This window comes from Clytia hemisphaerica, unplaced genomic scaffold, assembly GCF_902728285.1.
Source record: "Clytia hemisphaerica strain Z4C2 unplaced genomic scaffold, Clytia hemisphaerica genome assembly, whole genome shotgun sequence".
NCBI classification, from domain to species: domain Eukaryota; kingdom Metazoa; phylum Cnidaria; class Hydrozoa; order Leptothecata; family Clytiidae; genus Clytia; species Clytia hemisphaerica.
Genome location: NW_027103674.1, coordinates 1,633,674 through 1,766,346, shown reverse-complemented (window position 1 = coordinate 1,766,346; position 132,673 = coordinate 1,633,674). Strand labels below are relative to the sequence as shown.

The 132,673-nt window shown below is 35.3% G+C and overlaps 8 protein-coding genes and 1 non-coding gene across 15 annotated transcripts in view; 3 read left to right on the top strand and 6 right to left on the bottom strand.

Annotated features, from left to right (window-relative positions):
- The first annotated feature begins 3,615 nt into the window (after nt 1-3,615).
- On the top strand, nt 3,616-6,721 carry LOC136803480 (prefoldin subunit 4-like). Its single transcript, XM_067060221.1, has 4 exons — nt 3,616-3,722; nt 4,316-4,423; nt 5,568-5,635; nt 6,414-6,721. The coding sequence occupies exons 1-4, from the start codon at nt 3,699-3,701 to the stop codon at nt 6,616-6,618; spliced, it is 405 nt and encodes a 134-aa protein (XP_066916322.1). The 5' UTR covers nt 3,616-3,698; the 3' UTR covers nt 6,619-6,721.
- A 724-nt stretch (nt 6,722-7,445) lies between these two features.
- Nucleotides 7,446-9,600, top strand: LOC136803474 (dual specificity protein phosphatase 22-like; the record flags this gene model as incomplete). Its single annotated transcript, XM_067060214.1, is given in 2 exon segments — nt 7,446-7,521; nt 9,041-9,600. Coding segments are annotated over 2 exon segments (537 nt in total), but the record flags the coding sequence as incomplete, so codon positions are not given.
- Nucleotides 9,601-11,185: 1,585 nt separating this feature from the next.
- LOC136803473 (uncharacterized) lies at nt 11,186-40,949 on the bottom strand. The gene is made up of 32 exons (XM_067060213.1): nt 40,815-40,949; nt 40,314-40,468; nt 38,733-38,908; nt 37,989-38,224; nt 36,937-37,229; nt 36,342-36,612; nt 35,918-36,063; nt 33,957-34,152; nt 33,366-33,470; nt 32,525-32,616; nt 31,672-31,815; nt 31,208-31,303; nt 30,652-30,732; nt 30,114-30,265; nt 27,586-27,694; nt 27,065-27,229; nt 25,945-26,073; nt 23,299-23,371; nt 22,611-22,809; nt 21,994-22,176; nt 21,537-21,632; nt 20,387-20,467; nt 19,351-19,802; nt 17,917-18,170; nt 17,366-17,474; nt 16,723-16,837; nt 16,432-16,524; nt 15,062-15,191; nt 13,947-14,350; nt 13,664-13,803; nt 13,139-13,390; nt 11,186-12,783 (listed from the first exon to the last, which is right to left on the bottom strand). The coding sequence occupies exons 1-32, from the start codon at nt 40,852-40,854 to the stop codon at nt 12,584-12,586; spliced, it is 5,367 nt and encodes a 1,788-aa protein (XP_066916314.1). The 5' UTR covers nt 40,855-40,949; the 3' UTR covers nt 11,186-12,583.
- A 1,304-nt stretch (nt 40,950-42,253) lies between these two features.
- LOC136803469 (puratrophin-1-like) lies at nt 42,254-84,446 on the bottom strand. Of its 6 annotated transcripts, XM_067060204.1 has the most exons (20): nt 84,392-84,446; nt 80,449-80,744; nt 60,365-60,529; nt 55,515-55,893; nt 54,633-54,903; nt 53,827-53,932; nt 53,335-53,439; nt 52,764-52,880; nt 51,781-52,170; nt 49,794-50,205; nt 49,120-49,313; nt 48,337-48,530; nt 47,570-47,812; nt 47,098-47,257; nt 46,263-46,406; nt 45,866-45,943; nt 45,447-45,482; nt 44,908-45,042; nt 43,092-44,435; nt 42,254-42,395 (listed from the first exon to the last, which is right to left on the bottom strand). In XM_067060204.1, the coding sequence occupies exons 1-20, from the start codon at nt 84,441-84,443 to the stop codon at nt 42,324-42,326; spliced, it is 4,893 nt and encodes a 1,630-aa protein (XP_066916305.1). In that variant the 5' UTR covers nt 84,444-84,446; the 3' UTR covers nt 42,254-42,323. The 6 variants fall into 6 exon arrangements, with proteins under 6 accessions (XP_066916305.1, XP_066916306.1, XP_066916309.1 ...); XM_067060205.1 differs by lacking the exons at nt 80,449-80,744; nt 84,392-84,446 and adding an exon at nt 78,989-79,293; XM_067060208.1 differs by lacking the exons at nt 80,449-80,744; nt 84,392-84,446 and adding an exon at nt 74,881-75,101.
- Trnaa-agc (transfer RNA alanine (anticodon AGC)) lies at nt 82,690-82,763 on the top strand. Its single transcript has one exon. It is a non-coding gene; the product is annotated as a tRNA-Ala (tRNA).
- An 899-nt stretch (nt 84,447-85,345) lies between the features above and the next one.
- LOC136803468 (DNA replication factor Cdt1-like) lies at nt 85,346-91,274 on the bottom strand. Its single transcript, XM_067060203.1, has 7 exons — nt 90,410-91,274; nt 88,701-88,901; nt 88,253-88,502; nt 87,642-87,818; nt 87,170-87,308; nt 86,464-86,691; nt 85,346-86,001 (listed from the first exon to the last, which is right to left on the bottom strand). The coding sequence occupies exons 1-7, from the start codon at nt 91,165-91,167 to the stop codon at nt 85,832-85,834; spliced, it is 1,923 nt and encodes a 640-aa protein (XP_066916304.1). The 5' UTR covers nt 91,168-91,274; the 3' UTR covers nt 85,346-85,831.
- Nucleotides 91,275-94,297: 3,023 nt separating this feature from the next.
- Nucleotides 94,298-98,468, bottom strand: LOC136803466 (synaptotagmin-9-like). The gene is made up of 3 exons (XM_067060202.1): nt 97,735-98,468; nt 96,168-96,363; nt 94,298-95,365 (listed from the first exon to the last, which is right to left on the bottom strand). Exons 1-3 carry the CDS (start codon nt 98,239-98,241, stop codon nt 94,863-94,865), a joined length of 1,206 nt encoding a protein of 401 aa, XP_066916303.1. The 5' UTR covers nt 98,242-98,468; the 3' UTR covers nt 94,298-94,862.
- A 14,054-nt stretch (nt 98,469-112,522) lies between these two features.
- LOC136803465 (uncharacterized) lies at nt 112,523-122,988 on the bottom strand. 2 transcript variants are annotated; one of them, XM_067060200.1, is made up of 4 exons: nt 122,908-122,988; nt 120,840-121,005; nt 116,157-116,416; nt 112,525-114,758 (listed from the first exon to the last, which is right to left on the bottom strand). In XM_067060200.1, the coding sequence occupies exons 2-4, from the start codon at nt 120,995-120,997 to the stop codon at nt 113,260-113,262; spliced, it is 1,917 nt and encodes a 638-aa protein (XP_066916301.1). In that variant the 5' UTR covers nt 120,998-121,005; nt 122,908-122,988; the 3' UTR covers nt 112,525-113,259. The 2 variants fall into 2 exon arrangements, with proteins under 2 accessions (XP_066916302.1, XP_066916301.1); XM_067060201.1 differs by lacking the exons at nt 120,840-121,005; nt 122,908-122,988 and adding an exon at nt 118,901-119,013 and having other exon boundaries at nt 112,523-114,758.
- Nucleotides 122,989-130,940: 7,952 nt separating this feature from the next.
- LOC136803464 (uncharacterized) overlaps nt 130,941-132,673 on the bottom strand; it is a 1,889-nt gene continuing 156 nt past the window's right edge. The window contains exon 1 of the mRNA XM_067060199.1: nt 130,941-132,673. This exon is cut by the window's right edge and continues 156 nt beyond it. Within this exon, the coding sequence (XP_066916300.1) occupies nt 131,787-132,673 (887 nt within the window). The 3' untranslated portion in view covers nt 130,941-131,786.

Genomic DNA, 132,673 nt, shown 5'->3' with positions numbered 1-132,673 from the left:
CCGAAAAACCGCAAAATTAAATTCCGCGAAAAGTTCTTCCCGCAAAAATTTCTTCCCTTAAAGTACGCTACGTACGCTACGATATTATCGTGAGATACTATATTTCTGGTACACAGAGTAGCGATCATAAATACAGAAAATTAGCACAATTGATCGCAATCGATCTTAATCGATATTAACAATCGAATTCAATCGATGGCTAATCGATATAATAATCGAATTTAATCGATGAAAATCGATACCAATCGATAATAAAATTTTACGTTCCTATCGATTGGCCATCGATTAGTAATCGATCGATCATCGATTACGAACGACTTTTATCGATTGACATCGATTAAATCGACAATCGATGTTATCGATTAGGTACGTCTGGCTTAGAGAATAGCTGTTATATTTTTCCAGGAGCATAGTATTTCTAGAAAACAGATACGCTAGATATGATGGGACTTGGGAGTCCCATTTTTTCCCAGGAGGAGAGCCCAGGAGCAGGATACAGAACAGATCGCTTTTTCCAGGAGAAAGGGACCTCAAGCAGTATAGACCTAACTCTTCATAGAAAAATTACGGGAAACGCATATTTGGTGGACTTTGTACCCTATGCTGCACGCAAGCCACTTATTAAGCCAAAGTCCCGCAAAAGCAGGACAAAAATCAGCAAAAATCAGTTTATTGAAGTTTGCAATAAAACGCCACATAGAAGATCTTTCAAATTCAATATGTGAATAGAGCAGTAAAAAATACAACTTTTCTATATTTCCTTTTTTTTGCAAAAGTTCTAGGAATGAAAATAAAAGAATAAATGATAATTGAATGGTATCCACTGATGATCCGCGGCACCGGAAAATTTTTTTCCGTAAGCAACCCAAGCCCTGATTTAGCGGCCCAAGACCTGGGAAACTTTGCGATTTTTGAGACTAACTAGCTTTTTTGCCGTAATTTTAGAATTTATAGCTAAAAAGTTCTAAAAATCTAGTAGAACACATGCATTAGAAGATCATCAAATTGAACTACTTTTCCATGGGAATATAATGGTTCGTTCATCCTCTTTTTCCAAAAAAGCAAGTCTCAAAAGTCGTAAAGTTTCACAGGTCTTGGGCCGGTAACATAGTGGGCACCCCCCCTGGATTCTGGGGGGGGTTGAGGATTTTCAGATTTTTAAAAATAGGTGGGCGTTGGGTTGATGAGAAATTTCAGGTGGGGGTAACCCTATGTAGGTGGGGGTAACATTTTTCAGGTGGGAGTTTTCTGTATTTAACTTCGTTTGATTTTGTACTTTTTTGTCTTTTTCAACTTTCCACATACTATACTAGATAAAAATATAAACAAATGACTGTCATAAGTTCTGAAGGTTAAAAAGAGTTCATTTTTTCTCCAGTCTTTTCCTTTCCAGTTTGTAGTCCTCAGGACTTTTAACTGGGATCTTTAGTGTTCCTAAAAGGAACAAGACCTCCAAATTCGAAGGTGTGATTCGATTGCGCCGTTTTGCGCATATGAGTTGGAGTATGGTATTTTACAAATTTAGGTGGGGGTTGCTGAAAAAGGTGGGGGTTGGGCTGATATGAAATTTCAGGTGGGGGTAACCCTATGTAGGTGGGGGTGACCTTTTTCAGGTGGGGGTTAGAGGGGTGTTGCCCACTATGGGTAATTCAGGTCTTGGGCCGGTAATTAAGGTCTTGGGCCGCTAAATCAGGGCTTGGGCCGCTTACCTGCGCACAGTTTGCGGGCGTTCACCTGCGCACAGTTTGCGGGCGTTCTGCGAGCGTTCTCGGCTCAATCCTCGGACCGTATTAAAAATGGAAGACTCAGCTGTGACAGATCATTTCGATGGAAGTTGTTGGAATGTTTACAAGACTCTTGACAGAAAATGCTTTGTTTTATTGTCAATGATGACAGTGCCGTTTAATTTTGTTAGATCTGATATATTGATGGTTGTAAGTGCACTTTACAGTTTTGATGTTATTAGATGCTGTTTTAGAGCTTTAGAGCTAGCCTACCTAGCCGGTGGCTGCTCTTGGAGGACAACCCTGCCGGTACTGTTAATTTACCCCACTAAGATTCTCCTGACTTTTCTGGGAGTTTTCCCAGTAGAGGGGGTGCCCCCAGTGCACAAACGCCAAACTCTATGAGATTGGAAAGGGTTTTTTCTAAAGGTATAGTATATTTTGTCTAACTTTCTGAAGCTCATTTTTCTCAACAAACCTACCTGCCTCGACACACTGGCGACTAGAGACGGACACTGGAGTCCTATAGTCTTTTTCATTCCTCCGGTTGGCAAACAATATCCAATATATATATTATCCTCCAGGGATGCATGGTCTCTTATTTTACCTTTTTTTTTGTAAATTCCTACCTTCTATTCTGATTTTCTGACTTTCTGAGTTTCTAGCTAGCTAGCTAACTGTATCCTACTGTGAAGTCGGGTAACTTGCATCAGTGGAGGGAAACTTGCATAGCTATCAAATGACTGACCAATCAAGGCAGCAAAATTTCAAAACAAATGAACTACGCAGCTCCGCTCGCAGCTCTAGTCTACCATTTTTGTCTTGACTTAACTTTGAATCACTAACCAGCCAGGTCATTCATTTGAGGGCTATTCATGTTAGCATCCACTGATGCAAGTTACCTTATCTCACGGTATGTATTTTTCTGAAATTTGCCTGTATATACCCGGTGAAATAGGTCTCCTCCTCAGGATCGAACAAATGCAAGCAATCTTTGATTCGCAAACCCAATGCAATGCAAACAGCCTTATGTAAGTCCTGAATTTTAGCAAGGCTTGAAATAAAGATCTCAAGTGGGTCAGACAAAATAAAATGTCCGATCAGGATTGTTTTAGCTTGAAAATTATGATTTTTGGGTCGCTATTTTTGAAGCTATTTGGGTCGGACCTTATTTCGAGCCCTGTTTTAGGGCAAAAAGTCTTGAGAAGCCTTATGTCCAACACATTTGGTTGATGGACATAGTAGGGCATTTTAAAGCTTGATTTTTGCTTGAAACTTGCTTAGTATATATGAAGATTTTCAGTTCAATTCAATATAGCCTTCTGTCGAGCAAGCTATTAAAACCTCTTTTTAACCACAAAAAGATAACTATATATAATACCCCCCATAATATCAAAAGTATGGACTCTTGACATTATTTATTTTCATGTTAGTAGCACATAAAACCCTAGTCAATTATCTCAAAATAAAAAATGGACTTGTTTTGAATTAACACAGCAATTTGGAGGGGGGGGGGGTAAATTTCAGTTAAAAACGGCTAAAAATGGGATTGGTGTACTTTGTAAAGAATTGTTTCATTAATTTTTTTCAATGTTTTTTTATTACAGTTCTGATTAGTTTTCATACCAAAATGATCATCATAGCACATGACTGCATATGACTGAATTTTGTACAAATTCATAGGAGTCAGTTGAAATTATGGGTGGGAAAAATAAACGTAGTACAGGGTGGAAATGACCCAAGTGGGAAATAGCAAGAAAAATGAATGTATATGTATGTTTATTATGTTGGACTGTGAAAAAGAATATTTTGATTTATTGTTTATGTTTATGTATGTTTATTACAGATTTGAGAGTAAGATAAGGGAATGGTTGCAATTAAAGAAAATTTTATCAGTAAACTTACTTACAGTAAATTTCACAACAAATTTTTTACATTCTTTTTATAACTCATGACAGAGGAAATAGAATCAATATGACTACAATTCCAAAGGCAAAGGTTTGAATTCTTTTTTCTTATTTGAGAATAATTTTAACTTTTTTTTTCATTTTTCATAACATGCACATTTTTTAACTAAGCAACCCAGAGTTGCTTAGTATTATTTAGCTTCATTTCAAAAAAATTTTATATTGACCACCCCAATTTTATACCATATTCATGCTCATTTGGTCAAGGACTATTGCCTGTCATCTAGGCACTTATAGCATCTATCAAAACTTTTCCTTTAGGAGGTGTAGAAATATTTTGGTTGATTTCAGAGCTCGAGCCTTAGCTCTAGTTTAGACGACCCCATTTTTGCCCTGCCTATTCTAATTGTGGATTAAAGTTGGCATAAAGTGGGCTGTCTAAAGTCAATGCATTGCCCTCTTTTGATGTCAATACAATGTCTTCTTTCAATCTTTTCCAAGCAAAGATTTTAACTGCCAACTTTGTGCCCACTTTCTGATTACTCTAACAATTAGAATAGGTAGGGCAGAAAGTCGGCCGTCTAAACTAGAGCTTAGGAATTTGTTTATAATTGTATATTTTTCATTTGATTCAGTCACTTTAAATATTTTTATTCAATGCAAATTTTCTACTCATCATTTCAGGTCAGCGATGAGATGAAAATCACTCATGAGGACCAAAAGATGATCAATGCATTTGCCAATAAGAATGCCAAACACAATGAGCTCAAAAATACTGTCGAGAAGAATAAGGTACCTTTAAGTGGATTAAATTTTGTGTGGGTTAATTTTCATGATTTTCACAAATTTTGGCTATTTTTACAATAATTATAGTCGGACTTGCAAAATATTTTTAGGCATTTTTTGTGAATTTAACTTGAAAACAGTGTAGCAATTTACGCAAAATCCAACAAGATGGAAAACTGAGTTTGAGGGACCTAATTTTTAACAAACTGAACTGGGGGTTAAATTCTGATTAAAGTACATTTTTTTCAACACAGTGGCTCAGTTTTGAAAAGCCTCTAGTCTCTTCCACTGCTTTGATACTGTAATAACTGCCTGGAAAGGGATTTGCACCCCAACTTACAAAAGCTTGAAACCTCCTACAAACCAGTACAAACCTTTTTCAATAAATCTTTTGTTATTTAATTTTCTTTAATTTGTTGCATTTTTCGGTTTTTCAACTTTAAGGAGTCACTTAAAATATCCATCTATTTATCTATCTATCTATCTATCTATTATATTTTTAAGTATTAAAAAGGTCCTAAGACCCATATCCATACATGCAAATTATAAGAAAATAAAAATAAAAAGTATGTAAAATTTTAGCGCTAAGACAAGGCACAAAGAAATAAATTAGCTCAAGTTGGCTAAATAAAAGTGTAAGTTGTAATATTTTTCCAGTAGGGGCCACCTAAATCTAGGGGCCACCTGAATTCTTAGGGGCAACCTGAATTCTTAGGGGCCACCTGAATTCTTAGGGGCCACCTGAATTAGGGGCCACTGAATTTAGGGGCCACCTGAATTCTTAGGGGCAACCTGAATTCTTAGGGGCAACCTGAATTCTTAGGGGCAACCTGAATTCTTAGGGGCAACCTGAATTCTTAGGGGCCACCTGAATTCTTAGGGGCCACCTGAATTCTTAGGGGTCACCTGAATTCTTAAGGGCCACCTGAGTTCTTAGGGGCCACCTGAATTCTTAGAGGCCACCTGAATCCTTAGGGGCCACCTGAATTCTTAGGGGTCACCTGAATTCTTAGGGACCACCTGATTTCTTAGAGGCCACCTGAATTCTTAGGGGCCACCAAGAACCTGCTTATGATTATTTGTCTGATAAAATGATAATTTTGCATGTGAATGACATTGTGAAGTTACATCCTTCTTTTACTTTTTTCAGAAAGCCCTTCAGAACTTGGAAGATGCAGGAGATGAACTTATGATGTGTGATGATACTGGTAGTGTCCCGTATCTTTTCCAATCATTCTTAATACAATGTGGTTTCTTGACAGTATTATTATATAACCATAATCATATATCTTAGTCTTGATTTCAAAAACAAATTACGAAATTATTACTGTCGCGGGAGTACCTTAGGGAAGAAATTTTCGCAGAATTTAAATTCGGCGAAAATTTCTTCCCTTAAGCTTTTTTCACATGTACGTAAAATTTTACTTAAGACCTTGAAGGGTGGGGAATTTCCCTAAGCTTACGTAGTGTTTTAGGGCCTGATGTAGAGATTGCTTACGTTCAAAAAGTTTTGAACGGAAGGAAAAGTCATGTAAGACCCTCTTAATCAACAAAAACTCTACATAATGTCGGGGAAATTCCCAAAAGACAGCCTTACGAACGATTTTCCGTAAGGTGTAAAGTAAAGTTTTACGTGCATGTGAAAAAAGCTTTAAGGCACGGGATTGTTAAAAATCTCGCTAAGGGTCTAAGGTTCGTAAATTAATAAATTCTAATTTCAAGGGTTACAAAAAAAATAAAAGTTTCGTCCCTAAAAAGGCAAATTTAGGGAAAAATATTTCTAAAGCTTACAAATTTTTATCGATTTTTGACCCAAAAAATTCCGTGGTACAAGTAATCTCTTTTTATAAGAGAATATCAATTTTCGTCACTAGAACGCAAATAAATGAAGTTATATAGTCGTGTTTTTATTTTGTTTGGAAATGACAATTGTTAGCAGGGTACAAGGTTCGTCTCTGTTTTCTATGAATTATTCTTTAACTCTGAAAATATGCAGTGTTCAAATTGGAGAAGTCTTCCTTCGCATGACACCTGATGATGCCCAAGTATATATCGACCAGCAAAAAGAAGAAATTGAAAGTGAAATCTCTAAATGTGACAAACAGATTGCTAACTATACACAGGAACTGAAAAACTTGAAAGTCAAATTATACGCTAAATTTGGTAATAACATCAACCTAGAGGAAGAAGAGGAAAGTTAGGGGATTTATTAAAATTTATATTCTGTTTTCATATTATGTATCTATAGACCATTTTTATTTCTCTTAAATACATTTTTTGTTAAATTATGTATCCTATTATTTACGTTTTTTTTTCTCTTTTGTTTCCTTGCCTCCAGACAATTTTGATTATTCAGCAAGTTTCGGTTGATAAAAAATCGTTCTGTCATTATTTCTCTGCCACGTCAAACTTAAGCACGTTGGTTTCATTTTCGGCTATAAAATGTTATTCTACTTTATCCAGTGCGTAGGTCTTTTTTACAAGAAGATACTGTTGTTGTCGGTTTTAACGAAAAGCTTTTGTTTTTTTCGCTTTTTTGTTGTCTTTTATTGTTTACTCTATCCTAAGGAAAGACCACAAAGATACTTTCCACGCTGGGCATTTATATGTCTTATATTCATGTTTTTATAAGCAAGTGTTTGTCCCTATTCTAGGCTCGCATTATGCTTGGTATTCTATTGTTCTCAAACAATAGAGCCATTGTTTAGGCACCAAAAACTGAGCATGCATATGCTTATAAATGTAATGCTTATTATAAAAGAAAAAACATATATTCATGTAATATTATTTTCATTTCACCTGAAGATTGTTTTATGACACTTAGTATTGAAAATTAATTCCACTGCTTTTTCTACCACTGTATGACATATTTTCTTTTGTTTAGAGCAATAAAAAACATACCGAATGTAAAACAGTTATGGCTTTTCCCCTGCTTCGAAGCCGATGGTGTATGCTTGATAAACAGCAGATGAAATATGCCAGTTCGATTGTATATATTGTGCAAGATGTGAAGCATGTACCTCGAGGGATGACCAAAGTCTTGGATCACCTTTATCTTGGTGATTGGGAAGATGCTACCAATGTTGAGAAATTAAAGGAAACAGGTACACATTTTTTAATTTATAAGAACATCAAAAACTTTTGAAGCCTTCAGATGTTCTTAATTCTTAACGTGTGCTTATTTTCATCATTTTGTGAGTATTTTAGTCCATTTTCCTAAAAATCGGGTGTTTTAGAGTCTACCATAGTGTCCTCCCCCCCCTTTATAAAGGGGGGGGGGAGGACCTTTATCTCAGCAATCAAGGTCAGTCCACATGAAATCATGTGATTAGATCATGATTGAAAAAATAACCAATTTTCGTTCTATTTTGTCTAGTATTCCTTTTGCAGCAAAATTTTACGTTTGTGCCAGGTTGAAATTTGAGAAATTTATATCGGTATATGGGGGGAACTAGTATTTTCAGAATTTTCTGGGGGGAAAGCAAAAAAGAGGGGGAAAACTAAAAAACCGAAAGGTCCTAGGGGGAAAAAAAAGAGGAGGGAGATTTTAAAAAATCAAGAATTTGGTGGGGGGAACAAACCCTGGTGTCCACAAAGTCTTAAAATGTTTTTTAACTTGTTCTTAATAATATTTTGGTCACCGAAGCCTTATAGGACCATCCCAAGAAATTGTCAACCACGGCTTGAGGTCGTCTATGCTCGCTTGAATTGCTTTTCTATGGGTGCTTTCAAATGGTGTATGGGTCGCGGCGCTCCTAGGTCGCTACCGGCGGTATCCAGTCAGAAACGAGTGTGGCGTTACTAGCACGTCCCCTTTCTCTGGAATGGTTGTATGTTCTTATATAGTTTGTTTAAAAAAAAAAAGATGATTTGATAAATCATTTTCTTCAAAGTTAGGGGTCAGAATTAGAGCCCGTTCGATGTTCGAGTCCAACGACGTCTTTTAGAGCTAGAGGACTTCGAAAATAGACTATGTTTCAAACTATCTTTGTGCAAAATTTCAAGTTGTATTTCAATGTGCTGCTTGAGATATAAAAGGATTTCTAATGCCATACCTCAATTAAAATCTTAATAAATCCCTTCCTGCAGTATTTCAGAACTATTTTCAATCAATCAGAAAAGTTCCTTATTTAGTTTTGGTTGTTTCGAAGTATTACTTTAAGGAATACCATCTTCCTTTAAAGAGGGATGCGAATAAAAGGTCCAGAATATATTAATGAAATGACGCTAGGGAAAATTGCAAGGAAAAACAAAATTTCGATAAATAGAACGTCGAAGTAAAATTAAAATGAGTGACAACTTCTAAAAGATCATGATATTCTTTAGCAGAAAGATTTATTACAACACTCTCTTGTTTGCAACAAACATTTAAAAAAATACAATCGTTTAAAGACCTGTAAGGTCCATTACGATTCGATGACAATCATGTCTAGATCGTACTAGTGCTTCAAATAACTGTAATCTTTTTCTCATTGATTAACAGAGGTTTCGCTTGTCTGGACGTCAGATCTCTACAAAACCGCAGGTAGTATCAGGAGTATGAATCCTTCAGTGGATGCCAACATCCTAAGGTTTCGCCTGCTTACAAACTGACAATCTGATTTAAGCTCTCCTATTTTCCAGGCATCACACACATTATCAACACGGTCGATGAGTTATACGAAAATTGTCGAACAAAGAAAGAATTTTACGGACCAGATATTGAATATATGGGATTTACATCACTAGATGACGAAAGTTACGACATAATGAAACATTTTGAAGAAGTTCATAAATTCATTGAAAGCGCAAAAGCATCAGGTGGCAAATGTTTTATTCATTGCATGGCAGGGATCAATAGAAGTGGTTGCTTAGCAACAGCACATGTTATGTTAGATCAAAACATGGGACCAATAACAGCGGCACGATTTATTTTTGAGAAAAGAGGTATGTTGCTTTCGAATTCTGGATTCGTAGAACGTTTGGTAAATTTTGCTGTTGACCGTGAGTTACTGGAGTTAGATAAAGACAATTTGCTCTCACCATTTAAAGGCAGTAGTAGTGTAAGGAATGCTGATAACAATCACAGCGAAGTTGTTATTTAATGTAAACTTCGAATCAATTTTTTTATGTCTGAGGTAAGAGGTGTAAATTTAAGTTCAATGTTCAGTACCTCAAGTGAAAAAAAAAATTTAAAAGATTAACTTATCACACCCAAGTCACTTTTATATGGGAGATTTCGGGGAGATTTCACAGATATTATATTCTTTTACACTCTTTAAATTGCCTACATAATTCACATATGCTTTCAAGGTGCTAATCCACCACACGCTAGAAAATAGCGCCCATAAGCTACAGTGTAAATAGGGACGATAAGGTAGTCCTAGGTTCGAAATTGGCCAGATATTATCAAATTTCAAGTGAAAAATTGTTTTGTTTTTTATTATCTGTAATCACTTTGTTATAAATGTATTTTAAAGAATTTATTTCGTAATTGTTTAAATTATTTTATACCATTTTATATAATACAAGTCTTTATATTGTTAAATGCAGTTTGAAAAATCCATCTTAAAACATAAAAATTAATTTAAATTCGTTTTCATAAAATAACTACTTTAACCTTTACCACGCCGAGGCCGTAAATTTACGTTCTAATATATAGCCGAGGCCGTAAATATACGTTTTTCATGGGGTGTTAAGAAAAGCCGCCCTACCGCCTTAAAGACGCCTTTAAATCCCGGGAAATGTCTTATATGACAGAGAGAAAATGTAAACAAACTATTTTCAATAGTTTGAAACCACCTACTTTCGATTTTAACTGTCAAAACAAACTGGAAAATCAGGCAAATTATTCTTTTGGAAATTATGAGCTCATTGACTGCTGTAACTAACTTTTTATGTTTATTTAGTGGGAAATGGTTTGTTTTATTGGTTGGAAATGTTATGTATTGCTTGTTTGTAGTTTATTCAGTGTTTGAGGTAAGTTTCTGCCTCCTTATTCTTTAGTATGACGGTACATTAAGGGTGAGGACTGGAGGCTTGTCGGCCGTCATCGACCGTCACCGAAACCCAAGTTAAGGCTTCTGATAAGGCTGCAAAGAGTTTCAAAGTGTATATACTATGTTATTTCTATTGCTTTCATGCTGGTTGATGATAGGAAAGTCATTTTTAGCTGTTTTTAGTGATATTTCCCATAAAAATTACCTCAAGGGGCCTCTGTCTTACGTGACTCTGATTTACGTGGAAATTTTCTCGAAAACCAAGGTTTTCTAAAAATGAATTCTGCCTTTTCTAGTAAAGGTAAGATTGTGATTTTTTGGCTAGCAGTTGTAGTTATAATGGTGGAAACAATGAGCCAGAAAATTATGGTATCGCAAATGTTCTCCCCACTTTTTTTTTAACCGAAACTTAAAATTTTGAAAAATATGACAAATTGCGTTTTGAATTTTTTTCAACTCTAAGGCAGAAGACTACTGTGTCACCATTGATAGAGGAAAATCCTTTATTTTAATATTTTTAGAAAGCAGGATAGTTGGGCTTTCCAGAATGGGCTTATTCTTTTTAATCGGTTTAGTAGATCAAAAGTTATGACGGAAAGCGTAAAACTGTCATTTTTCCCAAAAAGACAAGGCGTGCACGGGGTGAAGTTCCCAAAGAGAAGGCGTGGTAAAGGTTAATCGTAGAAATTTTAGCGAGACTAATTTTAGCGTTTTAGCGAGTTTTCCCTATTTTCGCTAAAATAAATCTCGCTAAAACACGCCGAATCGCCAGATCGCTAAAATTTATCCGCGCAAAATTTCTGGTTATATTGCCTTGATACATTTTTATCAATAGAAAGGGTTTCAGTGCAAAGAAATGCTAGAAATCGAAAGCAATCAATGATGTAATACGAGTATTCGCTAAAATTTATCTATGCGAAATTTTTTGAAATCGTGATTCGCTAAAATAAATCCAAAAAAATCAAGATTTTCCTGACTCGCTAATATACGCTAAAAGTAGTCTAAAAAATCGATTTAATCCACAAGTTATTGTCAGCCATTAAAAGCTACTACGTTCTCTATTTAGGCTAAACTCTGAATTTTCTTTGGCTTAAGGGCTCTGACCATAGTCCAAAAATTGATTTTGGTATTTGAACATAAAAGTTATATTTCAGGTTCCTTAACACTTTTAACAAAGAATTGCCTTTATAAATTGCTTTTTAATCTAATCCCTTAAGAGTAATTATTTAATTGCAAAAATGACGTTATAAACTTTAAAAAGATGTTAATAATATGTTGCATCGCCCTCTTTTACAAAAAGGGCTTAGTTTTAATGGGTAATTAACTTTTTTGTTTCAAAAGTTCTTTACACTGTCTGCAAAGAATTGAACTATTTTAAATTTTGCGGAAAATTTCTCTAAAACGATGTGTCAAAAGTTATGACTGTTTTTTTAAGCAAAATCCAGATGAAAAATTGATGAAAAACCACTATTTTGAAGATTTCGAGACAAAGAAGCATTTACAAAAATTTTCCGCAAAAATTGTTATTGTTCGGTAAAAGATACACCATCTACTGCGAAAAATTTTTCAAAATATTTTTTCTTCGCCGAAACTAAGCTCTTCAAAGTTGAAATACTCTTCCTCGCAAAAGTTTTCATTTTCTTCTTCATCAAATTTTTTCAATGCAATTTTTGATTTTCAGATTCAGGAATAGTTTGTCTAACAGAAAATGTATAACATGCCATAGTTTTGTTGGTTACATCAGTCAGAAAACACATTCTAAACACGGCAATTATGAAAAATTCACTATGGTCAGAGCCCTTAAGTTGCATCAAGCTGATTTAGCAGATTTTCTAGAGGAACCATTTTTTTTTTGTTTAATTTTATTATGTAGTGAAAAAAGTCTTGGTTGAGGCGGAAAACATTTTGTAACCTAGTCGAAATTTGTCGACTCAAACTTAAACTCACAAGGTGAAAATTTAGTCTTGAAATTTTTCGCTCTTCACCGACCCCTGACTTTATTTTCCCTGATTCTTCTTGATAAGGTTCTAAAAAACAATTTAACCTTAGACGGTTATAAATAAATAAACAAAATAAATGAATCAATCTGAAAATATCTGCAGTCGTTTATTAACAGTCGGTCATCCAACGAAACATAACATATTTTCAATTGAAGTTAAAAGTTAGAAGAATCTGCCTCTGAGATGAATTACTTGAAGTTATGTTTTGAAGCAGATATGGCGAGGTCTTCTGATGGTATTCTATATTCCGAGTTATCTTTACCAGTCAACCAATAGGTGGTCATTCGTCCTTTACCTTTGACTTCACGTTCACCACGGCAAATGGATTGATAACCACCAAGGTTTTTCAGTACTGTATACGTGCTTTCCGACATGTGGATTTTCAAAGCTGAAAAATCAAAAGGATAAATCTGATAAAAACCGATCCCCGAACCTTTTTTGGGTCCAGCAAAAAATCTGACGATTTATCACTGTATCAACGTAAAAATTCTTATCTAAAATTCACGTCTCGGGATAGGATGACTTACACTAGACCTAAGAGATTCGTAGAAATTTGTAGAACAGAAAATATTCTTGATTACAACTGTATTGACAAAAACGAGCGTTCTATTTTGCTAATGAAAAGTCCTAACCTCTCCTCCCTTCCCTGTGACTTGGGGCGATACCCTTAGATAATTTGCAATCGAAGTTGGGTAACTATCTTTTTACATTCGGGATGTTTTGAGGAAGAAGTATAAACTCACCATAACCACCACTTTCCATACGAGAAGCTGTATTCATTGTATCACCAAACAAACAATAACGCGGCATTTTCAAGCCGACAACACCGGCCACAATGGGTCCAGTATTCAGTCCCATACGAAGCTGTACTTGAGAACCGGGCATGTTTTTGTATCCGACGCCGTCAATGGTCGTCATAAGGGCCAGTGCCATTGACGCGATTTCTCCGGCGTGGTCGTCACCGTTACGTGTTGGTAATCCCGAAGCCACGACGTCTGTATATCGTAAAATATTGTTGTGTAAGATAAACTTTGGCCGTACTCCTCAAAACTAGTTATAAACATTCAAGTTACTTTTATTTTATGAAGCTGTAGAGTGACAAAAAGCTTCGGGTTCTTTCTGTTAAGCTTAATTATGATATCGAACAAGAAAAGTAGACATCTAAGTCTGTCTCGTTTAAAGACAAGCGGTATCTAAGAAAAATTCAAGTACTTTTGAGACTTAGGAAATATTGAAGTAAGAAAAATGTTTTGATTATTCAGACTTACAGCAATCTCCGATAGTTTCCACTTTGTAACAATCGAAAGATTCGATAATATCATCCATAATCGAATATAAATCGTTCAATAATTCGACCACTTGATAAGGTGAAGCGTTTGAGCAAATTTGACCAAAACCAACACAATCACTGTAAAAATAAAAACAAATAAAGGCAATTCGTTCTTTGAAGGCTGAACTTGCTGAAACAAGAATATACCGTAGCCGTTCAGCTATCAAAGTCAAGGAACCTCTTTTGATACGTAAACGTAACGATTGTAAAGCAAAAAGTACCTGAAATAGATGGTGACGCTGGCAAAGTATTCTGGCTGCGGATTCTTTCCCAATTTCAATTCTTCAGCTATCAATGGTGGCAACATCTTGCCTAGAAGTAAGTCTCCTTTCTCTTTCTCTACAATAATATCAGCAGTACGTTCTGCGACGATAGATTCTAAGCTAGTTGTGTATTGCTCCATCAATTCGATCAAGTTATCCATCAATTCACCACGATGTGGACAGATTTTACCGAGTTCCGACAAACAATATTTAAATTCTGGTCTGCTTTTTGGATCTTCGTTCCAACACATTTCGATGAGTTCCATCATCAGGGAGGCTTGTACTTCTTCGTTAGGTAGTTCATCCTCTTCGATAGCCGGTCGTAAACAATCCATCGTCACATTCTCTTGATCACTGCATTGCTAATGAAGACAGAAAAAATGTTTAGAAGAAACGAAAATAATTTTTACGAGTTTCAACTTTTGGAAAGTGTTTATGCGCCCGTAGTCTTTACTAGACGTCACCCACATTTTTTCTACGCAATTAACGTCTATTCCACTTTGCGAATTTTTCGAATGTTTTGAGCCCTGTTTTTTTGACGTCACTTTAAACTTTCGAAGCTCTTGCGGTAGCAAAAAAATCCAATTTTTCGAAAATCGTCAAAGTGGAACTCACTAAGAAACGGGATGAAAATTCCCGGTTTTTGGTTAGGTGCTCGCTAATGCGCCCGCGATGTGTTTTAATAATAGAGTTGTAATGATAATTTTAATAGAGTGCAGTTGTTAATCCAAGGTTTTCAGAGAAATGAGAACACGAAAACTTTGTATTCTTTGGTGCAAGAAACTTTTGAATTTAAACGCAGCATTCTTTAAAGATACACTACCTAGAATGAACAAAAATTACCAGCCAATCATTGTAAAAAGGATTTAAGTTTTCAAGCAGTGGGACTTTACAGATTAAGACCATGTTTGTACGTGACGGTTCCGTTTCACTCCGAAACGAAATGAAGCCATTCTATTGGTTAGAAGTGACATAAAACTTGAATGTAACCAATCGAATGGCTTCATTTCGTTTTGAAGCGAAACGGAACCGTAACGTGTTAACATAATCTAAGTGTTAAGTAACATACTTACCACAAGATTCACCGTTTTTGGAGGTTTAACGAGTCTTCCAATAATTTGAACAATTTCGGAAGGTTCGAGTTGATCAATTTCGTGAAATGGTGGGTTTCGTGTACACATCTGTACCATGACAATTGCGAAACTAAAGTTGAGAAAAAACGTCTTTTTATTATATCTGTCCCAAAGAGACTCAGAATAGTGAAGGAAGAGGAGCTACAATCCCCCAATTTATATCTGAGACACTTCACATGGTCCCCTTTCCCCCATTGCAAGCATTGAGTTCTCGGCCATTTCCTGACTCAACACTAATAGTGGTGTCCAGTGGACGAATTTTTATCTTGCAAATTGTAGAGTCAACAATAAACGTTGTAAGATGGGACAAATCTAGAAGATGCGTGTAAAGGTGCCCTATGATATATAGACAGATGGGATCAATGGCATGTAAAGACTGACGCGTATAGAAGTGTTAACATACTCCACATGAAAAAAAAAGAGCAGATCGACTGGGTGAGAAAATACATTTCAAGCCTTGGAACATGCAAAAAATTTCCTTGGATGGGAAAATCATTCACTTTACCGGTATGAAATTAGCCCGGGGTCCACTTAAAGTTTTTTTTATAGACTGGATGGCGCGATTAAGTGGCCCGGTAGTTTATGTTAAGATGCTTTTGCTTAGGCGGGCTGTAAAACAATCCGCCAGATTTTAATTGTTTTTGGAAGGCAAAAACATTATGAAGTAATGTTTTTATTTGAGAATAAGAGATTGCAAATCTGTTATTAATGTTTGTTTCTCATTTTTGATTATATCATTCAACTCCAAGTAGTTTTATTGCCACTGATTGCCATTTTGATTTTTAACATTTTCTCTCAAAATGGCGACCTCACCAAACGTTCATAGTCTACTCCACTGGACTCAGCGTCATAAAAAATTATCAAAAAGCAAAGTTCAGCCAAAAGTAGACTCTAGTCTAGTATGAAATGTACTTTTCCACCCAGGTAATTTACTCAAATTTTCCTGTGCCCACCATTGAAATTCAGACTCAGTATAAACGCAAATCGTTAAAGATATAAATTCTAAATATTATATATAAGACCATGTTTAGACGTTACTGTTCCATATCACTTCGATACGAAACGGTGCCGAAACAAGTGTGAACGTAAAAATTCGAAACGTCAAAAAAGAAGACGCTACAAAGAAAAACAGATCGAAACAGCTTCGCTCCACTATTTTCATTGGAACGGAACTGCTCCGTTTTCTTGCTCCAAAACGTTCCGAAACCAATATGAGCACACTCTCGTAACGGAAACCATACCGGAGCGATACCAAACCGTAACGCCTGAACATGGCTTAAATATCTAACTAGACTCTATAAAACGTATACCTGTACATATCGCCAGCTCTTGATCCATAACCAACATGATCGGGATGCGAGACGCCACTTGCTGCAATTTCTGGTGCTGTCCACAATAATGAACTATTTGGTGTGACAAAAAGAAGACAGTGAAATAAATAGCACCATGGCTTTAATGTGTAAAAACCAGAAAATAATCCCATTCTAAGGCGATTACTAGGCTATTGTTTTCGTAACCATATTTGAAAACGACCCTCGGAATGCTATTAAAATTGGGGTTCGTGTGTTGTGCGAACGAACAAAAAATATGAGAGAACTTACTAATAATCACACTCGTCCATCTCGTCCAGCTTCGGTAAACTGACACCGATCCCGTTTTCTGGTGCAAAAACACGAACACCTTCTTGACCAGATTTGAAAGATTTCATTCCATAATCTAAATGTCCAAAATTTATTTTGAGTTACAGTTACAGTTTCAGCTACGTTTCCATGAAAAGGCACAAGGCACTTTGTAAAGGGTTGTTCAATAAATGTAAAACCAGCACGGATAAATATAGTAGTGTAAAAAGATCTTTTATTAAGCCTACATTGTGACATAGATTTATAAAGCCTGAAGGGCTAGGTGTCGTGCTTTGGCTGAAAAGTGTGCCGAGGTTAGGTAGGAAATCCTACCTAGGTCACGCGACATTACAATAAAATTTCAGCGCTTGACCAATAAGAAGCTTCGCGGGCTTTCGAAAACAAAAGCAGCTATATTTTTTGCGATATTCACTTTTTTTTGCTTGGAAGAGCTTAAAGCACGACATCTAGCCCTTTATCGACATCTTCAGGCTTTACAGAAATCTCAAACAAACAGACGTAAATCCTGGACATCATGGAATAAAACATCAAAACAACAACGTTTTCTAATAACCATCCTGAACGTTGAAACAATTTTGTGGCGAAACTACATAAAGAAACGTACCAGAAAGTTTGATAGTCCACCTGCTATCGACCAAACAATTGGAGCTCTTCAAACGTCCATGTGATCCAATAGCTGTGTTTTGCAAATACATCATTCCTCGACAAATGTCCTGCGAGTAGAAAAGGAAATATTAGGTTCCTTCCGACTCAACAGCTGACTGACAGATATGCTATTAGAGATGCTGTTAGATTTACTGCCAGATTATTTAGCAAAGAAAATTGGATGTAGCCTTCATAGCTGGGAACACGAAAACTCACTTTAGTTGAGGCAGCATCATGAAAAACAGAACATCACTGCAGCATAGAGGTAACAAAAGACTTGAGAAAAAGAAATTATCTCAGGAACGGAGTGGTACGTAAATCAACTGTTAATTCTTTGGGCTGTGCTTCACGGTTTATCTTCTTAAGGAGAAGAGTTTGACACAGCCCGAGATTGTCTCAATTTCAAACAAAACAACCAATAACTTGGTGTATCTGACGTGGCAGCCCTGGTTGATTACCTTCAAACAAAACAAAAAGTTCTCAGAGTGTGTCGATTATAAACAAACCAACCTTTAACATTGAGTATCTAAAATCCCATCCAAGATCGATATCATCATTAGACAAAATATCTTCCAAACTGCCTTTACCACAAAGTTCATTCAAGATGGCCACGTGGTCAGTATTGATGCAAGCTCCAATGAAGAGACAGAGATTTGGATGTTTGATGTCTCTCATTTCTTTCACTTCCCATCTCAATCGACTGTCCAGCTCAATATTTTCTTTCCGGATTAATTTGACAACAATGTCTTTGCCATTCCAACGACCTGGGTTATAAGAAATTTTTCTTTTAAACATCCCCTTTTCACAGACCAACTAGGACCCCTTCCCACAAGAAAAATTAGCCAAAATATCGTCCTCAGTGGAAAATTATACTCCAATTTTTTTCCCGGCTGAAAATAATTTGATTAAGCAAATCCTCACTGCAAAATATTGTGCTATTTCTTCCATCCCTACTGAATTTTCTGGATCGAAAAAAATGAAATTCAAAAATCCCAAGTCATAAAAAACCATGGGAATATCAATCCCTATCGAGTATTGGTCCATTATTTTTACCCGGCTACTGGCTGAAAAAATTATACCGGGTCTGTGAGAAGGGGATTTTAAATAAGCATGTCCAGTGGAGTCTCCGTACAATGTTGTGCATAATATAATGAGACTTTTTCTATCTAGTAGAGCTCAGAACAAGTGAAAATCCTCCCCCTGTCTACAAAGCTGTGGTGGTTGTGTTTTCTCTGCAGAAACCAACTTTGTAGACTAGGGAGAAGGGTTTTTCTAAAGAATTGTGTGGATTTAAAAAAAGTCCCATATATTTTGAACTTTATTGTAGCTCGAACACGCACGGGATGCTCAAACTTGTTCGAATTTCAACTTATGGAAGGTAACCTAATGTTTTTATTGTTTTATTGGGTTAAAGGGACGTTCAAGTTATAGAAATTTGAGTCAAAGAGACTCCACTGTATCAGACTGGTACTGATTTTCAAATACCGAATAATAAAATTTTCTCTAGGAAAAACCTTTATTGAAAAAATTGTCTACTAATCCACAGCTATAAAACGTTATTTAACTGGTGTAATGATGCAGGTTTTTTTTATAATATCAACGTAAAAAAAGGTCCTGTGATGAGGAGGATAAGATCTTAAATGAGAATCAAATATCAACTGTGCAGGGGTTGAACCTTGCAAAGGTTAGCTTCTGAGCTCCTGAACTAAAGTAAAGGCTGGAATCAGTGATTTTAAAGCTCGGAGAGGTAGATAGGGCGCCGCTTCGTGAATAAAATATCACATCTAGCGCATTTTTTCTCACGATGGATTTTATTTTCAATCTGATGTTTGTGTGGAACACACGCGTTTCAGATTGGAATCTACAACAATTATTACCTATAAACAATAATGGTGGCAGCCCATAAGAAGTTTCTAGTTAGGAAACTGCCAGAGAATCATTTACCTTGGTTATGGAAAACAGTTGTTTCAACTTTTTCTGAATCACTCTTGACAGACATCATACTAACCACACTGATCATGGACAAAGTCTTGGCGCTGCTTTTATCTTTAGCAGTTCGCATCATTATAGTATCCCATTCAACCATCCAATCAGTACTCATCAACTGCGCGTTCAATTCAATCTTCTTGTAATAGAGGCGACCAATATAGAATAAAACAGCAAGGATAGCCATAGCAACAAAAGTGGTTGGTACTGCGATAACCGCAATGTGTGTTTGACATCGACTTCCGGTATGACTTGATTCACAGGTGCATAGACCGGAACCGCTGTTTCCATCCGAACATTTTCCAGTTACGCAATCACACTTTTGGGAGCAATCTTTCCCATAATAATTTGGCTTGCATTTACAGAAATCACCGCCGGTACATTCTCCGTTCGTCGCATGGCAACCAAACCTTTGATTAATAAGCATGATTTGAATATGAAGAACACTATAAATCATCATAAATCATCCAGGGGGTAATGTGACATTTTAGGTGGAATTCCCAGTCGTTACAACTTAGTTCAAAGTTTTTTGAAAATTAAAGTTGTCTCCAGTAGTAGTGGATTTGAAGATGGGCTTGTCAATGGTGTTCTAGTATGGCCATTGATATACTTCTGCTTGAGATGTGGAGACAAGGATGCTACTCAGAGGGCTGCTGAAGGACTCCCACCTCAGTATGGAGAGTTCAAAACTTCCCTTAAGGAGTACCTTACAAGCCTAGATAATAGACTGCGTCCTAACAACGAAGCCAAAATCAAGCTACAGTACAAACGAGTCATTCATCATAAATCATCCAGGGGGTAACGTGACATTTTACTTTGTCAGTAAGGTTTAAACAGTGGAAAGAAAATCTCTGACGAGAGTTTTCTTAAGTAATGGGAATAAAATGAAAGGAATTACACAGTGACTACCAAAGGTTGGGTGTCAATAAAAGGTTACAGGGTACTGACAAAGTTTTCTACAAAATAGGGTGATGTCGAAAGAAACTTTACTTACTTCAAGCATGTTGGAGTGGCACAGTCATTGGTCGTATTATCTGTATTGATGTACGCTTCATGGCAAGTACAATTTCCTGGTCTGTAAGTAAAAGAAACAAGACGACTTGAAGTCGAAAATTTCGCCTAAAGTTTAAACTGCATGGGAAAAAACAAGAAGTAGAGATGAAAGCTAATCTGAAGTCTACTTTACATTGAGCCTTGATGAAACAATTTTATATGAACAACGAGGCTCAAAATCGCTAAAAAGATAAGATCAATTTACGAACAATAGATGTTTAATTCTTAAGAACTAATAACTGAAGGGCATATCACCATCTATAAAGAGTTATTAATTTGATTCTTATAAAGTTTATCCTTATAAGAAAATTAAATATGCTAATATTGTGCGCCATCCCTTGTTTACTTTGTAAGAACTAATTACGTTACGTTTTCTAATTTTTTTATTACACCACCGCCGCCGCGAAAGGCTATCGTAATACTTTCGCTAGTCGAAATTAATAATTAGTTCTGAAGACGTCTAAATTAGTATATGTAATCACATGACAACGAGTGCAATTCGAGAATAATTGCACGAGTGATTTTTTTGTTAATAATTTTCCGAGTCCGAAAGAACGAGGAAAATTCGAAACAAAAAAAATCACGAGTGCAATTTTCGGATTGTACGAGTTATCATATGATTACGAGCTAATCGCACAATCGGTTTCACTGCTTTTTCCCCGTCAGGAAAGTAAATTACACTGAAAGTTTTATATTTTTGTCTTCTCTTTATGTTTTTCTTTTATTGTTGGTTATAGATTTTCTTTCTCGCAAAATGAATTTCGAATGCAATTAAAACGTTCGATAAAAAAATGTAAGAAAAAACATTAAAATCAATTTTGTAAACATTGGGCCGTCATTGAAGAGTGTGATTAACGATTAATGGCTCTCTACAGGATGCAATTAACGATTAATTGCTCTCTTTGAAGGCGCGCCAAATGAGAAAAAATAACTCATCGTGCGATTAAGGCCGTAATGCAATAGTCCCCAATTGTCAGAGCTCCAGCCATGGTGTTTTTAACATTATATGTGATTGTTATATTAGATTGAGTTGATACTCAGTGTGTTTTTAATGACTCGAGGAATGATGGGGTTTTCGTAGTTTCACTTACGCTACACAGTCACCAAAGATGCATCCTGGACAAGATGGAACTTCACAATTTGCACCAGTATATACTTGTTGATTAGTGAAAGGATCAATTTTACAGCTGAAAAGAAATATACAGTAATTCCATAAATAAAACTTTGGAGGGCGTCGTGGTGTCGAGATAGTTGATTAGCAAAGAATAACTGCTGTTTTAGATGTCATTTTAAGATGAAAGATTACTGCGAAGGATGACTGAAATAGCTACATCGAAATATCTATACCCATGCTAATATCAATACCTGAAAAGAAGCCCAACTTTCGAGAAATTTTGTGCTCAAAAAAGGACTATAATGCTAGGTTTGGCACTTTATTTAACTGAGGGATTGAAAAGAACGTTCACATACATTGGAAAAGGTCAATTACATTGACGTCAAAAGAGAGCAATGCCATTGAATTTAGACAGAACTAAAAAATGTACATACGAGCACGTGTCTTGTTGAATGCATTTTCCATTCTCCCACATGTGATGATTATCAGGTGAAACCATACCGCCACAACCACCGGTGCAAAAGAATGCGGGCGGGACGCGAATGGTCATATTTACATCCTGCATGGCTTCTGATGTTTGATGTTTCAAATTCATCGTCGATTTGCAACTTTTGATTCTATAAACAGAGAAAAGATGAATGAAAGTTTATAATTTATAGAAAATCGGGAAGAAATGATGAAAATGATAATGGGAGAAAATTTTTTACCCCCCTATGTTGAAGAGGTCTTTTTGGGAAAGGTGGTTACCCCTTGGATTTTTTCTCATTTTTTGGACCACCCTGGATTTTCGACCTTGTATTACTGACCACCCTGGATTTTCCACCTCATTTTACTGACCACCCTACATCCTAGATTTTTACACTCTAAAAACAAGATGATGATTTTTTATTTCCCAGATCACCCTAGACGTCGCAGCTCATTAAGATAGGGGGGGGGGTACAGACTATTTCTGGAATAGCCCATTTTAAATACCAGAATGCTCTCTAGTACGAAAGAACGTGATAAGAAGAGCTACAATAGAGGTCTTGGAATTTTTCGTATTGGCACTTACGTAACACTGATCAAAGCAGAATCAGGTGACGGTATATAAAACATATCTTGACCAGTGATTTGAACCTCTTTCAAAACATTGTCTTTACTGATATTGTAAGGTGCAACGTCGTCACCAAGGTACAAATAACGCTTAGCAATCAAAGATTCTTTTCCAACGATCGTCATATTTTCCGAATAATCAATTTGCATAAGCACAGCTTTACAAAGAAAAGAGCACAAGTTTTTTTATGATAATAGTTATCATTTTAGCAGTGGGGGTATTGTTCCGAACGACAATTTTGGGCCTACTCGCTTTTTATAAGAATAGTATTTTCCGAAAAATCAACTTAGTATTTTTCTGTTAAGATCGAAACCAAACTTGAATTTAACTGAAAGTCTTGAGCAGTCATTTACAAGTCATTCATATTTACAGGTCGAATTAGAGAGCTTGAAATCTACAAATTTCAAAGGCTTCAAAGCTCTATTAAAAGTTATCGAACTGAAACATTTTCAGAATCAACCCTTGCAAAAATTCCTGGAGTAGTTTGAGCGATCGCATAATTCTTATCGAAAATAACAGAATCTCCCCTCAAAGGAAGCTGTCTTATAAAAACGTGTACTCTTTCATTAGGTTGACGAGTTCCTATCAGGGATTCAAGAAGTGTCTGGAGGAATCAACAATTGGATATGTTCACAGGGAAACTTACCGGAGTAGTTGGAGCGATCGTAATTCTTATCGAAAATAACAGAATCTCCCGTCAAAGGCACGGGGTGGTCGACCTAAATACGAGAGAGAAAAAAATTGGACAGGTGCGACGTGAGTAATCCTTTGGGAGTATAGTTGATTCCAATGCTTGTGATAATCCCTTTCAGTGTACCATAGGATACTCTGTACCGGAGTGTATCTCACGTTTATCGCTTCGTAGTACACTCTGTGCGCATTGTCTGTTTGATAAAAAAATTCTCATATGGAGACCTCTGCGATGCACTATGATTTATAAATAGCGACACTTCTCTCATCGTCTCCCCTCTCTAACCTATGAGGGGGGGTTTGGCTCATAATGCCGGTCCGGACTAGTCGTCGTGGGTCGGGTCGCCGACTGTCGAAGGTTGTCGTGGGTCGGGGCGGCGCCCTTCGAAAGTCGTCGTGGGTCGGGGCGGCGCCCTTCGAGAGTTGTCGTCCGACCAGGGAGTCGTTGGGAGGGACATCGTGGGAGCCTCTCTTTCATTCTATTCGTCCTCAATTTAATCTAATTAATTAGATCTGGTCTTTAAAATATCTGTCATATTCTTCTCGAGAGTCGTCGTTGGGCCACGTCCCGTCCCTCGATCTCGTCGTGGTCCGCCGTCCGAGAGTCATCGTCCTTCGAGAGTCGTCGTTGGTCGTCGTTGGTCCGCCGTCCTTCGAGAGTCGTCATCGGTCTGCTGTCCTTCGAGAGTCGTCGTTGATCTACCGTCCTTCGAGAGTCGTCGTTGGTCCGCCGTCCCTCGAGAGTCGTCGTTGATCCGCCGTCCCTCGAGAGTCGTCCGGTGAAAAATTGTGATGCGAGTGTTTTATGCTTTTTTCAGAGGCTAAATGAGTCTTACAAGCTAGTTTATCACACTTCTTTCTTTCGAATCTGAGCAACCACGAGACAAGACAAAAATAGACAGACAGAAACTGCTAAATTCACAAGACGTAAAGAGCTTATTGGGGAATAAAGTACAAAGTATAACGCAGTAAGTGTTTTCCAAAAGACCCCCAGAAAATATTTTAGAATGTCAATATAGAAGGCGGGCGACAGTTCAAATTGAATCAAAACTTCTTTTGTTCTTCTTCTTTAATTACATACGAACAATCCCCTCAAAAGAAATCATTTATATTACTTAAAAAAACAAGTTATATATAAGGGTTTCTTTTTTTGAACCTCTGGTTTCAATCTTAAGGTAAATTGTTGGGCTTGGCACGGTCCACATGGTTTAAATACAGACGCCGGATGAGAATTAAAATTTACCAAAAACAAAGAAACCGCTAGATTCAATCAATCTGTCATCTAAAAAACACTCTAAAAATGAAACATCCCTCTTTTTAACCCAACGACTCTCGAAGGACGGCGGACCGACGACGACTGTCGAGGGACGGCGAGCCAACGACGACTCTCGAAGGACGGTGGACAGACGACGACTCTCGAAATACGGCGGACCGACGACGACTCTCGAGGGACGGCGGGCCAACGACGACTCTCGAAGGACGGCGGACCGACGACGACTCTCGAGGGACGGCGGGCCAACGACGTACCAATATTTTAATAAAGACCAGATTAATTAGTTAGATTTAAATTGAGGACGGATAAAATGAAAGAGAGGCTCCCACGATGTCCCTCCCAACGACTTCCTGGTCGGACGACGACTCTCGAAGGGCGCCGCCCCGACCCACGACGACTTTCGAAGGGCGCCGCCCCGACCTACGACAACCTTCGAAAGTCGGCGACCCGACCTACGACGACTAGTCCGGACCGGCATTATGAGCCGAACCCCCCCTCATACTAACCCGCACTCCATCTCAGCACGGTCGGTTTGAAAAATCTCAAATGAGAAAAGACAATGACAACAGACCATCTACGGCAATGAATTTTGAAATTAGCCGTAGATACTTGGTCTGTGTACAGAGAAACTATATAGGACTGTACAGACAAACTATAGGACTGTACGATATGTACAGACAAACTATATAGGACTGTACATGCAAACTATATAGGACTGTACAAGACAAATTATAGGACTGTACGATATGTACAGACAAACTATACAGGACTGTACAGAAAAACTATAGGACTGTACGATATGTACAGACAAACTATATAGGACTGTACAGATAAACTATAGGACTGTACGATATGTACAGACAAACTATATAAGACTGTACAGACAAACTATAGGACTGTAAGATATGTACAGACAAACTACATAGGACTGTACAGACAAACTATAGGACTGTACGATAACAGTTCGAAACGACACTGTGATAGAAGTGATAATTTTGTAAACTCACAAAATGACGTGCGATAAGTTCATACTATCGCGCAGTGCGATGGATAGACACAAAAATCATCGTGAAAGCTAATTCCTCTATTAATTTCTGTTTAATTTGTGTCTCCTAATTTGTTTGATCTAAGTTTTAAACTTTGTGATATGTCTCACTAAGGTAAAAACATAGCCTATCCTATCATCGTATTTTCTATCGCAACTGCGAAAGATTCTATTGCATAGTGTGATAGGGGTGCGATATGGCATTCTATGAAACTATGCTTTACCAAATCATTGTTGTAGTTCTAAATGCAGAAAAGATTTAAACAGTGAGTAGACCATATTACCTGCATAAAACGATCAATAAAATTTCGAGTACTCCAAGTCATCGAATCGTCAATAATTCCAGCAAGGGAGGTGATGGTGGCATAAGTTGCATCATAGAGCAACCCTATCTGTAACAGACCTTCTTCATCCTGAAAAAGAAAGTAAATCATAATTCACTTTTTGAGAGCATTGTACCATAGTGCATTTAAGATGAACTAAATTGCGAAAAGTTTTACCACCACAGGAATAAATAAATCTTTGCAGAGACTAACTAACTAATCATTGGTACTCATTACGGCATGCATTCATTTGGTATCTCGAATAAGATTCTAGAGCAATTGGAATCGGAGCTGGTATATCGCAGCTCCCCAAGTTAAATTCTTTATCGTTTTGATCGTAGAGGGAAACGTAATGGGAACCTCTGGATTGTAAAGGAACGTCCAACCTCGTTTCCTGTGTATTATCAGCTATTTCATTGCTTACTGATAGCGTCTGTTTTTCGAACGTGTAAGATTACGTAATTCGAAAACAAAACTTTAGATTTAATTCGTTCTTTTTTTTTGAAGCAATATTGTAGTGTAACTTTGTAACGTAAGAATTTTTTATGACGTAATGTTTTGAGAAGTTCCCCCTCTGAGAGGGGAAACTCGCATCAGCCAACACCAGGGTATTTTCTGGCGTCAATCAGTAACGTTAATATAGCCTGGAATACACGGGGACGAGGTCAAGGAACGTCTGGATCGTATCTCTGAGCTATATCACTCGAAACTAGTCAAAGAAACACAAAAGTTTTGATTGGAATTTTAGTATTTTCAACATTCTTCGAGGAAGTTTAATTACTTAGCTTAGCAAATTAGCTAAAGCTTTACTAAATAGTAGTGAAACTTTTGAGGACGGCTGAAGGCTGAAACAATTGAGAGCAATTCGTCGTTTTTTTCTTACAAACTTGAGAACGATAAAAGCGCTGATTCACCACAGTCACCATCTCTATTATCAAAAACATAGGATATATAGTTCGTGATATTCATGACGTAATGTTTTCTACGGAAAGACCCCGGTTTTTGCCAGTAGTGGCAAATTTTATACAACTTTTGTCTAGTTTAAATTTGCCTCTACTGGCTAAAATAACAAAATGCTCACAGTTGGTAAGGGTGGCTTTTGCGAAGGATTACTGGAATATATGACTTCTTGTGCCATTTGAAGGAGGCCTTTGTATGCACTCCAATAACCATTGTCAAAGCCATAAGTCGCATAGTTGGGTTTGAACATGATGGTACCTCTAAAAGTCTCCATACAAGTTAAATTCTATAACCGAGAACAAAGAAAAGTATTAATTCCATAATACCCTGATTTCAGTTAAAAATGGTAATCAATTTTACTCCAATTATTAAAACGTTGCTCAAATCCCAAGTAATAAATTTTCTTATTGTTGCGCATAGATTTAATAAAGTACACAGAAGCTTGGTTAGTTTAGTTAAAGCTTCATGTTGAGTCGATAAAAACTTCTCATTTAGCTAGATCGGTATTGACAGTAAAAGTCAGTTGTTAAAATGAATAAGAACGCACGTCTAGGTATACCAAAACTCAAATAAACCTCGGAACAGTCCTTCAATTCCTGTCAAAACTTTTCATACAGAGGGAAATGCAGATAACGAAATTACTGTAGGTCCTTGAACACCATTACACATTCCTTCGTTGTTATAAGGGAAATGATCATTCATTCCCAAGGTACCAATCCATTGATAACCATTGGCGTGTGATAAATTACGTCTGTAAAAAAAGTAAAACCGATGGGGTTATTTTTGGTCCTAGGGCGGAATTAAGGCCGTCGTTAAAAGGGCCGATAAGCTTTATAATGGTGGCTCATGATATGAAGTGAGGTAGCTGTTGACAAAAATCTTTTTTGATGATGCCACGGGGGGGGGACTAAGAAATATTCTGGCCTTTAAAGAGCCTGGGGGGCTAAAATTACCAAAATATCTGGGGGGACCAAGATTGTTGGGGGAAGCCTAGATGATCTGACTGAGACTCTGGGGGCTGTTCAGGCTAATTTCAAAAGATTTTTTATCTTACTATTAAATCAAATATAAAAAGCAAAAGATTTGTAAATATAAATATTGAAACAAGTAAAATTTAGTTTTCATTTATTAGTACTACACGTTTTTTTTTATTAGAACGTCTTAATTTTAGCTGAGGCTGGATGTGCCTACTTTCCCATCAATTTTCAGCCTGAAATGTTCTTATTGACGTTCTTGAAATCTATTCGCTTAAAATCTAATAAAACCTTTGAATGTCGATATTGGGTTAAAAATCGAGTAAATTTGCTATTATTTTTAGATGAGAGGAATAATTACAGTAATAATTGCACAAAATTCCTTAAGAAGTCTAAAGATTTTTAAGCGAATTTCGTCAAACTATTCGATTCTCAGGCTGGACATGTTCTTATAATGTTCTTAAATTTTTGCCAAATTTCAGCCTAAATGTTCTTACAAACTGGGTTCTAATAAAAAAACGTGTATACTCGCATATATTTTTTATTGGCTTCTTTCTACGGGGGCGGGAGAACAATGTTTTTTTTTTTAGTTTATCCATAATGGTGGATATAAACAAATCCCAGACTCAAATGATTTTGTTTTCCCAGGAGAATTCACAGAATACTATCACTTCAAAGAAATTTGGGTTCATGTCTATTGCCATTTCAGAGCAGTTTTTAGTCAAAAATGGAGTTTTTGCTTGAAATGTTGCATTTTAGCCAGTTTTAGCACATATTTCAATTCCATAATGGCGGACATACCCTTATCCTAAACCCAAAAGATTTTGATTTCCCTGGAGTATTTCCAGAAGGCTATCACTGCAAAAAGATTTTAGGTTCATGTTTATTGCTATTTTCAAGATTTTTCCAGTCAAAAATGGGATTTTTGCTTGAAATATTGCGTTTTAGCAGGAATTTAAATTCCAAAATGGTGGATATACCTAAATCCCAAACCCAGATGATTTTGATTTTCCTGCAGTATTTCGAGAATACTATCACTGCAAGAAAATTCGGGCACATGTCTAACGTCATTTTAGAGATTTTTTCAGTTCAAATTTGGGTTTTTGCCTGAAAAATGGCTCTTAGGAGGGATTTTATTTCCATAATGGCGGACATAGACGCATCCCAGACCCAAATAATTTTGATTTTCCTGGAGTATTTCCAGAATACTATCACTGCATTAAAAATTTCAGTCACTATTTTAACTCAGTTTGTAGAAGCTCGCCTTAAAAAATGCTATTTTTTGATAAATATGATTTTTTTTTGCTAAAAAGCGATTTTTGAAGACGCCATTATGATATTTTGAAAAAAGTGAAAAACTTGAAATTCATTTCGCTTAAAGACTCTATTGAAGACTTCCATCTCTCAAAATTTCAGACATGTGATTTAATCAGTTTGAAGTTTATGAACTTGCAAAATTGGTCTTAAAAAGCATTTTGCTACCCAAAATTGGCTTAAAACGGCTCGTTTAGGGTTCCAATGGGCACAATTTTCAACCCATTATGATTATTTTGTTGTTTCTTCATAAAATTTAGTACAGCAAATGAAAAAAATAAGATTTGAAATAAAATAGTTTTGACAAATTTACAGGCCTGAAAAGGCCAGAAAATGCCATTTTTTCCAATTTTTGCCTGTAGTGCGAATCAGTACCCCCAGGGGGGTTCGGCCAATTTTGGACTTCTGACCTTAAAAATTGCGCAGAATGTCTCACAATAGGTTAAATTTTCAGAAAAAAACACTACATCTTTAATTTTTTGACTTTGTCCCAAAAATGACTGTTGACGCCCTACCCTAACAAAGGCTATTAACAACAGTTTCACTCCCGAACAGAAACAGCCCCCGTCTAGTACGAATAGGGTTAAGACATTTTGGTTTGTAGAACATTCACACGTTACATATACTGGTTTTAAGGATGTAATTGGACGATGCTTCATGGGGAGAAAATTGGGAATTTATCAGGAGAGATTTTATTTTCGTTCGAATTTATCTCGACTTTGTTTCGACACACTTGTTTTTTTACACTTCAAATAACCGGGATTTCTAATAAGTTGATTCGGCAGATCCAAGGGGAAAGTAACCTAACCAATTTTACCTTAGTTTGATTAACTAAGAGTGTGCTGTAGTTAGTAAACCTTTCAGTAATATAACAGTAGTCACCTTGTGGCTTCAGCAACGATGTAGTTCAAAGCAGCTCCAGTAGCAGAGTTGACGATTGTCTTGATATTAATTTCTTTTAATTGGGTGAAAAAATTGTCTATAGCTTCATCACTTATTACTGTAGTATTATCAGCTACTGGAGGGAAAGCAACCTTAAAGGGGAAGAAGAAAATAGTTTCCATTTGAACAAAAGTCGTTTCAAGTCTGGTAGATTCAAGACAGGCCGCTTTTGAGCCTTGAAATTTCTTGAGGCCCTGATTTTTATTCAATTGTTGTTCAGTTGAGGCCAGAAAAGAATTAAAAAATGATTAGGTCCTTAAAATAGATCTGGGTCTCTCAGAAAATCTACAGGCTTTTATCATCACCACTTTAAGTCAATTGTATTAATTAGCTTTTCTAAGGAAAAAGTTAAACAACACGTTAAAGCCGAAAAGAGCGGATTTGATTCATATGGTAGGAATTTGGTTAAATTTTCATTCCGTGCAACACCAAACCCTACCTACTGAGATAGAATCCAGTTAATAATAAAATACCATACCATGCTGTATTTGATCTGAAAGATACGGGCACATGTTACAAAGTCCATTGGTATGCCTTGATCAACAGTTTCCACTAACACCTAAAAAGGGACCACAAAAGTATAAGCTTACGTTTTATCCTTTGTAGAACTGCAGTCATTAATATTTTGTAGAAAGGGGAATTCCTTGCAAAATTTTAAACACCACAAATGATTTTAAGTGCCTTAACTTAGAGCTGGATCGCAGAATTTTATCTCTGATTTTTAATATTAGACTTAAGACTCCCAAAGCTCCCAAAGCTCCAAATTGTTCCAATTAGACTGAGAATATAACCTAGATGCACTGAAACCTTCATAATAAAAATATTGAAAAAATATTCCCACGCGATATTTAAATTGAAAATACCCAGAATTCTCAATATAATTCGAACTAGATTGTAAAGGGGTAGGTGGGCCTTGGGTACTTTTTTGGAACAAACAGATAAAAATAGATTGCTCGAGTAAAGTTCTATAGATAAAGATGAATAAGTCCGAGTTTTGAGCATATTGGACCTATCCATAGACCATAATAACTTACCACATTATCCCATTTCCGTGATTTCAAAAAGTTGCAAATCATGGAATATTGATATCCATCGCTGTATCTCATCCGAACGAAATTCGGGAAACGGGTCTACACAATTAAAAGGGAAAATAGTTGAATAGTTGAGTCGATTTCAGAAGTTTTGATTTGCTAAGCCGGCAAATGGATGACAAATCACCACCGGCAGATTCTAAGCAAATTTAATGTTTATACTATAACCTTTGGCGTTGCGATCGGCTCAGTGTGAATAGTGGTATGAGTTTAAATTGGAAATTTCTTTTCGACGACGGACGACTCCTAACACCAGACACCGAGTGCTCTCGTGAAAAATAAATTCGAATGCTAAAAATAGTTTGCAGTCCACCGCAGAGGTCCAGGGAAATGTCCCTCAAAGTAAGTTTATTGTTTAACAGTACCCCTAATGAAAGCTAAAGAAAAAATCATTTTTACCAACATACCTTATCAGAATATTTGGAATCAGTGGATCGATAATTGACTAAAGGATAGTCTTCACCAAGTGATAGTTCCACAAACCCATCAAGTAGCGCGTCATTGGAAGGACCCAACATCAGGAGGTAGTTTGTCACTTTGAAATCTGTTTGCTAAATATACAGTTGACTCTCTGTAATTCGATATTCAAGGGACTAAAAATTTTATCGAATTAGAGAAAGATTCAAATTCCACGTTTCAGTTGAGGGGATCAATATTTTAGTTCGAATTACAGAAGAATTTGAATAATAGAAAGTAGTCGAATATATCGAAATAATCGAACAAGAAAAAGTTGACTATACAATAATTTCAACAAATTTTTACCAGCATGTGTTGATTCAAGTTCATTTTCAAGGTATAGGGAAAAAGAATGGAGGGGCAATGAGTACGAAAGTGATAAAATGAATGTTAAAAAATTTTGAAACTTTTTGCATAGTTCTTTCTTCTCTTTTGTTTTGGAAGTTTTTACGTGTATCCAAAAGGGAGCCGCTATGCAGGTAAAATTCCATTCCAACGTCATTTAAACAGATAGAAACTTTGCAGAAAAAGGTTACCTACTCTAAATATTCTAAATATATGTTTTACAATAGGCTATTTCATGATTAAAATGAATCATGGGTAATCAGGACTGATGGCGCCCACATAACGGCCTCCCTGTTGGTCAGAAGCAAAAACATACAAAATTTTAACCAACAGTTATCAAAGCGGTGGTTCTGATTACCCACAACCCCTTTCGACCTCGAAATGGCTTATTGTAGTTTAGGCTACCCGAAATTGTAAAGTTTTTAAAAATATCCTAGGTGTTTTAAGATGGCAACTTACAAAAGTAGCGATTTGGTCTTCTTCAGCTTTTAGATTGGCATAGAGCTGGTCCATCGTATTAATATGCATTTTGAGTTGAAACAACGCCTTGTCTGAAATAAACGAATGAATATGAAAAAATGTTTGTAACGCTCATTGCCAAACTTCGATAACGTAGAGTTTTTTAAGATTTTCTCATAAAATGGAGAACATGAAATTGGCTCAATTTTGCCCAAAACGTAATAGAAAAATAAAGTCATCTTAAACTGTTAAAGGTTTTATTTTTACATAAGTGTTCTCGTTTCATATCAGACACATATTTCATATCAGGACGATGTCTGCCTATTGTTATATTGTGCTGATATAAGAAAAAAATGTTTTTCTTTTCTATTTTCTGACCAATCTTGTTCCACATCCATGTCAATCCAATGTGAAAAAGCTTATAAATTAGAAGTGATGAGTAAGCAAACAATACCACTCTTATTTAAAAACGAAACCTTTAACGTAGAGTTTTTTTAGATTTTCTCATAAAATGGAGAACATGAATATGGCTCAGTTTTGCCCAAAACCTACGGACAAATAAAAAAGTCATCTTAAATCACTGAAGAAAAAATAGAGAAAAGTCTTATCTAAAGTCACTACTGTTTTTTGTGTAAGGGTAAAAGGTTTCTGGTGAGGGATCAGTCTTTAGATTCTCAAAAGAAATTTACATAGAAAAATGCAACATCGGCTACAGAAGTACTCCAAATTCTTTGAGAGCAAATATTCCCATACAGGGATGATAAGTTTAAGTACCTTCTGTGGTCGGCGTTGACGTTGAGATTTTTAAGCATTGCCATTTGCGTAAAAAGAAATTATTTACCGTTAAGGGGGCCGGTGTTATCATATTGGAGATAATATTTGATAGCTTCCAGGGTGTCTCCTTCGATTTGTTGGCCATTATAATTAATGATTGGATAAACATCGGCTGGATACGGAAAAAGAGAGGTTGGGTTTGTCTTTCACTTAAGAAAGCCATTGTGTCAAAAAGACCCTATATTGTATACTTTTTAGGTTTTAAATACTACCGTTCTTTTGCATAAGATTCTCATTCCTGCACTAAGATTCTCCTGACTTTTCCGGGGATTTTTCCGCTATTTTTCCCGGGATAACCGGCATGAGATTGGAAAGGCTTTTTTGTTTACTTACGAAACAGCTCCTCAATTTCTGAAGCTAATTTTTCAGCTACCCAGAGCTCTGGTTATTTCCCGGTAGAAAGTGGCACTGGAATCTTAGTGCAGGAAAGGGAATTTTAATGCAAAAAGACGGTATAAAAAAGTTGTACGCAATATGATAAAGAAAATAACTTATCATGCCTTAATTGTCGGGATTAGAGGACAAAAACATCGAAAACATAGGATAGCCACCCCCGCCGAACCCCTACCGTTCGGACGGACACGTAACTGAAACTTACTTGTCACAACAAACTGTGGTGCGTTTACAGTTTGAATGGCCAGACTAGCGTTGGTCAATGCTTCGAAATGAATCTGTATCGGATTGCTGGCTGGTGAGGTCACTGATCCTTGCCATTCAGCGTAACCACGATTCAAAGTGATCACAGCATCACTACTGAATTTGACCAGATGGCTGTTAGCTTTTGGATGTACTTTCTGTGGTGAAAAGTAGAATAGTAGATTGTTAACCGGTTACTTTTTCGAAGCGGGCTACACAGTTTTTTGCGCAATGCAATTGGTTCTTTTCGCATGACGACGGGCCTACACTAATACAATAATGACCGGTTTTTGATGGCTGTACTGAGAAATATTGCCCGAGGTCAAGTAACGACCGAGCTTGCGAGGTTGTTGCGTTGACCGAGGGCAATATTTCACAGTGTTAACCGGTTACTTTTTCGAAGCGGGCTACACTGCTTATTGCGCAATGCAATTGGTTCTTTTCGCATGATGACGGGCCTACACTGGCCAGAGTTGCCCGTCGTTAGGAAAATTCATTGTGACGTCACTTTTTCAAAGGAAAATGAACAATTCGTTGATATCATTTCTCTCATTTTTATTTCTGACGTCAGAAATTATAACAATTTTTGATCTCTTTTCGCTTGTTTTTTTTTCGCTTTTATTTCGCTATTTTTCCTGGATAAAGCGCTAAAAATTAATCGAAGCTGAAGGAAACGGTTAACAAATACAATAATGACCGGTTTTTTCGGGCTGTACTGAAAATATTGCCCTCGGTCAACACAACAACCTCGCAATCTCGGTCGATACTTGACCTCGGGCAATATTTCTCAGTACAGCCCACACTAACCGGTCATTATTGTATTAGTGTAGGTCCGTTGTCATGCAAAAAGAACCAATTGCATTGCGCAAAAAGCCGTGTAGCCCTCCTCGCAAGCTCGGTCGTTACTTGACCTCGGGCAATATTTCTCAGTACAGCCATCACAAACCGGTCATTATTAAATTAATGTTGGTTTTTAAGCTACTTATTTAGTACGTAAGTTGCACACGTGATTTTCCGTAAACGTTTGATTCAAGATTCAATTCTAGGCCTTAGTCATGGGCCCCGTCAACGTGGGGGGGGGGGGGGAGTTCCATGGCCCCCCACTTTTTGGTAGACCATGTCATACGTTTTTAAGAGTTACTATTTTAAGCTGGTTTGAGACCAAATCAAACCACAAAAACTATTATTCTCCCCAAATAGATATCGTTTTTTTAAGGTGTTTTGAGGGTGTAAAAAGTGAAAAATTTTCTTTGTCGCCCAAACGGTGGGCTACATTTTTTTCAATAATATTGCCCCCCTCACTCAAAATGGCTCGCCGGGGCCCATGTTAGTTAGGGTACTGTTAGTATACTTCCAAGGCTAAGAGTCAGATGGACGTCAAATTTTGTTAAATTCGAAATATACCTGGCAGAATTTCGAAATTCAAATGGTCATATTTCTTTGTGTTTTCGAGTACATGACATTATTGTAAATATACTTTTGCTCAGAATCCCATGCTTTACTCGATGGCACCAATCATTTCCTGCCAATCCGACTTTGATCATTTTTTGGGTTAAATATTTTGCCTGTAACGTCACTCTTTTGCCAAAAAGGTTCTGTCGGGCCTATACCCTCTCTCAAAAAGCCTTAAGCTATCAGTTCAAAAGGTTCGTTCTTTTAAAGGGACATAAAAGTATCAAAATGTAAACATTGCGGAACCACGTGTCATTAAAGAGAACAATTAAAATCACGTGTCCAAAACAATTGAAACAATCAAAATCAACCATGTTTGTTTTTATTTTTTATTTTGACATGTGACATTTGTTTTGATTTTTTATCCCGCTGCATACGGTTTGTTTACAAATTTCGTCAGTACTTTTATGTCCCTTTAAGTAAATCCATCGTAAATAAATAATTTCTGAAGTATACAGGAAAGAAACTTACCAACATTGAATCTGGTCCTGAAGTTACACGTCTTCCATTTGCATCCAAAATTTCTACTTTTAGTGGTCCTTTGAATTTACGGTTGACGAATTGTGTGGCTTTCCATTGTGAAGGTAAAATTATATGCAATGATTTCCCGGCTTGTGCTGAAGTAGATGAATAAATGAAAGTAAAATTTATGATTACTTGCCTTCTCTTTGGTTTTATAACCCTTTAAGTGCCAGTGTCGTGTATATCGGACATGGGCTTTATAGAAGGGCGAAGCCGGAGAAGTTTGAACGAGCGATTTTCTTAAAAAACTTAGAAAAAAGGACCATGGCACTTAAAGGGTATATAAACAGGGATGAATAGCATATAACGTTAGATGAACGTTGAAACAACGTTGTGTGCAGCTGGGTATCAAGGATTTAACGTAAGCTTTTACCTGTGACATTGATAGGGACAATCAATACACCTCGGAAAAAATTGGGTTGATTTTCAAAATGTTGATATTTGATGTGTGTCTCATTTGAGGAAGGATGTGTCAAATAACCACCATATGTATTGAAAACATCATAATCAACTAAAATTCCACCGGCTTTGTAAGGATGAATTTCTTTATCCGGGAAACGTCGGTAATTTGCTAGTGGCCATTTGGAAGTGCAATTCAATTCCAAATTTTCGAAAACATCTTCTATTTGCATTGTGATATTGGCCTGTATAATAGAACAATTTATTACCAGAAAATTCAGGTTCATAAAATATTCTTCAGTGATGTGGTGCAAAAGTTGCTTGATTTCAAATTGAAGTGATATTTCTAGTGTTATTTCTATAAGCTCTGCGACTGCCAAAGATAATAGGAATGAGAGAGGGGTATAGAGGCGTATACTATTTGTGGAGATGAGCAAGAGGTGCAAACAAAGTATGGTTGCAAACAAATAGAGGCAATGACGAGAAAGATGATAAAGATCTGAATGAGACAAGAGTATAAAAGATCTGACTATAAAATAAGATGTGTACCGAAGACACTACAAACTTACCAGCCCATTTTGGAATCTCGCAAAAATGACTTTATCATTGATAACTGACGTCACTACATCGGCACCTTTTAAGACGGCGTCAGTTTGCGCCAACCATAAGCCACCGACACGTTCGAACCATTTATGAGTGTAAGCCACCTGGCACATAATTTCCAGACCAGAATTGAAGCTACTTGTAATGGTATGACCTGTAGCGTTGACCATTTTCAATTGAAGAGTGAAAGGTTCGTTTGCTTCGACGGAGGAGGGTGCTGGAGAGGCTAACATGATGCGGTCAGGTTTGTATTCGTTGCCTGTGAAAGAGAAGATTTTGAAGGCTATATCAATAGAATAATGACTTCTTAAATGGATGTTTTGATATAAATAGTCAAAAAGAGCACGAAAAAGTATCGAAAATCTTTTTATTTAGATTTCGCCATTCTAAATTCTCTAATTCATCACAGTCAATCTGATATTAGGTTGTCAAGCTAAAACAAGCATAAAGTTTAAAGCTTTATTTTAGGAGAAAGAATTTATTATACACACCCGCGGGTTCTTCCAAAATTTGCTCATTTTTTAGATAACTTTATGCCATTTGTTGGAGATTGATTGAGACGAACATTTCAAACACGAATTTTGGAGTAAAAGGGGCGGGGGGAGGGCTGGTCTTCTCAAAAGCGTACGCTTGCGTACAGGGGGAGGGGTCAAAGGAAAATGTACGCACGTGGAGAAAAATTTTTCATAGCCCATTTTTGCTTGTTTTTTTTTTGTCGACTTTTACGCTTCTTATAGCATCAAGGAATAGAAGAAGTTTCTTAGTAAACATTGAGTTTCATGTATGAAATAAAGGTCGAACCAAACGATGTGAATTTGGAATTTTCTTCAATCGAGAGGGGGGGGGTTGAATGAAAAAGTATGTACTTACCAGGGGGTATAGCCATTTGCGTACGCTTGCGTAATGGGGAGGGGGTACTCGATTTTCGACATTTTAGTGCGTACGTACTACATGGATGGCCCCTAAGGCAGGAAAATCCTGTTGAGCACCTGTTGTTAGATCTTCAACCAAAACTTACCTAAAGCTTTTACAGGTGGGATTCTAAATGTCATGTGATCTAATAATGGCGCTCTCCAATCACCAAAATGTCTTGGTGAGATGAGAATAGGTCGTTCGTTTGCCGGATCGTTGTTGAAGGGTTGAGAAAAGAAAACACCACTGATGTACGAGTGACCGAAATTCGTTGCTGTCCAAACGGTCGAAAAGAAAAATGATTGTTCACAATTTGGCATCAGTGGTAAATCTGGTTGCAGTCTACAAGAAAAAAGAGGAAGAGTGAGTGTAAAAGGTCGCGAGATTACATGAAAAGTGAGTTCCAAGGCACAAAGAGGAGAGGTAGACCAGCAAAAAGATGGAAAGATGTCATTAGAGAAGACACTGCATATTGGCAAAAACATACACACATTATAAGAGTCCAGATGTCGTGAGAAGGGCAACAAGTGGGCGAAGCCTCGAACAGAGGTGCGCAGATAAGTCAAGTCGAGTTGTTTTCATTGTCTTTAGATAGTATATTAACCCAGGTGATAGTGGACGGTCTATATAATGACTTTCTTTCAAAGTTGACGAACAACTTCAAACAACGTTTGTCTTGCAATGGCAGTAAACAGTAACGGAGGTGTTTACAGTAAACTCTACCGCTGCTATTTTTTCCTCCCCACATGCACAATTTTCTCGCGTTCACTATCCTTAATTTGTTCTAAGTTATGGCCTAATTCTCGTAGAATTGTCCTAAAAAAAAAATCGTTTGATGTAGAAAACTTACATGGAAATGCCAGTTAAAAGGCCTTGATTCTGAACACACATTGAGCCAGAATAAGCTGCATCAGTTACAAAATCACTTGTGTTGTAATAATTTTCAGACAATCCACTCACAAAGGTTATACTGTTGAAATTCAAGTCCACTCGACCAGTATCATTGAAAACAACAAGAAGTGCGATCTATAAGAAAAAGTATGAATGTTTTTAAGAGATTTTTGGTCAAAATCTATGGTAGTCATCAGATGTACACGCTTATTCTTTTGTGAGAATGTACACTATAAGAATGATAAAATTGGTCAAAAATTAAAAATAAAGTTGACGCTCTCAAATTCGACGTTCTACTATTCCATACACTCCATTATTCGATAATATTGAAAGTCACCGTCAACAAGAAACTCTCATAAACGACGCTCTACTATTCGATCCTCTCCTTTACTTGATAAAAATCTAATTCCTGTAAAGTCAAATTAGATAGCGTCAACTGTATGCCAAGAATATCAAAATCATAGGATTTGAAAACTGAACCTTCTAAAATTGCCTTTTTGAGGGGCTTTCGGGCTTTTTAACTGTAAATTGCCCATTATTCTCAGTGATGCTCAAGACTTTTTGCACGAAGTATTTAAGTTGGGTTTGGAACCTAGGTATGCCCATGAAGGTAATAAAGATATAGAATAAGAGAAAACGTCTCGGTAATGACCTAAATGGTCGTTGAAATCTTTTATAAATCTATTCAAAGTGGCTTTTCTTTGATGTACCATCATTGGAAGCAAAAAACATCAATTCATAACTTTATAAGAACAGAAAGAGGCTGGTCCGTTTATTTTGAAAAACTTAATTTTGCGAGAAATCTTAGTTAAAATGCGATTCGAAATAGTTTCAACTGATTTAAGGATAAAAGAATATATTGATTTCATAAGGATACATTTTTGGGCTGGCATTTTGTGAACATTGAGAGTCGCATCACATTATCATTGAAAGTTTCTTATCTTAAAATCTTCACGTCTAAGGGGGCAGCGGTTTTCATACTCTGACAAAATGATCGATACAAGGTTCCTAATCGTAACACGTAATTCTTTTTTAAATCTATCGATGGCTTTATGGGCAGCTTCCCCTAGAAGTTTGGAGTATTGTGCTTATTATGTGAAGTTTTTTTTAATTTTTCATGACAAGGCTATTATATTTCAATATACTTGTTAAAAATGTAATGTCTTTTCATTCATCTCAAATATTCCCGCGAGTATACCCAAAATTAATCATCTTATTCCCAAAGCAACCAAACAGCTGTTTGCTTCCGATGATAAATCAGAATAGAACAAAAGGCATTGACTCTCCATCTATCTTTATTACCTTCATGGTATGCCTTAGCTTAGGAATATTTCAAAATGAATTGTCTGAAATGATTTAAAGGAACGAAACAAAAAAAAATATGCTTGAGGGCATAAAAAGTGTAATTAGAGGATTTTCTGTTTCGTGTTTTAAACGGACACACACTGTATTATAGTACTAATGCAGTAGGTCAATAAGTAAGTGTTTTAGATTGTGTCAATTCAGCACTGTAGTTCTTTAAACCAAGCATTTTCAATACCTTGTGGTGAATATACTCTCCACTACCGCCGGCAACCACATTCCAACCACTTTTATCAAAATCATTGAAATCTGGATCTGTCAGTGGATTGGTAAAACGTGGATTCCATATCACCCTTCGATTGCTGTAATCAAATGCTGACGTATTGCTTAATCCTGAGCCCAAGAAAATAAAATCTTTTAATCTACTATTCTTTTGTCAAAATGAAAAGAGCTCATAATAAATAGCACAGCTTTCTAAACTTTACTCTTCTTTTCCTCGTTAAATTTTAGTTGCTTCATAAAGGAGAATCTTTTAACTAAGTTGGTAAACTCTGCGGCAAATTTATTGATTTTGAATGCTAAAGATTTCAAATTATTCGATTATTCCTCCTTTAAAAATTGAAGAAAATCCCAAAAGACTGCCCCGAACAGCCCGAAACAAAAATTTAAAGCATCTCAAATAAAAAATCAAAACTTTAGAATCTTTTTTATTTGCAAACTTAAGAAAAAGCAGCCTTACCTAATATGAACAGCGATGCTAATTTACAAGCAAAGTACATTGCTATCCAGTTTCAAAAAAAATCCTATCCAATTTTCAAAACAGAAGTTTCTTCATCACAGTTTTGTTTTTGTTTTGATTTGAAATCTTTTTTACTGTTCGGATTTCGAATGTTTTTAGAAGACAATGCAGTGTTCAAAAATTTTGTTTTGTGAAGTTGTAAAAGTGGGGGAAAAATAGCAAAAGCAGGACGTCCCAGGACAGCGGAGTATCAAAATTTATATAAAATGATCATAAAATATTTTCACTTACCAGAAAAGTTGATTCGCTTTTTGACCCATGTTCACGTGTTACCGCCACCTGAAGAAGTTTTTCAATAATCTAGTTCTCAGTTCCTATTTGCTTTGGAATGGAATCGACAAGTTAATATTTTACATTTCGTTCGAAAGTGTACTCTCTCTATCGTAGATGCTATTTTTTGCTATGTAATAATTTTTCCCTGTAACGAAAAGCAAAGTACGGAGGAGGATATTAATACAAAAACCAAAAGTAAAGTAAAATTTTAAGACCTTAAAGGGTGGGGAATTTCCCTAAGCTTACGTAGTGTTTTAAGGCCTTATGTAGAGTTAGCTTACGTTCAAAAAGTTTTGAACGGAAGGAAAAGTCGCGTAAGACCCTCTTAATCAATAAAAACCATAATGTCGGGATTGCGAGCTGACGGTTATGTGCCGTCCGAGTTTCGATCCTCAGACCCTTAGCGGGACTAAAAAGGAGGAACAAAAAAAAATATGTTCTGAAATTTAAGATCCTAATTGGGACTACAGTTGACGCTCTCTAATTCGACGTTCTACTATTCGATAGGCTCCCTTATTCGATGAAATTTAAAGTCCCTGTCAACAAGAAACTCTCATAAACGACGCTCCCTTACTCGATAAGCTCCTATATTCGCCTATTCCCCTTGAAGATCGAATTAGAGAGCGTCAACTGTAATTTGACCATATTTCGAGCTTTTCCTATTTACCAAGAAAGGTACCCTCAAGGGCCCAAGTACCCCCCCCCCCCCCGGGCTTATAGTCTATACTACTTGTGGTTTTGTAAAGATCTGCCATTCAGAATAGGCGAAAACAACAAATCTATATCCAAAACGACAAGTTTTCGGATCTCCCTTAAAAATCGAATATACCACGAGTTACTCTGTCACTCAGTGTAAAATTGAAAAAGACTAAAATAAATTATTGTTATTGTTCGTCATATATTATGAAAGTCATTTTTATAACGTACATTCAGAACTTTGAAGCAAATTTTTTGAAAAAATTCTGTATGAACAACTATGGTATACTTTATAATAAAAAAATTCCTCTGTTTATTTTAACAAATATATATAAGAATATTTTAATGGTATAAAAATATATAATATGATATTCAATAATAGATTAAATTACTAGATAATATATACAACATTTTGGAGAAAACATTTTGATTTTTTTTTCATAATATCAACTTGTATTTTGTATAACATCATTTCATTCATTACATTTCAGACAACGATTTGGAAAATCTTGCTTTCAAATTGTATAAGGGACTGTTGTTCGTTTTGCGCTCCTAAAAAGGAAAAAAGGCATGTACTTGATTAATTCGATTTACTACTACAATAGGCCATTGTACAGTCGAAATGGATCATGGGTAATCAGGAGTGGTTGCGCCCCGATAACGGTTTCCCGTTGGTTAGACGCAGAAATCTTCAAAAAATTTCAAAACTTTTGACCAAGAGTAAGTCGTCATTAGCGCGCAGTGGTCCTGATTACCCATTACGCTTTGCGACTGTGAAAAGGCCTATAGACTGGAGTTGTTTACAATCAGTGTAATACAGTAATATGAGTGTTAAATGATAATACGATAATTGTTACGGGATAATATCAGTCTAGACTACTACAATTACTACAAAATTTTCTTGCCCCTCGAGGAAAGGAGGAGGGTTATACTGAGAAATTCTATGATATTAATGCCCTGGGGATTAACTCAGATAAAAAGGTGCACATGGTTCGATATTTGACCGTTCATGCAATATTTCAGGAGAGTATATAAAATGATTTCAGATTTGCTATCTTACAGGGTCAAATTTTTGTCTATCAAGAACATCAATAAAATCTAGGAGGTCTAGGAAGGGGAAACACAAATTGCAGCGGACAAACCTTTAAAAAGGTTTGATTTTGATTGTGATTTTGTAATCGTTGAAAGATATTATAGAGTGGAATATCAGCAAATAAATAAATCCAAATAGAATTAAAGATTGCTTACCGATCTTGGACTAACAAGTGATTGTTGAGACAATTCCAAATTAGATTTCTCGGTTGTCGGTGAGGTAGGCGAACAATGGATATTAGTTAACGACAATTGTCGAGATGCCCGACGATGTTTATCTCGCTCGTCGACACTTATTGAACGAGCGTCGGGGGAGTTCATTGCTTTATTAAACGATGATCGTCGTTTAGTGAAATCTCTCGGTAACGAATCATAACTGTCGTTTACCGACTTACTGTATTGTCGTCCCAAGAGATTATGATCGGTGTAGGATTTTGAAAGAGTTCGTTTGATAGTTTCGTCACCGCTTCCTTCGCTTTTGGAGGAGTTTGATCTCGTTTTATTCATTTCAATTGCGGCTGCCGACAAATCAGAATCAGTGATGGATTTTGACATTCGTGCAATTTGTATGGTTTTCGATGTTGGTGACGATGGGTATTTCTTTTCGACGAGTGGCGAGTTCATCTCCGATTGCGCCGGTGATCGTACATCCATCATCTTCTGTGGCCAATGGCTGGTCGGAGGGCCGTAACCGCCTAGATCGTAATTACTCGGCAAGATAACAGGTTGCGTTGCGTAACGCCCGTTCGCGGAAGCATCACGCCTTCGGGCGCCTTTTTTCGTACGGGGCGGACGTATGGGCGTGCTAGCACCATTAACGGTTACGCCATCAGGTTGAAATGTTTTTCTGTAAACATTATTACGAATAAAACTACCATCATATCCACTGTTCGATGACCCATTTTTTCGTAAATTAACATTCGCTGTTGCATATGGATCACTCAAAATTTGAGAGCGACTGGTCGCTTGATTAACTTGACCCAACGAGCCCTTCTTGCGAGGCAAAGAAGAATATTTAGGATCGACATCTCCGCGAAAAAAGAAACCATTTTCGTGTGCTCTTGGTGATGGTGCACCGTAACTCTCCTCCGGTAGGCTTCCGAGATCGTGAACTCCTGAACTACCGGAACTTTCAGCGGCGCTTATCCATGATAATCGCTTATTGTGAGGTGCATCCATGATCGTAGGTTTTCCAACATCTACGGGCGTTCGGCGTGTGTATACATGTTGGGTGGGCGTTGAAGGTTCGTAGAATACTGATGACGGCGTGCTCTCAACACTTATTCCAGTTGATTGTTCCGTTAGCCCGTACTCCTTATTCTTTGTAGCTTGTTTCCATAGAATTTGACTTATGGCTAGAGTCCAATCATTTTTTTCTGAGGCTGATGGCGCTTGAAGAATATAGCTTTCAGTGGCTTTGCCCTTCTTCCATCTTCGGTACCAGACCTCAAACCTTAAACCACTCTCACCAATGTTTTCTGTTAATCCCAAATCAACCATCTACGAAAAAAGAAGACATATTCAACATCGATCTATAACTATAAGAGAAGGGAAAGGCCACAGCTGTGTGGAAAACATGTGGAAAACATTCTACTCTCCCTTACTTTACACACACAGGAAGGTAAAATTTTTACGAGTAACATCAAGCAGTAGAAATTGGTTGATTCAGGTGACACCAAGAACCGAGTTCCGAACCAATGGAGACTGGAAAAGTACAGTGGAAATAAAGTGGAGTTTCCAGAACTCGAAAGAGAACGGGGAAAGCAAACTTGTTCGAATGAAGGGAACTTCGAGTAGTGGGGTGAATTTTACAAGACATGGTTGACTGGAGGGATCATAAAATTAGTTCGAGTTAAACAGACACTCAAGTTATAGAGGCTCCACTGTAGACTGTAGGGTGAAATCAAAGGAACTTCATTAACATTAAACTAAAAGAACAGTTTGCTGAAATCAAAAAAATTATAATACTGACCTTGATTGATTGTTTATAAATGAATTCGTCTCCTTTTCCTTTCGTTTTCTTCGTCTTGGCGAACACCAACAAATCTTCAAACAAGAAAACACGACGCTCCTGCTTACGTCTGCCACTCACGATAGTGAAATCCGCCTGAAAAAATATTTGGAGTAAAGAAAATTATTAGCTTTTCATCCCTTTTAGACGGTACGGATCCAATCCAATTAGAAATTTGAGAATAAAACTCGTGACTAAGGGAGTAAAAATGTAATCAAGTCTTTCTCGTCTTCAACACTCGAGTAATAAAATATTCGACTAAAACTTTACAATGGGAGATTAATATAGACGGAAAGCTAGAAACGTCACGTTGGGTGATGTTTAAATTTCAAAATCAATCGATAAATGGAGACATGTTTGTTAGCTAACTTAAAATCGCGATGATTTTCTATAATTCAGATTACAACAAACCGTAATAGTGTTCTTAGGATATAAGGGTTGATATTGAAAACATTTTGGACGTTCTACTGTAAACGTTTTAAAAACGTAACATTACTAACCTGTCGTATGAGACATCCTTGATCTTTCATACTGACCTAAAATCAATCGCAAGTAAGAAATTAATAAAAATAAAAATATTAATGACGAGACGGAATATACAGTGTGCCAAAAAAACGTACAAATTTTCATATAAAGGAAGATCTTATGACTTGTACAATTAATATTTCAATCTCAAAGCCTATTCAATCATCTTGAGAATTAAATATCTATTGATTTAACAGGGAATCTTAATCTTATTCCAATTATCCCAAGCCCAGTTGCAGAATGGATTTCGAGGATTTTACTTTATATTTTTTTGGGATACACGGTACGTAAACCTTTGCCTAGTATATTAAAAATTCACTAAAACGTTCCACATTTTCAGTAAAAAATAGACGAATTTACACTTTTTTTAAATGAACGAAAGAAATTATCATACATCAGAAGATCGGATAGAATCCATTGCCAACAAATCATTTCCATGACGTAATTGAAATTTCACTAAATCATGCGCTTTCTATGAGAAAATAAAATAAAATCTTCCATGATTATCTGTGATACTGAAAAATTGAAGATTTATTTTCATCAAGCTTGGGTATCATTAGAAGGCATGGATATCGAGCAGACGGTTACTTCGTCTTGATTCCGAGAAAAACTTATAACGAACGAACGAACGAACGTAAATTTTCAAGGTAGGTCCAAAAACAGAGAGACCTTTCATTTGTACTGGGAATAAATTATCTAATGGTACTCCTTTTCAATATGGTTTCGAGGTGGTTCTGCGAAATTGAACAAATATTTTCGGTTGAAACAAAGAAAGTGTAAAAAAAACATACCTTTAATTCGACGAGTCTTGGATCTTGTTCAACACAACACTTGATCATGTCTTCCAACAAGAGAGAATATTTACCAAGACGTTGTACTGGTTTGATCAGATAACTTGCCAAGTCTAGTTTGTCCTTCAGCTCTCTCATCTTTTTCTGAAGGTTTTATAAAAGTAAAAGATACAATCAACTCTCTCTAATTCGAACTTTTATAATTCGAATCTTTCTGTAATCCGAACTAAAAACTGTTGTCCCCTCAGCCGGAAACTAGTTTTCAAAATGCTCTCTTTAATTCAAAATCTTTCTCTAATTCGATGAAAAGTTATAGTCCCTTGAAGATCGAATTAGAGAGAGGCAACTGTAGTTAACGTAAATTGGAGTGGTTAGTACTCTCGATTCCTTACCGGAATGTAATGTTATGGGTTCACATCCCATGCAAATTAATCATCACTGCTAGCCCGACGTTTTATCACCCTGGGTGACGTTCCAGGTCACATAGCTCATACTAGACGGCTTTCTACGTAATAACGTCTATTCCACTTTGTGAAATTTTCGAATGTCTGGAGACCAGGTTTTCGGGCTTTAAACAATCGATTTTGTCTTCACTTTGAACTTACGAAGTTCTTGCAGTAGGGAAAGAATCGAATTTGCACTAGAACACTTTAAAAAGTTTCTATTCTTCGAAAATCATTAAAGTGGAACACAAAGAAACGGAACGAAAAATCCAGGTTTTCGGTGAGGTATAATCGCTAGGTCGCACTCTAACTTTGGAATTCAATTCAGACAATAATCTAAAATCGTTAAAAACTATAGTTAAATTTCGATAAGACGTCAACGTAAACCTTACCATGAAATGCGCATTGGCGTAGTCATTCCACAATTCATCGCTTTTCGGTTTGTTTTTATTGTAAAGTGCGTACAAATAAAATTGCCGTTCCCATTTCAAGAAACATTGTCCAATGTGGAGTGGTTGATGACGATAAGATTCCACCTCTTGTGAAAAGTACCTATGGGAGAAAAAAAGAGTTCGTCATCTTCATAAGTTTGCAATATTCTCATACGTATCTTTTTCTTTTTGAAAAAGGTAAAAAAATGAAAAGTGAAAAAATTGAGCAGACCATAGGGAATCATTAACAAATCAACCAAAAAGGTTTTTTGTTAGAGTTTCCAGTAGAGAATTCATTAATTTTTTTGTCATAGCATTGCCAAAGGCACGCGAAATCCAGATACAGTACAAATAGATACTTTACAGAACAGTCCAGCTTGAAAATCAAGAAAAGCAGTCAAGGCTGAGCTAAATATGGTCCAACAGTAATCACCTTTTATGAAAATCATAGATCCTCTCAATGTTACCAAACAAAACATTCTTTTTGCCCAACAAGAATGAAGGAACATTTTCTCCTTGCATTTCAGGTAAATAGTGTTCCAGGATATATTCTAACGATCCGACATAGTCTATTTCGGTTGAAATCAATTCATTCATAATATGTTGGAGACGTTCTCTCAATCTTGGTGACATCGTGGAATCGTACATGACAAGGTTTGCATCGTTCGGATCGTATCTAAAGAGAGATAAAACGGGTTTTATCAACTCTTTTAGTAGGCAATTTTGTGGGTAATAAATTTGGCGGTCGCAGGATATTTTTCGATTAAAACCTTCATTAAATAAGCAAAAAATCTGCTTAAAAGCCTGAGACAGCACAAATTTTGAAAATACGTGAAATAAATTTGGTGAAAAGTGCCTTAACCAAGTTGACACTATTTAAACAAGGCAATTTTGTGGGTAATTAATTTGTGTTTTTGTGGTAATTAATTTGGCGGTCGCAGGATATTTTCAAACTAAAATCTTTATTAATAAGCAACAAAAAAACCTGTTAAAAGCCTGAAACTGTACGAATTAAAAATAACGTGAACTAAATTTGGAAAACAAAGCTGACAAACAACGCTATTTGAACATTCATATAACGTTAAAGGGATGCTGTGGATGTTAGATAAACGTTGAAACGACGTTGTGTGCCAGCAGGTAAAATCTTTCCGAGTGACCAAAGTTTTTCCCGCCCGGGAAGATAAAAGTGACGATACGTACAATTCATCATCATTTCTCCATCGGTAAATGATCACCGAATCGTCGAGTTCTGCACTACCAACCGATTCACCTCGAGAACGATCGACGCAATCATAATATCTTTCATGATCACCCGATTCAGTCGATAAATCATCCTCTTTAAATCCACTCGAATTTTCATCGTTATCGCTGTATAAAAACGAGTTACGATTGTCCTAGAAAAGAGATCAAGTTGATTGGATTTTTAAGTAAAATTGACATAAGAAATTCAACTCTATGTTATGATCTTCTATATAGCAGTGCCGTATGAAGCATTTTTAGATGACCCCCCTGGTTGAGGCCTAGTGAGACCGCGAAGGTCAACCATGGTATTACGCCAGGGGAGAATTTGAAAAATAAGGCTCTACTTTGCTAGAGAATACATCAAAATCAAAAAAATTCAAGCAAAGAAAAAATTCATATATGTTTTGAATAGTTGTCTTTAAGAAACCATCTTTGAAAAAATTATTAGGTAATTCCATTTTATATCCATGCAGGGGGTGGAAAAATTTCCCAGGGGTGGGGGGGTCTAAAGACAGTTTTTTCATTTTCCAGGGTGATAAAAGTTGTTCTACAGCTTTCAGAGGGTAAAGACTTTTCAAGATATTAAGAAGAATTGTTCAAATGTTTTTTTTTCAAATTTTACACACTTTCAAGAATTATTTTTTGACTTGAAAAGGTACGTAAAGCCCCCCTTGTATGAATACTGAATGGAACAGCCCATTCGCTCTTGAGAAGTGAAGAAGACTTTTCCATCCATCTCACCTGTATCCGTTTCTCAGCTCCCAAGATTTGATTCTTTTTAGCTTCCAACATATTTTTGATATCGGAACATTTCTTATTCATTTGTTCAGCTTTGGTCACTTGATTGTGTCCAAGATGGTGAGCTAGTTCCGTCATCTTGATCACCCTGCTTTCTTCGAATTCCGGATGCGTTTGAGTGAACTCGTCAAATGAACCTGTATGTAAGATGAAATATTTTAAGTGGATATATTTTTTTTACGTGGACTTTTTAACCGGAATAAGCCTTTTCATGAATTGTTTTAAGTACAACGACTGCCTCGTTTTAAAACCATTAATTACTAATGTGATCGAACCCCATGAGGCTTCCAGTGTTACTTTAATAAATAGAGTACACTTCTTATGAACTCATCTGGGAGTCAATTACCACAGCAATATTACTTGTGAAGTAATTTATGAAAAGGTCTATTGGGTATCCAAAATTTTCGTACGATTTATTTTCGTGAATCGGTTCTTCGCCTAATTTCTTTACTAATTACATTTCCCTAGAAGCTTTGGCAAAAACTGAATTTAAATTTTTCGCGAAGAATGAATTTGCGAAAATGACTAAAAATTGCGAAAATCGAAAAATTAATCCACATTAATCCACTAACTGTAAGTATTGACACTATCCGACACTGCTAAACAAACTAACAAACCTTTTAGCCTGTCGATTCCTCCTTGAGTTTGTATATCTTCTAAATTCATGTTCGCAATGAACTGCATAGCTGACATCCACCATTGTTCAGCAGCCTTCAACAATTGATGAAAATTCACACATTGAGTCAACTTCTTTGACCGCTCTGCATATTTTGCCGAATACTCGCTACACAGATGGCGTAATTCGTCCAACTTTTCATTGATAAGTTGGCGATCACTCTCCAAATCTTCAATGGTGGTCAATTGAGTACCGAGCTCAATGTATTGTTGACCGTTATCCAGATGTTTTTCAGCATCAGCCGTGAAGGTTTCAAATTCATTTATTTGTTTTTCAGCGCTGTCCAGTGAGTCTGAGATAATAAGTTCTTTGCGTAAAGGTGGTAAGCCTTCTTCGCTGATCCAAGCTATCACCTACAAAAAAGGATGAGAAAACATATAAGGGGACTTCCTACTTGAAAATAAATTCTCAGAGTTTCTTGCTATTTCAGGCATTACTTAGAAAACCAACTGACAAATGCTTCGAAAAGCAAGAAACTTTGAGAATCGGGAAACAAGCCTTTCCGTTAATTTGCAAAGTATGATACTGCTTTACCAATTATATTACTGAGCACCCTCTTGAATAGCCTATGCTAGGACATGGCTCCGACTGGGGTTCTAGGTCCCCCCGCTAAATTTAGGTCCCCCCTAAGAACAAGGTCCCCCCAGCCTGATAAAATTTTAGGTCCCAGTATAATAGGGGAAAAACTTTTGATATATAATTTTTTTTCAATGTGAATTTTTACCATTTAGTCAATGAGAACACAAGTAAATAAACAGTAAAGTAAACTAGTAGTAACTTAACATTATACAACTTATGCACCCTTGAGTTCTTAAAATTGCCCTCTGAAATAGTGCCAAGAGGCAGTTTCCAAGATTAATTTTCCCTGACTTTTGGTAAAAAATCCACCCTTTTCCCCTGACAATTATCATGATTATTTGGAGGACCCACCATGGTTGGGTCCGACAAGAAAAATTTTGAAAAGAGGAGATTCCTAGATTGGCTAAAAATCATCAAATTCAAGGCATTCTGGAAACAGATTCCCTGACTTTTCCAGGTTTTGCCTGACTTTTTCTAAAAGCAGTCCTTTTTCCAGGTTTTCCAGGTTTTCCCTGACCGTTGGGAACCCTGCAAGGATTTCCAAAGCTCTATTTACATGTGTGTGCACTTCTAAGGATCAGATCACACTTCGCATGAAGACATAAAGGTTTTTTAGAGAAATTAAAAACAGTAAAGAAAAATATTTAGGAAGTGTTATTTAGCCCCCAGAGTTACATAAAATTATGCAGGTCCCCCCCAAGATAGAGCTCCCCCCGCCTGTCAGGAAGAACAAACAGCTCCCACCTCTTATATGGCAAATTTGAGGTGTAGCTCCCCCCGCTCAGGCGGGGGGGGGGGGTGCGAGCCATGCTAGACGTCACCCGCATTTTTTTATGCAATTAACGTCTATTCCACTTTGCGACTTTTTCGAATGTTTTGAGCCCGGGTTTTCGGGCTCTAAACATTCGATCTTTTGACGTCACTTTGAACTTTCGAAGCTCCTGCAGTAGCGAAAAAATCGAATTTGCGTCAAAACACTTGAAAGGCTTCTATTTTTCGAAAATAAAAAGTGGAACTCACTAAGAAACGAGATGAAAAATCCCGGCTTTTAGCGAGGTACTCGCTACCTCTTGAATTAAAGTATACAAAAAGTGACAATGATACAACGGAAAATACCTTTAACAAATTTACAGCAACCTTATGTGACAGGAAAAATCCCGGTTATAACTATTGGAGCTCACAAATAGATTGCTAGATGTAGCGTACCCCAGGAAAAACGCGTATTGACTTATTTCAAAATAGATTTTGCTGTCGACATGTCGGCAAAGAGACGTAACTACCATTAGTTTTTGGAGCTAACAGAGCAAAAAAAAGCTATAAAACAATTAAAACGGTGAGAAACTAATTACCTGTGAGCTGTGTTCTTCAAACGTTCTAACTTTAAGGCACAGCTCCAAACTTTGAAGACGTCTATCCGATATTGATTGTAGCCTATCAAATACTTTTGTCATTTGGTTATGCAGTCTATTCAAACATTCAATAGTGTGTTTATAATCATCAGTCAAATGGTAGGCGTTAAACTCTTCGAAACTAATTCGTTCCAATATGCTTCTACCCTCGGTACGAAGTCCTTGTAGCCTCGGATCTTCTAAAACTTCGTTGACTTTTAGCCTGTGTTCGTCCAGTAGTTTCTCACATTCTTCTACTGTGGAGCCCATATCGGTTCGGCTGAGTTCTTTGATGTAATGTAAAGCGTGTTTTGCAGCACTACGACAGCCCGTCATAAAAGGTTCCACTTTCTAAAAAATAAAAGAAAGTATGTACAGTATGTACAGTCAATTCGATCTTCAACAAACCAAAAATTTAATTTGAATTAGGGAAAGATTTGAATAACAGAGAGTAATTTAAAGCACTTTTCAGCTGAGGGAACCAACATTTTAGTTCGAATTACAGAAAAATTGGAATAATATATATTTGAGAGCTGACCTAGGTGGTCTGAAGGAAAAGACAAATATTTTGATGCATTTAACTTATTGTTAACACTATTCTCGTAAAGATTGTCTTTGAATGTCTATAAAACAGACTTCCTTTTATATGATGGAATTAGAGAATGAAACCCGATCGATTGTATATATAAATTCAAATTTCATTGACACTTTTGGTTGGGACCTTAGATTGACCTTTGAGACTAAGACATAAAAATATAGAGTATTTGACAAGGCCGGGCTGTACAGACAGGATACAGACTGGACAGTGTTTAAAGATATACTGATGCGAGGGACAAAATCTTTAAAATGAATTTGATATGTGACGAAATACATTTTTGAGCAAAAATGTAATCAAAAAAATCTTTTTTTAAGCAAATTCAGTTTATATTCACGATTATACTTACAGTTCGGAATTTGATCCATCTCTCATGCTCATAGGACAAATTACCACCAAAATCTGTCGGTAGCTCGTCTATCGAAATTTCACGCGTAAGTTTTTCCAACGATGATATAAATTGAAACTAAAAATTAAATAAAATATGAAATAATAAACGTCAAAGTGGATTTTTATTTTCTTTGACTAAAAAGACTTGTTGAGGTTATTTTTGGAAGTTCAAACCCTCACTGCATTTTTGCCGAAATTTCAGATATCCCCCTGATTTCTGTTTACTTTATGAAAGACTGGAATTTCAGAACATTTCACAGATTTCCCAATAATGAAAAATCTTAACTTCTTTAACTTTTCTTGATTCTCTGAACCCAAAGCAGTGATAGAACCAACGAAAAAATACCATTCTTTCCAACTTCCGTCGGCATTCAGCTATTGCCGACGCCAATTTGGCTTTTGCTAACGCAAATGTGGATGTAGTAAATTTGGTTTTTGCTGACGTAAAAGTTCTTACTGTACTATAGAGCCCCAAATTTTTTGATGACACACAAAAATCTGAATTACAATAGAAAGGCTGGAATACTCACTTCAAAATTCAGATTTTCTTTGATTTTGGAAGCTTTGAGTAAAAGCATCAGTGAATCTTTCTTGGTTAAAACATGAGCCATATTGACAGCTCCAGGTATTTGTTCCTGTAAAAAATAGAATCAAGTTAACCAACCATAATATCTAGTATGTTGAAAAGACATGAAGATTCTTTTTGCCAACTTCAACCAAATAATCTTTAAGCGTGAGAGCAAAAGAAAAGAAACTCAAACTTTTGATTATGGGAGGGATTCTCGTTATTATTTCTACAGTTAAAATTAAAATGACAAAAGTTAATTGTAGAACATTATCATTTGACACACCTCTGCAATTAATGTAATTTTGACCGGCCACAACCCTTCAAACTTTTAATGAATTATAATGAAATGACCTTCTATCCTACTTACCCGGGCCAGCCTTCTTTACATACAAACAAAGTCCTTAAAGCCCAAACAATGCTTTTACAAATACTGTATGTCACGCAAGGGCCTTACCTGAAAGATGAGTATAGCTTCTCCAATGCACTGTAAGATATCGCGCGTTTGTTTAGCGTTCCGCGCGTCTATGACAAGCGAACAGCCTAAACTCGAGCTGCTTTCTCTGTAAAGGAAACATCAATATCAAAATGCATTTTGAGATAGTACTTTGATCTATTGATAGCTAAAGTAGACCACAGTTCGGTGCCGGCATTTTCAACGCTCAAGGCGATACTCTCGCCTCCTCGCTCCAAGCCATGCAGGTTTTTCGTTGTGATTGAACGAATTGCCGGTACCGAACTGAGGTCAACTTTCAGAAAAGATGGCGGATTATCTTTCTTCACCTGTCTTGGTTTGGAAAAGATAGAAGAGCTCTATCTAGTGTTTTATATAAGGCATCTGTGGTTAATATCCCCTGGAGAAAGTATACTGGGTGTACTTTGCATAACGTTAACCAGTCTTATATTTACCAACGGTTAAAACGCAATGCATTAGGGGACTATGGATAATGAATGGTGTTCATCATTCTATTCTTAAATTGAATATTTTGAGCTCTAGAAATCGATTTTTAAATGCTCCTTCAAATTTTCGACAGTTCCCGCAGAAGCAAAAACTAAATTAGCGGAATATAGGAAAACTCTCGCTTATTCGAACTTCTATTATTTGAATTTTTCTATAATTCGAACTTGTTTGCAGTCCCCACCAAGAAGAAACCCTCTTAAAATATTTTCTACGATTCAAATCTCTCTGTAATTCGAACAAATAAGATTCCCCGTTCGAGTTCGAATTAGAGAGAGTCAACTGTAACTATTTTCGACAGTTACCTTGGTATTTTGAAATAATAAATCAGTAATCTAGCCAATTCTCCGCTATCCATATCTGTGTTTTCCCAGCACGATTTGTTTGTTTCAAAGAAGATGACTGGTCCGCCCCTACGATCATGGGCGCCAGGGAGGTACGCCACTTGATTGTGTAAGAGTTCGAAATTTAAATCTAAGATGAGGATGGGTTTGGCTGCAAGTTCTTCCATGTTGATGATGGATTCACGGCGGTTGTTATTATTGTTCATGGTAGAAGTAGAGGGTTTGTCCAGATCTAAAAAAATGTATTTAAGTTGTTTTTGACAGATTTTCGCGATTTTGACCTCATTTCGCGAAATGTTTCAGCCAAGTAAGAAAGAAAGAGAAAGAGACAAGTTTTGTTGCTTAAAATATCATTTTACTAAGGTTTTACAGTGGAGTTTCTTTAACTTGAACCTCTATAACTCTAGGTTGCTTGCATCCTCTATACTACCTGCAGTCTTGTAGAGTTCTGCGATTCAGACTACTATAACTTGAAAGCCTCCTGCTTAACTCAAACAACTTTGTGTTCCCTGTGCGTGTTCGAGTTAAGAAGACTCTGAAGGCACTGTATCAATATAAAGTTTATTCCAAAAGAATGATTTCAAAGTAACAATAGAGTCTCTCTAATTCGAACAAGTTTTATGGCTCCTTCAGGTTATAACGCCTTTTAAACAAATCTCCCTAACTCGAAATTTCTATTATTCTGAGAACAAATTTGTGTTCCTCGTGCGTGTCCGAGTTATGGAGACTTCACTGTATTTCCAAATAATCGAGAACACAATACCTTCCCAAAGAATAACTCGCAGAACTTAAACTCACGGAATTTCTACTTTTTAAAGTATTTCAAAAATAAAGAAGACATACCTTTAGTATCCATCATTGTTGGTAGTCTTCCCATCAAAACATTACTCCACGAAGATTTTTCAAAACCTCTGCTCGTCCACAATATACAAGAAGTAAAAACGAAACGGTCGTGTGTATCAGACCTTAACAATTCAGCCCAGTTTTCACTACACATTAAAATACTATCTGTCATAGATAAGTTACGAGTCTGTGTTTTATCGCCATGTAGATATTTCAATTCTAAAGTTCGAGGTTTACTTTCTGAGATGTGTATATAAAAATCTCCTTTGTGTAAAGGTGTATTTCGTAAACAGCTTGGATGGATGGCGTATTTGACAATGTTTTCGAAACGTTCTGTCCAAGGAGGTGTCTCTTTTCTGTTCTTTAACTCATAGTAATCCTGAAAAAAAAAAAAGAAAGAACATACAATATAAGAACAAACTATATAAGAACATAAGGCTTTGATAGCCAAAATGCTAAGAACAAGTTAAGAACATTTTAAGACTTTGCGGACTCGAAAACACCCGATTTTTTAGGAAAATGGGTAAAAATGGTCACAAAATGGAGAATATAAGAACATTTTAAGGCTTAAAACCCTAAAATTTAAGAACATCTGAAGGCTTCAAAAATTTTGAATGTTCTTATGAAAAAAAACGTGTACACTCTTTTTCTTTTATAAGAACCAGTAAATTTTTGATGGGACTGTTGTTATTTTTTCAGCCTCAAATTATTCTTATCCTTCTCTTATTCATAGGGTGAAATTGAGGTATTATAGGCTTTACACCCAATTTTTACTACTTTTGAAGGCTCTGCGGACTCGAAAACACCCGATTTTTAAGGAAAATGGACAAAAATACGCACAAAATAGTGAAAAGTTGAGTACATCCAAAGGCTTAAAAATTTTTGGATGTTCTTATAAAAAAAAACGTGTGCAGAAGAACTTCGAACAATGAGGATAGTAGAGTAGAAGCAGGTAATTTTTTGGCTATGAAGGTGACACCTTACAAAATTCCTTGAACAATTCACAAAATAAAGTTCATCTCTTCATCAGCTAAACTGTTATCTTCAGCAAAAAAATTCTCTCTTGCTCCAGTCATCAATGGAGGGTACACAACCTTCAGACAAACCATATAAGACCTCATTTCAAAAGCAGATCGAAATATCTTAAAATATTAATTGTCTTTCTACCGCCTGGTAGATTATTTTTCCACGTCAAAATCTTTGAATCCATTTCAATTCAAATTATGCGTCCTTGTGAATATAAGGCACACTATCACAAAATCTATCAAAATTGATGCAATTTTCCACACAGAAACAGATGTATGGTCTATAGCCTTTGACCTTTGTAGTCATAAAGCCAAGAATCTTTTTCCACTCAAAACCAAAGCAATAAAATGGATTCTATCAAAACGTGATTTCGCTAATTAGCATGTTAATCATGTATAGCTAATATGATCAAGTAGACGATTATTGAAAAAATTAAAGGTTCCTCCTTCTCTAGCTAGAGCACCTGGTCATTAGTGATTACATCTTTAGAAGTATTTCAAGCATTCCTATAGATTAATCTAACTGTGCTGAATCCAATAATTTATACATGCAGGGTTAGACCATGTTTAGACGTTACGGTTCCGTTCCGTTCCGTTTCGAAACGGTTCCGAAACAAGTGTGAAAGTCAAAATTCGAAACGTCAAAAAAGAAGACGTTACAAAGCAAAACAGATCGAAACGGTTTCGCTCCACTCTTTTCATCGGAACGGAACTGCTCCGTTTTATTGCTCCGAAACGTTCCGAAACCAATATGAACACACTCGATCCGTAACAAAAATCATACCGGAGCAAACGGAACAGTCAAATTTGGGGTAACTCTCGGACGGGAATTTTATACGTGATAATACGCCGCATTTCCTATCAAAATCAATTTCGGAGATGTGCGCAGCCTTCGGTTAGTTATTCAGCTCTGAGGGTTCTGAGGGTCATTTATTTTCTTTAATAAATTTTCATCCTCGCCAACATTCGACTGTGCTTGACTTACTTTGTGCCTGCCACAATAGAAAGAAACCACGTTTCCCCGATCTCAATATCTCGTTCGTCCATTCAAAGGTATGGGGAGAGCAATAAAGTTGATAAGAATTAGCCTAGAATTTAGAATCCACCGGAGTTAAGTTGCATAGTGTTCGCTTCATTGAAACATATCGAGTTATAGTGTTTTAAAGTTATACTTAAGAATCTACTGTAAAGCCAAATCGTTTCACATTAACATACATACAGCCCTACAACAAAACATTACATTAAAAAAATTATCACCACCATTTTTGACAAGAATGTAGAAAAATGGAGACAAAAATCAAATGAAATAAAATATGGGGGTGTCAAAATGAATGTCAGCGCATCAGTAACAGTAAAAATCTGAAAATCGGAAAAAGTAGAAAAACCAGCACCCATAGAGGTATCAACACAGTCAAATCACTGTTTGCTACTACGATCATTATTATCCATTATAACATTGAATTAGAACTCGTGATCGTGTAGTAAAACCTATACTGAGAAAATGGAAAATAGTGCGTAGAGTATAGCTTTTTGATTAACCGGAGAAAAATCATATACTCTTTTGATAAAAGCTATTTTGATGGTTTAATGCCTTTTATCTTTAAGATTTGATACCGAATTGCTTATAATAAGATCTTATAATATGAACCATTATAGCTGGTACAAGAAACGCCAAAATAACGCCCGTATCTGACGTTAACAATAACATTATAGGTGGGCAAAGAAGATTGCCTGTCTGCCAACTGGGAACGAAAATGTCTTGAGCAGATTCTGTCACAACCATTTTGAAATTTACATTTTCGGTTTTAAATTGGTTTCAATCTGTAACACAGATATGCCTCAAGTTTCTACTACAAGTTAATGCAGTAAAAAAACTGATCAAGGGACACACGCAGTAGGATTTTGTTATATATTCCACTTATTGATCGGCTTATAGATATACCATGTTAAGTAATTCATTTTTTGATCAAAATTGATCAAAAATTTAAAGTGACAATTTTTAAATAAATAATGCGTGTCCAGTAAAGGCCGGCGCAAATGCATCCAACATTGGATCAAACATTATTGTTGCATGAAATGTTGCGTTCATTTGCGCCAATCATAAAATTGCAATTTTTTAATAAAAATGTTGGAAATCATGTTGGATGAAGTTTGATCGCCATCAAACATTTTATTCCAATAATTGATGCATTTACGTAATCGTGTTGGGTGAAAAAAGTTTACGTTTTTGCGCAAATGAATTTTCATGCAACTTTTCAAATTTTTCCAACATGTAACAAAGAATTTGAAACGTTGGATCAAATGTTGGATGCATTTGCCTCGGCCTTAACAAACGGGACTCTAGTGATCACTATTAGTTGTTTACTATTTACCAGGTCACTCTATTTTTTAACATAATTCTAACAGCAAGGACCTAGGGAAACCACGACCTTGGCACCAGTTGATAATATCCATAATTGGACATAAACACCAACCGTTTTACCCGCAACATATAGTTGAGCGTTGGTATAAATTGGTTGTTTAAAATACTCCATATTGTCAATGCCACTATTAAACGTTCATAGTTGCTTATAAAATATTGTCTATAATTAAGATGTAAAAATCGTGTTCTTTATCAAAATCATGCTACAAAAAGATAATCCACAGGGTAGCAAAAAGACAGGAAATAGTGTTCAAAATGAAAACCCTGGGTGACCTTTACGTTCCCAAGGTAACAGTTTGTGATGATGTCATCGCTAACGTAAACACAATAAAAGCGTCTGAGAAAACTTTCTACCAAATGGATTTTCGCCAGGGAAGAGTACTCATAGCCAAAAGGAACTAATCGAAATATCGCCGGTTGCAAACGGCCCCTCTAGATGATAAAATTGGTTCTAGCCCAAACAAAAATTTCTACTCAATTTAACTCTCCAACTCGGATCCGTCCACTATTTAAACAATCTCTCTGGTCATTTGAGAGAATTAAAGTTTATTTTATCAAGCGAAAATGGACACCTCCAACGTTCCCTAGTGTGGTTCACCTATAAACCATAGTCGTTAAGAGAAATGTGTTATACCACCACCATTGAGATATTGAATGCCACTCTGTCTCATAACCAACGAAAGCAAAGTCATCACCTCAGAAATCGCATACCATCGCGTACCAAGGAATATACTACAGCATATTTTTACGTCAAAGGTTACACAAGTAAAACAGTATTTCCGATTCTCAGTGAGATAGCGGGCAAAATCATAGAAAAGAACCAAAAGTTAATGAAAAATTTTTTTTTTCAAACTCCTTATTCCGATTTATCCAGCTATCGTCGGATTAAAATCTAAAGTTTTATAATTTGAGCTTTATCTCTAATAGGCTGCATGTATCCTCACTCTCTGATATGTTTTGATATAGAGGATGCGTATAGTGTATAAAAAAATTCCCGTCCGAGAGTGACACCAAATTTATGTTAACGTGTTTCAATTTATAGCGTTATATAGCGTTTCATTTCCACTACACAAATCTGATAAGACTGGTATGATTCTCCTTCGTTTTTCGAGTAAAGACACACAGAAAGCGTAACGTTCACTCAGCCTGTTCCATAAAGTAAAACCCAAAAATTATAAAGACGGGGGTAAATCTCGTAAAATACACGATACGCATCCCCTATATCCATACTTGAAGAATAAGGGGGCATATCGAATCGTAGAGCGTTGTTTATGAGAGTTTCTTGTTAACGGCGACTTTCAGTATTATCAAATAATGGAGCATTTCGAATAGTAGAAGAACGTCAAGAGAACGTCAACTGTACATTCAGAAACTATCGAAGTAAAAAAACAATTTCTACTTACTTCGCATTTTGATCTGATGGTATCCAATAATTCGACAACAGGTCTCAGAAAATGGTTGATGAAGTCTGTGCTTTTGCCATTATAGACCTGTAAACAGATCTCTTCTAGTTGATGCAAACGGTTAGCGAATAAGGATTGTTCACAGATCACTTGCCAATCTTCCTCCTGAACGAAAATAAAAGAAGAGTTTTGGTAAATATTGAGACGCCATCTTTAGTATAGCCCGGAAACCTGGCGACGAAAGACCATTTGCTGAAACCGATAATCTGACTCTCTCGTGACTCTTTTTGAGAACGAGATAATTTCTAGGAACGCGACAGCTTTTGAAAGAAATCGCACGCTGGCCCTTCTTAGTTTCCATACTATTTTCATATGGCATTTTTTCTAGCATTTGATCCTTTCCCGTTTTTTTCGAAATGGTATCAGTAGGCACACCAGGTTTTGATATCAAAACATTCAGAAAGTTAGAAAAAATACTTTACCACTAAGCCAGGCATAATATACTATAATATCACTCCATTTGAATAACAAAAAGTACAAAGTTCAAGCGACGAAACAGAATATCAAAAAAATACAAATTTTGTCAATCATTGTGCTAATTGCACCCTTTTATCAACAAATTCCGATAAATTACTTCAATCAACACAGATAAGATCACACTGAAAGATAAAGTTTTAGCCAAAAACGAACGAATGAATGAACGTATAGTTTGTCTCTCTCACACTACAGTAAATAGTAAAAATTTCACGTATATGGTTCGCGACAATTTTTCACAAATACGAAAAGGCCATAAACCTAACGGGGGTTAACATGATCTAACACGGTTTGAGCTAAAAAGTGAAATTAATCAAAAACATAGGAGATGGAGTACGTATTTAACCATAAACACTTCTATCAAAGATGTATTGTTCTCCCGCGTTGAGGCTTAAAGCGGTGACGATGTAACTTTAAAGTTAAAAACAGTGTTGACAATCAAAATAGCACCATTGCTTAAAACAAACATAACTAACTTTGTCGTCATAAAATGGGGTGGCCTTTTGTACCATGACGGAATTTACACTTAAATTCAAGTAGGGTGCTAAAAAACGATAGAGGTTTTATATAGACAAAAAGCTATATTTTTGGAATTACACGTTTTTTTATAAGAACAAACTTTATAAGACCACGAGGCTTCGATGGCAAAAAAACAAGATAACATTTTAGGGCTTTGAGGACTCTAAAACACCCTTCTTTTAGGAAATTGCAAAAAAATACTCACAAAACGGTGAAAATATGAAAATTTTTAGGCTTAAAACTCAAAAATTGAAAAACATGAAAATGAAAATTTTATATGTTCTTATAAAAAACGTGTACTGGCTACACATCCAAAAAATGCAAATTCAGGTAAGATAAAGCACATTAGCTACAATTATGGAAAAACTAGCAGGAAAGCCACCTTAAATAGCTAATTTTCCCTAGAAAAAAACCTTGCCTGGTCATCAGTTTTTATACTTCTCATTTTATCTCTCATTTTATTTGAGTCTTACGAGTCTGTGTTGATTTTCTTAGTAATATTATCATTTTAGCTCTGCCATATAGAAAAATAGTTATCTAATATTTACTTGCATCAACCAACGTTTAAAACAAAACAAAATTTTTTGGAGAGTTTTATAAAACCAGTGACGATCTAAAGGAATTACAAAACAAACAAAACATGCTTAATACGTGTTTCAGAGAAAATGTCTGAGTAAAAAAAAGAATTACCGAAGTAAGACCCGGTAGAAGCGGGGAGACTGGGTTGACTTCAGCCTCTCCAACTTTGAGCAAATGAGAATTTTTTCTCAAGTTCCTAGCGAGTTTTATCTCATTTTGAGCATTCAGCCTCCCCATTTTTACGGTGGTTCCGTCGGGCCTGGAAGTATCCATTTTTGAGTCTAGAGTCAATAATTATTTAAGAAAAAAGGCAAATCTAGCCTAACGAAAATTCATTAACGAGGTGTGTTAGTTAAAATCCAGTAGAGAAATCAAAAATGTATAAACCAAAATTTTGAAGGTCGAGTTTCCGAAAAAGACTTCCTTACATCCTGAATGTGGGCCAGACTACCCTTACCAGTTCATGATACGTCATATTTCAGCAAATCCCAAAAAATTGCAACCAAAGTATAAGAAGTTAAATTTTCATCAAAACTAATTCTGCAATGACATAGTGGTATCAATATAACCCAAAACATAAAAAAGACAGCAATAAATAAACCGCAAAGAGATGAGTCTTAAACTTCCAATTATTATGAAATGACTTCAAAAATACACTTTTGCGGCTAAACATACAAAATGTTGTTCTTAAACGACATGTCATTGTTGTTTGTATTTAAGTTAAAAGATGTGTAATAAGGATAAAAATGATACTTTTTTTGAACGAAAATAAAAAATTTTTGTTGACGTTAGCATGCACGTGAGAATATTTGCTTAATAATAATGTCTTTGTGTCGAGGCAAGATAGATTATTTTTTTATAAGAACCATTCAAATTTGGGCTTATTCTTGGCTGTTCTAATATTCTTTGATAATTTTCAAACTGAATTGTTCTTAAGATGTTCTTAATTAGCTTACACCTTTTTTATGAGAATATCCAAAATTTTTGAAGCCTTCGGTTGTTCTTAAAATGTTCTTATTTTCACCATTTTGTGATTGTTTTTAAGAAATTGGGTCTGTTAGAGTTTGCAAAGCTCTTAAAATATTCTTAGCTTGTTCTCATCGTTTTAGCCATTTAAGCCTTACATTCTTATATAGTTTGTGCTTATTATAAAAATAAACGTTTAGGGGGCATTAAAAATAAGTATTTTCTTAAGAATTTCTTAAATCTAAGGCCTGGATTGTTCTCAATTTTTTCAAGGTTTCGAGCCAAATTTGCTCTTGCAAAATTGTTCTTATAAAAAAAGTGTGTAGATGTAAGAAGGTTCAATAGATCTTTTGTATCTTTGTTCGTGGACGGTACACGTTTTTTATAAGAACATTTTGTATAAGAACATATAAGGCTTCGATTGCCAAAATATTAAGAACAAGTTGAGAACATTTTAAGGCTTTGTGGACTCTAAAACACCCGATTTCTTAGTAAAGAAAAGCGGGCAAAAATACAAATAAAATGGAAAAACATTTTTAGACTTAAAACTTAAAAAATTAAGAACATCCGAAGGCTTCAGAAATTCTGGATGTTCTTATCATCCGAAGGCTTCAGAAATTCTGGATGTTCTTATAAAAAAAGTGCACTGAGCGAGCTCTCTAATTAATTTAGTGACAAACCTTTTTTGTTCTTCTCAAAACAATAAGTTCTTCTTCATCACTACTACTTTCCCAATGAAACATCTTCATTCAAAACAAAAAGTCCAAGAAAAACTGTCGTTTCAAATAACCATTGTTAGAAATCAATATGGCCCAAATCAAAATTAATATTAGAGAAAACTAAGAACTTAACAAAGAATTTCTTGTTTAACTAAATTTTAAAATCTTGAGATTGGTCCTCTTTAGTTTACTGAATAAAGTATGTAAGAAGGTCCAATCTCGAAATTTTAAGGTTGGCTAAACAGAAGTTTCTTTATACATAGTCTCTGACTAATTTTGAGTCAAACTTCGAGTACGCAAAGGTTTCAAATAATATAGTCTTTGAAGCTTGAAATGTAGTCCAAAGAAAAAAGTTTTGGATCCATAAAAATAAAAAATGTTTCGCTAAATCCTAATGTGGAAAAGTAAATGACATATTCATGAAAATTTCAAACTATAGGATATTCTTTGACAGAGATGTTAGTAAACTTTGAATATATGATTGAACAATTCAAAGTCAAACATTTCAAGACCGATTCAAACTCATTTCATCCTATGACCAATCAATTCAACTTTGAAATCCAATTTTTAATGGAATCACAGACTTTAGTCAAAGCAATAGGGCATTATCGGGCTGTCAATTTGCCTTGCCTTAAAAAGGTGTCCGCTTTAGACAAATTCCATTGTACCATTTTAATAGAATCATTGGTAAGACCTAGCGAGCACCTCACTAAAAACCGGGATTTTTCATCTCATTTCTTAATGAGTTCCACTTTGAAAATATTTGAAAAATAGAAGCCTTTCAAGTGTTTTGACGCAAATTCCATTTTGCCCTACTACAAGGGCTTCAAAAGTTTAAAGTGACGTCAAAAAATCGAATGTTTGGAGCCCGAAAATCTGGGCTCTAAACATTCGAAAAAGTCGCAAAGTGGAATAGACGTTAATTGCGTAGAAAAAACGCGGGTGACGTCTAGTATAGGCTATGGTAAGACCCGGTTTTGATTCGAACCAGCAATTTTGCGCACCGTAGCTGGATGCTCTACCTTTATGCTACGACCAACTTCTAGTTAGCGGGTCATATTCTTTTTCTAAATGATGTCGATTAATTTGGAACTTAAGGCAGGGAAATTCAATGAAACAAAAGATAAAACCAACCTTGTATGTCTTGATATGATACGTAAGAAAGGGTTGGCATAATTCACCAAAAAGTACCCTGTCCCATTTCTTGATACTTTTATTATTTATACCACTATTCCAGCCCAAATCCATTTAACCCACAACATCTACGTTATGCAGAAGAACATTTTGTATAATTCACATCATTAGTTTAGCATTATATTTTAGTCCTAATTATAGAAATAGATATAATAAGTGATGGAGCAATGTATTTCGGCTCTGAAAAAAACTCTACCGTTTCCCACAAGATCACTATGGTTTTTAAAAAGCAAACAAAAACCCATAATGCAGGTCATATAGAATAAAGCTTTTATTATAAAAATTATATGAGTCCCCCCATCGGGGAATGGGTCCTACTCCTTACGAAGTACAAATTTATCCGTTTCAAATAGGAATTCGTAGAGTTGTCCAGACATCACTGGTTCTGTGCACGCGATACCATGATGAGGGCATGTAGCTTGGTAATTGTTTCTGAATTTAATTCCCAAGTAGGCTATCTCTAATTCGATCCTCGATAATTTGAAATTTTTTGTAGTTCGAATAAAACTGTGGGTCCCTTCGGTTAGAAAGACTTTCCGTTATCCAATTTTCTCTAGTTCGAAAAAACTGTTTTTGTTTCTTAAAAATTTGATTAGAGTTCGAATCTCTATTATTCGAATTTCTCTGTAATTCGAACTGAAATATTGGTCCCTTGAAGATCGAATAAGAGAGAGTCAACTGTATTATAAAATTTCAGTCAAATCGCTTTTCTGAAGGGAAAAGAGCCGCAAAATAACGAAGCTAGAAGCAATCGGTAATTGACTTTCTAAACTAAAAACCTATGAAATAACCTTCAAAATCACAACTATCACAAGATAAAACTCGAAACCATATATCCTAAGCAAAAGTTACAGATATTATGATCTCTCTGATGACATAAAGACATTTTTCTGTTTTCCTAAATGACACTAACAGTGAAGGGATAATCAAATTCATAACTGTCGAAATCAAAATAGACAAAATATCTTTCCCAGACTTGAGGGAGAGAGAAAAATAATTGATATCTCATTTATCAAACATACCTCTCCAATAATTTTCCCAGGGGTGAAGATTTTGAAAGAATCTGTGTAATTGATATCGGAATGTTATCGGTAACCAAAGTAAAGTAACCAAACCATTTAGATGCCCGCAATCTAGGATCCAACATTTAAAAAGGTAAAAGTACTCCTTGGCCAGACACCTTGGGCCTGATTGGGTAATTAACCTTTTCACCCCCTAAATATCAAACGCTTCCTGAAAGCCCAATAGATATTAAAAATACCTAAAAAACTAATTTGTTATAGCTCCCAAAAGTCAAAACTCATTAACTCTAACGATTTAAACCGAAGATCCTCCATATTCACAAGAAATGATGGAAAATCTCTATATTATACTTTGCTAGTCGATTAAAAATAATATTGACGTTACCCCTGTATAGAAACAGGAAGAAATCCTGATGATAAGAAACATTGTGAGCTCAATCTTAACTGGTCAACTAGTCAAACAAAACTCTTGGTTTAAATCAATCAAAATTTACTCTTTCAAGTGTTTCAACCTAGGTCGCTATAATAATGTATCACTTTTCGTGTATAATAATGGCAATTAAGCTAACAAGCAAAGGGAATGGAATAACACCCCCTTCTCACAGGTAGGATTTTTCAGCCAGTGGGGATAAAAATAACGGACTGAAACTCAATGGGGATTGATATTCCCATATTTCTATGGCTGGGGATTTCAATTCTTTTGTTTTTAAGTCAGAAAATTTAGTGGGGATGGGGAAAATAGCATAATTTTTTGCAGCAAGGGACAAAAATTGGAGGATCATTTTCCACCGGGGACGATATTTTGGCCAATCTTTCCAGTGGGAAGGGGTACCAGTGGGTCTGTGAGAAGAGGGTATGGAATGGAAAGAATCTGTTACTATTCAGTGTGGTAATACATGAGATTCCATTAAAGGAAATTGATGTACAGTAATAAGGTTGATATAGGGAAATGAGAGTAATTTAAAAGGAAATGAGTTAAATTTTCGAGTTATGGTGATAATTTTGTATGTGTCAAAAATTACGATATAAGATGATGTCAGAAAAAGAAATTTCATTCATTTTTTTACTATAATGATACTGTAATGTTAATTGAAGTCAATTTTGCAGCAGAAGTTCTATGCTCTAGCGAATGAAAAGTTCTACTGTGGCTCGAGTGAAAAAATAGTTCAGTTATTTAGGTTACAGTTAAATCGTGCTGTCGAAAAATAAGCCAAGGCTCCATACTCAAAACCTTTCTTTGAACTCTAAATACAAGATCTAGATTTTCAATGAGTGTCCATGTGGCTCAATACTAGAACCTGTTTTGAGCTCTTAGTACAAAATCCAGGTTTTTAACGAATGTCTGTGCGAGCCAAGGCTCCATACGCAAATCCTTTCTGTGAACTCTAATACAAAATCCAGGTTTTTAATGAATGTCTGTGTGAGCTAAGGCTCTATACTAAAAACCTACCGAAATCCAGGTTTAAGGGTTCAATATGATAACATGAAAAAAACTTTAAATTCAGCAAAACTTTAAAAATAATTTACACTTGATGAAAAAAATATCAACTGTCATGATTAAATATATTGTAACAACTTCGTACATCATCACAGCATACTGTATTGAAACCATTAGCTAAATGGGAAGTCTTTTTGTCGGTATGTTTTTACCCACAGTCAGAAAGAATGATCAAATGTAATATAGAATATCATTATTGATCAATCAATTAGAACAGTTGATTTTTGTAGGTTAAAGATATATCTTTTTACACGTACTAAAATGACTGGATTTTATTCACGACTTATATCTCCAGCTTACCCATAACTTTCTAGCATTTCTAAACACCTAATGAAAGCAACTCTGTCTATTAGAAAATACCTTACCAACGCCAAAGGTTAGAGTCTCATAGGAAACTCGTTAGAATCTAAGAACAATCAGAACGAGTGAGAAGTTAAATTAACAGAATGGCTGGAAATTCTTCACATTTTCATCTTCATTTTTCTTTTTTTTTCTTAATTCTCCAAAGCTTACATGGATCCGCTTAAATATCTTTCCAACAAGAAATTTTTTTGGAATAGACTTTAGTACGTTTAATACGACCTAAATTTTAACATTCAATTATCATAATTGTTAGAAAGTCTCAGGCAAGTCCCCGAAGAGCCTCATTTTGACTTTGTACTCTATAAGAAATCTATGCTTTAAAACGATTATTTCAAAAGCCAACAGCCATCAAAAAAGGTTAAAATAGTTCCAAGCTCCATTTAAGTTAAAAACACTTCCAAGACTATCACTTAACTTGAATAATTGATCCAATAATCTCAAAAATAAAATAAATATTTTAATTAAAATTTATATACTCATTAAAGACATTCACCGAATTCTATGTGACAAAAATAATCGATAGATATTAAGAAATATTAAACTAAATGAATAATTTAAACTGTATTTCCCAAAGTTGAAAGATTAATGATATACTTTCTATGGTAACCAGAGATAAACTTGACAGCAAAACCTCAAAGCGACTGAATAAAATACCACTAAAAACACGAACTAAAATTTTGCAGGACCTTGATACGGACTCATAAAAATTTATTATGTAAACTAAATAATCCAAAAAAATAGCAGGCCCGGGGGAAGCGGAGAGGCTGGGGAGACTTCAGCCCCCCTCCCCCGCTTTTAAGCAAATGAGATTTTTTTCTCAAATTCCTAGCAAATTTTATATCATTTTGAGCCTACAGCTTCCCCACTTTAACGGTTGTTCTGAGCCGGGCCTGAATAGCACCTAAAGATTATTCAAAAAATAGTGATAAATAGTGTACAAAACTGGTATCTGCTTTAGTGAAAACTTAAAATCAACTCTCAATACTTTGAGATTTACAAAAATCCTCAAAAAGTAATTTTTTCATTTTTATCCATTTTATAACAATAGAAAATAACTGTCGACCTTGGAAAATTATGGTGATTTTTATTTGATGAGATTGACCTACAATCTAGTCTATAAGATAGAGATCTGTTACCAATGCACAATCTAAAATGTACTGGTCTAACTAAAACCAAAATACACTTTACTACAAACACGTATTAAAACCGAACCATTCATAAAAATCTTGTCCATAGAACTTTCTCAGCCGGATATGAGAAGGTATCACTAACAAAACGAACTAAAATAATACTCTGCGTGTACACAAAACTGTCTTTTAAATGACTTAATAACTTAATAACTCTAAAGACTAATTAACCTTATAATGCTAATGAGATTGGTTTAACGGAATATGGGACGGTCTTTCATGTTAATGATGACTTTAGTTGAACAGTTAGTTTAACTCATAATGACCATGACGTTGCTTTTATACGGAAACACCCGAAACACGCCGGGCGTTTGTTACCAATTTAGTATTTTACACCCCTGTGTCACAGACCCGCTGGGGCCCCAGCCCCACTGAAGAATTTGGCCAAACTTTCGTCCCCGGTGGACAAAATACCCTACAATTTCAGCCCTACTATGAAATTGACTTTGATTTCATCACCATTCGAAATTCAATGCAAAAATTTGATTTGAACTAATGATAGAGAAGGATAAAGAACTGCTGACTTTATATTTATAACATAATAATAACGATTTCATACCTTATGATGTATAATGTTATACGCTGTTTATAAACTATACTATACCGTACTTTACTCTACTTTTCAAAGATTCCGTCTAATTATGATGTAATGGAGACAAACCAACCAATCAAGGATCGAAAAACGATTTGAAAAGTTTAGACGTGATGTCTGTAAGTGGAGTGTAAGTATGGTAACTTAAAACTCCACTGTTTAGCCTTATACAGTGGAGTCTCCTTTAACTCGAACCTCTGTAACTCGAACAATTTTTCTAGTCCCTTCAGTTAACAATGAAAATAACAGGGGGGGCAGGCAGTTACTACAAGACAGTATGACACTTACTACCGTGGTGGTACTGTATCCAGAAGTTATGAAAACAGTTACTACACAGTGTAGTAACTGCTGTTTGGGGGTGGTGCCAAACACTAAAACTAGCACTTTTGGTGTAGTAAGTGCTTATATTTTAATTCTTTTTAAAGAACTTTCAAAATTTTTCACAAAAAATGAAAAATTCTTTGTTTAAAAAAGTATTTTTGTTATAAATGGACGAAAAAAATTTTTGAAATTTTGCTTTCCCTAATTATCATTAAAATGTTCTCAACAACTGTTAACCAAGTAAATTAAAAGAAAATCTAGCACAAAAATAGGATTAGTTTCAATGTTATCGATTTTAACTGACACTTTATGCGTGGGTCCATGATTTTTCTTTTAAGCACTTTGAGCTGGGGCTTGAGTATTGAAACTTGAGTTTCAAAAACTCTATCTTAGATTGAGCATTTTGGACGGTATACGGACATACCAAAGTACTTAAAAAATCCCTGAAAGGGTGAAGTAAACTTTAATATCAAACTTTTTTTACGGTATCAAACCCGAAAAAACTTCGCAGTTATTTCGATTTAAAACCCTCATGAATTTCATAGGGCTGAAAGTCTACAAAAAAAACAAAAACACAAGCCATAATAATACGAAGAATTTCTTAACTTGAACAAGTTTTCTAGTCCTTCCAGCTAACAATGCTAGCTAAACCTTTATACCTCAAATCTCGAACAAATTTGTGTTCCCCGTGCATGTTCGAACTGTGGAGATTCAACTGTGCAAGATTTACACTACACACTATTTTCTGATATTACCACATAGGACATTCTTGAGATAATTCCGCCAATTAAGCTCATACCTTGAAAGGCGATTAATCAGTATTTAATATGAATTAATGCCATCAAAACTACAAGATTGATCAGGGAACAAATCTTGTAATCCACTTTAAAAACAGGTTTTTCTGATTGTCGTATGAAAAGCAAAATAAAACAGTGGTCTCACAGTGTGATTTTAGATATATAGGATGTTGAGAACATGCCGTGATGAGCATGCAAGCAAAAAACAAAACAAGTGTTTCGAGTTAATCATTGAGTTTAAAACCTAGCTAGAGAGAAACCTTCAACCTTTCTCAAGCAAGAAAAAGTGACGCCTTAAGATTAGGAATGACAGATTGAATCTAGCGCTTTCTATGTTTTCGCGCGGAATATTTTCTAAAATCTGGCATTTGCGTGAAAACCACACGGTCACGCGTTTCAGAGTTTCGACTCTAGCTCCTTCGGGGCTTTGAACTCAATTGGATATAATATATCTTACACCATTATTATGAATGAAAATGTTGTAACATTCTGCCTAGATGATACATGTTTTTGTACTTTCGTTATGTTTGAATCCGACATTACTCTCGGAGTAAAAGGTGGCAAAGTTAACAGACCACAATTATAGCGTTTTATTGTATCGCTGATATACAACGAGACAATTATTTTGGATAAATGCAATGTATGGTGTTGTCCTTAAAAAAGATCTTGGGAGAAACAATGACAATAAAAACCCTAAGCAATCCAAAGGCGACTACAGATAGCCTTGAGATTTCCTTCAAACTTACTGAGCACTATCACTATCGAGAAACCACGGACCAACTTTTTTAATTGAATTCAGGAATTCCCCACTAACTGCCACTAATCTTTGAGCCATGGAAACTGGGCATGTGAATACTTGGTCTAAAAATATACCTTGATCGTTTCCAACTGGTGTAAAGAAGTGATAAACGATAAGCGAACCAAACTTCTTCTCCTTCGTCTCATGATGAAAGAAAGTTTTTTTTCAAAACTGTGCCTTGAAGAAAACTGATTTTCAATGTAGCTAATTTCGTTCGACTAATTTTTGTAAACTAAAGTTTTGGAACTAAAATTAGTTCCATTGAAAATTAGTCCCCTCAAGGTAAAAGTACCAGTCAGAAAAGGTCTATATTGCCAAAAACAATTTCTCAATGGATATTGACTCGAGGTAACAATTTCATTAGTCTTTTTTTAATCAAGTTGAATTCACCAAAAGCATCTTCCTCAAAATATGGAAGCTCTTTTTCATGTATGAAGGGCTCCAGAAAAAAAACTACATTATCTTGTTTTTGCTGACAATCGAGAGGAGGTCAAGACTTCACATTAACACATTATTCATTTCTATAAGAACATAAAATCAAAAATCCATCCATGTCATGGATAAAAACTACAGTGAAGACATCCTTTTAGAATTAACAAAAGTAAGACCCCACTACCGGTACATTAAAAAAAATTTAAAATTTTTTTATAATTTTCTCAAAATAACATTTTTGCTATGTTAACAAGATGCTGAAAGATTAATTTTAAATAAAAAACAAGCTTATAAATATAATTCAAAAACCACAAAAATTCCCACCAAAGAAAAATCAGACTTCCATCATATTCTTATAAAGAAAACACAAAATCACATGAAAATCTAAATCAACACCAAAACCAAACCAGAAAACATTTTAAAATCCGTTAATTAATCTAACCAAAAGATTTAAAAAAGTTATTTTGAAACTATTAACAGATCAAACTCAAGTTAAGCTACTCGTCTCTTATCACTCACAAAGCATGCGAATAGACTATAATTTCTAAGTCTGCTTAAGAAATGATCCGAGGCAGATAGTTCAGATTCCATCGAAAGAACTGAAGTTCGAACTTAACCACTTTAAGTCACCTTAAAGATGGACAGCATTGTTATTAAAAGACAACCAAAACAGACATCAAATAGAAATTTGAATAACTGATGATAGACATGATAAAAATCTCCCGTTGAATTAAATTTCATACTGGACAGGACCTTTTTAGAGTGACGCCAGCATGATCCATCAAGTGGCTTGGAATAACTCGAAGATATAATTCTATACAGCTATCGACAATCAACAGCAGTCAACTTTTGAGGGTCTGCTGGTAATGAATTTACAAGGAAATGACGTCAAAATTCTGTGGCTTGGAAAATGTGAATACATCGACTGCAGTCATTTTGACGTCATTCCTTCCCAGTAAGCTCGAACCCAGTCTCCTTCCCGCTTTATACATTGATAATTGTATTAAAATTATACTAACTGAAACAAGTTGAGCTCACAGAAGTTCAGTTCTATTTAGAAACACAATCAATGGAAGCAATAAATTCTTATGTAAGAAATAGTACTGAAACCAAAAAGAATTCTAATGAATTTACATCAGATTAAAAATTTCAACCTCTAAATACGCCTACCCTAAAATCTATCTCGACTGGTTATGGTAAGGGACGAAAAAAGAAAAAACATTACTAGAGAATGTTGATTGAATTTCAATGTATTCAATCAAAAAACTACAGATTAAAAACAATAGAAATGCCTGAAAATATGTACGATCCTATTAATTTCCAAACAGACTGCTTACTTCTTCTTCTTCGGAATTTGAAAACTACAGTTGACTCTCGCTACTCGATAATTCGAACTTGAAAAGAGAAATCTTATTTGTTCGAATTATACAGAGATTTGAATTATAGAAAGTATTTTAAGAGGGTTTCTCCTTTACGGGAACTGGGAATAGAATGTCGAATAAGCGAGAGTCTACTGTATATACACGTTTTTTTTTTATAAGAACGTCAAAAATTTTCGAAGCCTTCGGATGTTCTTAGTTTTTTGGATTTGAAGCCTAAAAATGTTCTTAAAATGTTCTTATTTTCAGCATTTTTTGAGCATTTTGATGTAATTTCTTAAGAAAATGCATGTTTTTAAGTCTCCAAAGCCTTAGAATGTTCTTAGAATGTTCTTAAATTTTTGGGCCTCAAAGCCTTATGTTCTTATATAGTTTGTTCTTATAAAAAAAAAAACGTGTAATGAAAACCAAAACTAGTTCACTGTTGGCTGTTCTATAAATATCATATACATCAGTTGATGGAATATCGTGTATGAAAGTTGTAAACCATCCTGGACACGAAAACAACAAAGTCTCCAATATGACAGAAGATAAATAAAAAAAGCTATAACACTTGTAAAAGGTTAGAACTAAAATGCAAAGAAGTAACAAATAATTTTAATGTCAATGACATGTAAATAGTATAAGTGTTATAATCTTTTAAAAGTAAACATTATTGATGATGATGGACATGAAATTTAGCTGAAATTAGCCTCAAAAATCAATCTTCAAAACGAAAATTATAGATGAAGCAGAAGAAACATTATTTAAATTTGAAATAAAGTAATTAAAATTTTTTTTATGTAGGCATACACATTTTTTCTATAAGAACATCGAAATTTTTGAAGCCTTCAGATGTTTTTTAATTTTTGAGTTTTTAAATTTTAGCCTAAAAATATTCTTAGCATATTCTTATTTTCACCATTTTGTGAGTATTTTTGTCCATTTTCCTAAGAAATCAGGTGTTTTAGAGTCCGCAAAGCCTTAAAATGTTCGTCACTTGTCCTTAACATTTAAGCCATCGAAGCATTATGCTCTTATATAGTTTGTTCTTATAAAAAAAAAACGTGTATACTAAGGCTACTGTAAGACATTGTAAGGTGTGAAAAACATTGTAAACAATTTAAAATCCTTTATAATTTCACATGGATTATACCCTATACACTACATACAATATTGTTTGCAGAGAGATTTAAAAACTTGTCAGAATAAGACAAGAACATGGAAAGACATCTTTTATGTATACTCAAGGGTTATGATTAAAAATCATTAAAAGCTTTTATTACCCCCAAAATTTTCCTCTAAAATATTAAATCAATCCAAACAAAGCACCCTACCCCAGATTGATTGATTGTAAAAAAGGTTTTACTAGTTTCAAATTCAACCAGTGAAGGAGTTCAAATTAAATAAAGTTTGCTCTAAACCTTTCTAAAATTCAGATCATCACTTGTCAATTAGCTGTCAACTGGAAACCTACATAATTATGTGATAAAAGAAGGTTCTCATTTCAAAAATTACTTTCCCAGGAAAAGAACTATTACTTTTGACCCCCCCCCACCAACAATAACATCAAAACCCTTGTATATATTTTTAAAAGCCAATGAAAATCAAGTCTTTAACAAAATACAATACTTACAAATTCAAAGATTTCATTGTCATTCAACCCTCCTTCAAATTCAGTCATTGAAACTTTTATATCAAGCATTCCAATTATAACAATATCCAAATTAAGATGATTTTAAAATATTCAGTAATGTACAATATTGGGTTTGTTACACTTTACTTAAACTATAATATGCCAACAGACAGAATTATCAAAAAGCAAAACTATAAAGAAATGTTATTATCAAGACACATAAAATCACTACAGTATGCACACTTTACAAACACTGTGATTATGCTAACACATGACTTTAAAAATGTAATTTAATCTATTTATATGACACTTTATTTTTCTTTATTTTTTAATGGATTAACTTTATACATATTTCGGTCAATTAGAAAAATGAGTGAATAGCAAGGGGTAATAGATTCTTTCCCAGAACCTAATTTGTTGGCCACACGACTAAAGGTTTACTCTCAAAATTAGTGTCTTGGAAAATTGTAAATCTTGCAATTCTGTTCTGTCTTTGAGATTTGCCTTTTTGTCATATGAAAACATTGACTATTCCTCTACATGAAAAAAAGGCAATCTCAATCTCAAAGATAACCACCACAGTAAAAATTGAAATTTTGTAAGGCAGTAATTTTGAGATTGAACTTTTAGTAATGTGAACGATGCTATATTTGCTGGGTTTCTTTTGAAAGGTTGAACCATAAGCAAGAAAAAGAATTATCAAAACTAGCTAATATGGATTTTTCAAATTATAGGACAGTGATGAAGGCAATTTTATTTTAGAACTTCATGCAGAATTTATATAGAAAAATTCAACAATTTAAAAATTACCACCAAAGGTAGAGTTATGAATACCAAATACAATACATCTTAACAACTAGTTCAAAAACACATGTATACGGCACTACATGTACTACACACACTACATAATATAGTGTCAGCAGGTGTCAGGCTACTTATTGGCAAATGCTGGAAAAAGATTGTAAACTACTTACAATATACAGGCAAATTCCCAGGGTTTTGAGCTGCTACCGTTTTTATTTCAAAGATTGAGTTTGAATTCAGTTCGAAAAACAAAATAATCAACCCAGGCTCTGTTGGGAGCTATTAAAACACAAAGAATTAACATCAGAATGGGCTTTTTCTGTTAATAAGAGCCTAGGACATCAAATTTTTGTCATGATTTTCATGGCTCGTGTACAAAAAAAATTAGGATTGAGTTTCAAAATTCAAGCAAAGATTGAGTTTCTGTCACCGTTATCCGGTAGCAGAAAAGGCCTGGAAATTAGCCTGAATATACTGAAAAGTTTTCTTCATCAATATTAGGGAGATTGTTTACAAAGAGAAAATTCCTTTATTATTATAGGGTACCTGTTGTAAACCTGTTATACATTACAGTCCACAAACCATTTTGCTCACCGATATATTGTTTAGTCTATGTAGCCCTTAAAATAAGGACAATTATACTTATGCTTTCATTGTTCCTACCTGCCTTAGATTCAGGAAGGTCTTTGATTTCGATAAAACCATAAAGGGGGATGTTGAATTTAATAAGGAGGTCGCCAGTTAAGGGGGAGGGTCTTCCTATCTAAGGGGGTCTTTATAAGTTTATGTATATATGTACATGTATGTATTTCCTAAGGGAGGTTATCACTTAGGGGGGGTTTCCTACCTAAGGGGGGGGGGTTAATTGAACTCTCTAAAAACTATGGCTTTCACTGACAGACAACCTGGAAATCATAACATCTTATAAGTTATAGAGATTCATGGTTTTAAAAAGAATTATATCTAACACTAGACAGATAGTGTACGATGCCCTCATGTAAGTTGGCAACATAACATAGAAGGACATTTATATCCGAGAAACTGTTTAGTATCTTAAAGAACATATGTTACACATTTGGGACATGCAGGGTTGCCTTCCAAAGTTGTTCTTGAAATTCTCACATAAGTATACATAATTATGATCTTTCAACATTGCAAAACAGTTTTTAATATTCCTGCATTGCAAACGTTTTGGTTTTTGATTGGATGGAAGTCCTGGACTATTTTCTAATTGGAAATTGGCCAAAAACAAGCTATATTTTTATGGACCTACCTGATAATAAAATGAAACATTTTTGAAAAATAATTTGGAAATTATATATATAATGAAAGCATATCTATTGGGAGAAACTATCAACAATTTTGAAAAAAGACTTTTCAAAAAGAAATAAAAAGCTATAAACGCTTTTTTTATAAAAACAATCCACTATCAGAAAAATGCACAGCTTAAAATAATAAAGTGTTTCTAGAAAACTGAAACCATCACGCTCCACCCTGACATTTTCACCTTTTAAAAAAATAATACTAACAAAAATAATAATTTGGCTAAGAACATTGATCAATACTTATAAATAGTGATTCTTATAGATAAAGATCCGTTTTTTCACAACTTTTACCTATGATGGTACCCGTCTTTCATGCAAAGAAGGAAAATTTGATGATCTAATTTTTCAACAAGTCTAAAAAACCTATTAACCCCTTAACTGAAATTTACTCAAAAAAATTGCTTTTCGAAAATCGGGCTCCGTCACATTTTGGCCACCACTATTTTATTTTGCAACTATGTACCAAAAATCAAAAGATTCCTATGATTAAATTAATTAATTAAAACAAAAGGACGAACAAACGAACACAGGTTAATTTATAGGACCTCCAGGTAGGTCCAAAAATAAAACAAACATATCCCAACCCCTTTTATATTTATGTAGACGGTCTGTCAATGCGGTCCTTGGATTTCATGAAACAGCCCCTCTTTTTTTAAATGTGGTATCTCTGTTTTATGACTATCTCCATTATATTTTGAAATTGAATTCTCCTGTAAAACAATGAAACGTGTTATTTATATATCAGAAGTTATTTGTGATTGTGGCCTAGCTAGTCAAAATCCAAAAAACAAAACTTTTTCAGAACTTTGAAATATTTTGCCTGGTTTTGCTGCAACTTTAGGTCATTTCCATTGACTTTTACGTTTTAGTGAAATAGAGTTACCTTTATTTCACTAAACTGTCTAGACTATCTTGATTGATGAAAAACATTTTAATAAGCTAAACTTTTTTTTCTTGTAACTGTACCATGAGATTTGGGTAACTTGCATCAGTGGAGGCTAACATGCATAGCCCTCAAATGAAAGACCTGGCTGGTCATTAAAATACAAAGTTAAATCAAAACAAAAATGGTAGAGTATAGATGCAAGCGGAGTTGTGTAGTTGTATTTTAATGACCAGCAAGGTCATTCATAGACCTTTTTTTTAAGAGGCAGCCATATATATTGAATAATTATGTACTCCAGCATAAAAACAATGATACAGCCATGCATAATTACTGTATCATGCATATTTTAAAAATTATGCATGGCTGTATCATTGTTTTTATGCTGGAGTAAAAAATTATTCAACATGGCTGCCTCTTTAAAAAAAAGGTCTATTTGATGGCTATGCATGTTAGCCTCCACTGTGCACTGATGTGCACTGGCCCGGGCCCGTAAACTATAGTCTGTGTAACGACCTATATATTGCGAGGGACTGGTGAAAATTTCAGGGTCTTAAGTTGAAAAGCCGGTTTGCGCCAAGGTTTCGAACTTGACCGGATGTTACGATTTCGCAGACCTTTGAAATCTTATAACTTGAGATTGCGTGATCGAATCAAAACAAAGTAAAATGATTCGGAAAGAACTATCTTTCGGCTTCAAGAGGCTTTTTACAGAATTTTAAAATCATCTTCAGAGCTAGACCTACAGATCAATGAGTGAGGTAAATTTCCGTCAATTTTTGTGTTGAATCGATTTCAGACGTTCGATTTTTGGCTTATTGGAACAGCCGTGTGATGCAAGTTACCTAATCTCACGGTAATTTATACCTTGTACAGAATTCATCTCGGATTGAATAAAAAAATAATTACAAGGATATCTCTTTTCTTTGTCTCAAATTTGTCTTCTTTTCAAACTGGCACTTTGAGAGTACACCAAACATGGTCACCAGCAGGGTCACGTTAAAAACATTAATGAAAAAAATTGCTTAAAATAATTGCTTGATTTCAAAAATTTGAATACCAAAGAAGTTAGATTTAACATAAACATTTTATTTACCTCTTCATTTTCATCTGATTTTAAGGGAAGTGAAGCTTCAGAGCCTTCAATCTTGCCAGAGTCCAGCTCTGGTAGCTGATGCTTCTTAGTTTCCTTCTGGTCATCTTCAGTATCTTTCTTTACGCCAGTTTTTAGTCTTTTAAACATCCAGACTCCAAAAAGTAAGGACTGTCATAAAATTTCTAAGGTACATGTAGGATAATGTAAAACTAGCTTGCTTTACAAGAAAAGTAAAGAAGAAGAATATCAAAAAAGTTTTAAAAAACTTGAAGATGTCGTCGCTCCTTGTGCTGCGCTGTTTGTTTACTTTCAGTTTCCAGATTTACCTGGTCAGATGACCTCCACAACGGCTGATGGCCCTTCAACCGCCCAAACGCCCAAAATTTAACCAACAAACTACAACTCGTGTCCCTTATAAGCCACGCACGCGACATATCATGCCCCTAAAATCCACTTGCTTCATATCCTGATCTTCGCTTCGCTAGTGGTAGTCGACCTTGGCTTCTGTGCAGGAGGCTAGGGTTCGATTCCCACTCACGGCAGTTCACTTGGCAAGTGAACATTCCTTCGCCCGGGTCAACCCATGCCATGTGAGGGGAATTGGGTAGTCAGTTCAAGTTCAAGGTTCATTAGTAAGCGTCCATAGTTACGAGAATAGGCCTCTAAAGCCTCCTGCAACTCAACCAAATAGAATAGAAATAGAAAAACTTAACGGGTTTAACGGCCACGCTCCAAGCTAAATAGAGTATTAACCACAGCAACCAAGGGCAAAATTCTTAAGGTGTGATTTGAGCACAGTTTTTATTTATAAGAATCACACAGTGCTCAAATTCGGAAAAAAATAGATATAATGCTTATTCTCACAAACCAACTTTTCCGTTTTTTTTAAGCCTAAATAAAGCTAAAAAGAAATTCGCGAGCTCAAACGGGCTTTTGCCGAAAAGAGTTTACAGCCGGTAGAGTCTGCAAGTCTTTTTTCAAAACTCTACCACCGATCTTTTCCCGTATACCGCCATTACAGCTGTACAAGCATATATATCTTCCCGCCTTTACTATCACTGTAAGGGACGATGCGATAAATGAGTAAATTCTCTGATACTCTGCGCATGGTGTGTATATTCGTCACATTCACCCAAGCCGTTCTAAAATACGTATTGTCATGCACTCTCCACATTCTTTTGGAGCAGAGCGTGGTATGCGCAGAATGGATTGTTTTTATGAGGTTAACAGTTATTTGGTGTTTGTACAAATGTAGCGAAATCTTTTTGAAAGAAGGTTGTTGAGCATCTGTCTGACACGCTGATTGCAGAGAATCAATTTTCGAATATAACTCTCACTTCGTGACCTCAATTTATTTCCAGAGCCATTGCATCTAAGGGACTGGGTTTGAGTTTGCGTCTAGACCTATTATAAAGAGATACAAAAACAACAAACAAAAAGACCAACAACTTTTCACTTACATCTTTTCGTTTTCGTTTTCTTCTTGATCCTCTCAAAGTTTGTTTCCACGGACAAGGTGGTTCAGCGGAAACAGAAAATTTCCTCGGTCTCGTACAGTTTGAATCATCGGAAACATCATCATTGGTGAAATCTATGGTAACATTTCTTTCATCTTCATCTTCGGAGAGGCCATCTTTGGTAGCTTCATTGTAAAAGACATGCGCGTCATTCATTAGTTCGCCTACATCACGTGTGAAACGTTTTAATGTCAACATTTTACGCATCATATTGGTAAAACCTTTCGTTGTCTTGTTTGCTGCAAATAAAAATGCAATGTACAGTTGACTCTCGCTAACTCGAACTCGAACTGGGAATTTTATTTGTTCGAATTACAGAGAGATTCGAATTTCAGAAAGAATTTAAAGAGATTTTCTTTTTGACGGGACTGGAAACAAGTTCGAATTATAGAAAGATTCGAATGATTGAAGTTCGTATAAGCAAAGGTTTACTGTATAAACAGTGAAGTTCTTTAACTCGAACTTCTCTCTAGGGAATAGCTCGAATGTCTCCTTAATCGAAATGACTCAAACAAGTTTTGGTCCCTTAAGTTAGCAATACTTTATAAGTATTACGTCATACTTCAATACTTCCCTAACTTTGAGCAAATTTGTGTTCCGGGAACACGCAGACCACTTGAACACTTAAGAAAGTTTACAAAAATCTGTGACTAGCCAGTTTTTAGTGCATCAAATCATTAGATAAATGCCATTTTGCAAGCAAAGAATGAACGACATAAATGTAACCTGTAACCTTATTTTGCCCAAATTCTTATTTTAGCCAATTTCTTGCCGTAAGATCGGTACTCGCCCTTTTCTATCCAAGTCTGAAATGTTCAGCTCTTTTTTATAAAATGACAAATCAACCCAATATATGCTCATTTGAACGATAAAATCATTGCTCTTTTTTTATGACCAGCTCCATCACCAATATAAATTTCCGGGTAATCAAATTTCTCGAAAAGGAATTTCAAATTTAGAATACAGTAACAGTTCAAAAATAAATTACTTGAATAGCTCAATGCGAAATACATAGCACGATTTGTCATTAAAAATTGAAAAAATATTATTTTTTTAAAATATGTTAAAATAAAAACATAGTAGTTGTGATTGTAATCATATTCTACTAAACTATCCTGCTGATTTTTATTTTTTAATCAAAAATATTTTAAAATTTCATTTTCTTTCAAGTTTCTTTTGATCTTGATCATTCTAAAATGTAAGCTAGGGACAACCTCGTCCCCGTGTATCCCAGGCTTTATTTACGTTACTGATTAGTGAAGTTAAGTAAATCGGTAAAATCACGACGACGAACGAAAATTTATCAGGCTAGTGAGTTTCAACCAATCAAATTTCGTATTTTCACTTAGCCTATTACATTTTTCGTCCGTCGTCGTAATTATCCTGGTATGCTTAACCTCAGTATTGACACTAGGCTAAGTTAGATGAAGGCATCTTTACCGGTGTACCAAGCCATTATACATTATACTAGTAATTATTGAAAACTTCAACTTCAACTATTTCTTGAAAAACCTTCAATTTTAATATTAAAGAACACTAGTTGAGCAGAAGGTATCTCTACCAGTGTACCTACGCATTAAACATTACACCTCTGTCTCTAAATCCCGATGAGAATTTTCTTACAGTGGGGTTATAAAAATCTCTATCGAAATCACAATGAAGATGGAATTCTTTTGTTCGAGATATCCAGCGGGAATTCTTTCCCATGAATTTCAAACGAGGAAGAAATTAAAGTAATATCCCATTAGAGCGCAAATTGTAGGGTCATTTTCCCACCGGGTACCAGCGGGTCTGTGACACGGGGTCTATAAACGATACCATACTTGCCTATAACAATCCAAAAGTTCCCTTAACAATCAAACGCGCCAAGATGACAAAAAGTGGCTAAACGGCAGCACTTATCAGAATATTTGCTACTTTTGCGCTTTTGATTGTTAAGTACAGTGCTATCGATTCGAAGGGCAAAAATTTTTATCATCTCGTTAAATCTGAAAACCAATCTATAGTATTATATTTTCTTCAAACTGGCTTAGCAAAAGTTCTGCAAGAGTACTCTTATCTTAAAACCAAGATAGGGATTTCCCTGGAGTTGATACCCATTATAATTTATTGATATCACTTGATAATCCTAATAAGCTTAATATAGAACGAGGGCTTTTTAAAACCGAATGTACTTCTAGTAAGGACTGGATAGCTCAGTCGATAGAGCAGTTGCACTAGCAATGCGAAAGCCGTGAGTTCGAATCTCACTTCAGTCCTCAGTTTAGTAGATCGTTATCAAAATGAGATCAATATTAATAGCTTTGGCCCAATATGGTAAATCCTTGATCATACAACAAGGACTTTCTAAACTTTGCAAATGTAGGACAAGACAATACATCCGAAATGATCTCAAACTTCGAACGGAGTTCTTTGAATACGGATTATGCTCTCATCCCAATCCGACTCATAGGAACAGATAACCAGTCTGTCTCAAAGTATGTAGTAACTGTTTTAATATTTTTTAGTACCCACTAGAAAATAATTTTCCAACTCCAGTTCTTTTAAATGCAGTTAAAAGTGAAGTGTCCACATACTTTTGAGACGTGACTATGTTTGTACAAGCTTTGCTAAACTTTAGGAACTGATAACTTTCAACTTATTCAAATTTTGAATGCATCCAAAACATTCACAGACCTGCAATAAACAAAGTGAACTTACATTCTGTCATAGTTAATTGTTACATACAACATACAACATCAAAAAACATAATTGATCCAAGATATTAAATTAATGTATGTATGTCCTGTTAGGGCACTAACATCATAATATGGTAATATGTTAAATTCTCAATTCCCATCAGACAAAATATTTGATATCCTCTCTTACTATAAACTTATGAGACGATTCATTAAGAGTATTTTCAATTTTGAAATAGTAAGGATAATTAATTACCATCATAAAATCATAAAAGAATAGTTCAATAAAAGCAAAGGTATTAACAGACTACCTCCAAACATTTCTTCATAAGAACAAACTATATAAGAATATAAACAAACGCTAAGAATACTGAAGTTGAGAACAATTGAAAATGTCTGAGAACATCCAAAACCTTCTAACATTTTTTAATTTCATGTTTACATGTTTTTTTATATATATAAGCAAGTGTCTGTCCCTATATCAGGCTCACATTATGCTTAGTATTCTATTGTTCTCAAACAATAGAGCCATTGTTAAGGTAACAAAAACTGAGCCTGCACATGCCTATAAACGTTATGCTTATAAAAGAAAAAAACATGTACTAGCTTATAGCTAATGAGGCATCATGGCAATGTCATAGAAATTCATTATATATAAGGAACTGTAGGAGGTACCTTACAAGTAGCAAACAATTCAACCCACGTTAAAGGGTTAAGTTTTAATCATACCGTTAACCGTACAGTCCTTTGTATGTACAAAAGCTTGAAAAATATCTTAGAAATGAGTGCATTTGAACTAACATGTCCTGGGGATGTGCGGACGATAAGGGTCAGTTCTTTTACCTTTCAAAGTCTCTCTAGGGTTACAAAAATCTGAAAATTTTAAAGTAGTCTATATAAAAGTCGAAAAAACTCACGATTTTTAGGAAACTTTTTGACATCGAAAGAAAAAATTGTAAAAGTCTCTGTAAGGGTAAGACATTTTTCAAAACAGTTCAAAAATCGAAGAAAATCTTTCAAAAAGTCCTCTAAGAGGTACTTTTTCAATTTTTCAATAAAAATTTCATCTCTCTAAGGGCCGGCTTTCGGAGGTCCCATTCCAAGTGTTCAAAAGATATACACCGGGGATAGTCTGGTATTATTTGGTATTAGAGACATAACATAAACATAGAATTTTTTCAAATTAACAAAATAATCAAAAACCATACCAATCTTTTGGATGTTAAGTTCTGAATGTTGATACCAAACTAGTAGCATCATCAATTCTTCGCCAAAATCTTCATTTTTTTTCTATTTTGTATTTATTATCTGTAAATGAAAAAAATATAAATTGAGAGGTATCAAAAACCTCTGATGTTGCAGTTCCTTCTAATTACAATGAAATTTTACTTTCAAACAGTCAGCTCCCTCGAATTCGAACAAGTATAATTCAAATCTTTCTATTATTCGAACTAAAATATCCCCTCAATTGGAAAGTGGTTTAAAGTACTCTCTACTATTCTACTAAACATTATCCAAGTAAAAACATCAACTCTAAGAAGTTAACGACTACAACCTAAAAACATTATGTAACGAAATGTGATGTCTAATGTTTTTCTAAGTATGAGGTCATAGATGAAAGAATATTTACAAGCTAGCTAGCAAGAAGGAAGAAGAATGAATAATATAGGAACAAGAAATTTGATTCCTCATTTTTTTCAAAATAAGAAATGTAAAGTATTTTTCCTCCAACAATAATATCTTATGAGAGAAACTAAAGAATCTTTTCAGAAATTTTATCTTTTATTTCTGTAGAATAAAAGTTTTTAAATTTTAGAAGAATAAAGACGAAAGAAAGGGTATTGGATAAATTATTCATTCTTATTTTTAGTTACAAAAAGATGAGAGAGTTGAATTAAGAGGGGCTGCTGAGTCATCGATTTCTTAACACTTAGCAACGTTTGCAGAATCATTGGGCATTGCCAGAAAAAAAGCCATTACCCATGTGGACGACAGGGTTTTTTGGAATTTTTATTTGCTTGGAAATCCTGAGGAATTTTGAAAATTTGGTCAACCGTATCGGAAAATCCATAAATCTATTAAAACTCTATGTCGGAAAGATATTTATTTTTGAGAAAGAAGAAAGAAACTAAAGACTTCCATGCAATATAATAGGAAAACGATTTCAGACATAAAATTATTATTTTTCAAGGAAAATTATACACTACATTATAAATATTACAATCTAATCAATCATATATATTATACAGCTAAAAGCAAATTGAAAGAAAAATGGAAAAAATCCATTATAAAATTTACAACGTAGGTAAAAGAGTAACGTTAAAGAAAATAGTTAAAGCTAAAAAAAGATGGTTTGTAACAGATAATATCAGCTAATTAGTTTGGTTTATGTTTCAAATAAGCTCAGAATGCTAGAGAAATAGATCAGGAATTCCCATTGTAATACCCCCGAAACAATCTCACAATGCATCGCTTTTAGTTTACAGTTCCAAAAAAAAAGATAACATTATCAAAGCAAGGAAAATAAAAGCTAAGCAAAGATAAAGTTCTAAGAAACAAAATAACATGTTAGATAAATGTAAAACAAGAAATAAAAAACAAAAATTCACTTTCCTTTAAAATTTTACAAAAAATTAGTCCCATTTTATTCAATTAGCGCCTATTTCTTCTTTCTTCTTAACGTCGGCTAACGTGTTGATAACGTTGTTTATGTCGAAATTCTTGGCAAGTTTGACGTACATGCATTTACGAACGGGTAGAATTTGAAGCCATTTCGGAACGACTTCAGCGATTAGTCGGACGTGCTCTTCAAGGTTGTCTAAGAGACAGAAAATAAAATAATGTGAGCATGAGCATCTAGAACTGTTGCGTGTGACTTGAGTATTGTTGATGTTCAGCAATTAAAGAGAACGGTCAAAAATCTCCCCACAGACTTACTAGTTTGATACTGATGGGCAAAAAAGGAAGAAACCAAAATGAAGAGTTGCAAACATCCGAAGAAAAAACATCAGTTAAAAAGGGACGCTTTAGGTAAGATGAATATGCCAAGAGGGGGTTTATCTGAAGAATCCTATCTTATACTAAAAATAGACAAAAAGAACGACAAATTTCATAAAAAACGACAAATTTCGCCGTACCCCGACCCGGCTAGTTTGTCCAACCCTGCGAATTCATTCCTTTGTTTATCACGGGAATTAACTACATATGGTTAAAAGAACGACAAATTACGCATGCGTGTTACAATGCAGGATTCTTTAGAGGAACAGACTGCAATACTTACTTCGATGGAGATCAGTGCCATAACTTTCCGATAACTTTTGAACACAGTCCTCGAGTGTTATAGCAGCTTTCTTCTCAGCTACAAAATAAGCTTTGATAATACGACTCACATCAGGAAGCCTTTCCATTCTTGACAGTCGGAGTTCTTGTTTGGGATTTCGTGTCATAGCGAGTTCGATCTTCTTTTGTTCTTTCTGCCGGATCCTTTCTAGGAGGTCACTGGAAACACCTGAAATTGAAGACACATGGAATCGATTTTCAATCTATCAAGAAGTGTATAATATCCTTTAAAAGGTTTACAGTAGACTCTCAGTTATACGAGCTTCCATTATTCGAATCTTTCTTTAATTCGAAATGATTCCCATCCCACGTAAAGAGAAAGCCTCTTAATTAATACTTCAATAATTCGAATCTCTGTAATTTGAATACATAATACATTTTATGGCGCGATGGAGCGATGGTCAAGTGGTCAAAGGCATCAGCGTCTCAAACCAGGGCTTCTTGGTTCGAATCCCCGCTCCTTCCAATGTTCTCCGTGAACACAATCGAAAGACTGTCTAAAAGTCCTAGATTACCGGGCTATTTACGTAAAATATCGACTCTATAAGATTTCCCATTAGAGAAAGTCAACTGTATGTTTGAAACTCTTTTTTTAGACAACACACATCCTAGATTTCAAAAAATTTGTATGAAAGCAGAAAGCATACTCTTCAGAATGTTGCCTTGATTCTTAGAGATCTTTGTAGAGGAAGACGCTGTTGAAGTTGACGTTGAGGGCTTGGCTTCAGTGCTGGCGGTTGTTGAGCTGCTAGTTTCCTCTGATGCTTTGTTCAAAGCATCTGCAACCTTTAAATGTAGAAAATATATCACTTTCATTCTTCAAGTCTCGATTGAAACATGTCAACACAAATGAAGAATTTTGAAATAGTTTTTAAGGACATTTGAGCATAAAATATATTAATAAAAATTTGAAAGTTTACTGTTTTTTTTTTAATTTAATACTTTGGAATATTTTCCCCTCAAATGCAGAGGCCGGATTTAGACTAAGCTATTCTATTGTATGAGCTCTCAATATTATTACCCTGAGAAATTCAATAAACCTGAAATATTTGAGATTCGATTCATTGCTGAAAACAATATCAAAAATTCTATAATCGTGATGATTGAAAATTGAAATACCTTCGGAGCAAACTTATTTTTCAGTAAGAGATCAGCTGCTGAACTAAATGATTTAGTGATCGGAGGTTTAGGTAAAGCTGATTGTTCAATGTCTGGAACATCTTCAACTTTGAAATGAGGATGCCATCGGTGGATTTCATTATCATCAATCTTAAGGTTCAATTTTCGAAGGAATTTCTGAAAATGAGAAGATTAACAACAGTATACTAGCAATTGACCATAATTTCAAGTCTGAAAGGAAGCTTTCTTTTAAAGCTCGATCCTTCAATTTTTTCATCCAGTCATTTTTTCTTCATCTTCACTTTTCATCTTCAAATTTTAGGAAATTCTATGAATCTTACATCAAGCTGCTCAAGACAATCTTTTCAAGGAGGTATTTCTAAATATCTTCTTTCCCTCAAGAGCAATGTTTAAAAAGTGAGGAAAACTTTTTTTTCTCGAGCAGACTTTAGAAATTTAGTTGTGTGACGAGGGGTCTAAAGGTCAACTCTGGTAGTGAAACCTATGACAATAGTGCTAGATTGATTGCACTCATTAGGGGTTATAGTATAGTGTATGAAAATGGTGCACCAATGAACTGAAGACAAAAATATCTTTGCTCTGAAATCTACCTGATGATGCGCTTTAGTCAACGCCAACAACTTGCTTTCAAATTTCAATCTTCTTGTAATAAGAATGGAACTGTTATTTTTGATGGATGAAGTAGGAAGCCTGAGGTCTTTGTAGTCAGCTTCGATTGATAACTGATAATTGTTTGTTTTGCCATCACCAGATGCTGTATACAAGCCACGTTCTTGGCGAAAAACAAAACCAGTGGGATAAACAGTCTTCATTGTTGCCAAGTGCTTTTGATTGAACTCTCTAAAAAGTAAACAGTGATTAGGTAGAAACTCTTATTAACTTGTCTGGATTTAATTTCATTGATAAAGTTAATGCAAAGATTAAAAAGCTATTTTTTTAGGTTTTGAGAATCATAAATAATACATGAAAATGAGTTAAAGCTTCAAGCTGTGTGGATAAATGCCAAATACCCAATAAAGCTAAAAAACTCGTTGATACCTTCCACACATTGATTGAACTGATTTCTTCAGGCGGTCAAAAGTGCAAATTTCTGATCGTTGTTGCAACAAAAATAACACTGAGTCAGCACATCTGAACATCTCCAAGAGTAGCTTGTATTTTTGTGGAAGTTGAAAGGTTGATGTTACATTCTTCTCAGTAAGATGTTTATACTTTTCGTGAGCTTTCTGAGGTGATGATCTAAAAATAACAGTTTGTATGAATAACAAGTGATACTTTAATGGACCTACCTGGTTATGCATTTAACACATATATAATTGATATCTACGTGAGCGTGACCATTAAACAATCATTCAGAACACAAATAGTGACGATCTATTAAAATTAGTCGTTTTTTTCTTATTAAAAAAACGTTTAGAAACCAAAATTTCATGCTCTTGAAATATTCTTTCATATTCAAGACTTTGTGAGCAAACAAAGATCTGCTTGCGCCATCTTTTACCTAACTGCAAAAAATCAGAAAAAACAATGATCCAATATTTCACAAAGTCCAAAAAACCTTTTTTTTAGCAGTCTTTTGGCCCAGATTTGCCCAAAAACATTTTTTTTCGAAAATCGGGCTCCGTCACATTCAAGGGTTTATAGTTATGCATCTTTGTGCAAAAAATCATAAAAAATGAAAGAGCCAATCTCGAGAAAAGTTGGTAACAAACAGACGGACAGAGGTTAATTTATAGGACCTCCACCGGGATAGGTCCAAAAGTTTCAAAACACACAACCATAATAAGTGTTTACATTCATGAGAAAAAAGAATAAAGACGAGAAGACAAGAATACGTAACAGGTGAGGTCTACTATATCAACTCTGTCAATTTCAGTAGTTTTAGGAGAAAACTATTAAAATACCAAGCAATTTTTAGTCTATAAAATTCTCCCCACCAGTTGGGTATTTAAGATAGAAGGCAATTATTTCTCTTTTCGGCAATTATTGCTTATCTTGCACTATAAGTAGGCCCACTGTGCCTTGTTTAGTTTTGTTTTTAACTGGTTTTTGTTGGAGATGCAATTAGCAAAATAGCGTCACATGTGAATAAACTTAAAACAGGGGTCTGTTATCTCTTTCTGGCTGTGTTTCGGCATCGATGCAGGATATTTTTACATATTACTTTAGAACTTTTCATGTTATTGAGCAACGAAAAATCGAAAAAATCACTTTTAAAAATCCGAAAAACCTTTTTCTCAATGCAAATTTACAATTTTCAAACACCTCTGACATCTTTGCCTTATAACTACAACATATTTCTGCTGACTTGACATTTCATTGTTAAAAAAATTGCCGTTTTTGAAATATTTGCCGGCGACCGTAGTGCAGTGGTAGAGCATCCGGCTACGGTGTGCAAGGTTGTGGGTTCAACCCCCAGCCAGGTCATACCAAAGATTTCCAAAATAGTACTTGATGCCTCTCTGCTTGATGCTCAGCAATTAAGAGAAAGATTAAGGGTAAGTGGAGCAATCCAGGGAGAGGGAGTGGCGCTCTTCCCTACCTTCTGGTAGATAGCTATTGAAAGAGTTCGGGTCACCTCCGACTGCAGTCGCAGACTTACTTACTATCTTTGATGTACCAGAGTGAAAAGTTTGTTTTATTTCAGCCAACCTGCTTTCAGAACAATTGTTTAACCTCCCACAATAATTTTACACATTAAACACAGAAAATCACAACAAAGCACATAGGGCAAATTTTATACTTACATAGTCTTTTGGGAAGGAAATGATGTGGTTTCAACTTTGACATCTTTAGACGATGTTGCAGTGCTACTTTCTTTGTTGAGGAGGTGTTTGTATTTGTTTCTCAAGCGATTTCTGCTAGATTCTTTCAATTCTTCCAGCTTATTGTTGGATTCTATTGGAATTTTGTTGTCTGTGGTAGAACTTTTAGGAGCTTCGGCATTGTCAAGTAAATTGGAATACTTCTTTCGCAACAGCTCTCTGCGAGATTTAAGACCATCCTCTACAACCGGCTTCTTTATGGTTAATTCAAGCTTTTCTTTCTTCTTTTTGTTTGGTGACATTGCTAATAACACTTCTGATGCCTTGGCTGGGGAGGTTAAAGCTTTTCCCTGAAAGCTTGATTGAAGAATAGCATTACCTCTGCTGTGAAGGATGGTTTTGGCTTGCTCATTTATGTCATTGTTGACCTTGATTTTTCCAACAGGACTTTTGCTGATGACACTGTCAATGGCAATCAGAGTTTTCTTGGGAGACTGTGGTATTTCCTTCTTCTGTTCTTTTACCTCATTAACAACCTGAGGTGCTGGCAATGCATTTTTTTTGACAGTGGTTGCTTTTTGCTTAACAGGTCTACCCCTCGATCTAGTAGTTGTTCGTTTCTTGCAAATAGGAGGGTTCAGTTCAATGTCTGTCCCATCAACCTTCCTCTTCTTGGAGGGGTGAAAAGGTAGATTGCTCTTTCGAGCAACAAAGAATTGATTTACCGTAGTTTGTGCCATGTGCCAGATCGATTGTTGATTGATTGAAAGTTGAAATGAAGTGATTTTGTTCAGAGGTTTCTTTCTTGCTGGTTGCTTCTTGCGTGTGAAGAATTTTAGCGCTCTATTTATGTGTATCCTTATCGCATCTAGTGAATTGCAAACGAGCGCGAAATCGATGACCGCCCTCGATAGCAAATCCAGTGAACTCTCGAGAATGTTTACATGAAGAAAAAAAAATCGATCGGCTTTACATACAGGTAGGTAAGGCAAGAAAACAGGAAGAAGTTATATCGGTTCGCCAACACAGTCACCATTTTTCTTTTCCTATCTCTGATCCTGTCTTTCTCTTTTCTATCGTCAACTGCTCTAACTTGGGAACATCTGACAAAGCATTGGACGACAATTCGGCAACCATAAACATTACGTCATACGTCATAGATCGCCTTTTTGCTTAACCTCTTTTTTCTCTATGCCGTGAAGCTTTAGGAATCAGTCTAAAACGCCTCGGATCCAGTCTAAAAACTCACGTAATAGATTCCGTACGTAATAGATAGCTTCTTGCTTACCTCGCTAGAGGCAATGTTTTGATTAGATTCCCGGGGGGGGGTACTTAGGCAAAAATGGGTGCTGGGTATGTGCGTGCCTTAAGGGTAGGGTTTTTCACCCTCCCAAAGTCTCTCTAAGGGTTACCAAAACAACAAAAGTCAAAATCAGTCTCTCTAAGGGTCGGTTTTTTCACAAACTCGGGTCAAAGAAAAGTGAAAAGTCAAAAAAGTGAGAACATTTTTAAAAAAAGTGAGAACATTTTTCAAAAATTAGAGAAATTTTTCGAAAATTGGAGAAATTCTTTTAAAAATCGAATTTCTTTGGCCCATTATAGAATTTTTTTGTGAAAAAGTCTCTCTAAGGGTTGGGTTTTTCTACACTGAGTCTCTCTAAGGGTCACCTTTTCACCAAAATTCAGTCTCTCTAAGGGTAAGGGTCCAGAGGTCTGGCACGCACATACCCGACACCCATCAATCCTAGTACCCCCCCCCCGGGATTAGATTTCTGTGTTCTGGGTTTTAAAAATAAAATTCGATTGACAATTTTCGAACGTTTTGCAATGCAGCGCCTTTCGATTGGAAAACCTTACCTCGTCCTCAGAGGTTAATATTTTCTCTTTGAAAACTTGGCCTCTGTATACTCAGTACCGTGAAAAGCACAGGTCGAAATCATATCTCTACGCTGTGCCTACCAACCCAGATTCTATTCAGCGCGCAATCAACGCAGAGAATAGTAACCATGACGACCATCCAAGATCTTGGATGAAGTTCAAAGTTGGTATTTTTATTCCTGTCGTTGAAAACACAACTCAACAATGTCATCAATGCTTTTTAAAAAGAGTCAGTGATAGAGAATCATGACATAAAGATCTGTCTATTATTTCGATTCAATTAAAGTAAGATTTCCATAATTAATAGCTTAGTAATTACTGTTATACATTTGGGGATCATGTAAAAGATTTCTTTCGAAAGAAATCTCAATTACACTTGGAGGTTTCTGGGGAATTCGTAAATAGTAAACTGTATACTGACTGATACAGTCTGCTAGACATTAATATGGTAATATTCACTCTTCATCTTTGATTTTTTCTACAGTGATTAGGTTGACACATGCGTGATAAAATTTTTATTATTGGTCCTCAGAGTTAATATATTCTTTGAAAACTTAACCTCTGATACTCAGGGTATATTTTGGGATGATTAAATTTTCCCAAAAAAGTTAAGAATATCGGATATCAATCCATTACGAAATTTATAAAAAAAAGCTTGTTATTCAGTTCAGGCATAGTAGTAGTAACCTGATAGCAGCTGTGGAGTTTTCTACGCGACACGCTGAAGCTCTAAAGATCGCTGAAAACTAACATCTGAGGAAAATGGCCCTATCTCTACAAAAAATTTGAGTCAACTTTTTGTCTCGTGCCGAAAAATTAAAAACTAAAATGGCGCTCCATGAAAAGTGCGTTTTATAGATAGGAATTAAAATTCTGTCACACTATGCTTTGCGAGTGGAAAGGTTTCAAATTGGAGGCGTAAGGTGAAATGGATGTTTGTTATTGTTTCAAAACTCAAGTTTTTTTGGTTTTATACTTTATAAACCTCATAAAAGTATTCAGTAATGGTTTGTATTCATTTTCTATAGCTTCAGTTTTCTTCTACTGATAATATAAAGATGTTTGTTTATGATTTTTCTCTCTTTTTAAGTGATATTTGTGTATGATGTTATTATACTTTGTTTTCTCTTGTGTGTTCAGTTTAAAGCAAAAAAAGATTCTTTTTTGAGCATATTCATCCATTAATGGACCTTGTTTGTGAAATACAATAAAGTTTTGCATGCTTCTTTTCCAAAAAAGTTCTGAATTGGCTTTGAGAGAACTTGACATATCTCCCGAGCCAAAAGTTGTCGGCCATGACACCCTTCCCTGTCGACATTGCACTCGGACCTGTTCCTCTTAAATAAAATTCTACGCGGTCCGCGAACAGGCGCGCGACCATATTCTTCAGATTGTATATTTTCGCCCACGTCTTAAGAGCTTCAGCGTACTGGGCCAGAAAATATACAATCTGTTATCAGGTTAAGTAGTAGTAGACTGGCATGCCAGTCGGACTGGAATGTCATCACGCGGGCGGAAAAGTGACCGTAAGAGTTAAGGTAAGCGTAGGAAGAAATTTTGTCGACGGCGAGGGCTGAAAGCAGCCTCTCAAGTCTCACCTTTTGCTAGTTCTCATCCGGCCTACGCAGTTCCTATTCTAGAAAAGGCACACCGCCTTCATGTTGCCGCCCTCTGGCATGATAATTAACAGAATAGTTTGCTAGCTAGTCTAACACTTGGTCTAACATAGTAGAAATAAAGTAAAAAGTAATGGAGGGAGCAAATTTTAGTCGTCTAGAAACATCTTTTGGACCAAGTACAAAATTTTTGGCATGAATATGAGTCGTACACTATGACCCGGTCGATGATTGAACCCACAATTTTGTGCACAGTACCTGCATGCTTCACATTAATACTTAAAAAACCTTTTTGAAGGAGGAGAAGGAGTAATTGTAAATATTGGAAGAATTAAAAAAATTGATTATTGATTATTGAAATGAGTATTGATTATTCTACAATAAATTGTGTGCTCTATCCCTATGAATGATTTCATGAAATTCATATTTCCATATTTCTAAAAAGGCAAGAAATGCACACATTAAATTAAAATTTACAATAAAATTGTACTGAAATTTAAATTTATGTACAGGATGGTTAAAAAAGCCACCCTCGCCCTAGAATTTTCTTTTTTTCTGTTTATTGTATTGCCATAAAATCTTTAACACTCGTACTTTAAGGAGCCTATGTGTGAGATTTGGTGTTCATAGCTTAAAGATATTTCTTCCAAAATATGGAAGTTTGAAGGCAGATAAGTACTGCAAGCCTAGATATTTAAGCAACTAAATGATACGATCAAGAATATATAAGACCATAGGGTTTTCTAAAAAGTGATGCATTATATAAGCAAATCCCCACACTGCAAAATTTTTTCCGTCCCCGCTGAATTTTCCTGGCTAGAAAACAATAAAATTCAAATCCCTATCGAGTTTTGGTCCGTTCTTTTTAACCCACTGGCTAATAAAATCCCACCAGGTCTGTTAGAAGGGGGTGTATAAATGCACTAATCCTATGAGACATTCTAATACAGATCAGGGTTTGAAGGATCTTTTAAATGGTGCCATTGTGTAACAGACTTTGGTGAAGTCAATGCAGAAACCCAATGTTCTTTACCAACTCTATCAACTGAGTTTGAATTCCCAATATCACAGCGTCCAATAAATCTCGGGTCACTTAAAAGTCCGTTCTGTCTTGCAATAATATCAACACGTAATGAAATCCCATCAATACTTGCATTCCGGATATTGGAAAATCGGAATATAAATTCTTGATGGAATTCTGGGTTTTGAGTCAATTCTATGTAATTTGTTGACACAGTTTGTTGTTCTTCACCGCGACAAAACAATGTCATTTTGGCATAAAGATCTTTATCGTTTGCTGTAAGAATGAGACCTTTAGCTTTGACTATAGTGCAACTGATTCTCTGAGCAGCTGATAGGTAGGACAGTGTTATGAGTAGCTCTCCTTTACGTCCTTCGTCGACTAAATGATCTGTTAAAATGATGTTTCGCCAAATGACATTACCTAAAGAAACGAAAAAGAATGATAAGATTGTAATTGTGTTTGAAACTTTTAGCCCTTTAACAGTGTCATCTAAAGTGAAAAAATTATATTATGGGGGAATTTAACACTGGTCTATCATCATTACTGGGAGAAACATTATCAATGAAGTCTAAAAATGGTTGAAATCTTCATCCCAAACCAAAAACCTTCTTCAGGTTAAAAATAAGAGTTAACACTACCAGCTCACTAAGAAAGTGGCAAACTTTGGTATTTTTTTTATTAGTGGTAAACCTTATAAGGTAGAAAATTTGTAGCTAAAAATTGAAAAAAAGTCGCTTGTTGTGGTGACAAAATCAAAATTATTTACACCGCTTAATTTTTATAGCTTGAAAATTTTCTTGACAACAATAATTTTTGACTGGGTATTAATTTAGGACAATTTATGCAGACATTTTTACAAATCGTTATGAAAGCAGAAATATGACGTTGCTAAATAGCACACCGGTATGCAAACGTCATAATTATTACTTTTGGTTTTTGACCGAAATTCAATCCCACAATCCTTTTCATATTGATTCGTAATGCGTGCAAGTTATTACTTTTGTATTGTCAATAAGTGTAATTGACTTGCAAAAGCAATTAATGCAAGGGATGATGGGATTAAAACTCGGACAAATAGTAATTTTGATGTCTATTTTTAGAATCACCACGGTATGCTATTGATTCCATAATGTACCTTACATTTGTAATTAGACATGTCAGTCAGTTTTAGATAAAAGCATTGTTTTGCCAGTTGTGCAGTGTTATGTCTACAATTATTTACCTTGTGTTTGTATATTGTTCATTTTTGTCAAAACATCTTCGATCTTGACTTCAACGAAACCATAAGGTCGCTTACCAGAGTTCTTGTCAACATGCCATACATTGAACTTGCATATGATTGGTGGGTCAGATGAGATTTCCATACTATCCAAAGGGAAAGGATATTCTTCGCTCATCACTGGATCTGAACCTTCAACCTGTAAAATATCCGATATAAGAGTGTGGAGGATATTCACTTGGAGTTCTATGGGTAAGATTATCATTTGTCACTGTATAGAAATATTCAAGGTTTAATATACCTTTTCGACCGTAGTCACGCGGTCAGGCGCGTGCCGTTTTATTATTTAATTTAATATTAAATAATATATGATATTATATATGTAGTTTGAGCACTCTCGGATTGGGTGGAGAGTCTTCATTTAAGACGCTCACTATTTGCATTATGCATTGCTCGCTGCTCGCAGTTTGAGCACTCTTGTGACTCCACAATGCAATCCATAAAATGTGTAACCGTACATCATGTGCCCAAGTTCAGGAGTTGCCATAAAGCCATTATGGTAATAACCGGGAGGGCACATTGCTATACATTGTATGATATTATATATTATCATTTAAACTCGATCCAATTATCCAATCCTTTTTTGCACTTTTTCTATTGTCTTTAGATGTGAAAAAAAGACTGGGACGGTTTTAGGATAAAAAAATTGGCAATTGGCGGCTATGGTCGAAAAGGTGTATTCAAGTCCTCGTTTGACAGATGCAGAAAAGACTGAAAGTAGAAACTGAGGAAAAGATCCAATACTTTGGATGACGGAGAAGGTACCGAATGAGTTATTCGCAAACACCAGTGTATCCAGGGAAATACATAAACGGAGAATTGACAGCTGTATTATATCCCTATCACATTTTCCTTAAAAGTTTAAGAAGTGTGCAAGATTTGACCAGATTTTTGAATCAAAACACCCCAATGTTACAGACCCACTGGAATCCCAGCCCCACTGGAAAATTTGGCAAATATTTCGTCCCCGGTGAAAAAATACCCTGGAATTTCAGCCCTCACTGGGAAAATGACTTTGATTTCATCCCATTCGAAATTCAATGTTTAAAAATTGTACTCCAAAAGCATCCCCACCGGATTTTTTAACCTTGGAATTAGAATTTCTATCCCAATCGTGAATTCAATGGGAATTTTTATCCTCACTGATGAAAAAAGTTCAAGTGGGGCTGTGAGACAGGGTGTTTTCGTAAAGCATTTGATCGATTGGGGCTTGTAAAGTTTGAATCACTACCCGTTTCAACACTGTTTTATTTTACAGATGCAAGTGATGGTACAATCGTTAGTTTTATCCGAATCATAAAAATATCAAGCTTCTTTGCTCATCCTTTCGCGAAAAAGGGTTCTTATAAGAGATATATAAATACACCTTGAAACTGCCCAGTCTGGAATATGTTGGAAAATTCTCAGCATCTAATCGTCTCAGTCCACCGTCCAATATAGGAATTCAAACTATAAGAATGTGGAGTGGAGACTGGGTGCAAGTTTGATCCTTATCAAATTATAATCTTACCTTTGAACTGTGGTATAGGATAGTTGAATGTGACATAGAAATCGTCACTAAAATCTGCTCGTTGATAAATTTCTTAATGTTTTTAAGTCCTGCCAAAGCAACTTTTAACTGTGTCGAACGAAAATCGTATATAAACTCAAAACCAAGTTTTGGTTTATTTTTCATGGTGATTTTCAACGTTCCGCCATATTGTACAGGATCTAAACCACTTTCCAAAATATTTGCTGGTTTTACAAGAGCAGCTAGTTTATTTTTCCGACGCTCTATAAGTTTTGGGATTGCAAATTCTTGTATGTCTGTTTGAGCAGTAACCGGACTAGTTGGAGGTATTGTTAATGGTCCGGGTTGATGAAATAACGGAACCCGTTCTGGTGCTTTTGCTTCGAGTTCTTTTTCTTTCTTTTTACGTCGCCACCAACAATAAGCGAGGACCATAAGAAATATATCAACAATAAAAAAGACAACACCACTGACCAGCAATGCTAGTGAAACACCAAATGAAACCATTATTTTCTGTTAATATGCTGCCTGAAATGTTTGAAAATCTGAAGCTATAAAAATTTCCAATTTATAGAGAATTTACCTCTTTTATATTTACAAGTGACATCTCTGGTTCGGCGCTAGTATTCCATACGCTCCCTTATTTGATAAAAATCCAATACCCCTTTTAGCAAAGTGTACCATTTACCTACTTTTTCTTTTCTGCTGCCCTAACCCAACTTCTCCAAGTTTAAATGAAATCCCAATCTAACACACCTAACGTCAAGATAACGCCAATCTAATTTCCATGACATTTATCTGGGACGTTGAAACAACCTCTCATATTCAAGCTTGGCAACATTTACGCTCATGCTTTATTTAAGTTACTGATGGATATCAGAAAATTATCTTATACTGATCAATCAATCATCAAAAGCTAACACATGTTTTTCTTTTTATAAGCATAACACTTATAAGCATATGAAGGCTCAGATTTGCAGAATTCCTAAACATAACATAAGCATATAATGTCAGCCTGAAATATTTTTCCAGTTGTCATTTCTATCTGTTTAAAAAGGTTTGGTAGAGGTCAAGTAAAAAAAAGACTTTCCACGGTTTCCTACATTCCACTGCTCCCAAAATCTGAACAAACTTTTACAAAATTTCTGAAATTTCACTAAAAACTTGGCTCGTGGTGAATCATAAGCATGATTCATAAGCATATAATAAGCATAAACTATGCCTGGATGCTTTGAAAACTTAAGCATACACGAGCCTGACCAAGGGGCATACACTTGCTTATAAAAGAAAAAACATGTCATATGCAGGGAACGAGGCAGCTCGTTGGGTTAAACACACTATTGGTTCTAGATTGGCGTTGTTTTAAAGTTTTGAGCCAATTTAGAAAATATAAGAACCACCAGCAGCGATGTCATTTAAACTGCAGTTTATAAACTCGACTGTAGTATTATACCAATCAACTTTATCCAAAAATAATCCAAGAAGTGAAAATGATTAAATGATTTATTTCGCAAATCTTACAAGTGTGTCTAACAGTAGAAAAAGTATAAAGTATGGATAACTTGTATATTCCTGTCTTATCACATCCATGAAATTGGCAAATGTCAAAATAAATAAGATCCGTGACAATGTGTATATACTTGATTTTTTACATGAAATCCGACCCTAAATCTTAAGAAATGTTTATGTACGTGTTTGATTTAGAGATGAAAAGGAGTCTAGCAGGGAAAGAACCTCTTAAAGCTTGCCTTTAGAAAGAATTGCTGAGTGTTGTTACGTCTATTTTCTCTGTAATTACACACGAGTCAGCAAAAACAAAACCTAACCAGTCCCCTCTAGCCAGTGTCAATAAGTCAATCACGCCATCACGCTAAAAATATTCTTTCATCCCGACAACACACCAAAAAAAATTATCTTGTCAATCACCCATCGTGCTTTTTGAAAGCATAGATCACGCTATCACGCTGTCATGCAAAAGTGCTGGGGGACCTGTATAGTAAGGGCCGCGAAATATGCAAACGCTGGCTGAATTTGATGTTCAAAAGTCTAAGTACCTTTTAAAAGTTGATCAAATCTGATTTTTACAGTACATTTCAAGAATAACTGTTTCGCTTAAAGTTCAAGATCTCACCTAAGACAAAGAAAAAACTACCCTTAAAGGGACAAATAGTTTGTCATGAGTTGTATTCCACCATATTATAATGTTAGTTAATTTCAATTTGTAGGCAAAAAGTTGCTGAAACAAGTTAACAATATATTTACAATACGGAAACTTTATTTATAAAAAGCTGTGTTGACAAAGTGTTTTTCTAGGAATGGAAAAAATGCGTAAAATATTTATAGTGTCAGCAAAATGAATCCTCCAGTTAAAAAAGTTTCTTCAAATATTGCTTTTAATTAATGGTATTTTTGTATTTTTTGACCACATGACGTAGCATAATGGTCCTTGGAATTGATTGATAATTTCACGACATGTTTATGACCACATTCTTACGCTGAGAACGAAAGCTACTTTCGTTTTGTGTTTGGTTATCTTCGATTCACCAAATTTTAACAGGTTTTCAGTTATCCAGGAACTAAAAGATAACAATACATTGAAAAAATGACGCTGGTTGAAAAAACGTATAAGAAATTTCATTATCTTATCTAGATTCTAACTCTCTTTTTCATTAACTTTTCACGATGGTTAGTAGAATGCTAAATTGACTCAGCTAAAGGTTGATCACACCACACTCTGTTTCCAGTGGAGTGAGCTTTCAGGATTTTTCCTCATCAACGTAGAACTTTGTGTCACCATGTGTCATTTGTAATAGAAAGTATGATTAAAACAGAAAATCAGAATTCGGCATAGTTTCCCAGGGGGAGATTAGGCAAATGAAAGGTACGGGTATGTGCCGCCCTTTAGGGTACCTTTTTTGGACTTCTAAAGTCCCAATAAGGGTTGGAAAAACCAGAAAATCAAATTTAAGTCCCATTAAGCGTCGGAAAAATAACAAAAATTTTTATCCCCGGAATGATCTAAATTTGGTCAAATTTTGTCAACTTTGTCCCAATAAGGATCGTAAAATTTCTTTTTTCCCGCCTTTTTACTTCCACTAAGGGTCCGATGGTCGAAAGTCGGGTAGCACACCCCCGTCGCTCACAACCCTAGCACCCCCGGGAGTAGTTTACCTGGCATACAAACACAGCAAGGCGCTGAAGAGAGTTTTAAGTATTGACCCTGAAAAAGAAAGAATAAATTTAAAAAATTTTCTTAGAAATAGTCATCGATAGGAGTTTTTGGTAAGGCTCTTCGATCAACTCACAAGCCCTTCCTCCTGCCTCATTTATATGGGGTGCATCCTGCTGGTTTCAATGCTCATCTAAAAGATAATATTCGTAACCAAGGTAATGATATGGTTTACTACAGTATATCATTTCACCTGTTGAAACAACGAAAGAAATTTCTTATCTTTTCTTGCGTCAGGGTAACTGGATATTGGAGCAAACTACAGCGGAGTCTCCATGACTCAAACACGCACGCATGGAGAACATAGACTTGCTCAAGATAACGGATTTTCGGGTTATAGAGTAAGTTTTATACTATTTTCAACTGAATGGACAATAAAACTTGTGCGAGCTAAGGACACATTCGAGTTATGGAGGTTCGAGTTAAAGAGACTCCCGTTGTATATAAGATGTTTGATTATCGTGAAAAGCACAGGCTGAAATCATATATCGACCTGTGCCGACCAATCCAGATTCAATTCAGCGCGCAATCAACGCAGAGAAAAGCAACGATGACGAAAATCCAAGATCTTGGATTATGTTCAAATTTTTTTGCATCGTTGAAAACACAACTCAGAAATGTCATCAACGCTTTTTAAAAAGAGTCAGTGATAGAGAATCATAACATAAGGTTTACTATTTCGATTCCATTGAAGTAACATTATCATATTTAATAACTATTACTAGCCATAACTTTCATTAAGGTGCCACCGCAGCAAAACGAACACATAGAGTTGAATTTGCGTTTAAAAGGAATGATCTTAGCCCTACAGTAATTTTTGTTAAGAGTGACCTCTCATCTGAGACAAAATTCTTTCAAATGCTAACAAATGTGTCAAGGGAGGGATTTACAGTCTACTTAGAGTGACATCCGTGCCTTGTCTTACACGTTTTTTATAAGAACAATTTCATAAGAATACGAGGCTGAAATTTGGCCAAAACCTAAGAACAAATTAAGAGGGATCTGAACCTCAGATTTCAGAAATTACTGAGAAGTACATGTTTCCATTTTAATTAATATTGACATTTAAGGCTAAAAAACTCATATAAATTTAAAAGCAATCCAGCCAGAATCATATGATGGTTTTGGTAGATTCGTTGAATTGTAGGATTGGGATTCAAGGATTCGGATTCGGATTCAGGATTCGTAAAAAGCTTTGTAAAAAAAAATTGAAAAAAGATATTGAAAAAAGATATTGACTTCAAACCAAAAGATCTTGAAAGATTACATAACATAGAGCAGTTCTTGACAAAAATTGATATAAAAATGGGCGTGGCCTTGACGCTAATTAGGGAAATTCCCCGTTTTAGGATTCAAATTTCCAACCAATTGCATACTTTGGCTAGTTCTCAGTCCCCTCGTTGAGGTTAAATCAATTTCTAAACACCTGATCTTATGACCAGACATGTCAATGATTAATTGTGGACAAAATTTATTAACAAAAAGGGCGTGGCCTCGACGCTAAATTCCCCTTTTTAGGATTCAAATTTCCAACCAATTGCATACTTTGGCTAGTCATCAGTCCTCTCGTTGAGTTTGGATCAATTTCTAAACACCTGATCTTATGACCGGACATGTCAATAATTAATCATGGACAAAATCTATTGACAAAAAGGGCGTGGCCTCGACGCTAATTAGGGAAATTCCCTTATTTAGGATTCAAAACACGAAAATTGCAAAGTTTGCCAAAGTTTGGCTAGTTCTCAGTTCCCTCGTTGAATTTGGATCAATTTCTAAACACCTGATCTTATGACTGGACATGTCAATGATTAATTGTGGACAAAATTTATTGACAAAAAGGCGTGGCCTCGATCCTAATTAGGTAAATTCCCTTTTTTAGGATTCAAAACACAAAAATTGCAAAGTTTGGCTAGTTCTCAGTCCCTTCTTTGAGTTTGGATCAATTTCTAAACACCTGATCTTATGACTGGACATGTCAATGATTAATCGTGGACAAAATTTATTGACAGAAAGGGCGTGACCTCGATGCTAATTAGGGAAATTCCCTTTTTTAGGATTAAAAACACAAAAATAGCAAAATTTGGCTAGTTCTCAGTCCCCTCGTTGAGTTTGGATCAACTTTTAAACACCTGACCTAATGGCCAGACAAGTCAATGATTAATTGTGGAAAAATTTATTGACAAAAAGGGCGTAGCCTCGATGCTAATTAGGGAAGTTCCCTTTTTAAGGATTAAAAACACAAAAATAGCAAAGTTTGGCTAGTTCTCAGTCCCCTCGTTGAGTTTGGATCAACTTTTAAACACCTGACCTAATGGCCAGACAAGTCAATGATTAATTGTGGAAAAATTTATTGACAAAAAGGGCGTAGCCTCGATGCTAATTAGGGAAGTTCCCTTTTTAAGGATTAAAAACACAAAAATAGCAAAGTTTGGCTAGTTCTCAGTCCCCTCGTTGAGTTTGGATCAATTTCTAAACATCTGATCTTATGACCGGACATGTCAATGATTAATCGTGGACAAAATTTATTGACAAAAAGGGCGTGGCCTCGATGCTAATTAGGGAAATTCCCTTATTTAGGACTCAAAACACGAAAATTGCAAAGTTTGGCTAGTCATCAGTCCTCTCGTTGAGTTTGGATCAATTTCTAAACACCTGATCTTATGACCGGACAAGTCAATGATTAATCGTGGACAAAATTTATTGACAAAAAGGGCGGGGCCCCTCGATGCTAATTAGGGAAATTCCTTATTTAGGGACTCAAAACACGAAATTGCAAAGTTTGGCTAGTCATCAGTCCCTCTCGTTGAGTTTGGATCAATTTCTAAACACCTGATCTTATGACCGGACAAGTCAATGATTAATCGTGGACAAAATTTATTGACAAAAAGGGCGTGGCCTCGATGCTAATTAGGGAAATTCCCTTATTTAGGACTCAAAACACGAAAATTGCAAAGTTTGGCTAGTTCTCAGTCCCCTCGTTGAATCACTCCATCACGCCATCACGCCAAAAAACTATCTTATAACGCCGTCACGCTGAAACAAATCCTCTCATCACGCGTCACGTCAAAACAACGGCGCCATCGCGCATTTTCGAAACATAAATCACTGCCATCACGCAAACGGCTGGGGGCCCCTTGAAATGTGAAACCAATCGTACCAATCCATAGAGCGTTGAAAATAGAGCAAAATAAACATTAATGTCTATAATAAAAATTCCTCCTCCAACAATTGATCGAAACATATTGAGAATTCCGGTTATTTTATCGTTTTTCAAGATTTAAAGTTCAGGTGAGATAGTCTACTATCGATTTTATCGATTTTATTTTAATTTAATCGAATATTTCAATTTGGGATGGATTGGCAGACTTCCAGGCTATGATTTGAGCCTTATTGGACTATTTTTCAACTTTTGGATCCTAAGGTCGTCTGTCCTAAGTCTAGCGTAAAAACTCAGAGTTAAAACTCTACCCTTCGAACTTACTTTAGAACACTTACAAATCGATTGTGGTTTCAAATTTCCTGGGACATTGCCCTTCTTTCTCAAATATTATGACCTTGATTGTAGACAGGTAGCTGGTGACATCAAAAAAGTGAAATAAGTGAAAATTGAGGGGCAAGTATTGAGTATCTATTTTGAAATCGTTATATTTTAGAGAATCAGAAAAAATTCACTCGATGTGTTTATTTCTTTACCGGACGTGTCCGAGAATAATTTATAAGTTGATGACGTCACAAGCTAAATTGAAAAATTGATGTTGCAAATTTCATATACGATTCGAAGCGTTTTCTGATGTAGATTTTAAATCACATCAGTCTCAATAAGTAAATATGAAAAGTTATCAAGGTCCATAGCTCTTTAAGACGTCATTTTTAAAAGGAATTACCATCATTTTCTCGAGTTAGGTTGAGAAATCGAATATACTCGTTTAAATTTGACGAGCTTTCGAATGGTATAAATAGTTTTTCGTTTTGATGATGTTGAAATTTGACATTTTCAGGGGATTAGAGGGTCATTATTGACTAAAATCACAATTCAAAATCAAATCATAACTTTTGAAACCTGAAATTTTACCTATTGAGACTGATGTGATTTGGAATCTACATTGAAAAACGCGTCGAACGGTATGAAATCAAATTTTCACTTTTGGTGGTGACGTCATCCGTCATCAGTTGACAAATTACTACCAGACGTGTTATATTTTCGGACACCGAGTAAAATTTTTAGAATCAGTAGTCACATAGGAATAAGAAAAACCAAATCAGCATTTATTTCACAGTCATCCTGATTTTAGAACGCCCCTGCTTCATAGCCCCGGTGGAACTTTTTCCTCAGTGGGGATAAAAACTCCCATCGAAATCCCAATGGGGATAGAAATTACATTGTTCCAAGGTTAAAAAATCCAGTGGGGATGGTTTTGGAGTGGAATTTTTAAAAATGTAATTTCTAATGGGGATGAAAACAGAGTAAACTAAAAAAGGGAATTTCCCTAATTAGCATCGAGGCCACGCCCTTTTTGTCAATAAATCCAGTCATAAGATCAGGTGTTTATAAGTTGATCCAAACTCAACGAGGGGACTGAGTACTAGCCAAACTTTGCAATTTTTGTGCTTTGAATCATAAAAAAAGGGAATTTCCCTAATTAGCATCGAGACTACGCCCTTTTTGTCAATAAATTTTGTCCACAATTAATCATTGACATGTCTGGTCATTTGATCAGGTGTTTAAAAGTTGATCCAAACTCAACGAGGGGACTGAGAACTAGCCAAACTTTGCAATTTTTGTGTTTTGAATCCTTAAAAAGGGAATTTCCCTAATTAGCATCAAGGCCACGCCCTATTTGTCAAAAAGATTTTTCCACGATTAATTATTGACATGTCTGGTCATAAGATCAGGTGTTTAGAAATTGATCCAAACTCAACGAGGGAACTGAGAACTAGTCAAACTTTGCCAAACTTTGCAATTTTTGTGTTTTGAGTCCTAAATAAGGGAATTTCCCTAATTAGCATCAAGGCCACGCCACTTTTGTCAATAAGATTTTTCCACGATTAATTATTGACATGTCCGGTCATAAGATCAGGTGTTTAGAAATTGATCCAAATTCAACGAGGGAACTGAGAACTAGCCAAACTTTGCCAAACTTTGCAATTTTCGTGTTTTGAATCCTAAAAAAGGGAATTTCCCTAATTAGCGTCGCGGCCACGCCCTTTTTGTCAATAAATTTTGTCCACAATTAATCATTGACATGTCCAGTCATAAGATCAGGTGTTTAGAAATTGATCCAAATTCAACGAGGGGACTGAGAACTAGCTAAACTTTGCAATTTTTGTATTTTGAATCCTAAAAAAGGGAATTTCCCTAATTTGCAATGTAGGCCACGCCCTTTTTGTCAATAAATTTTGTCCACGATTAGTCATTGACATGTCCAGTCATAAGATCAGGTGTTTAAAAATTGATCCAAACTCAAAGAAGGGACTGAGAACTAGCCAAACTTTGCAATTTTTGTGTTTTGAATCCTTAAAAAGGGAATTTCCCTAATTAGCATCGAGACTACGCCCTTTTTGTCAATAAATTTTGTCCACAATTAATCATTGACATGTCTGGTCATTTGATCAGGTGTTTAAAAGTTGATCCAAACTCAACGAGGGGACTGAGAACTAGCCAAACTTTGCAATTTTTGTGTTTTGAATCCTTAAAAAGGGAATTTCCCTAATTAGCATCAAGGCCACGCCCTATTTGTCAAAAAGATTTTTCCACGATTAATTATTGACATGTCTGGTCATAAGATCAGGTGTTTAGAAATTGATCCAAACTCAACGAGGGAACTGAGAACTAGCCAAACTTTGCCAAACTTTGAAATTTTTGTGTTTTGAATCCTAAAAAGGGAATTTCCCTAATTAGCATCGAGCCCACGCTCTTTTTGTCAATAAATTTTGTCCACGATTAATCATTGACATGTCCACTCATAAGATCAGGTGTTTAAAAGTTGATCCAAACTCAAACAAGGGACTGAGAACTAGCCAAACTTTGCAATTTTCGTGTTTTGAGTCCTAAATAAGGGAATTTCCCTAATTAGCATCAAGGCCACGCCACTTTTGTCAATAAGATTTTTCCACGATTAATTATTGACATGTCCGGTCATAAGATCAGGTGTTTAGAAATTGATCCAAATTCAACGAGGGAACTGAGAACTAGCCAAATTTTGCCAAACTTTGCAATTTTCGTGTTTTGAATCCTAAAAAAGGGAATTTCCCTAATTAGCGTCGCGGCCACGCCCTTTTTGTCAATAAATTTTGTCCACAATTAATCATTGACATGTCCAGTCATAAGATCAGGTGTTTAGAAATTGATCCAAATTCAACGAGGGGACTGAGAACTAGCTAAACTTTGCAATTTTTGTATTTTGAATCCTAAAAAAGGGAATTTCCCTAATTTGCATCGAGGCCACGCCCTTTTTGTCAATAAATTTTGTCCACGATTAGTCATTGACATGTCCAGTCATAAGATCAGGTGTTTAAAAATTGATCCAAACTCAAAGAAGGGACTGAGAACTAGCCAAACTTTGCAATTTTTGTATTTTGAATCCTTAAAAAGGGAATTTCCCTAATTAGCATCAAGGCCACGCCTCTTTTGTCAATAAAGTTTGTCCTCGATAAATCATTGACATGTCCGGTCATAAGATCAGGTGTTTAGAAATTGATCCAAACTCAAAGAAGGGACTGAGAACTAGCCAAACTTTGCAATTTTTGTGTTTTGAATCCTAAATAAGGGAATTTCCCTAACTAGCGTCAAGCCACGCCCTTTTTGTCAATAAATTTTGTCCACGATTAGTCATTGACATGTCTGGTCATAAGATCAGGTGTTTAGAAATTGATCCAAACTCAATGAGAGGACTGATGACTAGCCAAACTTTGCAATTTTCGTGTTTTGAGTCCTAAATAAGGGAATTATCCTAATTAGCATCAAGGCCACGCCACTTTTGTCAATAAATTTTGTCCACAATCAATCATTGACATGTCTGGTCATAAGATCAGGTGTTTAGAAATTGATCCAAACTCAACGAGAGGACTGAGGACTAGCCAAACTTTGCAATTTTTGTGTTTTGAATCCTAAATAAGGGAATTTCCCTAATTAGCGTCGAGGCCACGCCCTTTTTGTCAATAGATTTTGTCCACGTCTAATTATTGACATGTCCAGTCATAAGATCAGGTGTTTAGAAATTGATTTAACCTCAACGAGGGGACTGAGAACTAGCCAAAGTATGCAATTGGTTGGAAATTTGAATCCTAAAAAGGGGAATGTCCCTAATTAGCGTCAATGCCACGCCCATTTTTATATCAATTTTTGTCAAGAACTGCTCTATGTTATGTAATCTTTCAAGATCTTTTGGTTTGAAGTCAATATCTTTTTTCAATTTTTTTTTACAAAGCTTTTTACGAATCCTGAATCCGAATCCTGAATCCGATCCCGAATCCTGAATCCGGATCCGAATCCTTGAATCCCAATCCTACAATCCAACGAATCTACCGATGGTTTTTCCTATAAAAATCTTATATATCTGAAGATACTGCTCTTCATATGGGAGTTTCTAAACATCGACCAGAAATGGCGACCACGACCAGCGATCACGACCAGCGACTAGATAAATTTGGGTTATCGAGTTTTTCCTCTTTCTCCACTGTGGTCGCCATTTCTGGTCGATGTTTAAAAACTCCCTCTTCATATGTTCATTTTACTAATGTACACGTTTAGCAACATAACTATTAGATTACGTTGTGTAGAGTAATATTTTTAACCTATGAAGAGCGCTTAATAACTACTTGTGGTATAAAAAGGGAATTTCCCAGAAAAGGGAATACACGGGTTTCGAATTAAATTTTTGCTTAGCTTTAGCTTTGATCATGTAAATTTGCACGAAAAATATCAAGTAAACAGAACGAAAATTGGCCGTGTATCAAGCAATTTTAGCTCATTTTTCCATTTTGACAGACTTTATGGGTCATTATGAAAACAAAAAACATTAAAATAAAAAGTCAATCGTTTAATCATATTTCTTTTATTGAATTTAAAATAGAAAAACATCTTTTGAATGAACACCTGGCTTTCAAAAGAGAAGAAAGGAAATCTATCAACCTCTCGCGCCAGATTTAATTCGAAACCCGTGTATTTCCTTAGATTCCTTTAACTCTCCAGGGATAAAAAAAAGACAAACTGACATTTCAAAATGAGTAATCAGATCAAAATAACTCCGGAAAAGTCTTTTTGATGATGATAAAACAATAGAGAAACCGTATGATAAGAATGCTACCGTTAAGCGGAACTAAAATACTGAAAAACGCGCAAAATTATGAGATGTTTGCCCAACTTCCTTATGCGTGAAGCTATGAATGCCATCCTCAGAAGTTTTAGGCTTCCTCCGGTGGCAATTAGTATTCAGAGGTTGATATACTCTTTGGCCCTCTTTGAAAACTGAACCTCTGATACTCAGGGTAATGTTTGGTTGTTGTTTTGTGACTTCGAGAGCGCAATAAGGATCCACCCATTTAAAGGCTGTTACCAAAGACGTGATAATTTAGTCTTACCGGTGGACAAGGGTTAGTTGTTTTGCACATTCTTTTCAAAATGATCCCTTTACCAATACATTGTGCTTTGTGACAATCATCGGGATTCCATGGTCCCATTTGTGGCTATAAGTAGTACTTCAATTTGTTAATCTCTTTCAACCAATATTTATTTGTTAAAAATGAGGCTCTCTGAGTAAAACTCGTGAAACTTCCGTATACAGTAAATGGCCTCCAAAACGGAGACGACCCCCAAAACGTAGGTCGTCACTAAAATGAGGATTCTGACCTGTAGATTGATCAGAATTAGACGATTTTTGTTTATTTTGAAAGAATGATGGTCAAACTGAAAAATGAGCATACTTTTGATGGTTTGAGACATATTCAAAATAACATATTTGCGTCTGAAGGAAATATTTCAACACCAAAATTGGATAAAAATTGCATATAACTCACTCTAGCTCCTTGGATAGTGAAAATAATAGTTATGAAAATGGGGTATAGGAAACTTTCTACACCTAATGCCTTTCAGAAAATGCAGATACATCTGTGGATTTAGAGGATGGGTAAAAGATATAGCATCTTAAAGGTCAACCAGTATTTTGGGGCCCTAGAATCAGCATCGATAAAACCGAAAATTCTAAATATGAGAAACAGAAAAAAATCTTGGAATTCCACTCCTATCAGCTTGAGTTAATAATTCATAAAAAAAAATTAACATGATATATAAAGATTTTCGCTGAATCTGCAAAATCGGCAAATTCTGTCATTTTATTGCAAAAGAAAAAATAGGAGAAAAATACCTTTAAAGCTAATATTTTCAGTTTCAGTTAAGCTGTCTTTTTTTAATTTTCACAGCATATTCCATACATGAATGGAACTATTTTCAAAAGAGATTGGTTTTCAAAAACTTGATTAAGACGTTGTTAAATCAAAATTGTCATTTTGAAAATTTCTAAATTTTCAGTTTGGACTTTGCATCGTCGAAAATCTTGAAATATTTTATAAAAATCATAAATTTTACATGCACCGGGTCGTAAATTTAAGGGAAAACAAAAATATCTTTATAGTTTCTCCCCCTATTACCACTGGGCTTTATAATTTGATTTTAACTACACCTAAGTTTTGGGGGCCCCAAACCTGCGTTTGACAACCAGGGTTATACTGTAAAAATTTTATCCAACAAATTTATGCCCAAAACCCTCTAAATCACATTTCCATACTATGGTCACAATTTTGTATTCATATCTTAAAGAAATCTCGAGAAATCGCCAAAATTGCAAACCTCCGTTTTGGGGGCCATTAGAAAAAAGCTACCTATCTTTAAGCGATTGAAAAATATTATTGAAATTGAAAGTTTTGAAAAAGAACTTCCAGGAAATAAAGTAGAGATATTAAAGTTTTTCATGCAGAAAAAATGTTTATAAAACCTCTTTTCCTCTAGATTTGAGAGAAATTTTAAATTTGATCGACGTTTTGGAGGCCACATACTGTACATAGTCAAAAGTTTTTTTGCGATTCCAAACGTTCGACCCATTTTTAACTTCCGTTTTTCCGCACTAAGAAAAATCAATTTAAAAATTTGATTCAAATTTTTTATTCTGCTCTTCCGCCAAAGGTATCTGGAGTAAATTCTTATTCACTTGATTTGCAAATATACCTTATGGGAAACTTGAAATTCATCAAGACATGGATCGTCTTTGGTTGAGGAAATTTTTGCTCTTTTCCAAAGTTCAAAATCTTGACCGTTAAAAAATCCTTTGTACAAGAGCTTGGATTTCGGAAACGCAGCTAAAATAAAACCGTAAAATACTTTTATATACTCTAAATGGATTAATTCTAAGATGAATCATTTGGCAATTTGCAAAAATTCAATTTTTGGCGGGAAATTAATTTGTCGAATTTTATCCCAGCCAAATTACTCAACTGAGGATAATAAGTATTCTTTCAATAGCTATAACTTCATCGTGGATTCTTCTAGAAATTGTTGCCTCCGATGTTCCAAACATCGAGCGACCGTCGTGTCCCTAAACTCAAGACTTACCACAGATAGACATCATGTTGGCAACTAAAGGTAGTATCAACAACCAAATCAATTTCATTGTTAATTATAAATTCTTTAAATGTTTTTCTTTCAACATCCACCAGAACTTGTGTTTACATTGGACTCTTGTTAAATTTCAACTAGATACACGTTTTTTTATAAGAGCATCCAAAATTTTTGAAGCATTCGGATGATCTTAACTTTTTTTTTTGGAGTTTAAGCCTAAAAATGTAAAAGACTTAAGATGTTCTTAACTTGTTCTTAACATTTTGGCCATCGAAGCCTTATGTTCTTACATAGTTAAAACGTGTATCACGTTCAGTGTAACCAAGAAGATGCCAGATCCAATAGTAGTAGCTTTATTCACAACCATCAAAAACTGTAGCCATAATAAAAATTTCTTTTCTTTGAGAAAAACAGAACATTTTGTTATTTTAAGATGCGAAAACAAGATTTTAACGGTAACAAATTTTACATTCTAAATGTTTGTTGTTGTTTGGGTGAGATAAAAACAACACTTTTTTGTCTCATTTTGGGTATTTTATTTATCCGAGCTTCTTGTTTTCGACAAAGAAAAACGTTTTGAACAAAGTTTTGTGTTAGAAGGTCTTTAATCAAACTAAAAAAAAAAAATTCAGAAATTTTTTGTAAAAGCATCTTTGTTTCAAAATCTTGAAAATAGCATTTTTTGACCAATTTTTTATCCCATTTTTTCGTATAAAAACATTCATAGTTTTTGATACATCAACTTAGAAAATTTTTCCAAAAGATTTCAAATAGTTCAATACACCTTTTCGACCGTAGCCGCCAATTGCTGCGCGGGCCGTTTCACCACTCTAACACAGCCCCAGTCTTTTTTTGATACATCAACTTAGAAAATTTTTCCGAAAAATTTCAAATAGTTCAATGCACCTTTTCGACTGTAGCCGCAGAGAAAGCTAAGCTATAGTGTTTACGGTAGCATTTCTTATCCTCTTTTTCCAAATCTATAAGTCTATATACTGAAAAATTATTTGGTCAAGAAATCAATTATTTTTAACATTTTACATAGTCTAAAAATGACCGTATATTTGACCAAGAAATGGCAGAAATTAAAATTCGACATGATGTCAAATTAAAAATTAGAATAAATAATTTCGTTTTACAAATTAAGGTGAAAATCATAACTTTATAGTCTTTAATGCACTCCCTTCTCGCAGACCCGGTGGGATTTTACTATCCAGTGGGAAAGTAGAAATAACGAACCAAAACTCAATGGGGGTTGGAAAAAATAGCAGATTATTTTGCAGTGGGGGTTTGCTTATCTGATTATTTTCAACGGGGACAAAAATCAGAGTATAATTTCCCACTGAAAAAAAGAAATGTTCACTAGTTTCGAACCCACATCATGAAAATAATTTCTCCAGTCAAAATATCAAATAAAAACATGTACACGTTTTTTCATAAAGACATAAGGCTTCAATGGCCAAAATCCTTAAAACAAAGAACATTTTAAGGCTTTGCGGACTCTAAAACACCCAATTTCTTGGAAATTGCACAAAAAAACTCATCCGAATAAAATCCGAAGACTTCAAATATTTTGGATGTTCTTATAAAAAAAATATAATTCAAGTTTTTTAAGTCACGTGGAGCTGCCTCACAAAATTTGAGCAAAAAAATTAAAAGTGAAAAACATTAAGTTTATTTAAATAAATTAATCGATGACAACGACCTCTTGAAAAGAATCGTCTGAGTCTCGCTCACAATCATCGTCGTTTATCCCCTTAATATTATGCTCAGAGTCTTTGATCCCATAAGCCACACCATTGGTTAGTTTCAATACACTGTCTTTCTCAGGTGCTTTTATCTCCGCAATATCAACTTCTTTATCTTTGGCTAGCTTCGGTTTTGAATCATCTTCTCGTATTAATCCCAATAATGGTTGTACGGCAGCTTGGGTACCATTATGAAAAGCATCATCATACTCATCATCGTCACCATTAGGAACGCCGCTATTTTCTTTTTTGAAATTAACCATATCATCTGAGAAGGAGACTTTTGAGAGGCTCTTTTTAGAAGAAACACTCCTGTTAGAAGGGCTACCAAGGGATAAATGGCTCTTTTCAGTTGGGTTTGAATTCAAATTACCAGCCTTCGAACTACTCGTGATGTTATCGCTATCATTTTTTTCTTTTTCATGCATTTTTTCAATCAGCCTCATACTTATCTTTTTGATGGGGTTTTTCTTATTCTTAAAACTATGATTTCGGCTTCCTGCTGCATCTTTCTCCTGCATCTCTCTCAGAATTTCAGCAATGCTTCTGGTCTTCGGTCGATAAATCTGCGGCGGTGTTTTTGGATCGTTGCTTGAAGAAACGCTACCATTCAGTTTGGTATTTTTTGTTGTTTCAGCATCTTTTTCATCCACTGTGCCTGATTGATTATGTATAAAACTTTTGAAACCATCATAATCTCTTTTGGCAGCATTCTCTAGAGAATTGAATGTCCATTCATCAATGGTGTCAAGGTTAATGTCATCTTCACTCATTCCATCAAACGGGTCATCCAATTTATCTTGCACGCCCTGTAACGCCCCATATATCGCTGCTACCAAAACAGCTATCAAATATGCGCCCCAAGGTGAGCCACTCTGAGCACGTGTCAAAGCTACGAAGTACGGGCAAAGGATGATGGGTAACAGAAGTACCAGCACTTTGTTGAAAGAACGAATGGAGCGCGGTGAGCGGTATTCTCGGATAACGCGGAGTCGTTCAAAGGATAAACAGATAGCTTGTAGAAGATGATACGCTCGAGAAATGAGAGCTGGGTTTGCAGGTAGTTTGGATTCTCGAACGTTGTCAATCAGTTGGCTACAGTCGCTGTAATCTTCGTACATATAACGCGCAATGATGTTGCGGCGATCACTACGACTTGTTAGCAGGTATTCTCTCAAGTTGAACATAATCGAATGTAACTTCTTTTGTATTTGGTTCATCCATTCATCATCTAGCCCTGCACCTTTCTTCCATTCTCTCATACAAAAGAACCATAGCATTGAAGACGATTTGAAGTTAGCCAAGTCGTCCAATACTTTCTCACGGCGTTGGAAATCGGTATTGATAGAGAAAGCGAGAGGGAAAACAATTGGTGAGACAAATAGAGCAGCATTGAAATTGTAATGAATGTCAAAATGGTCAAATAGATAAACACCCCCTGAAAATAAAAGATGAAATGACAATAGTCTAATTAATATTGATAGAAGTAACAGGTTTTCTGTATCCCAGAATCTGGAGCCCTGACCATCCCAACTGCGGCCCATAACGTTGTTTTAACGTTCATTTAACGTTATATGAACGGTAGGGACGTTAGATGGACGCTATTAGGGTGTTCTGTTCTAGCTGGGATATACTGAAAATGTCTAGCCAACTCATCAAAGTTCTATAGTAGAACCATAGTCATTAAAAAAACGCTGGTCTGGAAGGCTTTTGTCTCTTTTTATTGTTAAAAGATGAAGCTTACGTACCAAAATCGATTTTTTTTGCAAACTTCTTGATCAGCTGATTAGAAAATAGACCAATCCGAAAAAAGACATTTTGTAACGTGATCAAAAAGCATGTAAATCGCAACTTGTCTTTTGTTTGTAACAAAAGAAAATTTAACTAAAAGCTAAAACAATAAATTCCCAGAGCGGAGTTTTTTATAATGACTATGGTAGAAACCTCTCTATAGTAACATCTTGAAGATGGTCCCCTAAGATTGAAGAACCAAAAGACATTTATTTGGAATAAAAAATGCTTGGCCCCTTGGTGGAGATAGAGAATAGAGATAGAGATCATTGTTCTCTAAGAAACTGCAATATTAGTTCTATTTTTCTGAAATTTGCAGAGGTCACCTTATTACACGAATATTACTAGGCAAGAAGTATTCAAAAACTGAAGAGCTTCGAGGTACGGAAAGGTTCCTCAACAGTAATAAAAAAGCACTCCTAGAGATATTAGTGAGTTTATGAATTCGAGATAAATCGAAGGAGACGGTATATAGCAAAATTAACATGTCACCAAAATCGCCTTCCACTTTGCTCGACAACGGTAAAAACAACAAAAGACCGTCGTCTGTTTAGGCGAGCAAAGGCGATATAGAGCCGTACATCAACTATCGACTTTGTTCTGCATCAACTTCACTTAACATTTCCCTCAATATTCTCCAATACACAAACTCGCTACTGGCCGTGACCCCGCCCAGATAAATGTATTCCAAATATACCGTCGTTTTGTATAAGTTTCCCATTTCCGCACTAAGCTTCTTGTCTCTTTCCTAGAATCTTTCCGCTACTTTTCCCGAAATAACCGGTATGGAATTGGAAAGGGTTTGTTTCTAAATGTAGAGAAAATCTTGTGTTTACTCACGAAACTACCTAGCTTCCCAGCTGGCACATAACGTTGTTTTAACGTTCATCTAACGTTATATGGACGTTGTGAACGTTAAATAAACGTTGAGACAACGTTGTATGGCAGCTGGGTTTCTAAAGCTTATTTTTTAACTACCCAAACATCTGGTCTTTTGTGCGGAAATGGAAATGTTCAAAACGACGATAATGTTAAATCAACAAACCTGCAGCGATGAACATCTGGAGGATGACCATAAAATTGAAATTTTCAACAAAGCTTTTTAACGTATCCAAATGAAAAGTATAAACTAGACATCCGTAATACGATTTATTGAAACCACGCATTTTTTGTATACGTTTACGTGACCATTCCCGTATAGCTTCACGTCCGTCATCTTCGAATTGCCAATTATAGTATTCGTTAATACGACGTATACTCTTGGTACTCATGGGTCCACGTTTCTTCTTGCTACGGCGTTGGATGCTGTTAAGAGGAAATGTATAGGATTTCGTGAAAGACATTTTTTTAAATAGTCTCTTGAGACCCCAAATGTAGTTTGATTAAATTTGATGAATTTCGTATTTGTAGCTTTTCCTTTTTTTAAATGGTCCCTTGAGACCCCAAATGTAGTTTGATTATGTGATGAATTTTACATTTGTAGTTTTCACGATTCATGATTTTCTTCCTTTTCTGCGTTCTGAGATTCTTCTTTTTCAATTTTATTTTTGGTTAAAATTTATACTGATCCGTCCCTCTTTATAGAATGAAGATTATAATGCTTATATTTTCTATCCTTATTTTTTCTTGAAACTTCATTTGAACCAAAACTGATTTTTTTAACTTCACAGGAAGATTTTTTAAGATAAAGCAAAAAATGATGGATTGATGATATATATTTTGAGATAGCTTTAAAAATAAACTTCCAGAAAACGGATAAAAAATTCGAACTTGGGCAGTTAGAAATCCTGCTATGTTGTTTTGTAAGCAAATTTAGTTTTATTATGTAAAGTTGACTAATTAATGTTATGTTCTAAGAGAGTGAAAATATTTAAATTAGTCAGACATGAGGTACTGTAAACTATCCTTTTAACGAGGATTACCCCTCTAATTGCATAAGATGCTTTTTTTCTAATTTGAGCTCGAAAGGAGAATCTTGTGATAGCTTTGAAATTTTAGAAAAAATGCATAAATAGTAGTAAGTAACTCCCGGGTAACGCCCGTAGTGGAAGGGTAGAAAATCAGACTACGGTGTGCAAGGCCTGGTGTTCAATCCCCGGTCGGGGCATGCCAAATACTTAGTACAAAATGGTATTTGATGCCTCTCTGCTTTGTACTTATTTATTGATTAAAGGATCAAAGGTAGCGCCCTCCTTTACCTTCGTCTTCGTGTAGCCAGCAATCGAAAGAGGAGCCTTTGGGTCACTTCGGACTACAGTTGTAGAGCAACTATCCCGAAAAATTCTTAGAAAGTCATATATATCTGCAAATACTCAACTATGGCTTGTTTACGTAACATTATTTAGAATGTGAAATTGGCCTTCTAGAAACTTTCACCAGTTGAGGGTGTATCTATTTTTTGAAGTTTAACATCTCTGGCTTAAAATACCTCTTGATATCCTCTCTTGTAAGGTCCTCTTCGATATCCAGATAGTATTGACCCCCTGGATGTCTGATATCATTAATATGTGGTCAACAGACTATTTCTAGAAAGGTCAAATACACCTCTCGAGATTTGAAAAAATGCACCCAAAAAGCCTTAAAAGGTTTCAACTTAATATGTCTTCTTACCGTAAAACGAAAATTTGCTGAAAACACCAACAAAGTACACGTCATCAATAGTTTTGAAAAGAATGACAAACAAATATTTAGTTGAACAAGGAAAAACAAATATATGTTTTATTTCAGATGAACTTCAATTTTTTGGGGGGTATTTTTAAGCCCCAAAGTTTATAAAAATAGATTTTAAAATTCGTATATTTTCAACAATATAAACAGTAGACTTTGATTTTATTTGGGCTTTATTTAGAGTTTCATAAATCTATAATTTATCCTAGTTTGGTCTACATAATTTTGAATAACTTTTAAAGCTTTCATTTAAAGCTTTCTTTTATTTTAATAAGTGAAAAATAAACCCCAAAAAGCAATAAGTAGATAAACCAAATGCGATAAAAAATCTGATCATGGATTATCAAACTTATTTTGACGAGTTCATGAGTTCAGACCTCAATATTCGATTTTAGAATACAATTCCAAAAAGGATTTTTTCTCTATAATTTCAATGATTATAGTATTCACTGATGTAAACCTCCAAATTAGAGAAAGTAAACCTAGGTAGGGGTACCATACGTAGACAAAATGGATGTCTGGTATATGCGAGCCATAATAGTCCCTTTTTACACCCACGGAAGTCTCTGAAAGGGGGACAAAAATCATAAAAGACGAATTGAGTCTCTAAAAGGGTCCTAATACCCTAAAATTACGAAATATCAAAAGTTGACGTCCTCACAGGGTGGTAAATTGTCGTAGGACCAAATTTGGAAAATGTTGGCTGAATATTGGGAAAATAGTATCTCAAAGGTCATAAAACGTTAAAAAAGGGGCAACATTTTCTCAAAGGGTCTGATTTTCGAACTTTCGCTCGGACGAGCCTGTAACCTCGTAAACTCTGGGAGGGCGGATACTTAGGCAAAATGTGTGCCGGGTACGTGCGAGCCATAAGGGTTCCTTTTTCAAACCCTCGAATGTTCCTCAAAGGGGTACGAATTTTTATCATAAATCGACTCCCTTAAAGGGTCATGAATTCTTGAAATTCGGACTAAAAAACTTTCTTTTTTAAAAATAGTCTCTCTAAGGGTGACAAAAACGTCAAAAATTGACAAAATTCTCGAAAATTTTGAGGACGATTTTCGAATTTTGGCATATCAAATTAGAGAGAGTAAATAAGGAAATTTAAGAAAGAAAACATACCCCAAAAGTTATTGGTAGTTCAATATTCCAAATAATGTAACGGTCTCCGTAGAATCAAAAGCTCAAACGTAATTTTAAAGATTAATGCAAACAAGAAAATCCCCACAAGTAAACATCAGAGCTTGTAAGACAACAAAAATACCTTCAAATACATACAGAGCACGCTTGGGAAATCAAAACATTCTGTTTTATTTGGAAAGAAAGCAGTGAGTTTTCTCTTGGCCTTCATACCAGGATTGAGGACATGATCAGACAGGATTAGGAATACAAGAATTCTTTCAATATTTTTACGCTCTATTATCGATGAATATATAATGCTTTTATTCATAAGAGATGGTCCCATCCCATAAAGTTTCCATGGACTTTATTTGGACTTTATTTTTACTGTGCGCAAATTTTAGGAGAAAAATAGTTTCACTCGAAGAATAAAAGTGCCAAGAAAAACATCATTGAATCCAGCTCATACACATTTATGACGTCATCTTAAGAACGAAAAATATCCACTTAATTTTTGGGATTCTTAAATTTCTAAGGGTTGTGTTGACATTAAAATCTGGAAGTGATCCCTTGATTAATGATTAGTGCACTCTTCCAATGTATTTCAAAAATGCCTGCCTTGAAGTAGAAAGGGCCACTGATAAACTGGGACCGATTTAGTTGTAATCTACTAACCTTAAGCCGTACATAATCAACTATAAAAATGTTAGGATCCAATTTCATGCTTGAAATACTTTAATGGCAACAGATCAATCCTTGATACACGCAATATAATATTTTATAATTTTCCTAACGGAAGCACGCAAAAAGGCCGGTATTTAAGCTGCTGTTTGTGGATAGATATCCATGATATGCACCACTGGAGAGTCTTCTGAGAACTCTTAAGATTTTCCACCCAATACGTCACTTAAACAATAGAAAAAGTGACGTATTGGGTGGAATAAAAACAGAAAAGTTGCATAATTTCGTGAAGACATTGCAATGGTCCATATCATGGATAGAGAAACAGAGGTGTTGAATATGCTTATAAAGAATAGATCATACATACATCCCTGTGTCAAATACCCGCTGGAAAATTTGGAATTTCGTCCCCGGTGAGAAAAATACACTAGATTTTCAGGCCCACTCGCAAATTGGCTTTGATTCAATCACCATTCAAAAATTAATGTTTAGTTTAGATTACTCTCCAAAACCATCCCACTGGATTTTTAACCTTGGAGCAAAAGAATTCCCATACCCATTGGTATGGTATTTGTATTTCAAAGTTTTGTATTTCAGTATGGTACAAGTTTCTTTAAGATTATTTTTTCGTCAGGTTTCGATATTAAAATCCAAATAGGAGCTCGCGCTTTGATTTTTTGCGTCAATCCGTATCATGCTCGTTTTCAAAATGTGCATCTATTTTTACCATCTTAATATTTCTTAATGTTTATGTAACCATACATTTATTTACTTTTAGTTACTTTAATAGGGAAATGAACCATTGTATATGTTAAATAAAATAATGAAAAAGCCAATTGGTATGTTTATCACCGCAGTGGAAAAAGTTTCACCAGGGCTATGAAACAGGGGTGTGATAATGGATGTAGGCAAAAAATATGCCGCGGTAGAGTTTTTAAGAAACAGCCACTTACTCTTTTCCAAAACTGGCTGGGAGGTTGCGACAAGGATGAAAAATGCTTGAAGGATGCTTATATCTTAAGCAAAATTTTAGTGAAATTCATTTTTCATCTTTGTTTTTCCATTTTTCTTTATAACAATATACCACTCCTGTTTGTCTTTTCAACGAGCACAAAATTCTAATTCTATCAAAAGTTATTGAGTTTTGACGAAAAAACACTGCCAGCTAATTTGAAATAGACTTTTTTTAGATATGCCAGGATATGCTTATAAGTGCAATGCTCGTATAAAAGTATTACAAGATTTCAAAATGACCACTTACTTTCGTATAACAGTCAAATATCCAGGAAACAAAAATGAGTTCTCATCGTCAGCTCCGCCCTCCATCTCCACGTTATTTGTAGCTTGTGCAGGTAGTGATTGTGTCCGCCCTTGATCCTTGAAACGTTTACGCCCGAATCGACGATCTCGTATACCCATCTTTGAGTCTGTAGGAAAAGAAATATCTATACCTTTGATTGACTTTTCTTAAATTTTTCGAACGTACGTCTATTGTGGATTTTGATTTTATTAAGAATACTCTTGATATTTTGAAAAAATCGTCAAAATTAAACTAAATTAAACACGTCCTCATTAATGCATAACAAAGGCAAAATAATGGTGTTAGTTCTTGTGAAATTCAAGGCCAGAGATAAAAATGCCCTAAAATGCCCATTCTTAGGTTCGGTTTCCAAATTTTATAATGGCGACATTGTTAGTATTAGTTTCATTATGTTCTTATTTAAATAAGAATATTCTTATAGAGTATATTCTTACAAAAGAACCCTTTTGTAAACCAAATAAAAAATAAAAGACTTGGATTCTATTGCCACAATATAGAGACAATAAGTTTGTTGACTGAAATTAAGGGACCAAAAACCTATGGGAGCCGAGAAGGGTCAGCGTGCGACTTTTTCCAAAGGTTGTCGAGATTTCTTTCAAGCTGTCGAGATTTCTTTCAAGCTGTCGCGTTCCTAAAAACTGTCGCGTTCCTAGAAATTTTCGCGTTCCTAAAAACTGTTGCGTTCCTAAAAACTGTTGCGTTCCTAAAAAATATCGCGTTCCCAAAAAGAATCGCAGAATCTGAAATCACGCAACAGTTTTTGAGATTGAGACAATTTTGCGGGAACGCAACAGTTTTTGGGAACGTGACAGTTTTCGGGAACGCGACAGTTTTTGGGAACGCAACAGTTTCTGAAAACGCCGCGACACTTTTTGGGAACGCGACAATTTTTTACCCTGAGTATCAGAGGTTGAGAATATTTCAACCTCTGAAGACCAATAATAGAAATTTTATCGCGCATGTGGCAATCTAATCACTGTAGAAAAAATCAAAGATGAAGAGCAAATATTACCATATTAATGTTTAGCAGATTGTATCAGTATGCACTTTACTATTTACGAATTCCCCAGAAACCTCCAAGTGTAATTGAAATGAGTTTCTTTTAAAAGAAATCTTTTACATGATCCCCAAATGTAAAACTATTACTTTAATTGAATCGAAATAATAGACAGACTTTATGTTATGATTCTCTATCACTGAATGTTTTTAAAAAGCATTGATGACATTATTGAGTTGCGTTTTCAACGACGGGAATAAAAATATCAACTTTGAACTTCATCCAAGATCTTGGATGGTCGACATGGTTTCTTTTCTCTGCGTTTATTGCGCGCTGAATAGAATCTGGATTGGTCGGCACAGCGTCGATATATGATTTCGACCTGTGCTTTTCACGGTAACACTTTTTGGGAACGCGACAGTTTTTAGGAACGCGACAATTTCTAGGAACGCGACAGTTTTTAGGAACGCGAAAATTTCTAGGAACGCGACACTTTTTGGGAACGCGACAATTTCTAGGAACGCGACAGTTTTTAGGAACGCGGCAATTTCTAGGAACGCGACAGTTTTTAGGAACGCGAAAATTTCTAGGAACGCGACAGTTTTTAGGTACGCGACAATTTCTAGGAACGCGACAGTTTTTAGGACGCGACAATTTCTGGGAACACGACACTTTTTGGGAACGCGACAGTTTGAAAGAAATCACGAAAACTTGAAAAAAATTTCGACAGCTTTCGGAAGAAGTCGCACGCTGACCCTTCTCGGCTTCCATGAAAAGCTTGTATAAGTTATATTGACACCACTGTACCTGTAAAAATACACTAAAAATGTCCTCAAATTTTCGAATAAACAGAAATCTGACGAAATTCTCACATAATAAATGGCCCCCAATAAATGTCCAAATGAGTAAAACTAAAATATTCCAGATAATGACATAATTTCAAATATAACTTATTTATTTTATTTTTAATTTAAAATCTAATTTAAGTATGCAATAAGATAAATCAAATACCTGTGTTTGCTCTTACTTGTCAGCCTAAGTCTGTCTAGCACGTCTAAGTTACTTGTTTAGTAAACGAAAAAATAAATCTTGTTTCTTCATCTTATCCGAATCCTCTTTGGATTTAATTAATTAGTGAATAAACAGCAAAAAAGGACAATAAGATAAAGAAAGTTAATTAGCCATAGCAATTATAATTCTTTATTCCTGTAGACTGATTTTCCGTCCTTTACTAAAATGATGCAGCTTAATTGATTATGATTGATTATGATTGATCTCGGTTACGTCAAGAGAGTTAATGCGGTAAATGTACATACTTTTTCTTATAAGAAAATTCTAAATAGACCTTATCGGAGTTTTTTATTTTAATAAAAAAGCGATGCATTGTGGGATTGTTTCGAGTGTATTACAATAGAATTCCCTCGAGGAATTCCTAAGAGATTTCTCTTGTAAGGCAATTTGTTGTTCTACAGGCCCGACCGACCCTATTTTTGCTAAAATCAAAAAATAATATTGAATTTCCACTACAATATATTTTACACACTAGTTATTTGTAAGAATCAAATTTGAATAAAGCTGAAAATTAATTCAAGAAATTGAAAAACTTAGAAAATCAAGCATTCCATACACTAAGATTTTATCATGATCTTCATCGAAGATAAAAAAAGTGAATTTTTGAACCAGATATTTTTTGGAAAACATTTTCGGTACTTTAGCAACCCTGATAAATGAAAAATTTACTTTTATTTTACCGACCGACCGACCCATATTTTGCTAACGATCTGCCCGTAGAACAACAAATTAAATTGGTCTCGCCTAATACACTCAAAACAATCCCACAATGCATTGCTTTTTTACAAAAATCAAAAACTCCGATAAGGTCAATTATTTTGAAGCCTTCGGATTTTCTTAACTTTTTGATTTTTAAGCTTAAAAATATTCTTAATGATGAGCAATCGCCCGGCAAACGAGAGGTCGTGGGTTCAATCCCCACTCGATTCGTTACCTTTGAGAAAACTGGGAAGTACATTAGTGCAGGATCCGTTGATTCATTACCCATAAGTAATACGCACTTGATTTCACACATTCTTAATGTGTTCTTATTTTCACCATTGTGTGAGTTTTTTTGTGCAATTTCTTAAGAAGTCGGGTGTTGTAAAGTCCGCAAAGCCTTGAAATGTTCTTAGCTTGCTTTTATATCAAAGGTCATCAAAGTCTTATGTTCTTATACACAATTTTGTTCTTATAAAAACATGACAATAAGACAAATTATATAAGAACAATGGTGACCCTGGAATTGCTAATATTTTATTGAAGTAATATAACTACCTCTATTTAACACTATAAATAAGAACAAAAAATAAGAACAGGCGAGCCTCAACAAAAAATCATTGGTTCTTATAAAAAAGAGTGTTATGCGGTAATACATTAACGAATTCAATTCTTTTGATTGGAAAAACTACCACAAAAATGTGCCTTTATAGTTCAAATAATGCTAAATTCACTTTAGTTCAGATGGGCTGATAAGATGATAAAATCATTCCAAAAATAATCCAAAGGTAAAAATATTTTTTTATCAAGAAATTATTATAAAGAACAAATTTCCCAAAAATAATTTCTAGCCTTGAACAGAATGCTTGATTTTGTAAATAAATGATTTGATGGTTTGAAATAAAACTGGAAAAAAGCAAGAAATTGATGAAAAATCTAAATTCAATCGACATTCACAACTACTAATCTTATAAAAAAAGAAAAAGCTGATCGATTTTCCTCTCAAAGGGAAAATGCCAATAATTACCGCTATCTTGATTTATTATGTACATTAAAGTTATTTCTAAAGTTTTGTATAGTCTAGCAAGCTAGACGGACTACAATCATGGTCGAAATCTATTGAGAATTAACCTTTCCAAGCCGCTAACTTTTTTGAAAAAGGCCAAAAAGTTCATCATTTTTTTCTGGAAATTTATTCTTTCGAAGGCTATTTCTTGACCAGGACAAATGATTTAGGTATCAACTTTGGTATCGTTGGAAAGCTCTTTCCCTCAGCTACAAAAAATATCAGATTTTTTTCAGGAGTTATGACCAAAAGACTGTGTATCGGTAAAATGACCTTTTCAAGACGTATATATACGCCTTTCGCCGTCTAAGGGTTAAGCTTATTTCCTCGTTTTTCGAAATTTGGAGTTCGGGCGAGAAAGTCGATTTTGGGCCATTTTTTTAATTTAATCGGATATTTCAATTTGGCTCGGGTTTATAGACTTCCAGGCTATATTATGAGCTTTATTGGACCATTTTTGAGCTTTTGGATCCTCAGATCCTAAGGTCCTAAGACTTAAGTTTCATGTTAAAACTCAGAGTTAAAACTCTATCCTTCCAACCTACTTTAGAGCACTTACAAATCGACTGTGGTTTCAAAACTTCCCGGTGAATTTCCCTTTTTTCTCAAATATTGCGACCATGATTGTAATTCAGACATAGTAGAAATAAAGCAAAAAGTAATGGAGGGAACAAATTTTAGTTTATTCAGACTAAATCCCGTAACAATGATCGTATTATCATATAACGCTTGTACTATTGTATTACACGCATTATAAACGATTCCAGTCTAAAGTTTTGACACGTTTGGACCGCTGCGAGGATGCAAGCGCTTCAATCCTTTCATATTTGGTACGCTAAGGTCCCAAATAAACGCACCCTGTTTATTCATTTTTGAAAAATACTCTAAACCTATTTTTAGTCCAGAATTACATTATTTTGGGTTTTTTTTAGGAGCCCCCAGTGGTTTTCTTGATGGCGTGATTGGCATTCTTCAAGTTCAAGATTTCGTGATTTAAAAATTCTAAAGTGCGTGATTGCGTGATCGCCGGAGGAACTATTATCTGATATTCCGATGGCGTATTGGCGGCCGCCCATGCTAAAGCTCTGAAGGGGCGGACCAATATACCATCGGTATATAAAATATGCCCGACCTTCAGAGCAAAGCGTGTCGTAGCATATTTCCACATCTGGTACCAGATAAGAGGAACCAATGTGATCAACGTGATCGTGATAGAAAGGCAATTTTACTCGGAAATTTTTCTTGCGTGATTACGTGATTTGAAAGGTGACTGGGGGCCTCTTTTGGAGGTATAATTTCCAACCCCTGGCAATTAGGTCTCCGTTTATTATATTTTGAAAGAATTTCGGATTCTCCCTTTTTTTCGGGATCCCCTGTTCTTCAAAAGTCCATTATAAGATCCAAGAAAGTAAGTTTTATTTTAAAATAGCAAATAAAGATTAGTGCGGTATTAAGTTTAAAGCCCGAAGGACTAGAGAAGAATCTGCAACCTTTCTCTTTTTTATTTCAAACACATTTTTGGCGATAGATTTTATTTTCAATTCGGTGTATGTGTGAAAACAACGCGGGTTACAATTTTCGAATTGGAAATAAGTAACTTTATTTCGTCATCAATGATTTGGAGACTCACTCACGCCACTAGGTAGTCGCAATCAGTCGCAATAAAGGAACCATACTGTAGATAAAAGATAAGGGTAATTTTTTATTAGTTCCTTGAGATTGGGTCACAATACACAAATCAAATTGAGTTGATTAGTTCAACATTTTTATAGTCTGAATCGATATAATTCCTATATAGAAAACTCTATAAGAAATTCTTTTCGCTGGAGGATGAGAAAAAGCCTAGCCGTTATGCTTTCTATTCTGCTTGACGACCTACGGAATTCGGATATTTTGAAATGAAGGTACAAAAGAAAACAAGGCGGACTAGCGACTTTAAAACTGGACACACTTCCACGGGAAATCTGTGAGCAGTTATATCCATTGTGTAAAAGAATATGATATCTGTTGTGTGCTGGCTTTGTCCCTACAATCATGGTCGTAATATTTGAGAAAAAAGGGAAATTCATCGGGAAGTTTTGAAACCACAATCGATTTGTAAGTGCTCTAAAGTAGGTTGGAAAGGTAGAGTTTTAACTCTGAGTTTTAATATGAGACTTAAGACTTAGGAGGACCTTAGGATGTGAGGATCCAAAAGTTCAAAAATAGTCCAATAAGGCTCAGAATATAGCCTGTAAGTCTGCCAACCCCTTCCGAATTGAAAGATTCGATTACATTAAAGATATAGCCCAAAATCGACTTTCTCGCCCGAACTCCAAATTTCGAACGAGGAAATAGGCTTAATTCTCAATAGACTTCGACCATGATTGTAGTCCCAGAATTTGCTTCAGCGAACCAAAGTAAAGAGACCAAAAGAATATTTATCGTTTTATTACCTTGAAATAAAGGTCTCAATCTTTCCTTCAAAGACCTAAAATATTTTTCCACGCGTGTAATTTGAAGATCAACATTATCCATACACAGGAAGGACATTTACAAGCAAAAGAGTCTCAACGATACCAGAACATTTGATGATTGTGAAATAGTTTCAACTATTTTTAATAAAATTCAATCTCGGAAACAGTGAAAATTTAAGTAATTCCAAAGTTGTAATCCCTAATAAAATGAAGAATTAAATCACTCAAAACTCCAAAGTCGTGTGATTGTTCCCTTTTCTTGTTAGAAAAATTTATTTCTATTTTTTGAAGGGAGAATCATCATCAGATATTCTTTGATAAATCCTTATCCTGTTATAGATGCCTGAGGGAAATCTTAAACATTTACCTCCATCTTTGAGATATCGAAAGCCATATTGATTTTACAAGGGCTGAAAACTTTTATGTTTTTTGAATCCCCATGTTACCAGTAATTTGTGAATTCGTATTTGAAAGACATTTGAGGAAACTATGAAACTTTACAAAAACAGTTCTTTTTTCGGTTTAAAAACATTAATTTTTGAAGAAAAATGCAAGCTTATGATACCGCGTTTGATCAGATATACAGTATAACAAATGAATATAAAGAGGTAAATATCCTTTTTTATAATATTTTCTTCAAATTGGAAAAATAACTATGGGATGTTTTCTCTAACTTGAGCCCCCAGAGGGAAGTGTACTAGGGTTCCTAGGGTTGAAAGATGCTGGGTACTGGGTATGTGCATTCTGGTCCTCCAAACCCTGAACCTAAGAGAGACTGATTTTTGCTGAAAGATGACCCTTTTTTCTCCTACCCTTTGAAGAGACTTTTTTACAGTTTTTCTCTCGAAATAAAAAACGTTCCCTCAAAATTGTGAATTTTTCCGACCCTTAGAAAGACTTTGGAAGGTGAAAAGCCGATCCTTAAGGCACGCACATACCCAGCACCCATTTTCGCCTAAGTACCCCCCCCCCGGGACTTGAGGAGACCAAAGTATTGCTTTGAATCTTTGAACTACAGAAAGATTCGAATTAAAGCTAAGTAACAATATATTTGGGTGGAAGTCGAAGTCAATGAAAAATATGCTCAACTTGGACAAACATTGCAGTTGTTAAAACAAATCATCAAAATAACGTCAGTTTATTGTTCTATTTGACAATGGAATATCCAGCCTCATTCCCATGCATAATCTCTTATTTTGATTGATGAGGAGAATAGCCCTGGACTCGCCTGGATTCTTATCGTCTCTATGGCGATTTTCAAAAAAGATTGGATCCATTTATACTGAGACGGAAAAATCGTCTGAGACGAGTAGTTTGTAAAATGTGATCTGTGGAGGCAAACCCCGGTGGAGGAGATCCTATTTATTGAAACATGAATGGAAAGTACACTCCTCCATTATGCTCATTTTCTAAATTGCTCGTCTCAGTATAAATAGAACTATTAAGTAATGTCCATACATCAGGCAGGGTAACAGATTTCGCTTTTTTAGAGGAAACAAAGATTCTTCCTTCAATTCGCAAAAGTGAAATAAATGAGTATGAGTTTGGAATACCTTATCGGGGAAAACTTCGTCGGGGAAAAGTGACGAAATTTTGGACAAGTGACGAATATTTTCCCCGGCCTTAATGCGTTTACCAACTACCAGCAAGTGACGAATTTTTCCCCGATGAAAATTTTCACCGACGAAGTTTTCCCCGATAAGGTACCCTGAAGGAAATTCAACACAAGATATTTATACATTATAGCAGGACAGTGTTATTCTTTAAACATTCTGCATTCTCTGTATTTCTCAAGGAAAATTAGTTAGCTATTTTATTTCTCTGAATTTTCCAAGGGGAATTACACAATATTTTTATAAAATGTTACTCTATAAATCGATTTTTGCGAATTTTAGCCTTTTTCGCGAAATTAAATTTGAAATCGAGTGAAAATCGACAAGGATTTTGAGAAAAGTCTAAGGTCTCTCCCAAAAACGCTGCCAATTTTATCATCTCCTCTAACTCTAAGGGTCGATTTTCAATTTTTGGCTAGGACCTACCAGTCACCTCGCAAACCTAGTACCCCCTATTTAGAGTCTTAATTTATCAGACGAGCCTTAGAATTTCTTTTGACATATTTTATTTAAGAAATCAAAAAACTTTGACGACCAATTAACGCCAGATTTAACTCCTGTTTTACTTCATATACCTCTTTGTTAAAAATTTGGTTGACAAAGTAGGCCGTGTGATGTTTAAGCCTACTCTTGTGTGCTTAAAGGGCTCTGGACATACCCAATTTTTCGATTTTACACCGACTTTAATGGCAATTTCTGCATTTTAAAAAGGTTAATGTATAACTTTTTTCATATGTCCTGTTAAACCTACCTTTTTAGAATTTAAAAATCGAAAAATTGAAATGAAAAAATTAAATGAAGAAGAAAACGAAGAGTTTTTCGAAGAAGAGTATTTCAGCTTTTAAAGCCCTTATCTCGGTAAAAATCAAACATTTTGGTATTTTTTTTGGTTCAGGTGATATATTTATTTAGTATCTAAAAATACAATTTTGGAAAATTTTTGTGGAAGTATTTTTCCTTTAAAATCTCCAAAAAACCTCATTTCTGGCAATTTTCTCCACTAAATTTTCATACGAAAACGGCTATAACTTGGGATGTAGCCAAATATAGAAAGTGTTTCCGAAAAAATCTAAGTAAAGAAATTATTTGTCAATAACTGAAAAAAAGTTTGAAACAATAGAATGATTTCCTCAAGGAGATTAGGCTTTTTTTGTGAAAAGTATATGAATAGCGTCGTTATGACGTTTATTAAGAAGGTCCATGCCACACTTATTCCTTAATTACTCATGATGTAATTACTTAAATTCATTTTTTCAAAAGCAGTTTGTTCTTAAACATGTCAAAGGAGCGAAAACATAAGGTTTTATCTTCAAATTCTGAAATTGATTTTTCACTATGTATGACCAGAGCCCTTAATTGTACTTTAGGCGTACAAACTTACGTGAGCTCGAAAAATCGCGAAATTTACAACATTTACTTTCGCGAATTTGAGGAGAAAATGTTTTTCGCGAGCATAAACTTTTGCGAATCGTTGAATAAAAATGAGAATTTTCGAATGAAAAAGTTCTCTTCGACTTTTTAAAAAGAGATTTTAGGATAAGAAAATGTCAAAAATTTGATATTTATTACGATTTCGAGGTTTTATAGATTTTCGAGATTTCCATTTTTTTTTGAGAATTTTTCGCGAGCATAAACTTTCGCGAATTGTCCTGTTAAGAATTTTCAAAGACATTTACTTTCGCGAAAAAGGTGAAAATCCGCATATCACTTTATAATGACCCGTCTATTTTTTGATCTTTATGCTACTTGAAGTGCCAAAATTAGCCAAAAAACCTTCATTTTCCTAAGGATTTTTAGTAAAATCAGGTCAATGGCATTTAATTATGACTCACCCTATTTTGTTGATTTTCAAAAAAGAAATTAAGCACACAAGAGTAATTCTTTATCTTCCAAGATAATCAACGCGCTGGGGTATTAAGACACCCCTTCTAACAGACCCCTTCTAACAGACCCGGTAGAATTTTTTCAGCCAGTTGGGATGGATTAAACAGCACAATATTTTGTGGTTAATTTCAGTGGGACAAAAATTAGAGTAAAATATTCTTATTGATCTTTATTTATATAATTTGCTCAGCTTTTTTCTGGACACGCTGCATATTTTTGGTAAGGGAAAAGCAGGGAAAAATTCTAAAACAAGTCTTATCCCATTATCTAAATACTGTTTGAAAATTCATTGAGCATCTAAATCAAATTATTTACAATATTAACATTTATCAAAAAATATTTGTACATATGATATCAAATAAAGATGATACACGCTTTTTTTTTTATAAGAATGGTGTAAATCCATTTCATCATGGATATTCTTAACTTTTTTGGGAAAATCATTCTAAAATATTCTTACAGCATTCTTAGGTTAGGATCCTAATTGACTAAAAAATTGTCTAAAAATGGCATTCTTAGCTTGAGTAGCAAAATTCTATGATAGTGATATTCTTAGCATATTCTTCATTTTTTGGCCATTTTCATCATGGACATTCTTATAAAGTGTATTCTTATAAAAAAAAAAGCGTGTAGTTTACATTAAATACATTTTGAAATTCGAAAATCATTGGAGTTTATAGAGAGGATAATTGGAAAAAAAAATATTGAACAATAAGTAGAATCATACAGCTGTTTAAATATAAAGACGATTACAAGCAGCTTTATGAAGAAATAATCTCCAAATTTTATGATAATATAAAGCAGGGCTACTTAGACTATACAATTTATCAGTGAGCAATATTCGACAATATAGTTTTCGAAACGTAATATACGGAGTAAACAACAGTTGCTCTATTATAAAGAGGAATTTTCTTTCTGTGAACAACCCCCCTTTATTGTCGGCAAATTGCAAATCGAGCTGACAATATATTGTGGACACCGTTTCGATATATTGCCGGCATTCAGTCATTATACTTTAGTGTTACAAGTAGCCCTTAAGATGTTCATTGACTGGCAGTGGTCATAACATAATGAACACAATTTAACTCAATTTCTTTGTGATCAGCAACATCTGTTGATTGTCCGAAGAAAAACATCAATAATGAGCATCAAGCAAAAGAAGCCAATAACACTATAATATGTTGTGATAATCCAGAACGCAAAATTATAAATAATTGCATCACAATAATGAGTTGGTGTTACCTCTGGCTCAACTTTACCTGTAACTGCACTAGGAGTAGTGACAACAGTCATGGTAGAATAATTGCCAATGGTCGTATTAAAAACAGGTTGCACGGTGTAAGTATGCTTTTCAGTACAATCCTTGCATTTTGGGTCCGTTTGATAAACCCACATGCTTCCTATTACAAACCAAACAATAACAAAGTAAACAAGAGGGTCTTTTCTACGATAACGTTCTCGCCAACCATTACGCTCTTGGCCATTTTGAAAAATCTTATAACCTAAACGTCCACAACATTCCAACATTTGAAAGATTCCCAAGACAATTAGATAAATAGGAATCCTTGGTTGCACTGGACAACTATGAACAAAGGTTATACCTATAGCAATCATGCCAATTGGTAGTATCAAAACAAAAGTAATCAGAAACACAAATAACAAAAAGTTGAAACAAACTGATGCAAATTTGCATCTTGCTTGAACTATTGCGTCACATGAGTCTGCGGCAACATCACTGTCATCAGCAAATGGATTGATAGCTCTCATCATTTTGTCCGAAAACAATGAATGGTAGGTAGGTGGGGCATCAGCCAAACCTGCCACATCTCTATATCTTGGCAGCTGACTTGTTGAAGGCAATGAAACAGTATCGGCCTTGATTTGTATCCTGACTACAGCATCATATGATGGGGGTGGGGGTAATGATTCTTCTCCCTTATCAGGGGGGAAGTTTTCAACTGTTCCATTTGTACTTATGGAAGCATTAG

Bases quoted from the DNA above. Each gene is read 5' to 3' on its own strand.
- LOC136803480 (XM_067060221.1), top strand. From the start codon at position 3,699: ATGACTACAATTCCAAAGGCAAAG. The intron at 3,723-4,315 runs GTTTGAATTCTT...TCATCATTTCAG, and splicing joins CTACAATTCCAAAGGCAAAG to GTCAGCGATGAGATGAAAAT. The intron at 5,636-6,413 runs GTATCTTTTCCA...GAAAATATGCAG, and splicing joins GATGATACTGGTAGTGTCCC to TGTTCAAATTGGAGAAGTCT.
- LOC136803473 (XM_067060213.1), bottom strand. From the start codon at position 40,854: ATGTACTTTGCTTGTAAATTAGCATCGCTGTTCATATTAG. The intron at 36,613-36,936 runs GTAAGTTTGTAG...TCTATTATACAG, and splicing joins CGAGATTCCAAAATGGGCTG to GCCAATATCACAATGCAAAT. The intron at 16,838-17,365 runs GTACGTTTCTTT...TTGGACATTTAG, and splicing joins GTGGACTATCAAACTTTCTG to ATTATGGAATGAAATCTTTC.
- LOC136803469 (XM_067060204.1), bottom strand. From the start codon at position 84,443: ATGATGCTACTAGTTTGGTATCAACATTCAGAACTTAACATCCAAAAG. The intron at 52,881-53,334 runs GTGAGTATTCCA...TTTAATTTTTAG, and splicing joins AAGAAAATCTGAATTTTGAA to TTTCAATTTATATCATCGTT. The intron at 45,043-45,446 runs GTTAGTAATGTT...ATATTTTTTCAG, and splicing joins AAGGATGTCTCATACGACAG to GCGGATTTCACTATCGTGAG.
- LOC136803468 (XM_067060203.1), bottom strand. From the start codon at position 91,167: ATGGCACAAACTACGGTAAATCAATTCTTTGTTGCTCGAAAGAGCAAT. The intron at 87,819-88,252 runs GTAGATTTCAGA...TCTCATTTTCAG, and splicing joins TGACTAAAGCGCATCATCAG to AAATTCCTTCGAAAATTGAA. The intron at 87,309-87,641 runs GTATTTCAATTT...CTACATTTAAAG, and splicing joins AAAATAAGTTTGCTCCGAAG to GTTGCAGATGCTTTGAACAA.
- LOC136803466 (XM_067060202.1), bottom strand. From the start codon at position 98,241: ATGGTTTCATTTGGTGTTTCACTAGCATTGCTGGTCAGTGGTGTTGTC. The intron at 96,364-97,734 runs GTAAGATTATAA...GATATTTTACAG, and splicing joins TCCTATACCACAGTTCAAAG to GTTGAAGGTTCAGATCCAGT. The intron at 95,366-96,167 runs GTAAATAATTGT...TCGTTTCTTTAG, and splicing joins GAACAATATACAAACACAAG to GTAATGTCATTTGGCGAAAC.
- LOC136803465 (XM_067060200.1), bottom strand. From the start codon at position 120,997: ATGGGTATACGAGATCGTCGATTCGGGCGTAAACGTTTCAAGGATCAA. The intron at 116,417-120,839 runs GTAAGTGGTCAT...TCCTCTTAACAG, and splicing joins TATTTGACTGTTATACGAAA to CATCCAACGCCGTAGCAAGA. The intron at 114,759-116,156 runs GTTTGTTGATTT...TTTTATTTTCAG, and splicing joins CCAGATGTTCATCGCTGCAG to GGGGTGTTTATCTATTTGAC.